This window comes from Podarcis cretensis (assembly GCF_951804945.1).
Source record: "Podarcis cretensis genome assembly, chromosome: 13".
In the NCBI taxonomy this organism is placed as follows: domain Eukaryota; kingdom Metazoa; phylum Chordata; class Lepidosauria; order Squamata; family Lacertidae; genus Podarcis; species Podarcis cretensis.
In genome coordinates, this window is record NC_137182.1 from 45,817,280 (window position 1) to 45,961,458 (window position 144,179).

A 144,179-nucleotide genomic window follows, 5' to 3' on the forward strand; every position below is an offset into this window, starting at 1 on the left:
GTAGAGAAATTAAAAAATGATATATAATGAGTTGAAGAAAATGTTTAAACTAACATTTGTAAAAAAAAAAAAAAAAAAAAAAAAAGCCAGAAGCATTTTTGTTAGGGATTGCAGGAAAAGACCTGCCAAGGAAAGTGAAGAACATATTTAAGTATGCAACAACGGCGGCAAGAGTCTTAATAGCACAAGTATGGAAGAATGAAGAAACCCCGACAAAAGAACAGTGGCAAGAGAAATGGAAGGACTATGCGGAACTGGCAAAGTTTACGCAGAAACTGCGCAATAAGGACAACTGTGACTTTAAAGAAGAATGGGACCCTTTTATAAACTACTTAAAGAAACAACAAAATGAATTGGACTCCTTGGCAGGTTTTGAATAAACATACACAAATTTATTTGTTAATATAATAGATGAATAATTTAGAGATTTTTACATTTTTATAACATGCAGAGAATAATATGTGTTAACAAATCAGAAAGAGGAACTGAGGGAAATCATGGGGGTGGGAGGGAAGGGGTATGTGGGGGAGATGGGGGGAAATTGGGATAATCTGTTATGTGAAAATAGTCAATAATTTTATTTTTTTAAAAAGAAGAACTTTTGTTTTTTCTCCCAAGGTATGTGGCACCTGGGCACATATGGATCCTACAGTTAACATTTCTGGCCCTCCTATTTACGGATAGTTCACCTGATGTTATATGAATCCCTGAAAACACTTTCTCAATATTAACCCCTTTGTGTCCCTTTGGATAGGTGCCACCCCTTTCCTTATGTAATACCAACTGCCGTCCTGGTTATGAGAAGAAAAAGAAGGAGGGGAAGAAGTTCTGTTGTTATGCTTGTGATCCTTGTCCTCATGGGATGTTCTCAAATGAGAAGGGTGAGAGATGCCATATTAGCATACACAAGTTATTTTAGTAAATTCTGAACAACTGGGCAATGGGGTTTGCTCTGTATGGCCTCAATTTATATTGTTTATTAAAAATAGTATATTAATTCCCCTTCAGTCTCAGTAAAAGCTGCCACTATGAAGAAATTATCTTAACCTTCTAGGGAGGAAACCATCAGAATGTGACGTTATCTGTAACGTAAAGATTTTGCATCACTGTATCTACATTGATCTTTTAAACATTATTAAATATAATGTTCCATAATGTTTAATGCAGTTTCCCATTGCTGGTGGCTCACTGCTGTGGTGTCACATTTTAATAAAGTGTTTTAACTTTATAAACCACTAGTGTAGCTTCACCTCAAGTCTGTTTTGATGCAACAAGACATAAATTTCATACAGTGGTACCTCGGGTTACAGACGCTTCAGGTTACAGACTCTGCTAACACAAAAATAGTACCTCAGGTTGAGAACTTTGCTTCAGGATGAGAACAGAAATCGTGCGGTGGCAGCATGGAGGCAGTGGGAGGCCCTATTAGCTAAAGTGGTGCCTCAGGTTAAGAACAGTTTCAGATTAAGAATGGACCTAAAAGTTTTGGGGAAGGGAGGATGGAATAGAAGTGGCAGTTTTTTATCTGAGACCAAGGCTCTTTGGGGACAGTGTTAAAATCCTATAAAAATCACCCCTCTTGCCTCCAAGATTTCAGCTATAATATTTCTCTGATTTCATTACGAAGAATCTGTGGTTCTAAGAAAATGGAGGAGGGCCACCAAAATAATAGTTTCTCCATATATGAAATGTAAGATTTCATGCATAACTTTATTTTCAAAGCATCTAGGTCACAAGCATTTGAACTAGAAGTTTTGAAAGTTTTCCTTGGGGAAACACAATGGTGAGGGGTCTCCTGAGTTTTAAAAAAAAACACTCTTAAGCATATTCCGGATTGTATCCAATTGTCATGCAACCTTTTTTCAGGGTTGGAAACCTGTGCAAGATGTCCTCTAGATCACTATCCAAATGAAGAGCAGAATGAATGCATTCCCAAGAAACCAAACGTCCTAGGCTTTGATGAAACTTTGGCCATTATTTCAACTTTCTCTGCACCTTTATTCTCAATGATCACAGCTGTGGTACTTGGCATTTTCATTAAGCACCGGGACACTGCCATCGTCAAAGCCAATAACAGAAGCCTCACTTACATTCTCCTCATCTCCCTCCTCTTGTGTTTCCTGTGCTCCTTGATGTTCATTGGAATGCCTAATAAGACAACCTGCGCACTCTGACAAATGGCTTTTGGCATTGTCTTCTCTGTGGCTCTCTCTAGCATCTTGGCCAAGACCATTTCAGTGGTTTTGGCATTCATGGCTACCAAGCCAGATTCCACAATCAGGAAGTGGGTAGGCAAAAAACTGGCTTACTCCATTGTCCTTTCCTGCTCTGTGATTCAAGTAGGAATCTGTGCCTTCTGGCTGGCAACCTCTGCCCCATTCCCAGATGTGGACATGCACTCAGTGACTGAAGAAATTATATTCTTATGTAATGAAGGGTCAGTTCTCATGTTCTATTGCGTTTTAGGCTACATGGGATTGCTGGCCATTATCAGCTTCACTGTGGCCTTCTTAGCACGGAAGTTGCCGGACAGCTTCAATGAAGCCAAGTTCATCACCTTCAGCATGCTGGTCTTCTGCAGTGTTTGGTTCTCTTTTATTCCCACGTACTTGAGCACCAGAGGAAAATACATGGTGGCTGTGGAGATCTTCTCCATCTTGGCTTCCAGTGCTGGGCTGCTGGGTTGCATCTTTTCCCCTAAATGCTACATTATTGTGGTGGGGCCTGAGCTGAATAACAGAGAGCAGCTGATATGGAGAAAGATGTAAATAACAGCAGAATTTGTCATTTCTGTATTTAGATTCTGTAGACTTGTTAGCAGGGTCATTTCAATGTGGTTTTTCAAGAAAGCAAGTTACCCGAAATGATCAAAACAACAGAAGAGATTGTCTTATCATTTATATTCTTGATATCCAGTATAGTTGCATATGAAGAGTAAATGAACTGGGATAATGTGTATGAAAAAACTATGGATGATATCTGTAGCACCTCTGAGCACCAGAAGAAAATACATGGTGACTGTGGAGATTTTCTCCATCTTGGCTTCCAGTACTGGCTTGCTGGCTTGCCTCTTTTTCCCTTAATGCTACATTATTATGATAAGGCCTGAACTGATTAATAGAGAACAGCTGACATGGAGCAACGTATAAATGACAGAAGAGATTGTAGTTTATGTTGGGAGTTAGGCTCTATAACCTTTCTGGCCAGTGTCAGATGTGGGGGTCAAAATAACAGAAGAGCTTGTCTTATCATTTATGTTCTTGGTATCCAGCATAGTTACATATGAGGTGGAAATGAGTTGGGACTATGTGTATAGTCAAGACTATGTGTATAGTCAAGGGGTCAGTTTGACAACTTTATTTCTTCAAGTGCATTCATTACATCCTCTGGCCACAATATTCAAAACTGATCCAGCAAAAATGAAACAGAGAGTGCAATGCATACCCTTTGACAGGCTCCATAGTATTATGCAATTCTGTCTGAGACTGATTCCATCTCTAAAGTGCTTCCAAAGATGTAGCAGCAGGCTGCTAACGTTATAACAGAAATGCTCTCTTGTCCAGATGACAAAAGAATATTCAACACTGAAAAGCTCTTGCAGATAGCTGGTTGTGGACGCAGTGCTGGTAAAGATGAAGATATGAAACTTCAACTGTGTTTGAGCTGATGCAGTTTCAAATCACCATCACTTGCTCTCCAGCCTTTGATCCTTCTGCCCACAGTAATACATCATAGCAACATTTGGGTTCAAATCTTTTCTGGGTTACCAGAAAACTGCAGCTTAGGCACTTTTGTGAGTATACAAGGGGAGAGAGGAGAGCAATGAAGCCCAGCTTGAGCTGCTTTAGTGAAGGATGGTAGAAAATGGAAGGCATGTCTAAAGTACATTGCCTAACTCTAAAAGCATAAAGCAATTTGAATATTTAAAAGAATCTTTAATGGGGGCAGTTGAATCTCTCACATCTCGATGTTGTGCACTGCTTTATTCCCCATAATATAGTAACACACTTTATTTGTAGGGTGACGAGAAAGTTCTACCAACACATCCTTGCCTTGGTATTTGCTGTTGATGAGATCAATGGGAATCCCAAGATCTTGCCCAATGCCACGCTTGGATTCTACATCTATGATAGCTATTCTGATTCAAGGTTGACCTACCAAAGCACTCTGGATCTGCTCTTTAAATCACATTACTTTGTCCCCAACTACATATGTAGAAATCAGAAAAAAGTAGTAGGAGTCATTGGGGGACTTACCTCTCACACCTCCTCATCCATGGCAGATGTCTTAGGTCTTTACAAGATTCCACAGGTACATAAAATAGATATTTCATACCGTAGCTCAATCTACACTCCTTCAACTAGGAACTTCATTTTAGCTGCCTTAATTTCTGCTGGTATTTTATTTTCATTATATATACAGTAATGGTTTATTGTTGATCACAGAAGAATAAAACATATTATATTCAAGAAACCTATAGGAGAACTCCCATGAGAGTTCTTAGTACATAAACCATCAAAGTCTCTCTACAACTGCTTTAAAGGTTATAGACCAAAAGAACATAATCCATGGTTTGTCTCCCTCCATTTCCACAATCAAGTTATGTTGATTTATCCAAGCAGTATGTGGAAACGAGCAGGGATAAATGCTCTCCTGATTTTGACACAATCCATGTGTACAAATATGCGACTGTGATGACACCACAATAATAGAAATTAATATCCACATAAATAAATGAGCAAGATTGTTTGTTTTGTGTGTTTTTCTAGGTAAATGGGAGGGTGGCCCTTTCTCTACGATTAGAAAAGATGGAATGCATAGGATTTATATTAGATAAATGAGTGTGTTGTGAATTCTTGTTTCCACATGGAAAGGTTTGGCTTTTTTCTTTTTCAGATTTCATATGGTTCATTTGAACCAGCCATAAATGATCACATCAAATTCGCTTCCTTTTATCGCATGGTCCCCAATGAAGATCTTCAGTACAAGGGAATTATCCAGTTACTTCTGCATTTCAGATGGAAATGGGTTGGGCTCATCACTCCAGCTAATGAAGCTGGAGAACAATTCTTGCAGACCATTGAACCAATGCTCTTCCAGAATGAAATCTGTTCAGCATTCACAGAAAGAACGGAATACTATGTGCAATTCAGCGGTCAAATATTTGATATAGCGGAGCAATCAAATCTTTTCTTACAAACTTTCATGAAAAGCAAAGCAAATGCTATTGTTATATATGGAGAAAGTACATCTATTATATGGCTTACGTCTGTTTTTATTGCAAGGAATATGATTCAGCTAATTCTTCATCAATCTGTGAGGAATGAACCTGAAGGGAAAGTGTGGATTACAGCAGCCCAAATAGATTTCATATCAAATATTGTAGGAAAATTGATTGACCCTCATATACAAATGCTCCAAGGTGCTATCTCCATTACAATTCACTCCAAGGAGATTCAAGACTTCTCAGACTTTCTGCAGAGTGTAAAGCCTTCTGGACAAGTTGCAGATGCTTTCATCAAGGATTTCTGGGAACAAGCATTTCTTTGTTCAGTTTCAAACTCCTCTGCATTAGCACTCATTATGGGTACATGCACTGGAGAGGAGAAGCTGGAGAGCCTACCTGCACCAATTTTTGAAATGAGCATGACCGGCCACAGTTACAGTATCTATAATGCTGTCTATGCTCTGGCACATGCCTTACATATTAGGTGCTCATCTGAAGCCATCTGCAAAAGGACAATGGACGGAAACAGACTCTTTCCTCAGAATGTAGAGCCTTGGCAGGTAGTGTTTCTGGTTACAAAGTCTTTACTTTATAACCTGCTCATTGTTGTGCACTCCATTGATGTACGATATGGGTTGTGAATTCTTTATAATAAATAAAATAATAAATCTTAATACAACAAAATGAATATTAACTAATTTTATTGTGATCACTTCCAACTCTATAATTATATGATCCTATGATTCTAGAAAATATTTGCTTGAACTTACCCTGCCTGACCTCCATCAAATTAAAGATTATTTTTCATTGGCAGACGGCCTTTCTTATAGCAAAATATGAATTCTAGGGACATTTTGTATATCATCAATAAAGCCACTCTGATTTCTTATGTCCTGTGTAGAGCACATTGGTGTGACATGCTGTAGCCAAGAACTGGTGCCCTCCACTTGTGTTGGATATGTGATGGCTAGTGGAAGAGTCCAGTACATCTTGAGGTGGGGCAAAGGTTGTAGCCAGTCTGCCATTGATTGCTGTGGGAGCCCCTTCACATGTCCACCTAGAACATATTCCCTTTAGAGGTGAGGATTTCCATATGAAGGATCAATTGCACACTGCTCTACTGTGTGTCCTAAATAATCCCTACTACCCAGGAATATATACTCACACAACACTCCTCAAAAAGAGCTCCTGGCCCTTTTCATGCCCATCATCTCAAACTCCTTTTATATATTGAATCTTAACAAAGGCTGCTCTGAAACGTATCTCCTGACTGTTGAGTTTACACTGATTCATGATTTCCCTGCTGAAATTTGGGTCCCCTCCATTAGGAACTGAAGTGGTGAACTCCTGGAGGAAAAGAACTTAAATCTTTCCATGAAAACTATTGAATTGTCTTAGTAAGGCTATTACAAGACTACATAGAACTTTTGATTCTCTTTCCACCTAGCTGCACTCATTCCTGCAGAGGCTCTCATTCAACAACAGTGCTGGCGATGAAATTACATTCAATGAACATGGAGAATTAGCAGCTGGATTTGAGATTACAAACCTGGTCACTTTCCCAAATAATTCCTATGTCAGGGTCAAAGTCGGAAGGCTGGATCCTCAGGCTCCTCCTGGAAAAGAGCTCACCATTAACGGGAACGGAATTCAATGGCACAGAGCCTTCACTCGGGTAAGGAAATCACTGCAAAATAGGAGTGGTTTGTCTAGTTTTGACTAGTGCTGCCCAACTATTGCTTCCACTACTAATAATGCTGCCACTAATAATTCTATTAGTAAATATAAAATGAACCATTGCTACAAAAAGTGCAATGTGCAAAGAAGACATGTCAAACTAAGAAAGCATTGGGTATCAGAGTGTCATCCTACATGCTTGTTTGTGAAATCCACAAGGCAGCTCTCTATTTAATGGAATTCTATAGAATGCTACGCTAACTGTATCTTTGTGAATGAACATTGTAATCTTCATGGGTTTTTCTGTTACCCCTTGCGACCCTAGTGTTAGGTTGCCATCATAGAAGCAGGAATGTACGGAGGTGTTTGTCAGGTTGACTCCTGCCACAGGCCTAAGAGGTTCCCCCAAAATCATGCCTTGCTCAGAGTGCCATGGAGCCCAGCTACCCATCCATGTACTCCGTGGACTGCTGGACAAGGCATGCAGGCTCCTCTCAGTGCCTCGGGGGAGGAGTCCAGCTGCTGGTCTTTGTCCTGTGCTGCCAGCCATGGCAGAGCTCAGTGGAGGGAGAAGCCAGACAACCAGTCAAGTCTCAGGGGGGTGCTTGCCTGGAGGCAGAGTCCGCATAAAAGGTCCAGTCCAGTCCTAAGGTCATAAGTATCTCAGTTCATGAAGTCAGACAATCTGGGGGTCAATATAATAATAATAATAATAATAATAATAATAATAGTAATAATAATAATATTTTTTTATTTATACCCCGCCCTCCCCAGCCAAGGCCAGGCTCAGAGCGGCTTACAAGCAATAATAAAAACAAGATGAATGATTACAAACTTAAAAACAATAATAAAATACAACATTAAAATAATGGAACATTAAAATATAAAAATGTAGCCTCATCGCAGGAGGAGAAGGAAAAGAAAAGGGAAAAAAAGAAAGAAAAAAAAAGAGAGAGGGAGGGAGGGAATCAAATTGGCTCCAAGCCAAAGGCCAGGCGAAACAACTCTGTCTTACAGGCCCTGCGGAAAGAAATCAGATCCTGCAGGGCCCTGGTCTCATGAGGCAGAGCATTCCACCAGGCTGGAGCCAGAGTTGAAAAGGCCCTAGCTCTGGTCGAAGCCAATCTAACTTCCTTAGGGCCCGGGACCACTAGGGTGTTGTTATTTATGGACCTTGAGGCTCTCCGTGGGGCATACCAGGAGAGGCGGTCCCGTAGGGACGAGGGTCCTAGGCCGTGACGGGCTTTATAGGTCAAAAGCAGCACCTTAAATCTGACCCTGTACTCCACCGGGAGCCAGTGCAGCTTGAAAAGCACTGGGTGAATATGCTCCCATGGCAGAGACCCCGTGAGGAGCCTCGCTGCAGCATTCTGCACCCGCTGGAGTTTCTGGGACAGCTTCAAGGGCAGCCCCGCGTAGAGTGAATTACAGTAGTCAAGCCTGGAGATGACCGTCGCATGAATCACTGTGGCCAAGTCAGGGCGGGAAAGATAAGGGACCAATTGCTTGATGCGGCGAAGGTGGAAAAATGTCGCCTTGGCTGTTGCTGTAACCTGCGCCTCCATGGAAAGGGAGGCGTCAAGGATTACACCCAAACTCTTAACGGAAGGCAATGGCACTAATTGGGCCCCCACAAGAGAAGGGAGTTGGTCCCTCATACCCATGCCATCCCGACCTAGCCATAGGACCTCTGTCTTCGAAGGATTTAGTTTCAATCGGCTCCCACGAAACCATCCAGCCACAGCTTCCAAGCATCTGATCAGTGTGTTCGGGGTCAAGTCGGTGTGGCCATCCATCAGCAGATAGAGCTGAGTGTCATCAGCATATTGGTGACAACCCAGCCCAAAGTTCCGGATAATCTGGGCAAGGGGGCGCATAAAGATGTTAAAAAGCATCGGGGAGAGAATTGCGCCCTGCGGCACTCCACACACCAAGGAGTGGTGTGACGACATTTCCCTCCTTAGTGCCACCCTCTGTCCCTGACCAGAGATAAAAGAGCACAACCAGTTACGGGCTATGCCCTGTATCCCCACGTCTACGAGGCGGTGGTCCAGAAGATCATGACCGACCATGTCAAAGGCTGCTGACAAATCTAAAAGGATCAGCAGTCCTGACCCGGCTCGATCCAGTTGTCCACGGAGATGATCTGTTAGGGCAACCAGAGCCGTCTCCGTCCCAAAACCAGGACGGAAAACGGACTGAAATGGATCTAATGCTGATGTTTCCTCCAGAAACCTACCAAGCTGTTCAGCAACCTCTCTCTCAATTACCTTATCCAGGTATGGAAGATTTGAAACTGGGCGGTAATTGGATAGGTCTAAGGGATCTAATGAAGTTTAGATAATGACGATAGCCAAGGGTCAAAGGTCACGAAAAACAAGAAGCAGCAAGGTCTGGTCAAGACTGGCCCGTACGGGCAGGGGTACCTTTACCTTTTACCTTTAATTAGACAAATGGGGAAATGATGCAGTTGGCTCCCCTCTAAACACATTTTGATAGAGGAAATTTTAGGGAAAAGATGGATGCCTACCTAGAAGTGGGGTGTTTTTATTTTTGTTTATAGTTATGGATGTCCTGCATTAGCAAGCAGATAATACTTGATGACCTTAGATGTGACAGATATGCTTACTTCGGAAATCATTTCTGATGCACCATAGAGTCAAAAACAAAAAAAGGGTTATCTGACCTGTAATTATTAAAATTACTATAATCAATTCACCTGGCAAAGCACCAGAAGGCATAAAGAAAAATAAAGATTCAAACACTAAATCAGAAATGATTAAAAGCACCCTAGCGTTCCGTTGACAACTATGGAAAGGGAGGAGAGAGGAGGCCAGGCTCTGTTATTTCAGTCAATTTCCCACTTTCATTGTATAAGTCAGGTTTCAAATCACTCTAGATTAGTTCACATTCAATTCATTTTTTTAGTATCAGTGATAAAGATAAAAAGAAAGTGGATACCTGCCCCTTTAAGAACAGACTTGCCAAAGTCGGCTGTCACCAAATACATCCTGTTCAGGTCAGGCTGATGATAGTAACAATATTGTAGAGAGTCCATGTGTAGAAGGATATTTGTGATCAGGATGTTGTTGCTGCTGCTTCTCCTGCTGCTTACCAATATGGCGCCCCAAGTGCACACTGTTGTTTGCAGCAGAAATAACCCTGTGCATATTCCACATGAGTGGTATGAACAAGGGGACCTTATCATTGGTGGGATAGTGTCTTATATCCATTACGTATTCCCCAGCATTTCCTTCCATCAACACCCATCTCACGACTTTATTGACAATCCAGTGTAAGTAAATGGACCTTAAGATTATTTCCTGTATGCTTTATACTTCTAGATCTGTCTAGAAAGTACTTTTGCTTTGGAAAAAATGCTATGAAAAAGTTTTTAAATTTTATTTAAAAATAAAACAGCCGTAAGAATTTATAGAAATATTTTATTCTTGGTTCAGAGTAAAGAGGAGACACACCATAACCTGCTTCAAGTTGGACAGTATCTCTCTATTATCCAGTGAAGCATAGATAACTCACTGAACTTCCCCGGTCAAAGAGGCTGAATTAGGGTTGTGCGAGCAGTGTACACACATCGGAGGCAGAGCCATGGGAGCACTGCCTCAAAGCTGGGTAAGCCAGGCACTGGGCTTGAGGAGAGAGCCATGAGGAGCTAACAAGGTCCTGAAGTCCTCCTGCCTGCTTCACAAAGCCTAGTTAGCAATTTTTCAGCTTTGAGAACTAGGTGGAAGGACTCTAGGACTCTAGGTCTACGTGGGTGCAAATTTTCATCCTCGCTAAGGGTGTCATAGTACCCAAGTCTGCCACTGCCAGTCAATCCTATAGCGCTCCATTTAAAAAGCCAAGAAAGGCAAGGGTCAAGGTGTCAGTTTGACAACTTCATTTCTTCAAGTGCATTCACTACATCCTCTGGCCACAATAATCAGAACTGATCCAGCAAAAATGAAACAGAGAGTGCACTGCATACCATTTGACAGGCTCCATAGTATTATGCAATTCTGTCTGAGACTGATTCCATCTCTAAAGTGCTTCCAAAGACGTAGCAGCAGGCTGCTAACGTTATAAGAGAAATGCTTTCTTGGCCAGATGACAAAAGAATATTCAACACTGAAAAGCTCTTCCTGATAGCTGGTTGTGGACGCAGTGCTGGTAAATTTGAAGATACGAAACTTCAACTGTGTTTGAGCTGACGCAGTTTCAGATAACCAGCACTTGCTCTCCAGCCATTGATCCTTCTGCCCACAGCAATACATCATGGGAACCTTTGGGTTCAAATCTTCATTTTCTGGGTCATCTGCAACTTAGGCACTTTTGTGAGTATGCAAGGGGAGAGAGGAGAGCAATGAAGCCCAGCTTGAGCTGCTTTAGTGAAGGATGGTACAAAATGGAAGCCATGTCTAAAGTGCATTGCAAACAATCAGGGATACATTTTAAATATGCTTAGTAATAATGGGAGGAGAGCCCTTTTACCATCATCACTGCTAGCTCATCACTGGGCATTCTTCATATTCAAAATGGCAGCTGCCAATTTCTTTATTTAATATCATAGCATTTCAATTGGTAGGGACAGCTGCGTACTGACAAAGGGATATCATACTGATTTCAATAACTGTAGCATAGCCATGTGGCACAGTTCTTGTTTCTAGTGATAAAGAGCAACATGGTTAAAAAAACCTGAAGCTTGGTAAGTGAAGATCTCTTCTCAACCTATGTTTTCAGACAGATAAAAATCTGACTTGGATGAAGGAAATATCTGAACATTAACTTTAAAAGCACAAAGCAAATTGAATAATTTACAAGAATATTTAAAAGGGGCAGTTGAATCTCTCACATCTTAATGTTCTGCACTTATCTTCATTTCATACCAGTTTGTGTTGCTAGGGACAACAACTGATGAAGGGGCGTTGTAATAATTTCAAAATCTGTACATGTTTCTAGTAATAAAAAGCAACATGGTTAGAATAACCGAATGTTATTAAGTGAAGATCACTTCTCAATTTTCATGTTCAGACAAATAAAAAATTTGATTCGAGTGGAAGAGAGATCCAAACATTAACTCTAAATGAACAAAACCATTTCCATACTTCCAACATGATTCAATTGAGTCAGTTGTATCCCTCAGATCTAAGTGTTGTGCACTGTTTAATTCCCTATAAAATGGTAAGGCACTTTCTTTGCAGGGTTATGAGAAAGTTCTACCAACACATCCTTGCCTTGGTGTTTGCTGTTGACGAGATCAATGAGAATCCCAAAATCTTGCCCAATGTCACTCTTGGATTCCACATCTATGATAGCTATTTTGATTCAAGGATGACCTACCGAAACACTCTGGATTTGCTCTTTAATTCACATCACTTTGTCCCCAACTACATATGTGGAATTCCGAAAAATATAGTAGGAGTCATTGGGGGACTTAGCTCTCACACCTCCTCATCCATTGCAGATGTCTTAGGTCTTTACAAGATTCCACAGGTACATAAAATAGATATTTCATACCATAGTTCAATCTACACTCCGTCAACTAGGAAGTTGTTGATTCATAAGTATCAAGTCGAAAAGGAAAATGGTTGCAATATATCGATATATTTGAGGACGTTAGTATGTGCATAAACCAACTTTTATGAGAGAGCCATGTGCGCAAAGATGTGTGTTTAATATATTTAGTGGAGGATTGGGCTCACATTATTTCAATTCTGCAAGCATTGTCCTAGCTGTCTGAAAAGTACGAATTACAATTCATGCTGTTGATAATCGCTTGCACAGGCATAAATAACTCAAGACAAGAATGGCCCTCTCCCTAGGAATCATGAAATTCCCACCTTGTTGAAGTGTGATGTTCTTCAGCACTGTCCTCTTTCAGAGGTTAATGAAAAGCACTTTTCTTGTTATTTTTCTGGCATTTGGGGAGAGAGAAATAGTGGTACCAATTTTGTGTTGTTCTGCTACTGTACTGAACTTCATTTTACTTGCCTTAATTTCTGCTGGTATTTTATTTTCATTATATATACAGTAATGGTTTATTCTTGATCACAGAAGAATAAAATATATTATATTCAAGAAATCTATAGGAGAACTCCCATGAGAGTTCTTAGTACATAAACCATCAAAGTCTCTCTACAACTGCTTTAAAGGTTATAGACCAAAAGAACATGATCAATAGTTTCTCTCCCTCCATTTCCACAATCAAGTTTTGTTGATGTATCCAAGCAGTATGTGAAAACGAGCAGGGATAAATGCTCTAAGTGGCCCTTTCTCTAAGATTAGAAAAGATGGAATGCATAGGATTTATATCAGATAAATGAGTGTGTTGTGAATTCTTGTTTCCACATGGAAAAGTGGATTTTCTTTTTCAGATTTCATATGGTTCATTTGAACCGGCCATAAATGATCACATCAAATTCGCTTCCTTTTATCGCATGGTCCCCAATGAAGATCTTCAGTACAAGGGAATTATCCAGTTACTTCTGCATTTCAGATGGAAATGGGTTGGGCTCATCACTCCAGCTAATGAAGCTGGAGAACAATTCTTGCAGACCATTGAACCAATGCTCTTCAAGAATGAAATCTGCTCAGCATTCACAGAAAGAACGGAATACTATGTGCAATTCAGCGGTCAAATATTTGATATAGCGGAGCAATCAAATCTTTTCTTACAAACTTTCATGAAAAGCAAAGCAAATGCGATTGTTATATATGGAGAAAGTTCATCTATTATATGGCTCACGTCTGTTTTTATTGCAAGGAATATGATTCAGCTAATTCTTCATCAGTCTGAGAGGAATGAACCTGAAGGGAAAGTATGGATTACAGCAGCCCAAATAGATTTCATATCAAATATTGTAGGAAAACTGATTGACCCTAATATACAAATGCTCCAAGGTGCTATCTCTATTACAATTCACTCCAAGGAGATTCAAGACTTCTCGGACTTTCTACAGGGTGTACAGCCCTCTGGACAAGATGAAGATGCTTTCTTCAAGGATTTCTGGGAACAATCATTTCTTTGTTCAGTTTCAAGCTCCTCTGCATTAGCACTCATTATGGGTAAATGTACTGGAGAGGAGAAGCTGGAGAGCCTCCCTGTACCCTTTTTTGAAATGAGCATGACCGGCCACAGCTACAGTATCTATAATGCTGTCTATGCTCTGGCACAAGCCTTACATATTAGGTGCTCATCAGAAGCCATCTGCAAAAGGACAATGGATGGAAACAGACTCTTTCCTCAGAATGTAGAGCCTTGGCAGGTAGTGTTTCCTGTTACAAAGTTTTTACTTTATAACCAGCTCATTGTTGTGCACTCCATTGATGTACGATATGGGTTGTGATTTCTTTATAATAAATAAAATAATAAATGAACAAAATGAACATTAACTAATTTTATTGTGATCACTTCCAACTCTATAATTATATGATCCTATGATTCGTGAAAATATTTGCTTGAACTTACCCTGCCAGACCTCCATCAAAGTAAAGATTATTTTTCAGTGGCAGGCGGCCTTTCTTATAGCAGAACATGAATTCTAGGGACATTTTGTATATCTTCAATAAAGCCCCTCTCAGTTCTTATATCCTGTGTAGAGCACATTGGTGTGACATGCTGTAGCCAAGAGCTGGTGCCCTCCACTTGTGTTGGATATGTGATGGCTAGTGGAAGAGTCCAGTACATCTTGAGGTGTGGCAAAGGTTGTAGCCAGTCTGCCATTCATTGCTGTGGGAGCCCCTTCACATGTCCACCTAGAACATATTCCCTTTAGAGGTGAGGACTTCCATATGAAGGATCAATTGCACACTGCTCTACTGTGTGTCCTAAATAATCCCTACTACCCAGGAACATATACTCACACAAGACTGCTCAAAAAGAGCTCCTGGCCCTTTTCGTGCCCAACACCTCAAATTATTTTTATATATTGAATCCTAAAAAGGCTGCTCTGAAACGTATCTCTTGACTGTTGAGTTTACACTGATTCATGATTTCCCTGTTGAAATTTGGGTCCCCTCCATTAGGAACTGAAGTGGTGAACTCCTGGAGGAAAAGAACTTAATTTTTTCCATGAAAACTATTGAATTGTCTTAGTAAGACTATTACAAGACTATAGATAACTTTTGATTCTCTTTCCACCTAGCTGCACTCATTCCTGCAGAGGCTCTCATTCAACAACAGTGCTGGCGATGAAATTACATTCAATGAACATGGAGAATTAGCAGCTGGATTTGATATTACAAACCTGGTCACTTTCCCAAATAATTCCTATGTCAGGGTCAAAGTCGGAAGGCTGGATCCTCAGGCCCCTCCTGGAAAAGAGCTCACCATTAACGGGAACGGAATTCAATGGCACAGAGCCTTCACTCAGGTAAGGAAATCACTGCAAAATAGGGGTGGTTTGTCTAGTTTTGACTAGTGCTGCCCAACTATTGCTTCCACTACTAATAATGCTGCCACTAATAATTCTATTAGTAAATATAAAATGAACCATTGCTACAAAAAGAGCAATGTGCAAAGAAGACATGTCAAACTAAGAAAGCATTGGCTATCAGAGTGTCATCCTACATGCTTGTTTGTGAAATCCACAAGGCAGCTCTCTGTTTAGTGGCATTCAATAGAATGCTACACTAACTGTATCTTTGTGAATGAACATTGTAATCTTCATGGGTTTTTCTGTTACCGCTTGAGACCCTAGTGTTGGGTTGCCATCATAGAAGCAGGAATGTACGGAGGTGTTTGTCAGGTTGACTCCTGCCACAGGCCTAGGAGGTTCCCCCAAAATCATGCCTTGCTCAGAGTGCCATGGAGCCCAGCTGCCCATCCATGTACTCTGTGGGCTGCTGGGCAAGGCATGCAGGCTCCTCTCAGTGCCTCGGGGGAGGGGTCCAGCTGCTTGTCTTTGTCCTGTGCTGCTAGCCATGGCAGAGCTCAGTGGAGGGAGAAGCCAGACAACCAGTCAAGTCTCAGGGGGGTGTTTGCCTGGAGGCAGAGTCCACATAAAAGGTCCAGTCCAGTCCTAAGGTCATAAGTATCTCAGTTCATGAAGTCAGACAATCTGGGGGTCAAGATAGCCAAGGGTCAAAGGTCACGAGAAACAAGAAGCAGCAAGGTCTGGTCAGGAATGACAAAAGTTGTTTCCAGTAACTGACTGAGGCTGGAAACCCTGCTTAAGAAAGCTGGAGCCTGCTGGTTCACATCAGAAGCAAGAAGGCATATCAGCAGCAGGTGGAGTCACTTCGCTTTCTGCTCCTTTAGGCTACTGCTCAGTAGGTGAAGCCAACTCTTGGACCATGACACTGGTGGCATTGGCCATCGGAGCAGCTGTGCAGTTCTTCATCCCTGGTTAGATGTTGGCATTATTATAAGTGTGAGCAGAGTGCCAAGCACGGCTCGGAGGGAAGAAAGGAGAGGCTGGTGGATGGAGTTGCAAGAGATAGGTGGGCAGATGGTATGCCAAGTGAGGGAGGTAGGCAGGCAGGAAGACCAAGGAAGGCAGGAGGAGGAGCAGAGCAGACCCAACCCCGATGGCTGAGGAGGAGCAGTTACAGATACAAAAGAATGAGGTGGTTTTGCCCTCCCAGACCTTAAATTATACTATGAGGCTGCATGCCTGGTATGGATCAGGGACTGGATAAAGTTGGAAAAGCAAGAAGCATTAGATCTGGAAGGACATGACAACAGATTTGGATGACACACATATTTAAGGTATGGGAAAGGGAAAATACAGAAAGGTTTTTATCACCATATTATTATGAAATCACTAATGAAAGTGTGGGAGAGATATAAAAACTTATTAGAACAGAAGACTCCTTGGTGGCTTTCACCACATGAAGCTTTATTGCTCAAGCCACTCAGTAAAAAAGGAAAGTGGCTTGTGTATGCTGATTTATTAAAGGACCAAGAAGGAAAATGGAAATTAAGAGATTACACAGAAATAAAAGACCATTTTCAAGGCTGGTTACACTATTGGCAACTACATGAGATATACAAAGAAGACAATAAGAAAGGATTTAGTTATACGATATCTAGATTTCAAAAGAAAGTTGTGGCAGGGAAGGTAAAGCTGCTTAAGGGTGCATATAGTATTCTGCTAGAATGGGAGATAAAAGATGAGGAGGTGAAATCAGTCATGATCAAATGGGCGGAAGTTATAGGTCATAATATATTGTTTGAAGATTGGGAAAGACTGTGGAAAACTAATTTAAAATTTACAGATTATTCTTTATTGAAAGAAATCTATATGAAAATGATGTATAGATTGTACATAGCACCAGTACAGTTGCGTGGCGAGTTCCCGCCCCCCACCAGGGAGAAATAAAGACATTGGACACCAAGTATTAAGGTTAAACGGGCAAATTAGGCCACAACTTTATTGATTTCAGGAATGAGAGGTATTGGCTTAGTCATATGTCCTATCGACTAGCTGGCACCAGCCCGATTGCATGAAGTCTGGCATGGGTTAACACCATAAGGGGGAGTCCTGCTGAGGCACTTCAACTTGGAGCTCCCCCGGTCACCGCTCGGGGGCGTGCCTTAGGCCCACACCTCCATAGGCTTTGGACAGGAACATGCCCCCCCCCGGAGTCCTTTATCGGACTACTCTTAGCTTTTGGGGGGAGGTGATGGCGTTTCCTCTCCCCCCACATCCTCTTAACCCCTTCTTACCAATGCCTAACCGCCAATACCAAGGAGTTGTAATGAGTTGCTACGAGGTAGGCGAAAAACCAATTGGCTGAAATTGCCGATTGGGAAAAATTCCTACCAGGCCCCTTGCAGCTACCGACCGAAGCCCATAGCAAAGTCAGATGCCTACCTAAAGGGAGGGAGGGTGGGAAAACGGGCAAGCTGGCGCAGCGAAAAGAGGGTGAGCCTCGGCCGCGCCGGCCCAAAATAGGGCAGGCAACGCCCCACCAGACACCCGATTGGCTGGCTGGGTTGACGACGTGGCTGGGATTCCCTTGATCTTGTGGGGGCTGGAACCAGCCCCCGCGCACATGGGGTGGGCATGAAGTCCGCAACCCCACCTCCTCCGTCGGCTCAGAAGTGGCTATAGCAAGAATGTATAAAACTGGCTCAAACATATGTTGGAAATGTAAGGAAAAAGAAGGCACTTTCGATCATATGTGGTGGCATTGTAGAGAAATTAAAAAATGATATATAATGAGTTGAAGAAAATGTTTAAACTAACATTTGTAAAAAAAAAAAAAAAAAAAAAAGCCAGAAGCATTTTTGTTAGGGATTGCAGGAAAAGACCTGCCAAGGAAAGTGAAGAACATATTTAAGTATGCAACAACGGCGGCAAGAGTCTTAATAGCACAAGTATGGAAGAATGAAGAAACCCCGACAAAAGAACAGTGGCAAGAGAAATGGAAGGACTATGCGGAACTGGCAAAGTTTACGCAGAAACTGCGCAATAAGGACAACTGTGACTTTAAAGAAGAATGGGACCCTTTTATAAACTACTTAAAGAAACAACAAAATGAATTGGACTCCTTGGCAGGTTTTGAATAAACATACACAAATTTATTTGTTAATATAATAGATGAATAATTTAGAGATTTTTACATTTTTATAACATGCAGAGAATAATATGTGTTAACAAATCAGAAAGAGGAACTGAGGGAAATCATGGGGGGTGGTAGGGAAGGGGTATGTGGGGGAGATGGGGGGAAATTGGGATAATCTGTTATGTGAAAATAGTCAATAATTTTATTTTTTAAAAAAGAAGAACTTTTGTTTTTTCTCCCAGGGTATGTGGCACCTGGACACATATGGATCCTACAGTTAACATTTCTGCCCCTCCTATTTATGGATAGTTCACCTGATGTTATACGAATCCCCTGAAACACTTTCTCAATATTAACCCCTTTGTGTCCCTTTGGATAGGTGCCACCCCTTTCCTTATGTAATGCCAACTGCCGTCCTGGTTATGAGAAGAAAAAGAAGGAGGGGAAGAAGTTCTGTTGTTATGCTTGTGATCCTTGTCCTCATGGGATGTTCTCAAATGAGAAGGGTGAGAGATGCCATATTAGCATACACAAGTTATTTTAGTAAATTCTGAACAACTGGGCAATGGGGTTTGCTCTGTATGGCCTCAATTTATATTGTTTATTAAAAATAGTATATTAATTCCCCTTCAGTCTCAGTAAAAGCTGCCGCTATGAAGAAATTATCTTAACCTTCTAGGGAGGAAACCATCAGAATGTGACGTTATCTGTAACGTAAAGATTTTCCATCACTGTATCTACATTGATCTTTTAAACATTCCATGCTTAACTTTATTTTCAAAGCATCAAGGGCACAAGCATTTGAACTAGACGTTTTGAAACTTCTCCTCGTGGAAACAGTATGGTAAGGGGTCTCCTGAGTTTTTAAAAAACAAAACCAACTCTTAAGCATATTCTGGATTGTTTCCAAGTGTCATGCAACCTTTTTTCAGGGTTGGAAACCTGTGCAAGATGTCCTCCGGATCAATATCCAAATGAAGAGCAGAATGAGTGCATTCCCAAGAAACCAAACGTCCTAGGCTTTGATGAAACTTTGGCCATTATTTCAACTTTCTCTGCACTTTTATTCTCTCTGATCACAGCTATGGTACTTGGCATTTTCATTAAGCACCGGAACACTGCCATCGTCAAAGCCAATAACAGAAGCCTCACTTACATTCTCCTCATCTCCCTCCTCTTGTGTTTCCTGTGCTCCTTGATGTTCATTGGAATGCCTAACAAAGCAACCTGCCCACTCCGACAAACGGCTTTTGGCATCATCTTCTCTGTGGCCCTCTCCAGTATCTTGTCCAAAACCATATCGGTAGTTTTGGCATTCATGGCTACCAAGCCAGATTCCACAATCAGGAAGTGGATAGGCAAAAAACTGGCTTATTCCATTGTCCTTTCCTGCTCTGTGATTCAAGTAGGAATCTGTGCATTCTGGCTGGCAACCTCGGCCCCATTCCCAGATGTGGACATGCACTCAAGCAGTGAAGAAATTATATTCTTATGTAATGAGGGGTCAGTTCTCATGTTCTATTGCGTTTTAGGCTACATGGGATTCCTGGCCATTATCAGCTTCACTGTGGCCTTCTTAGCCAGGAAGTTGCCGGACAGTTTCAATGAAGCCAAGTTCATCACCTTCAGCATGCTGGTCTTCTGCAGTGTTTGGTTCTCTTTTATTCCCACGTACTTGAGCACCAGAGGAAAATACATGGTGGCTGTGGAGATCTTCTCCATCTTGGCTTCCAGTGCTGGGCTGCTGGGTTGCATCTTTTCCCCTAAATGCTACATTATTGTGGTAAGGCCTGAGCTGAATAAAAGAGAGCAGCTGATACGGAGAAAAATGTAAATTACAGTATAGTTTGGCATTTCTGTATTTAGAATCTATAGACTTGTTAGTAGGGTCATTTCACTGTGATTTTTCAAGAAAGGAAGTTACCTGAAATGATCAAAACAACAGAAGAGATTGTCTTATCATTTATCTTCTTGATATCCAGTGTAGTTGCATATGAAGTGTAAATGAACTGGGATAATGTGTATGAAAAAACTATTAATGATATCTGTAGCACCTCTGAGCACCAGAAGAAAATACATGGTGACTGTGGAGATTTTCTCCATCTTGGCTTCCAGTACTGGCTTGCTGGCTTGCTTCTTTTTCCCTTTTGTTGTTGTTGTTTAGTCGTTTAGTCGTGTCCGACTCTTCGTGACCCCATGGACCAGAGCACGCCAGGCACTCCTGTCTTCCACTGCCTCCCGCAGTTTGGTCAGACTCATGTTTGTAGCTTCGAGAACACTGTCCAACCATCTTGTCCTCTGTCGTCCCCTTCTCCTTGTGCCCTCCATCTTTCCCAACATCAGGGACTTTTCCAGGGAGTCTTCTCTTCTCATGAGGTGGCCAAAGTATTGAAGCCTCAGCTTCACGATCTGTCCTTCCAGTGAGCACTCAGGGCTGATTTCCTTAAGAATGGATACGTTTGATCTTCTTGCGGTCCATGGGACTCTCAAGAGTCTCCTCCAGCACGATAATTCAAAAGCATCAATTCTTCGGCGATCAGCCTTCTTGATGGTCCAGCTCTCACTTCCATACATCACTACATACATCTTTTTTCCCTTAATGCTACATTATTATGATAAGGTCTGAACTGATTAATAGAGAACAGCTGATATGGAGCAACATATAAATGACAGAAGAGATTGTAGTTTATGTTGGGAGTTAGGCTCTATAACCTTTCTGGCCAGTGTCAGATGTGGCGGTCAAAATAACAGAAGAGCTTGTCTTATCAGTTATTTTCTTGGTATCCAGCATAGTTACATATGAGGCGGAAATGAGTTGGGACTATGTGTATGAATGAAACTATGGATCAAATCCAAAATATCCAGCAATCTGAATCCCTTCCTCAACTTTTCCGGCATCCACATTCCCAATAGGTTCTGAAACTCCTGAGCAGATGTTGGGGTGCGTTGGAAACTGAAGATAGAGAAAAGGGGAAAGGGAACGTTGTAATCTGTCTTATGTTGTGCGAGAGCAATGCTCAATCTATCAGGGCCATGCACTAGACTCAACCAAGTCTCCATCCAAATTATGGAAGAATTTGGGCAGTTTGGGTTGTATGATCTGTGGCTGTTGGGAAGGAATATCAGGCAAGAAGTGGAGGCAGGCACTAGCCTGGGGAAATTGTGTGTAGACTGAGACCTATCTGCTCCTCAGGTATGTCTTCCCCAGACCATGTAAAAGCTTTGTGCCATCTAAGATGATAGAGAGTTACGACCTTCCCTTTCTCTGCCCATCTCATCATTTTTTAATTTAATTTTTTAATTTATTTTTTTTATTTTTTTCATATTTATTATTTCTTTGAAACTCTTCCTATCATTGGATGAAAATGCAAAAGAGGGTCAGCTATAATTTGAACTAATGGGAACCTAAACAGAACTCTACTATTTGCCAAAAGGTTGAGAAATAAGGTATATCTAAGTAGCACTGTGAGGCCGAGTCGGTTTCCTTTAAAGAACAAATCTAGTCACTGTTAAGTGGGAAGGGTATTTCTATATTTGTTTCTTCTTTGGTCTAACTATTACTTGGTTTTAAAATAAAATTCTTTCTTAAAAGATCTGTTCACATTCAATGCTTCTATAACTGCCTTACAAAAAATTAATAATAATAATCTTCACACTCCGAGGATAAACTGGGACTTCTTCTTTCTTAAAAGATCTCTTTATATTCTGCTCCTCCACATGCAGCTGCTGGGTGACCTTGTGCTAGTCACACTTCTCTGAAGTCTCTCAGCCCCACTCACCTCACAGAGTGTTTGTTGTGGGGGAGGAAGGGAAAGGAGAATGTTAGCCGCTTTGAGACTCCTTCGGGTAGTGATAAACCAGGATATCAAATCCAAATCCAAACAAAGCAATGACAGTTCAGCATGACACCAGACATGAGGCATTTTTTCAACAGCTCAAACCTTCCTTACACCAAGGGTACCTAAGCTGTTCCCTCCAGATGTTGCTGGACTTCAGCTCACATCAGTTTACAATTGGCTATTATTATCATGGATGATAAAAGCTGTAATCCAGAAACATCTGGAGGGGAAAATACTGCCTATCACTGCCTGACAGTGATACACCACCTAGTCTTCAGAATTACTACTTCTTACAAGAGCAAAAGACGGATGGCACAGTTGTTCCTTAGCATGCCACTCTGCTTCAAACTGTATATATGTGCTCTTTCAAAAGCAGTTTGGCTGTGTTCTCCATGGTCTTTATATCCTGATACGGTTTGGACCCTTTCCATCATTGTTCCCAAGATTCAGTAAGTGTAATTGATGTTACATATGACAGTGAGTGTAAGGGCCAATAGCAGTAGGTAATTAGACAAATGGGGAAAGGATGAGGTTGGCTCCCCTCTAAACACATTTTGATAGAGGAAATTTTAGGGAAAAGATGGGTGCCTGCCTAGAGGTGGGGTGTTTTTATGTTTGTTTGTAGTTATGGATGTCCTGCATTAGCAAGCAGATAATACTTGATGACCTTAGATGTGACAGATATGTTTACTTCGGAAATCATTTCTGATGCACCATAGAGTCAAAAACAAAAAAAGGGTTATCTGACCTGTAATTATTAAAATTACTATAATCAATTCACCTGGCAAAGCACCAGAAGGCATAATGAAAAATAAAGATTCAAACACTAAATCAGAAATGATTAAAAGCACCCTAGCGTTCCGTTGACAACTATGGTAAGGGAGGAGAGAGGAGGCCAGGCTCTGTTATTTCAGTCAATTTCCCACTTTCATTGTATAAGTCAGGTTTCAAATCACTCTAGATTAATTCACATTCAATTCATTTTTTTAGTATCAGTGATAAAGATAAAAAGAAAGTGGATACCTGCCCCTTTAGGAACAGACTTGCCAAAGTCGGCTGTCACCAAATACATCCTGTTCAAGTCAGGCTGATGATAGTAACAATATTGTAGAGAGTCCATGTGTAGAAGGATATTTGTTATCAGGATGTTGTTGCTGCTCCTTCTCCTGCTGCTTACCAATATGGTGCCCCAAGTGCACACTGTTGTTTGCAGCAGAAATAACCCTGTGCATATTCCACATGAGTGGTATGAACAAGGGGACCTTATCATTGGTGGGATAGTGTCTTATATCCATTACGTATTCCCCAGCATTTCCTTCCATCAGCACCCATCTCATGACTTTATTGACAATCCAGTGTAAGTAAATGGACCTTAAGATTATTTCCTGTATGCTTTATACTTCTAGATCTGTCTAGAAAGTACTTTTGCTTTGGAAAAAATGCTATGAAAAAGTTTTTTAAATTTATTTAAAAATAAAACAGCCGTAAGAATTTATAGAAATATTTTATTCTTGGTTCAGAGTAAAGAGGAGACACACCATAACCTGCTTCAAGTTGGACAGTATCTCTCTATTATCCAGTGAAGCATAGATAACTCACTGAACTTCCCCGGTCAAAGAGGCTGAATTAGGGTTGTGCGAGCAGTGTATACACATCGGAGGCAGAGCCATGGGAGCACTGCCTCAAAGTTGGGTAAGCCAGGCACTGGGCTTGAGGAGAGAGCCATGAGGAGCTAACAAGGTCCTGAAGTCCTCCTGCCTGCTTCACAAAGCCTAGTTAGCAATTTTTCAGCTTTGAGAACTAGGTGGAAGGACTGTAGGACTCTAGGTCTACGTGGGTGCAAATTTTCATCCTCGCTAAGGGTGTCATAGTACCCAAGTCTGCCACTGCCAGTCAATCCTATAGCGCTCCATTTAAAAAGCCAAGAAAGGCAAGGGTCAAGGTGTCAGTTTGACAACTTCATTTCTTCAAGTGCATTCACTACATCCTCTGGCCACAATAATCAGAACTGATCCAGCAAAAATGAAACAGAGAGTGCACTGCATACCATTTGACAGGCTCCATAGTATTATGCAATTCTGTCTGAGACTGATTCCATCTCTAAAGTGCTTCCAAAGACGTAGCAGCAGGCTGCTAACGTTATAAGAGAAATGCTTTCTTGGCCAGATGACAAAAGAATATTCAACACTGAAAAGCTCTTCCTGATAGCTGGTTGTGGACGCAGTGCTGGTAAATTTGAAGATACGAAACTTCAACTGTGTTTGAGCTGATGCAGTTTCAGATAACTAGCACTTGCTCTCCAGCCATTTATCCTTCTGCCCACAGCAATACATCATGGGAACCTTTGGGTTCAAATCTTCATTTTCTGCGTCATCTGCAACTTAGGCACTTTTGTGAGTAGGCAAGGGGAGAGAGGAGAGCAATGAAGCCCAGCTTGAGCTGCTTTAGTGAAGGATGGTACAAAATGGAAGCCATGTCTAAAGTGCATTGCAAACAATCAGGGATACATTTTAAATATGCTTAGTAATAATGGGAGGAGAGCCCTTTTACCATCATCACTGCTAGCTCATCACTGGGCATTATTCATATTCAAAATGGCAGCTGCCAATTCCTTTATTTAATATCATAGCATTTCAATTGGTAGGGACAGCTGCGTACTGACAAAGGGATATCATACTGATTTCAATAACTGTAGCATAGCCATGTGGCACAGTTCTTGTTTCTAGTGATAAAGAGCAACATGGTTATAAAAACCTGAAGCTTGGTAAGTGAAGATCTCTTCTCAACCTATGTTTTCAGACAGATAAAAATCTGACTTGGATGAAGGAAATATCCGAACATTAACTTTAAAAGCACAAAGCAAATTGAATAATTTACAAGAATATTTAAAAGGGGCAGTTTAATCTCTCACATCTCAATGTTCTGCACTTATCTTCATTTCATACCAGTTTGTGTTGCTAGGGACAACAACTGATGAAGGGGCGTTGTAATAATTTCAAAATCTGTACATGTTTCTAGTAATAAAAAGCAACATGGTTAGAATAACCGAATGTTATTAAGTGAAGATCACTTCTCAATTTTCATGTTCAGACAAATAAAAAATTTGATTCGAGTGGAAGAGAGATCCAAACATTAACTCTAAATGAACAAAACCATTTCCATACTTCCAACATGATTCAATTAAGTCAGTTGTATCCCTCAGATCTAAGTGTTGTGCACTGTTTAATTCCCTATAAAATGGTAAGGCACTTTCTTTGCAGGGTTATGAGAAAGTTCTACCAACACATCCTTGCCTTGGTGTTTGCTGTTGACGAGATCAATGAGAATCCCAAAATCTTGCCCAATGTCACTCTTGGATTCCACATCTATGATAGCTATTTTGATTCAAGGATGACCTACCGAAACACTCTGGATTTGCTCTTTAATTCACATCACTTTGTCCCCAACTACATATGTGGAATTCAGAAAAATATAGTAGGAGTCATTGGGGGACTTAGCTCTCACACCTCCTCATCCATGGCAGATGTCTTAGGTCTTTACAAGATTCCACAGGTACATAAAATAGATATTTCATACCATAGTTCAATCTACACTCCGTCAACTAGGAAGTTGTTGATTCATAAGTATCAAGTCGAAAGGGAAAATGGTTGCAATATATCGATATATTTGAGGACGTTAGTATGTGCATAAACCAACTTTTATGAGAGAGCAATGTGCGCAAAGATGTGTGTTTAATATATTTAGTGGAGGATTGGGCTCACATTATTTCAATTCTGCAAGCATTGTCCTAGCTGTCTGAAAAGTACGAATTACAATTCATGCTGTTGATAATCGCTTGCACAGGCATAAATAACTCAAGACAAGAATGGCCGTCGCCCTAGGAATCATGAAATTCCCACCTTGTTGAAGTGTGATGTTATACAGCACTGTCCTCTTTCAGAGGTTAATGAAAAGCACTTTTCTTGTTATTTTTCTGGCATTTGGGGAGAGAGAAATAGTGGTACCAATTTTGTGTTGTTCTGCTACTGTACTGAACTTCATTTTAGTTGCCTTAATTTTTGCTGGTATTTTATTTTCATTATATATACAGTAATGGTTTATTATTGATCACAGAAGAATAAAACATATTATATTCAAGAAATCTATAGGAGAACTCCCATGAGAGTTCTTAGTACATAAACCATCAAAGTCTCTCTACAACTGCTTTAAAGGTTATAGACCAAAAGAACATGATCAATAGTTTCTCTCCCTCCATTCCACAATCAAGTTTTGTTGATGTATCCAAGCAGTATGTGAAAACGAGCAGGGATAAATGCTCTAAGTGGCCCTTTCTCTAAGATTAGAAAAGATGGAATGCATAGGATTTATATTAGATAAATGAGTGTGCTGTGAATTCTTGTTTCCACATGGAAAAGTGGATTTTCTTTTTCAGATTTCATATGGTTCATTTGAACCGGCCATAAATGAACACATCAAATTCGCTTCCTTTTATTGCATGGTCCCCAATGAAGATTTTCAGTACAAGGGAATTATCCAGTTACTTCTGCATTTCAGATGGAAATGGGTTGGGCTCATTACTCCAGCTAATGAAGCTGGAGAACAATTCTTGCAGACCATTGAACCAATGCTATTCAAGAATGAAATCTGCTCAGCATTCACTGAAAGAACGGAATACTATCTGCAATTCAGCGGTAGAATATTTGATATAATGGATCAATCAAAGCTTTTCTTACAAACTTTCATGAAAACCAAAGCAAATGCGATTGTTATATATGGAGAAAGTACATCTATTATATGGCTCACGTCTGTTTTTATTGCAAGGAATATGATTCAGCTAATTCTTCCTCAATCTGTGAGGAACGAACCTGAAGGGAAAGTATGGATTACAGCAGCCCAAATAGATTTCATATCAAATGTTGCAAGTAAACTGATTGACCCTCATATACAAATGCTCCAAGGTGCTATCTCCATTACAATTCACTCCAAGGAGATTCAAGACTTCTCGGACTTTCTACAGGGTTTACAGCCCTCTGGACAAGATGAAGATGCTTTCTTCAAGGATTTCTGGGAACAATCATTTCTTTGTTCAGTTTCAAGCTCCTCTGCATTAGCACTCATTATGGGTAAATGTACTGGAGAGGAGAAGCTGGAGAGCCTTCCTGCACCATTTTTTGAAATGAGCATGACCGGCCACAGTTACAGTATCTATAATGCTGTCTATGCTCTGGCACATGCCTTACATATTAGGTGCTCATCAGAAGCCATCTGCAAAAGGACAATGGATGGAAACAGACTCTTTCCTCAGAATGTAGAGCCTTGGCAGGTAGTGTTTCCTGTTACAAAGTTTTTACTTTATAACCAGCTCATTGTTGTGCACTCCATTGATGTACGATATGGGTTGTGATTTCTTTATAATAAATAAAATAAATAAAATAATAAATGAACAAAATGAACATTAACTAATTTTATTGTGATCCCTTCCAACTCTATAATTATATGATCCTATGATTCGTGAAAATATTTGCTTGAACTTACCCTTCCAGACCTCCATCAAAGTAAAGATTATTTTTCTGTGGCAGGCGGCCTTTCTTATAGCAGAACATGAATTCTAGGGACATTTTGTATATCATCAATAAAGCCCCTCTCATTTCTTATGTCCTGTGTAGAGCACATTGGTGTGACATGCTGTAGCCAAGAGCTGATGCCCTCCACCTGTGTTGGATATGTGATGGCTAGTGGAAGAGTCCAGTGCATCTAGAGGTGTGGCAAAGGTTGTAGCCAGTCTGCCATTCATTGCTGTGGGAGCCCCTTCACATGTCCACCTAGAACATATTCCCTTTAGAGGTGAGGATTTCCATATGAAGGATCAATTGCACACTGCTCTACTGTCTGTCCTAAATAATCCCTACTACCCAGGAACATATACTCACACAAGACTGCTCAAAAAGAGCTCCTGGCCCTTTTCGTGCCAATCACCTTAAATTCTTTTTATATATTGAATCTTAAAAGGGCTGCTCTGAAACGTATCTCCTGACTGTTGAGTTTACACTGATACATGATTTCCCTGCTGAAATTTGGGTCCCCTCCATTAGGAACTGAAGTGGTGAACTCCTGGAGGAAAAGAACTTAATTTTTTTCCATGAAAACTATTGAATTGTCTTAGTAAGGCTATTACAAGACAACATAGAACTTTTGATGGCCTTTCAGCTGATTCCCTGGTGGCCCGCTGGAATGCGGAGTTAACCAGGGCTATCGACTGTCTGGCTCCGAAGCGCCCTCTCCGATTGCATGGAGCCCGGACAGCTCCGTGGTTTTCTTCGGAGCTGAGGGCGATGAAACAATCGCTGAGACGGCTAGAGCGTCGGTGGCAAAAAACTCACTCTGAATCTGACCGGACACAGGTTAGAGCTCAACGTCGAGCCTACCAAGTGGCGATAGCGACGGCGAAGAAGACTTTCTTCACCGCCTCTATTGCATCTGCAGAAAATAGTAGCAGGAGACTCTTTCAGGTGGTTCGTAATTTAACGGAACCACCTTTACCACCGGGGCCTTGTAAAGACCCCAAGATCTCCTGCAACGATTTTGCAAAGTTTTTTGCAGATAAAATCACTCATATTCGGAGGGAGCTAGACACCACCGTGGGAGCAGTGCCGGGGCGGGAGAGTGCTAGAGCTCTCTCTGGTCAAGTTGCATGGAATCAATTTCAATCCGTTACCCCCGAGGATGTGGACAGGCTGCTTGGACGCGTGAAACCAACCACCTGTCTCCTGGATCCTTGCCCATCCTGGCTAATAAAAGCAAGCCGGGAAGGGCTGGGCGATGGGCTCTGCGGGGTGGTGAATGCTTCCCTCTGTGAGGGAACATTCCCAGATCCGCTGAAAGAGGCGGTCATTAAACCGCTTCTTAAAAAACCATCTTTAGACCCGGCCAGTATGGCCAACTATCGCCCAGTCTCAAATCTTCCTTTCTTGGGCAAGGTGATTGAGCGCGTGGTTGCTGAACAACTCCAGGCACGCCTGGAGGATGCGGACCATTTGGATCCCTTCCAATCGGGATTCAGGCCTCATCATGGGACTGAAACTGCCTTGGTCGCGCTGGTTGATGACCTCCGGCGAGCTAGGGACAAAGGTGAGAGTTGTTTCCTAGTTCTGCTGGATCTCTCAGCGGCCTTTGATACAATCGACCATAACATCCTTCTGGACCGTCTAGAGGGGCTGGGAGCTGGGGGCACTGTTATACAGTGGTTTCGCTCCTTCCTCCTGGGCCGTGTTCAGAAAGTGGTGGTGGGGGATGAGTGTTCAGACCCCTGGGCCCTCACTTGTGGGGTGCCTCAAGGTTCCGTCCTCTCCCCCATGCTTTTTAACATCTATATGAAGCCGCTGGGAGAGATCATCAGGGGGTTTGGACTGGGTGTTCATCAATATGCAGATGATACCCAGCTCTACCTCTCTTTCAAATCAGAACCAGTGAAGGCGGTGAAGGTCCTGTGTGAGTGCCTGGAGGCGGTTGGAGGATGGATGGCGGCTAATGGATTGAGGTTGAATCCTGACAAGACAGAAGTACTGTTTTTGGGGGACAGGGGGCGGGCTGGTGTGGAGGACTCCCTGGTCCTGAATGGGGTAACTGTGCCCCTGAAGGACCAGGTGCGCAGCCTGGGAGTCATTTTGGACTCACAGCTGTCCATGGAGGCGCAGGTCAATTCTGTATCCAGGGCAGCTGTCTACCAACTCCACCTGGTACGCAGGCTGAGACCCTACCTGCCTGCGGACTGTCTCGCCAGAGTGGTGCATGCTCTAGTTATCTCCCGCTTGGACTACTGCAATGCGCTCTACGTGGGGCTACCTTTGAAGGTGACTCGGAAACTACAACTAATCCAGAATGCGGCAGCTAGACTGGTGACTGGGGGCGGCCGCCGAGACCACATAACACCGGTCTTGAAAGACCTACATTGGCTCCCAGTACGTTTCCGAGCACAATTCAAAGTGCTGGTGTTGACCTTTAAAGCCCTAAACGGCCTCGGCCCAGTATACCTGAAGGAGCGTCTCCACCTCCATCGTTCTGCCCGGACGCTGAGGTCCAGTGCCGAGGGCCTTCTGGCGGTTCCCTCATTGCGAGAAGCAAAGCTACAGGGAACCAGGCAGAGGGCCTTCTCGGTCGTGGCGCCTGCCCTGTGGAACGCCCTCCCATCAGATGTCAAAGCAATAAATAACTACCTGACATTCAGAAGACATCTTAAGGCAGCCCTGTTCAGGGAAGTTTTTAATCTGTGATATTTTAGTGTATTTTTGGTTTTTATGGAAGCCGCCCAGAGTGGCTGGGGAGACCCAGCCAGATGGGCGGGGTACAAATAATAAATTATTATTATTATTATTATTATTATTTTGATTCTCTTTCCACCTAGCTGCACTCATTCCTGCAGAGGCTCTCATTCAACAACAGTGCTGGCGATGAAATTACATTCAATGAACATGGAGAATTAGCAGCTGGATTTGATATTACAAACCTGGTCACTTTCCCAAATAATTCCTATGTCAGGGTCAAAGTCGGAAGGCTGGATCCTCAGGCTCCTCCTGGAAAAGAGCTCACCATTAACGGGAACGAAATTCAATGGCACAGAGCCTTCACTCAGGTAAGGAAATCACTGCAAAATAGGGGTGGCTTGTCTAGTTTTGACTAGTGCTGCCCAACTATTGCTTCCACTACTAATAATGCTGCCACTAATAATTCTATTAGTAAATATAAAATGAACCATTGCTACAAAAAGAGCAATGTGCAAAGAGGACATGTCAAACTAAGAAAGAGCATTGGCTATCAGAGTGTCATCCTACATGCTTGTTTGTGAAATCCACAAGGCAGCTCTCTATTTAGTGGCATTCAATAGAATGCTATGCTAACTGTATCTTTGTGAATGAACATTGTAATCTTCATGAGTTTTCTGTTACCGCTTGAGACCCTGGTGTTGGTTGCCATCATAGAAGCAGGAATGTACGGAGGTGTTTGTCAGGTTGACTCCTGCCACAGGCCTAAGAGGTTCCCCCAAAATCATGCCTTGCTCAGAGTGCCATGGAGCCCAGCTGCCCATCCATGTACTCTGTGGGCTGCTGGGCAAGGCATGCAGGCTCCTCTCAGTGCCTCAGGGGAGGAATCCAGCTGCTTGTCTTTGTCCTGTGCTGCCAGCCATGGCAGAGCTCAGTGGAGGGAGAAGCCAGACAACCAGTCAAGTCTCAGGGGGGTGCTTGCCTGGAGGCAGAGTCCGCATAAATGGTCCAGTCCAGTCCTAAGGTCACGAGTATCTCAGTTCATGTAGTCATATAATCTGGGGGTCAAGAAAGCCAAGGGTCAAAGGTCACGAGAAACAAGAAGCAGCAAGGTCTGGTCAGGAATGTCAAAAGTTGTTTCCAGTAAATGACTGAGGCTGGAAAAGAAAGCTGGAGCCTTCTGGTTTTCATCAGGAGCAAGAAGGCAGATCAGCAGCAGGTGGAGTTGTTGAATGGTTTATTTAAATGTAAAGGTTCATCATTGTTCCACCCGATGTGTATGTCTTTGAGGGGCCAGAGCAAGGACCAGAGCAAAATAACGAGACCCAGTCTTACAGCCGTGAAACATAGCAGGTGCTGCTGAGTTGTATTGATTAAGCTGTGTCAGCAGTTGGGTGTAGTATATAAGGAGCAGCACCTAGCTCTCCCATTACCCTGGGGGATGGGTTGGTGGTTGGGTCATGTTTGTTTGTTGATGTATTTAGTGTAAAAGGAGTTTTTGTTTTTGTAATTAAAACCTTGTTTAAGTTATTTTTTAGTCCCTTTTTAACGCATGGTCTCCCCAGCAAGCTCTCTGCAGCGCTACTATACTGCAAATAGCCAACATCTTTGGTTATGGGCCCAGCTGCTGAGTAGATGACTGCATATTTTTGGACTCTGAGAAAGGTTTGAAAACTCCTCCTGTTAGCGTAGTTCTGTGGGTCTGGAAGAATTCCAGAATGGTTGACCAGATTCCTGAAGCTGAGAAGGCTCTGGTCTTCCCACAGCTGACAGATGAGAACTATAGTTTATGGTCTTTTCGGGTGTAGGCGATTTTGACCTCTAGAGAAGTATTGACCTATGTAACTAATGACCCTCCTGACCCTGTAACTAATGCTTGGTCAAAAGGAGATGCGAAAGCCAGGGCGATGATTAATTTGGCAGTCAGCAACCAGCAAGTAGTCTATATAAGAAATAAGAAAACTACCAACGAAATGTGGGACAGTCTTGCAGCAGTGGATATTAGAAAAGAGTCAGGGTCTGCATTGACGTTTTTCAAGCAGTTGTACCAGACGAAGTTGCAGCCTGGTGGTGATTTGGCAGCACACTTGAGACGTCTGGAGGCAATACGCTGCGAATTAATTCGAAGGGACATGGAGATACCTGATATTCAGTATGTTTTTATCATCCTTTGTTCCCTTAATGAGGACTTTGATGGTGTAGCTAGCCAGATATCTGCCGTTCCACCAGCACAATTAACTGTGAAGGGGTAACGGCAAGATTAATGGGTGAGTTGGATAGAAGGGAGGCTTGTCCCATAAGCACTCCTATTTCCAGAAAGAATGAGGAACGCCATATGCAAACCTGTGGTGATACAACTGCATTTAAAGCTGCCAAGCATTTTTGGTTCTGCAATAAGCAGGGACATTCTGCAAAGGACTGCAGATCCAAAAGAAAGCAAAGTACTCCCAAGTCAGTTTCTGTTCATCAGTCACGGTTGTCAGCCCAGCAGCCGACATCGTACCATAAAGCAGAAACAAGCCACGAGCTTTTCATGCTCGGACAACAGATTGTAAAAGAATTAAAGGTGCTAAGTGGAATTCTTTTATTGTGGACTCAGGAGCATCTCAGCATATTTGCAACGATGGAAGCTTGTTTATTTCTTTCGAAGAGGAAATTGGTAATGTACATTTAGCCAATTCACAGGTCTTGCAGTCGCTTGACAGGGGTACTGTTAAACTTGACTCTTTAAACATTACAATAGCGAACTGCATTTACTGCCCGTCAGTGGACAATTTATTATCGGTAAGGTGCTTTGCTCGTCATGGCATAACTGTGCGTTTCCTAAAGTCGATGTGTGAGTTTTTTGATGGGAACAAACATCTATTGTATGCCCAGGACTCTGATGGTTTATATAGACTGTATTTTCGAACCTACTCCCAATCACCTATAAATTGCAGAGCAGCACAGTCAAGCCAGGGGTTGAGGAATGTAAGGCCACATTCCGGGTGTTTCCATGAGGCGCACAGACTTCTAGGACACCTGAATTTTGTTGATGTAATTAAGACAAAGAATATTGTTAATGGCCTCAACTTAAAACCATGTAAATTCTTTATGCAATGTCTATCCTGTTGCAAGAATAAGATTAAGGTTGCACGCAAGGGTAGGTGCTCAGATAGGAAAGTAACTGAGCCATTTGAGCGTGTTCATTGTGATTTAGTTGGGCCACTCCCGTCATCATTAGGAGGTTCTAAGTACTGGCTCACCCTGATAGACCAGTATAGTAGGTATTGTTGGGCTTATGCAATAGCTGAGAAGTCCCAAGCATTTGAGAAGTACAAAGTTTTTTCCAACTGGGTAAAAATGCACTTTAACAAACCAATTAAGAACCTGTTTTCTGACTGGGGCGGGGAATTTGTTTCTGAGGATTTTGAGAATTTTCTGGAAGCGCAGGGGACTACTCATGAGTTATCTTGCCCCCGAAGTCCCTGGCAAAATGGGCTTGTTGAAGTTGTGCAGCGTGACCTGCAGGCAGGGGTTAAAACTTATCTGCACAATGCTAATCTGCCCAAAGTCTTTTGGGCTGAAGCACTGAATGCCTTTTGTTATGTGAGAAATCAGTTTTCATTCTGGTTTAGATGTCACCCCCTATGAGAAGCTGTTTAAACGCCCTAATCTGAAATACCTACGCATTTGGGGTTCAGATGTAATAATGCATTATCCTGCTAAGCAGAAATTGGGTGAGCGTAGTGTTCAGGGGAAATTAATGGGCTACCAGCAGGGGGCATACAGAATTTACATACCAGCAACTGGCAAATTTCATATTACCAGAAGCATGATATAAACTGTAAATTGGAATGGTGTTGCTGTTTTCCAAGATACTAATGGTATGGATAATACTGAGGAAGAAGAGGAAGAAGCAGCAGAAGCAGTAGGAAATGGTGCTTCTGAATTAATGGAAAAAGATGAAAAGCCTGTTGAATCTGATAATTTGTTTGATGATTTAAAGTCACAGGCACTCGAGGGGAGGTTAGATTCTCTTGAGTTTTCTGACCGTGAGCTTCTCTTCAGTCTGACAATGATGATTTACAACTTGAACCTAGTAGTTCACTTAGTCCCATTAAGTCTGAGGAGTCTGACTCTCCTTCCGGACTGAGACGTTTAGACAGAAAGAGGCAGAAGCCACAACATTTTGCAGATGAACATTTTAATACTGTGTATGCCAATAAGGCGGTTTTTGAGCCAAAAAGCTACAATGATGTTCGGAATTTACCTAAGCACCAAGCTGCAAATTGGTATAAAGCTATGAACTCTGAGACAGCTTCTTTAAATGAGCATAACACTTGGTCTCTTGTACCACAAACTCCAGATATGAGACTTATTGATTCAAAATGGGTTTACAGAGTTAAAATGAATGACAAAAATGAAGTTGTAAGGTACAAGGCAAGATTAGTTGCTAGGGGTTTTCAACAAATTCCAGGCGAAGATTATGATTTGTGTTATTCACCAAGTGTAAAATATGAAACAGTTAAGCTTTTCTTAAAAGATGCATCACAACATGGACATTCTGTTTATCACCTAGATATAAAAACTACATATTTGTTTGCAGATTTAAGAGAACAAATTTTTATGCATGTTCCTGAAGGCATAGATGCCGCTGAAGGTTTGGTATGCAAATTAAATAAATCCCTTTATGGTCTGCACCAAAGTGGAAGGAATTGGCACCAAACTTTAGCAAAAGAATTGCTGGATATTGGTTTTTCACAAGGAAAGGCAGACAATTGTGTGTTTATAAAGGAAAGGGCAAACTGTGACAAAAATATGTGTGTATGTAGATGACGTGTTAATGTTTAATAAAACTAAACAGGAATATGAGCTGGTAGTATCACAGTTACAGAAGAAATTTGATGTGGTGGAATTAGGCATAGCTAAAAATTACTTATCCATGCAAATTGAGAAAGGCAAAAATGGATCCTTTCTGGTTCATCAAACTGCAAAAATTGATGATCTTGTTGAAATGCTATGTTTAGAAAATGCAAATGGGAAGGAAACGCCCATTGTATGTGGTTTCACCTTTACAGGTGAAGATAAGCCATTTCCTAACAAAACTTTGTATCGTTCTGCTATAGGCAAGCTAAATTTCATCCAAAGAATCTCAAGACCAGATATAACTTATGCTTTTCACTTTATAGCAAAATTTGTGGGAAGCCCACTATGCAATGTTTCTCTGCTCTTAAGAGAGTGGTGATGTACCTTAAACATACCAAACATTATAGGTTGCAGTTCACATCAAATATTGACAAAGGTTTTGAAATTTTCTGTGATGTTTTTGTAATTAAAACCTTGTTTAAGTTATTTTTGAGTCCCTTTTTAATGCATGGTCTCCCCAGCAAGCTCTCTGCAGCGCTACTATACTGCAAATAGCCAACAGGAGTCACTTCGCTTTCTGCTCCTTGAGGCTGCTGCTCAGCAGGTGAAGCCAACTCTTGGACCATGACCCTGGTGGCATTGGCCATCAGAGCAGCTGTGCAGTTCTTCATCCCTAGTTAGCTGTTGGCATTATTATAAGTGTAAGCAGAGTGCCAAGCACGTCCCGGAGGGAAGAAAGGAGAGGCTGGTGGATGGAGTTGCAAGAGATAGAAGGTGGGCTGGTGGTATACCAAGTGAGGGAGGGAGGCAGGCAGGAAGTCCAAGGAAGGCAGGAGGAGGAGCAGAGCAGACCCAACCCCGATGGCTGAGGAGGAGCAGTTACAGATACAAAAGAACGAGGTGGTTTTGCCCTCCCAGACCTTAAATTATACTATGAGGCTGCATGCCTGGTATGGATCAGGGACTGGATAAAGTTGGAAAAACAAGAAGCATTAGATCTGGAAGGACATGACAACAGATTTGGATGGCACGCATATTTAAAACAAAATAAAAAAATTCCTTCCAGTAGCACCTTAAAGACCAACTAAGTTAGTTCTAGGTATGAGCTTTCGTGTGCATGCACACTTCTTCAGATACACTGAAACAGAAGTCACCAGACCCTTCTAAATAGTGGGAAGGTGGGGAGGGGTATTACTCAGAAGGGTGGTGGGAATGGGTGATTGGCAGATAGCTGTGATGAGCCTGTTGCCGACTCTTAACGACTGCAATAGGTCTTCCTGTAAGTGAAAAAACATAATATAATTATGAAATCACTAATGAGAGTATGGGAGAGATATAAAAACTTATTAGAACAGAAGACTCCTTGGTGGCTTTCACCACATGAAGCTTTATTGCTCAAGCCACACAGTAGAGAAGGAAAGTGGCTCATGTATGCTGATTTATGAAAGGACCAAGAAGGAAAATGGAAATTAAGAGATTACAAGGAAATAAAAGACCATTTTCAGAGCAGGTTACACTATTGGCAACTACACGAGATACACAAAGAAGACAATGAGAAAGGATTTAATTATATGAAATCTAGATTTGAAAAGGAAGTTGTGGCAGGGAAGGTAAAGCTGCTTAAGGGTTGAATGAAGGACCAGGGTAGAATGGGAGACAGAAGATGAGGAGGTGAAATCATTCATGATCCAATGGGCACAAGTTATAGGTAATAATATTTTGTTTGAAGATTGGGAAAGTTTGTGGAAAACTAATTTAAAATTTACAAATTATTCTTTATTGAAAAAAAACTACATGAAAATGATGTATAGATGGTACATAGCACCAGTACAGATAGCAATAATGTATAAAACTGGCTCAAACATATGTTGGAAATGTAAGGAAAAAGAAGGGACTTTATGAAAGAAATGTAGTGGCATTGTAGAAAAATTTAAAAATTTTGGGAAATGTTATATAATGAGTTGAAGAAAATGTTTAAACTAACATTTGTAAAAAAAAAAAAAAAATGCCAGAAGCATTTTTGTTAGGGATTGTAGTAAAAGACCTGCCAAGTAAAGTGAAGAACATATTTATGTATGCAACAACGGCAGCAAGAGTCTTAATAGCACAAGGATGGAAGAATGAAGAAACCCCGACAAAAGAACAGTGGCAAGAGAAATGGATGGAGTACGCGGAACTGGCAAAGTTGAGGCAGAAACTGCACAATAAGGACAACTGTGACTTTAAAGAAGAATAGGAACCTTTTACAAAGTACTTAAAGAAACAACAAAATGAATTGGACTCCTTGGCAGGTTTTGAATAAACATACACAAATTTATTTGTTAATATAATAGATGAATAATTTATAGATTTTTACATTTTTATAACATGCAGAGAATAATATGTGTTAACAAATCAGAAAGAGGAACTGAGGGAAGTTGTGGAGGGAGGGGCTATGAGGGGGAAATGGGGGGAAATTGGGGAAAATATAATTGTTGGAATATGTTATGTGGAAGTAGTCAATAATTTTATATTTTAAAAAAAGAAGAACTTTAGCTCTTTCTCCCAAGGTATGTGGCACCTGGGCACATATGGATCCTACAGTTAACATTTCTGGCCCTCCTATTTACGGATAGTTCACCTGATGTTATACGAATCCCCTGAAACACTTTCTCAATATTAACCCCTTTCTGTCCCTTTGGATAGGTGCCACCCCTTTCCTTATGTAATACCAACTGCCGTCCTGGTTATGAGAAGAAAAAGAAGGAGGGGAAGAAGTTCTGTTGTTATGCTTGTGATCCATGTCCTCATGGGATGTTCTCAAATGAGGAGGGTGAGAGATGCCATTTTAGCATGTACAAGAAATTATCTTAACCTTCTAGGGAGTAAACCATCAGAATGTGACCTTATCTGTAACGTAAAGATTTTCCATCACTGTATGTACATTGATCTTTTAAACGTTATTAAATATAATGTTCCATAGTGTTTAATGCAGTTTCCCATTGCTGGTGGCTCACTGCTGTGGCGTCACATTTTAATAATGCGTTTTAACTTTATAAACCCCTAGTGTAGATTCACTTCAAGTCCGTTTTGATGCAACAAGACATAAATTTCATACAGTGGTACCTTGGGTTACAGACGCTTCAGGTTACAGACTCTGCTACCCAAAAATAGTACCTCAGGTTAAGAACTTTGCTTCAGGATGAAAACAGAAATTGCGTGACGGCAGCGTGGAGGCAGTGTGAGGCCCCATTAGCTAAAGTGGTGCCTCAGGTTAAGAACAGTTTCAGGTTAAGAATGGACCTCCAGAACAAAATAAGTTCTTAACCCGAGGTACCAGTGTACATACATTTTGTCCTGGAAGACAACACTAAAGTTTTGGGGAAGGGTGGATGGAATAGAAGTGGTGGTTTTTTCACTGAGACCAAGGCTCTTTGGGGACAGTGTTAAAATCCGATAAAAATCATGCCTCTTGCTTCCAAGATTTCAGCTATAAGATTTCCCTGATTTCATTATGAAGTATCTGTGGTTCTAAAAAAATGGAGGAGGACCACTGAAAGAATAGTTTCTCAATGTAGGAAATGTCGAATTCCATGCTTAACTTTATTTTCAAAGCATCAAGGGCACAAGCATTTGAACTAGACGTTTTGAAACTTCTCCTCGTGGAAACAGTATGGTAAGGGGTCTCCTGAGTTTTTAAAAAACAAAACCAACTCTTAAGCATATTCTGGATTGTTTCCAAGTGTCATGCAACCTTTTTTCAGGGTTGGAAACCTGTGCAAGATGTCCTCCGGATCAATATCCAAATGAAGAGCAGAATGAGTGCATTCCCAAGAAACCAAACGTCCTAGGCTTTGATGAAACTTTGGCCATTATTTCAACTTTCTCTGCACTTTTATTCTCTCTGATCACAGCTATGGTACTTGGCATTTTCATTAAGCACCGGGACACTGCCATCGTCAAAGCCAATAACAGAAGCCTCACTTACATTCTCCTCATCTCCCTCCTCTTGTGTTTCCTGTGCTCCTTGATGTTCATTGGAATGCCTAATAAGACAACCTGCCCCCTTCGACAAACGGCTTTTGGCATTGTCTTCTCTGTGGCCCTCTCCAGCATCTTGGCCAAGACTATTTCAGTGGTTTTGGCATTCATGGCTACCAAGCCAGATTCCACAATCAGGAAGTGGGTAGGCAAAAAACTGGCTTACTCCATTGTCCTTTCCGGCTCCATTGTTCAAGTGGGACTCTGTGTCTTCTGGCTGGCAACCTCGGCCCCATTCCCAGATGTGGACATGCACTCAAGCAGTGAAGAAATTATATTTTTATGTAATGAGGGGTCAGTTCTCATGTTCTATGGTGTTTTAGGCTACATGGGCTTCCTGGCCATTATCAGCTTCACTGTGGCCTTCTTAGCCCGGAAGTTGCCTGATAGCTTCAATGAAGCCAAGTTCATCACCTTCAGCATGCTGGTCTTCTGCAGTGTTTGGTTCTCCTTTATTCCCACGTACTTGAGCACCAGAGGAAAATACATGGTGGCTGTGGAGATCTTCTCCATCTTGGCTTCCAGTGCTGGGCTGCTGGGTTGCATCTTTTCCCCTAAATGCTACATTATTGTGGTGAGGCCTGAGCTGAATAACAGAGAGCAGCTGATACGGAGAAAGATGTAAAGAACAGAATAGTTTGGCATTTCTGTATTTAGAATCTGTAGAATTGTTAGCATGGTAATTTCACCATCCTTTTTCAAGAAAGAAAGTTACCTGAAATGATCAAAATAACACAAGAGAGTCTCTTATCATTTATATTCTTGATATCCAGTGTAGTTGCATATGAAGTGTAAATGAACAGGACTTACGTGTATGAAAGAAACTAAGAATGATATCCAAACACTTGAATGCCTACATGCCCCCTTACTCTCCTTCTCCTGCATCCAAAGAGGCCCTTAACCTCTCCTGAGGCTATGCTTGGGTGAAGAGGCAAGAGAAGAAAAAGAACACAAGAACTTGAGAAGCTGCCCCAAGCCATTTTTGTGCCTATTTGGGAGATCTGGGTATCTATCAAGTTCATGTGGGACAGTCATGAGTTGCATCAGGTTGGATTAGATGAAGCAGAATGATCCAGGGCCACTGTGGAGAGGGGCATCTGTCAGTATGTGGAAGCCAGCATCAGACTGGAAAACCTCACTGAGCCATTTCAAAAAGTAAGGCAGGAAAAGAAGGGAGCCAGGCAATAAAGATACTAACTTTACGTTTAGATAATAATGAAGAACAATCTAAGAATCCAGTGATAACGGCCAAAGATTTCTTGCCCACTGCCACTCTCAAGATTCAGTTTGTAGCTTCTATCATCACAACTCACAAACCAAAGCAGAACTGACACAATGTTAAATACCACCCCAACCATTCTCCTACATATACTGATTATTTTAAGAAATGAGTGGAACATGACAATTTCACGGCGACAGTAGTTCCATTAAATCATGGATCAATTTTTGGGTGATTCATTTTGAAGCCCCTACATTTATGTATGTATTCATTTACATTGTTCATAATATGTTGAAGCAGAACATTTAAAAGTGCTCCGAACTGAAAATCAGATGGAAGTGACTCAACTTGCCATAGACACTCCTCCAGGTTCTAAGGTGATTTTATATGTTGTGATCTTCTTTGTGAAACACCCTGAGACCTCTGGGTATTGGGTGTTGTATTATCATCATTATCATCATCATCATAGCAGTGGCAGATAAATACCACCCTAGAGATGGAACCTTATTCTACACCACACTATTATTTGCACCATTGGTATTTAATCTATGGCCCTCCAGATGTTGCTGAACAACAGCTCCCACCAGCTTTCAACAGACCATTAATATCAAAGATGATGGCAACTGTAGTCCAGAAACATCTGGATGGCATAACAGTGCCTATCACTGCCTTGTACTGATGGGCCACCCTGTCAGTCTTCTGAATTTATGCTTCCGACCAGAGTAAGAGAGAGATGTCTTGAACCAGTGGTTTTCAACCAGTGTGCTGTGGCATCCTGGGGTGCCTTGAATGATGGTCAGGGGTGCCACAGTCAACACTAGCCTCTGTTCCTCTTTCCTTTTCTCCCCCTTGTGATGCCCTCTTGTGACTCAGCCTCCCAAAGATTTGCACAGCCTTGGCTACAAACTCCTCAGGTGAATGGTGACCAGGGGGTGCTTCCAAAGCCCCCGTGGGGCAGTGTTAGGATGTACCTGTTGTGGGGGTAGGGGGGCAGCTTAGAGACCAGGGGCTGCAGGAGCAGCAGCAAGGAGCGGGCAGAGGACAGGAGGCTGAGGGACATGCCACAAGGGAGGGAATTTGAAAAAGTGTGGGAAGCTGCCAACTCTGCAGGCAAGTGGTGACATAACTGGGTTCCTGAGCCCCACAGGGGTGCCACAGAAATAATGTAGTTGGTCAAGGGAGCCGTGTACTTAAAAAGGTTGAAAACCTCTGTCTGTCAGGCTTTCATGAAAAGCCCTTCCATCTGTGGTTCAACGCTGTAAGCAGAAACAGACACAGCTGGGCAGTAATCAACTTTATTGCTCAGTAAACAGGGAGCCACCACACTGCACATCCATCAACTAAGCAGGTCAGTAGCAGAAGCTAAGGTTTCTGACCTTTTCATCCCCTATTTATACCTCCCTTCTTTATTGCTGCAGCCTTTTCTCGACTCTTTGTTCCTGCACTGAGAATAGTGATGGGGAAGGAGCCAAATTAGTACTGTATTGCAGAGCAGAAGACACAACCCCTACTCCTTCTCTATCAGCATCTCTGGTTCCCTCAAGCCTTTCACCTTCACTCTCCGCTGGTGATTCCTCTCTGTCCCACCAGTCTGAACCTGGCTCAAAGTCTCCTTCCCCCTCAGGTGCCTCCTGGGTCACTGGCTGCCACTCTTCCTCATTCAGCCAGGCCCTGACACTGTTTTGGGCATTCCCAAGTATGTCACTCAGCTTCAAACAGTATATAAGTGTTCTTTCAAAAGTATAGGGGATGTATTATCCAGGGTCTCTATATACTGATATGCTTTGGACCTTTTCCATCACTGTCAAACAATCAATAATTTATTACGGTCAGAGACCAGCTTGTTTTTCGATCGTTGTTTCCAAGATCCAGCAACTGGAATCAATGTTACATATGCCAGAGAGTGTCAGGGCCAATAGCAGTAGGAAATTAGACAAATGGGGAAAGGATGTAGTTGGCTCACCTATAAACACATTTTGATAGAGAAGTTTTTAGGTGAAATATGGATGCCTGTCTACAGGTAGAGTGTTTTTCTTTTTCTCGGTTTGTTTTTAGTTCTGGATGTCCTGCAATAGCAAGAAGACTGGACAAGATGACCTTGGAGGCTTCTTCCTAACCTTTGATTCTGCAATGTGACAAATATGTTTACTTTGGCCGTTCTACTGGTGTTGCAATACAGAGTCCAACAACATTGCGAAAGTAATTATCTTCTCTCTAATTATTAAAATTATGGTAATCAATTCACCTGGAAAAGCTCCAGAAGGCTGAATGGGAAATAAGAAAAAATGATTAAATCTGAAATGATTAAAAGCACCCAGGTGTTCCATTGAGAGCTAAGGTAAGCTAAGGAGAGGTGAGGCCAGCTTTTGCTTTTCATTGTATTGGTTAGATTTCAAATCATAGCATTCAATGACTTTTTGGTGGCAGTGTTGAAGTTAACGAGCAGGTGGATACCTGCCCCTTTAAGTACAGAATTGGCAGAGTCAGTGGTCACAAAATACATCCTGTTCAAGTTAGCCTGATGACAATTACAATATTGTAGAGAAGCAAAGGAGAGTCCAGGTGTAGAAGGATAGTTGTGATGAGGATGTTGTTTTTGCTGCTTCTCTTGCTGCTTCTCAATATGGTGCCCCAAGTGCACACTGTTGTTTGCAGCGGAAATAATCCTGTGCATATTCCACATGAGTGGTACGAACAAGGTGACCTTATCATTGGTGAGATAGTGACTCATATTTATTACATATTCCCCAGCATTTCCTTCCATGAACACCCATCTCAGGTCTTTATTCCCAACCCACTGTAAGTAAACAGCTCTTAAGATCATTTCATTTATTCTTTCTACATTTATATCTGACTATAAAGCACTTGGTTCACTTTGAAACCCAAAGTAAGATTAAACCCAATAGTAAGATTTTATACGACTATTCTACTCTTAGTTTAGAGCAGTACTTTGAAAGAGGGGCTATGCCATAACCTGCTCCAAGATACATGGTATCTCTCCATCCTCCAATGAAGTATTGATCACTCTCTAGACCTCCCAAGTCACAGGAGCGGCGTTAGGGTACTGCGAGAAGTGGCCACACATTGGGTACATGCCATGGGAGTACTGTCTCAAAACCTGGTAAGCAAGGCGCTGGGCTTTGGGAAAGAGGCATGGGCTCTGATAAGGTGCAGAGTCCTCCTGCCTCCTTCCCAAAACTAGTTAGCACTTTTCCAGCTTTGGGAATGAGGTGGAGAGCTCTAGGACTCCACCCGAACCTTGCGTTTCCTTCCATAAGCTGGGCAAGGGTCAATTTGGCAGCTTCATTTCTTCAAGTGCATTGACTACATCCTCTGGCCACAATAATTTAAAGTGATCTAGCAAAAATGGAGCAGAGGGCGCACTGCATACCATTTGACTGGCTTTAATCACGGTAAAGGTAAAGGGGACCCTGACAGTTAAGTCCAGTCGTGAACAACTTTGGGGTTGCGGCGCTCACCTCGCTTTACAGGCCAAGGGAGCCAATGTTTGTCGGCTTTCACAGACAGTTTTTCTGGGTAATGTGGCCAACATGACTAAGCTGCTTCTGGCGAAGCAGGAGCAAAGCACAGAAATGCCATTAACCTTCCCAATGGAGTGGTACCTATTTATGTACTTGCAGTGCATGCTTTCGAACTTCTAGGTTAGCAGGAGCTGGGACCAAACAACTGGAGCTCACCCCGTTGTGGGGCCTCGAACTGCCAACTTTCCAATCATCAAGTCCAAGTGGCATAGTGGTTTAAACCACGAGCACCACCCGTATCCCCCTTAATCATGGTATGCAACTCCAAATCTGATTGATTCCATCCTTAAAGTGTTTTTAAAGTTATAATAGCAGGTTGCTAACGTTATAAGAGAAATCTTCTCTTGGCCAGATGACAAATGTATATTCAACATTGAAAAGTTCTTCCGGACAGCTAGTTGTAGACACAATTGTAGTAAAGAAGTAAGCTGTCATCACCACTGCCCCTTCCCTTCCACGTTCCAGGTGCAAAATGAAACCTCAGCCATGTTTGAGCTGATTCAGTTTCACATCACCACCACTTGCTTTCTAGCCATTGGTCCGCCTGCCCACAGTAATTTAACATGGCAGACTTGCATCGGGGAGATCTGGGTTCAAATCTCCATTTTCTTGGCCAACTACAATGTAGTCATGAGTATGTAAGGGGAGAGAGGAGAGCTGTGGTATCCAGCTTGAGCCGCTGTGTTGAAGGATGGTATAAAATTGAATTCATGTCTAAAGCACATTGAAAACAATCAGGGACAAGTATCAAATGCATTTAGTAATGAGAGCCATTTTACAATCTTCACTGCCAGATCATCACTTGCCATTTTTTTATATTCAAAATCGCAGCTGCCAATTCCTTTATTTTCATTTCATTTCATTTTCAATTCCTTTATTTTCATTTCAGAACAGTTTGCATTGCTAGGAAAAAGAACTGACAAAGGAATTGTAGTTTACTACCTAGTTGTAGTAATGATTTAAATAACTGTGCGTGGCTCTAGTGATGAAAAGCAACATGGTTGTAAAAACTGAAAATTATTTCTCAAACTATGTGTTCAGACAAACTGATTCAGATGGAAGAGAGATCCAAACAGTAACTCTAAAGGCACAAAACAATTTCCATATTTCCAACATGATTAAATTGAGGCAGTTGTATCCCTCAGATCTAAGTGTTGTGCACTGTTGAATACCCCATAAAATAGTAACATACTTTATTTGCAGAGTGATGACAAAGTTCTACCAACACATCCTTGCCTTGGTTTTTGCTGTTGATGAGATCAATGAGAATCCCAAGATCTTGCCCAATGCCACTCTTGGATTCCACATCTATGATAGCTATTTTGATTCAAGGATGGCCTACCGAAACACTCTGGATCTGCTCTTTAAATCTCATCACTTTGTCCCCAACTACATATGTGGCATTCAGAAAAATGTAGTAGGAGTCATTGGGGGACTTAGCTCTGACACCTCCTCATCCATGTCAGACATCTTAGGTCTTCACAAGATTCCACAGGTAGAATATAGGTATTGAAAAATGGGTATTTCATGCCATTGTTAACACTTTTCTTCTTCCACTAGGAATCTGTTTATGCATAATATGAAGTGGTAAAATGGAAAAGGGAAACGGGTTGCAATACATGGGTATTTGGGTGGGGGGTGGCTTATAATATTAATTCCCAACAATGTAGATGAAGGGACCCAGGTTCTAAAGAATGTGTGTATAATACATTTAATGAAAGATTGTTCAAAAAGTTCGAGCTGGATGAATGGGACACCTTGATGGGTTCACATTACATTATTCCTGAAAGCACTGCCCTAGTTGCATGAGAGGTATACCAGTCCCACTTCGTAGTGATGAAGCTGACTTACAAAACCATAAATAACTTGGGACAACAATGTCCTTCTCCTTAGGAATCATAAGATCCCCTCTGTTTATAGGTATGGTATGTTTAGTACTGTCCACCTTCAAAGGCTAATCAAAAACAAAATTCTTGTTATCTTTCTGGCATTTGGGGATGGATGTATTCTTATCAATATGATGTTGTTCTCCTGCATTACTTGACTTCATATTAGTTGCCTTAATTTTTGCTGGTATTTTACTTTCATAGGATATGGTTTATTGTGGTCACAGAAGAATAAAATGTATAATAGTCAGGAAATGTAAAGGATTTCCAAGATATCCACCAACGAGTGTTCTTAGTAGATATGTCACCAACCTCTCCCTACAAGTGTTATAAAGATTATAAACCAATAGAATATGATAAATTGCTTGTATTTCTCCAGTTCCACTTTGGAGTATTGTTGAAGGCAGTGCAAGGATAAAAGCTCTCCTGTTCTTGAAGAGAATCCTTGTGTACAAGTATGCAGCTGTGATGACTCCCATAATAATAGGAATTAATATCTACAAAAATAATTGAGAAATATTCTTTTTATGTAATGGGGTTTGACCCTCTGTAAGATTAGTAAATATGGGATATACAGGATTTATACTCAGAAAATGGGTGCATTGTGAATTCTTGTTTCCACTTGGAAAGGTTTGGCTTTTTCCTTTTTCAGATTTCATATGGTTCATTTGAACCAGCCACAAATGATCAAATCAAACTTGCTTCCTTCTACCGCATGGTCCCCAATGAAGATCTTCAGTACAAGGGAATTATCCAGTTACTTCTGCATTTTGGATGGAAATGGGTCGGGCTCATCACTCCAAATAATGAAGCGGGAGAACGTTTCTTGCAGATCATTGAACCAATGCTTTTCCAGAATGGAATCTGTTCAGAATTCACTGAAAAAATTGAATACAATCTGCATTTCACGGGTAACATACTTCATATGGTGGGTGAAACAAGGCTTTTGTCCCCAGCTTTCATGTCAAGCAAAGCTAATGCAGTTGTTATATATGGAGAATGTACATCTATTTTATGGCTATCAAGTACTATAGAGGCAAGGAATATGATTCAGCTGATATTGCCTCCATCTAAGAGGAAGCAACCTGGAGGAAAAGTATGGATTACAACAGCCCAAATTGATTTCATATTATATTATTTTAAAAAAATTGTGAAAGTTAATATACAAATGTTCCATGGTGCTATCTCCTTTGCGATTCACTCCAAGGAGATTCCAGACTTCTCAGACTTTCTAAGGAGTGTAAAGCCTTCCTGGGCAGATGCAGATGGTTTTTTCAGCGATTTCTGGGAACAAGCATTTGTTTGTTCACTTTCAAATTCCACTGGGCCAGCAGACACATGTACTGGAGAAGAGTTGCTGGAGAGCCTTCCTGCACCATATTTTGAAATGAGCATGACTGGTCACAGCTACAGTATCTATAATGCTGTCTATGCTCTGGCACATGCCTTACATATTAGGTGCTCATCTGAAGCCATCCGCAAAAGGATAAAGGGTGGAGACAGACTCTCTTCTCAGAATGTAGAGCCCTGGCAGGTAATGTTTCCTCTTATAAAATGTTCACCTTGCAAAGTATTCAGTGTTCTGCACTGTGTTGATAATATAATGTGAGTTGGCATTCATCTATAAGTAAATAATTAAAGTAATAAATACATCAAAGATTAACCTTAAATTATTTTATTTCCTATAATGATATTAAGCAGACATTGGATTACACAGACTTTCATAAGTGACACACTAGCAGCAACTACTTGACAAGTTAATTTTTTTCCTAAAAATTTAAACATTTAGAACTGGCACTGTTCCAGTATTTCAGCTGGCATTTAATTAGACCAGTGGTTCCGAATTAGCTAATTACTAAGGACCCTCTGTTTTTCAAAAGCTAAGCCATGGACCCCTGCTTTTGAAAAAAAAATGATAATTCTACGGTAGTTACTGTGCAAAGCAATGTTTTGAAGAAAATGTGGGGTAGCCCAGACTAAGCAAAGGATTTTAAGTATACTGGAAAATAGATCATAAAATCTGTGATTTTACCATGCAAAAATGACAAAGATTTAGTTGGAGCAGAGACAAATTTTATTTTATTTTAGTACAAATGAACAAATTACGACGTTTCCAGCAGCTTCTAAACCTATATCTATGTATTTATCTCTAGCTATCTATTTATGAATATATCTGTCAAACCAGGAACCAGACAGAGGGCCTTCTTGGTAGTGACATCCTCCCTGTGGAACGCCCTAACTTCACATGTCAAGGAAATAAAGAACTACAAAGCTTTTAGAAGACATCTGAATGCAGCCCTGTATCAATAAGGGTTTTTTTTGTAATTTTTTAAATTAGTTTTCAATTACAATGATCCAATAATAGCCTCATTATATCAATGCCAAATTACAACACAATTCCTAATATCGATTCAAATACACAAATAACATAATTTAGGTGGCCCTCTGTGTGTTAGAATTGATGCTTTGACGATTTACTTCTGCGTTCCAAAATCTTATTAATTTCAATTATATTCCAGTCATAATAGTAATCCCTTATACAACAGCTGCAATACTGATAACTTCTATTTGTATTAACACATTTAGTGATTTATTAGTCTACAAGTGAAGTTCTCATGCATCCTTATTCTTCCTGTATGTGACATTTAATCTGTCCATGTTGTTTCTTCCTGTCCTTATAAAACATTATGTCTATTTTACCGGTTGTTACTGCTATCTGTCATGCCTTGCACGTAGCTGATATCCTGATGTTATTCCAAAAGTTTGTCCCTCACTCAGTCCCGTGCCTCTTTGTTTTTGCAACTTTTGACGATAGCTGCAAATGTCACTTTATCCCAATTAATTTTTTCACTTTATTTCTTTTCACCATTTTCTCAGTCTAGGGAAAAGAGTGCTCTGACACCCTGCCAATGCCTTGTATTGGGAAGTTTTTAATGTATGATATTTTATTATGTTTTTATATGTGCGCCACCCGTCTGGCTCAGTTGCCTCAGCCACTCTGGGCAGCTCCCAACAAAATGTTAAAAACACATTAAACCCTTTTTGGACTTCCAAGATGAGATGAATCCCCAACTCATAAGACAAGATTCACTGAAAACCCTCCTTACAGGCAGTGGAATAGTCCTTTAAACTTGATAACACTGGGCAACAATTTTTTTTACTTTTTGAATGTTGTCTAGATTTCTACAACTGATTTAGGGTATTTTTGCACTGCTGAATCAGGAAATGGCATCCGTTTCTCTCCATCAGGTCAGGTTTTCTGTAAACTGAATGGTGGGCTTTGATGAAGGTAAGTACACGTAAATTGCATGTTGCTTCACCATTTTTCAAACTTCAGGGCGTGAACTTCTGTTTCTTGGAATTCCTGGAATGTTCAGCAGCACGGAGGTCTCTCTTCAGAGTCCAACAGTACTCAGCCATCATGACTGCGTCCCAGTGACCCTGATACCTGGTCTCCATCTCTTTCATGTCCTGATGGAATCTCTCCCCCTGCTCGTCACTCATTGAACCCAGGTTCTCAGGAAACCGGTTCATATGTGAAAATAGGTACTGCATCTTGACGCTCATGTTGCAGCCCAGGTTTCTGAAAGCAGTCAGCATGTTGTTGACAAGTTCTGCGTAGTTTCTGGCCTTATTGTTGCCAAGAAAGTTCTTCACTACCAGAACAAATGCCGTCCACGCTTCCAGTTCCACTTCATTCATTGAGTTTCCAAACTCTGGATCTCTGATGAGCTGACGGATCTGAGGACCATCAAAGATGCCAGCTTTCAACTTCTCCATGGTCAATCCTGGAAAAGCCTGGCAGAAGTAAATAAAGCAGTCACCATCCTTGTCCAGAGCCTTGGTGAACTGCTTGATTAAGCCGAGCTTGATGTGCAGCGGTGGGAAGAGTATTCTGTCTCTGTCCACCAGAGGGTCATTGATGACGTTCCTTTCTTTGCAAGGCACCAATTCCTCCCGCACAGGCCAGTCCTTCTTCGTGTAATGCTGAGCACAGTCCCTACTATCCCACATGCACAGAAAACATGGGTACTTGGTGAAGCCAGACTGTTGTCCCAACAAAAAGTTCACCTTCTTCAGGTCAATACAAATAAACCACTTATACTGATCATAACCAATTTTCTCCAGCACATACTTCACCGCTTCATAGTTCTCCTTCAGTGTACTCGAGTGAGCCAGGGGTATAGAGGCAAACTGGTTACCGTTGTGTAGCAGAACACATTTCAGTGATCGCTTGCTGCTGTCAATGAACAGTCTCCAATCTTTGGGTTCGTACTGTGGCACTCCAAGCTTGAGCAGAAGCTGCGCAATATCTGCACAGTACCAAGTCCTTCTCTTCCGAGAAAAAACAGAGGTACTCTTGATGCCTGTTGCACAAGAAGCTGATGCGAGCACTGTCAGAGAGGAGGTTTTTTCCCTTTAATCTGGATGCCAACAGTTCGGCAGAGTCCTTTGACGAGCTGAGGTCGTGAACTAGAGCATTCAACTCCTTTTGGGAAAATGGATGTAGAGCATCATCTTCAAGAACCACTTTTTCTTCATCATGTCCTTCAACACTGGAGGCATCTTCGCCACTAATGTCAGGAAGTTCTCCGAAGATAGGCACTGGAATTTCATCACAATGAGCTACAGGACGATGTGCTGATTGAAGATCAGGATACTTCGTGGGGCGGCTCTCTCATTAACTTAGTTTTGATCCCCCAACTTTATGCTTTGCTGGACCAGTTTATGGAAGATTTCGAGGTTTTATGACTTCAAACTGATCCCTTTTCGACATAATCACCCAGAACTATCGGACCTGAATACTTCTTGTCATTAAAGTAATCATTTCCAAACAATTATTTCCAAACAATTATTTGACAACGCATTTTACCCCCACCAACTTCTTCTAAAATGCTCCACACAAGCGTACATGTGAACAAAAACGTAAAAAAAATGTGGCCATAGCTCAAAAACTTGACCTGATTGAGCAAAACCAATGTGATTTTTGGATTCAGCGCATCAGATTCATCCTAAATCAGCTGAAAAAACGCAGACAACAAATTTGTTGTTGACCAGTATGATCTTTAAAAGCAATTATAAGTTATTTTCAGTTAAAATGTCCCTACACATATATATATTTAGGATAAGCATGTAAACCCACCCCGTGCAGAAAGCCATTTGCGCTCTCTCCCTACCCCACACCCCACCAATTGCAAGAGCCCTAAGAAACTGTGTCAGAGGTTTTCCTCCCAGTCCCACCTCACTGGCCATCCAGCGACTCTTTCACAAGTATTTCCCTTGCCACCAAGCAGGTATTGGTTGCAAGCAGAGGTTGGAAGGTTTACCCTGTGTAATTAACAAGTGAGTACCCTGGCAGGGGATGGTGCTGGGATGGTGCCCCAGACCCCTAATAGGGAACCACTGAATTAGACAATTTGTTGTATGAGGTTAATGGCATAAATTGGCCACATGTAGTGTATCTCAAGCAGCCTGAAATGACCATTGTGGCCAAGTGCACCATGTTCTGCCCCACATTCTGGGTGTCTGGTGTGCATATGTGATGTCATGCTCTGCATGTGATGTCACACACTGGCAGGAGCCCCAGCCATTCAGAGGGCTCTCTAGGGCATCTCCCAATGGCCTTCAGAGATTGCAAGGGGCTCCATCAACCCCACCCATTGCTCCGTAGGAGCCCACTGCTGCAACAGGTGGTAGCGATGGAGCCCATCACAGCAGCAGGAGGGCCTGCCAGAGCCCTTCCAGCATGGCCCCCTCATTGAAAATTTTGTGGGTGCCTGGGAACTCAGGGCTCCAGAGAGATGGTGCCAGTGCTTGTGGCTTTCTGTAGTTTCTTATCATCAGATAATATGCATAAAAATGTCTGGCTTCCATGGTAACTCAAACAAACAGAGCCAGGAAAAGATCTTAAATTCTCCCAGGAAAACTATTGAATTATTTTGTTGTTGTTGTTCAGTTGTCTAGTTGTATCCGACTCTTCATGACCCCATGAATTATCTTAGTAACACTATTACAACACTTCATAGACCTTTTGGTTCTCTTTCCACCTAGCTGCACTCATTCCTGCAGAGGCTCTCATTCAACAACAGTGCTGGCGATGAAATTACATTCAATAAACATGGAGAATTAGCAGGTGGATTTGATATTACAAACCTGGTCACTTTCCCAAATAATTCCTATGTCAGGGTCAAAGTCGGAAGGCTGGATCCTCAGGCCCCTCCTGGCAAAGAGCTCACCATTAATGGGGACAGAATCCAATGGCACAGAGTCTTCACTCAGGTAAGGAAATCACTGCCCACAGGTGGGAGAGCATGTAGCTTTGCCACATGAGGTGAAAAGGGAAGTGCTGCCCAACTACTGCTGCTGCTACTTATAATGCTGCTACTAATAATTTTATTAATAAATAAACAAATGAACCACATCACCAGAAAGAGCAATATGCACAGAAGACATGTCACACCAAGAAGGACCAATGGCTATCAGAGAGTGTTGTCCAACATGCTTGTTTGTTGGTAGCTTTCCGGTTAGTAGCATTAGATAGAATGCTAAGCTGACTGTATCATTGTGAATGAACATTGTAATCTTCTAGAGTTTTTCTGATGCTGCTTGAGACTCTAGTGTTGAGTTGGAATGATAGAAGCAGGGATGTACATAGCGCAAAATATGGTCTGAAGCTCAACATCAAAAAAACTAAGATCATGGTCACTGGGCCCATCACCTCCTGGCAAATAGAAGGGGAAGAAATGGAGGCAGTGAGAGATTTTACTTTCTTGGGCTCCATGATCACTGCAGATGGTGACAGCAGTCATGAAATTAAAAGACGCCTTTTTCTTGGGAGAAAAGCAAACCTACAGCATCTTAAAAAGCAGAGACATCACCTTGCCAACAAAGGTCCATATAGTTAAAGCTATGGTTTTCCCAGTAGTGATGTATGGAAGTGAGAGCTGGACCATAAAGAAGGCTAATAGGCAAAGAATTGATGCTTTTGAATTATGGAGCTGGAGGAGACTCTTGAGAGTCCCATGGACTGCAAGAAGATCAAGCCTATCCATTCTTAAGGAAATCAGCCCTGAGTGCTCACTGGAAGGACAGATCCTGAAGCTGAGGCTCCAATATTTTGGCCACCTCATGAGAAAAGAAGACTCCCTGGAAAAGATCCTGATGTTGGGAAAGATTGAGGGCACAAGGAGAAGGGGACAACAGAGGACGAGATGGTTGGACAGTGTTCTCGAAGCTACCAACATGAGTTTGACCAAACCGTGTGAGGCAGTGGAAGACAGAAGTGCCTGGCGTGCTCTGGTCCATGGGGTCACGAAAAGTCGGACACGACTAAACGACTAAACAACATGTGCTGCCTCAACACATATGGTTCCTACATTTAACATTTCTGACCCTCCTGTTTACTGATATATCACCTAATGTTACCTGAATCCCCTAAAACATTTTCTTAATATTAACCCCTTCGTGTCCCTTTGGATAGGTGCCACCCCTTTCCTTATGTAATGCCAACTGCTATCCTGGTTATGAAAAGAAAAAGAAGGAGGGGAAGAAGTTCTGTTGTTATGATTGTGATCCATGTCCTCGTGGGATGTTCTCAGATGAGAAGGGTGAGAGATATGCCATATTATATTTTTTTTATATGCCATATTAGCATATAAAAGTCATTTTAGAAACTTCTGAGCAAATCGGCAATGGGATTTGCTCTGTTTTATTCTACTATTAACAATAATCTCCCTGCTGTCTCAGTAAAAGCTGCCAGTATGAAGAAATTATATTAGCTTTCTAGTGGGTATAACATGAAAATGTGACTTTACCTGTAATGTAAAGATTTCCCATCACTTTATCTATATTGATCTTTGAAACGTTATTAAATAGAACGTTCCATGATGTTTAATGCAGTTTCCCATTGCCAGGGGCTCACTGCTGTGGTGTCACATTTTAATAATGCATTTTACCGTTATAAATCACTAGTGTAGCTCCACCCCAAGACTGTTTTGTCCTGAAGACAGCACTGAAAATTTTAGGGGGGAGGAGGTAATAGGAGTGATTGTCTTTTCTCTAAGAACAAGGATTTGGGAGAAGTGTTAAAATCCTATAAAAATCACCCCTCTTGCTTCCAAGATTTCAGCTGTAATATTTCTCTGATTTCATTATGCAGTATCTGTTGTTCTAAGAATATGGAAGAGGATCACTAAAAACATAGTTTCTCCATATAGGAAATGTTAAATTCCAGGCATAACTTTATCTTCAAAGCATCTAGGGCACCAGCATTGAATTAGAAGTTTTGAAACTTTTCCTCAGGGAAACACTATGGTAAGGGTCTTAAGCATATTCTGGATTGTAAGCATATACATCAAATATACATTATTATTCTTAAGCACATTCTGGATTGTATCCAATTGTCATGCAACCTTTTTTTCAGGATTGGAAACCTGTGCCAGATGTCCTCCGGATCAATATCCAAATGAAGAGCAGAATGAGTGCATTCCCAAGAAACCAAACGTCCTAGGTTTTGGTGAAACTTTGGCCATGGTTTCAACTTTTTCTGCACTTTTATTCTCTCTGATCACAGCTATGGTACTTGGCATTTTCATTAAGCACCGAGACACTGCCATCGTCAAAGCCAACAACAGAAGCCTCACTTACATTCTCCTCATCTCCCTCCTCTTGTGTTTCCTGTGCTCGTTGATGTTTATTGGAATGCCTAATAAGGCAACCTGCCCACTCCGACAAACAGCTTTTGGCATTGTCTTCTCTCTGGCCCTCTCCAGCATCTTGGCCAAAACCATATCGGTGGTTTTGGCATTCATGGCTACCAAGCCAGATTCCACAATCAGGAAGTGGGTAGGCAAAAAACTGGCTTACTCCATTGTCCTTTCCTGTTTTGTGATTCAAGTGGGATTCTGTGCCTTCTGGCTGGCAACCTCTGCCCCATTCCCAGATGTGGACATGCACTCAAGCAGTGAAGAAATTATATTTTTATGTAATGAGGGGTCAGTTCTCATGTTCTATGCTGTTTTAGGCTACATGGGCTTCCTGGCCATGATCAGCTTCACTGTGGCCTTCTTAGCCCGGAAGTTGCCAGACAGCTTCAATGAAGCCAAGTTCATCACCTTCAGCATGCTGGTCTTCTGCAGTGTTTGGTTCTCCTTTATTCCCACATACTTGAGCACTAGAGGAAAATACATGGTGGCTGTGGAGATCTTCTCCATCTTGGCTTCCAGTGCTGGGCTGCTGGGTTGCATCTTTTCCCCTAAATGCTACATTATTGTGGTGAGGCCTGAGCTGAATAACAGAGAGCAGCTGATACGGAGAAAAATGTAAAATACAGAATAGTTTGGCATTTCTGTATTTAGAATCTGTAGAATTGTTTTCATGGTAATTTCACCATCCTTTTTCAAGAAAGGAAGTTACCTGAAATGATCAAAATAACACAAGAGAGTCTCTTATCATTTATATTCTTGATGTCCAGTGTAGTTGCATATGAGGTGTTAATGAACAGGGATTACGTGTATGAAAGAAACTATGAATGATTTCCAACTACTTAAATACCTACACGTCCCCTTACTCTTCTTCTCCTGCATCCAAAGAGATGCCCTCTTATCTTCCCAAGAGGCCCTGAACCTCTCCTGAAGCTATGCTCGGGAAAAGAGAGAAGAGAAGAAAAAGAACACAAGAACTTGAGAAGCTGCCCCAAGCCAAATTGTGCCTATTTGGGAGATCTGGGTATCTCTGAAATTCATGTGGGACAGTCATATTTTGCAGCAGGTTGGATTAGATGAAGCAGAATGATCAAGGGCCACTGTGGAGAGGTGCATCAGTCAGTGTGTGGATGCCAGCATCAGGCTAGAAAACTACTGAAAAGACAGAGTCCTATCTGATCATAAGCTATACCTTCCTGGGAGAAGGCAGAACCCTGACCCTATCCGGCACTCCTCCCTGCCAGACACCACACTCCATGGCATCTATGCCTCTTGCAGGCTTTTAGAATTCCCAGGATAAACTTCTACATTTCTGGAATCTCATACATCAATAGACATGATGCTGTGAAGGGAGACAGGAAGTGATTCACCTTGCCATAGGTAGAAACCGCTGTAGACTCAGTGGTCTCTAATACTTGACATAGCCCTGACAGATCAATATCACCCTAGAGATGGAGCCTTTATCTACTCCCCACTCTTATTTGCACCAGGGGTAGTCAATCTGTGGCCCTCCAGATGTTGCTTAATGACAGCTCCCACCAGCTCACAACAGACCATTATTATCAAGGATGATGGAAGCTGTAGTCCAGAAACATCTAGACTGCATAACAGTGCCTATCATGGCCTTACACTGATGGGCCACCCTGACAATCTTCTGAATTAATGCTTCCTACCAGAGTAAGAGAGAGATGTCTGGAACCAGTGGTTTTCAACCAGTGTGGCATCCTGGGGTGTCTTGAATGATGGTCAGGGGTGCCACAGACAAGACTGGCCTCTCTCCCTCTTTCCTTCCCTCCCTCCTCTGATGCCCTCGTGTAACTCAGCCTCCCAAAGGCTTGCACAGCCTTGGCTAGAAGCTCCCCTGATGAATGTTGCCTTGGGGGCTGGCCAGGGCTGCTCCCAAGGCTCCTGTGGGGCAGTGTTAGGGGGTACCTCTCTTTGGGGTAGGGGGACAGCTCAGAGACCAGGGGAGGCAGCAGTAGCTGCCCGGAGGAATCCCAAGGAGAGGGCAGAAGCGAGGTGGCGGAGGGAACACGTGAGGGTGTTTGTTAAAAGGGTGGAAGGCTGCCAGCTCTGCAGGCAAGGGGTGACATAACTGGGCTTTGGAGCCCCACAGGGGTGCCGCAGGAAGAGTGTAGTTGGTCAAGGTATTTGGTTTGTTTTCAGTTCTGGATGTCCTGCAAGCAGATTGGACAAGATGACCTTGGAGGCTTCTTCCTAACCTTTGATTCTGCAATGTGACAAATATGTTTACTTTGGCCGTTCTCCTACTGGTGATGCAACACAGAGTCCAACAACATTGCAAAAGTAATTATCTTCTCTATAATTATTAAAATTATGGTAATTAATTCACCTGGAAAAGCTCCAGAAGGCTGAATAGGAAATAAGGAAAAATAATTAAACCTGAAATGATTAAAAACACCCGGGTGTTCCATAGAGAGCTAAGGTAAGCTAAGGAGAGGTGAGGCCAGCTTTTGCTTTTCATTGTATTGGTTAGATTTCAAATCATAGCATTCAATGAATTTTTTGTGACAGTGCTGAAGTTAATGAGAAGGTAGAGACCTGCCTCTTGAAATACACAATTGGCAGAGTCAGCTGTCACCAAATACATCTTGTTCAAGTCAGGTTGATGATAGTAACAATATTGTAGAGAGGCAAATGAGAGTCGGGGTGTAGAAGGATATTTGTGATCAGGATGTTGTTGCTACTGCTTCTCCTGCTGCTTCCCAATATGGTGCCCCAAGTGCATACTGTTGTTTGCAGCGGAAATAATCCTGTGCATATTCCACATGAGTGGTATGAACAAGGGGACCTTATCATTGGTGGGATAATGTCTCATATCCAATACATATTGCCCAGCATTTCCTTCCATGAACACCCATCTCAGGTCTTTATTAACAGCCCAATGTAAGTAAATGGCTCTTAAGATAATTTCATTTTTTCTTTCTACATTTATATCTGAGTATGAAGTACTTTATAGTAGTATAAAGACTATAAGTACATCTGGAGTGCTCTGGTCCATGGGGTCACAAAGAGTTGGACACGACTAAACGTCTAAACAACAACAACAAAAGTACTTGGTTTGCTTTGAAACCCAAAGTAAGATTAAACCAAATAGTAAGATTTTATAATACTATTTTACCCTTGCTCAGAGCATCCTCAAATGAACCTAGATCTCCCCAGTCACAGGGGTGGCATTAGGGTTCTGCAATAAGTGGCCACACATTGGGTACAAGCCATGGGAGTGCTGTCTCAAAACCTGGTAAACAAGGCGCTGGGCTTTGGGAAGGAGGCATGGGCTCTGACAATATCCTAGAGTGCTCCTCCCCACTTCCCAAAGCTTAGTTAGCGCTTTCCCAGCCTTGGGAACGGGGTGGGGCCTCGAGGACCCTACCCGAGCCTCGTGTCTCCTTCCTTAATCCGGTCACAGCTTTACCCACCTTTGGGAAGGCCATGCGAGGGCTAAGTGGGTGCAAAATTTTGGCCTTGCCCAGGGTACCATAGTACCAAAGTCTGCCACTGCCAGTCAATTCCATATAGCTAGATTTCAAAAGCCAAGATGGGCAAGGGTCAAGGGGTCCATTTGGCAGCTGCAAATCTTCAAGCACAGTCACTACATCCTCAGGGCACAATAATTTAAACTGATCCAGCAAAGATGGAACAGAGAGTGCTCTGTATACCATTTGACTCTCTCCAATCATGGCATGCAACTCCGAATCTGATTTATTCCATCCCTAAAGTGTTTTTAAAGTTATAATAGCAGGCTGCTAAAGTTATAAGAGAAATGTTCTCATGGCCACATAACAAACCTATATTCAACATTGAAAAGCTTGAGCTGCTTTAGTGAAAGATGGTGTAAAATAGAAGTTATGTCTAAAGCACTTTGAAAACAATCAGGGATAAGCATTAAATGCACTGAGTAAGAATTGGATGAGAGCCACTTTAAAATCATCACTTCCAGATCACCAGTCGGCATTGTTCATATCCAAAATGGCAGCTGTCAATTCCATTATCTTCATTTCATACCAGTTTGTGTTGCTAAGGACAACAACTGATGAAGGGGCTTTTTAATGATTTCAATAACTGTACATGTTTCTAGTAATAAAAAGCAACGTGGTTAGAAAAACAGAATGTTATTAAGTGAAGATCACTTCTCAATCTTCATGTTCAAACAAATAAAAAATTTGATTCAGGTGGAAGAGAGATCCAAACATTAACTCTATAGAAACAAAATCATTTCCGTATTTCTAACATGATTTAATTGAGGAAGTTGTATCCCTCGGATCTAAGTGTTGTGCACTGTTTAATTCCCTATAAAATGGTAAGGCATTTTCTTTGCAGGGTTATGAGAAAGTTCTACCAACACAATCTGGCCTTGGTGTTTGCTGTTGATGAGATCAATGAGAATCCCAAGATCTTGCCCAATGTCACTCTTGGATTCCACATGTATGATAGCTATTTTGATTCAAGGATGACCTACCGAAACACTCTGGATTTGCTCCTTAAATCACATTACTTTGTCCCCAACTACAGGTGTGGCATCCAGAAAAATGTAGTAGGAGTCATTGGGGGACTTAATTCTGACACCTCCTCATCCATGGCAGATGTCTTAGGTCTTTACAAGATTCCACAGGTAGAATATGGGTATTGAAAAATTGATATTTCATGCCGTAGTTCACTCTTTTCTCCTCCCACTAGGAATCTGTTGATTCCTAAATTTGAAGTGGCAAAATGGAAAAGGGAAATGAGTTGCAATTTATGGAATTTGGGGGGGGGGAGGTATAATATTATTACCCAACCGGGTACATGAAAGGACCTAGGTTCTAATGAATGTGTGTATAATATATTTAATGAAAGATTTTTTGATATATTCCAATATTATAAATGGGGTACCTCCCTGCACAGGTATGCTAAATCTTTAGTATTGTCCACTTTCAGAGGCTTCTTGAAAACAAATTCCTTGTTATTTTTCTGGCATTTGGGGATGGATATATTCTTACCAATATGGTGTTGTTCTGCTCCATTACTTTTTAGTTGCCTTAATCTTTGCTGGATCATCCTTTAGGATCCCCTGAATCCTTCCATTCCTTCCGCCATTCCATGGTTACTATTATCAATCTTTCCCCCCCAACTGTTTCTCTTACTTTCTCTATTCCATTTTTACCATAGGTTTTCATACATTACAAGCATTATTCAAATCCTGTCAGAGTTTTTAGTTGTTTTCCTTGTTCTCTTAAATACATTTTGATTTTTTCCCATTCCTTTTTAAAGTTCTTCTCTTCTGATTTTCTCAGTCATTTTCAGCATTTCAGTGTAGTTCATCAACTTCAGCAACCATTCCTCTCTGGTCGGGACTTCTTTCCATCTCTGGGCCAGTAGTATCCGTGCTGCTGTAGTCGCATGCATAAATAATCGTTTCTGCTCCTTTGGTATTTCTGCATCCTTTATAAGTTATGGCTTATTGTGGTCACATAAAATTAAAATGCACAATATTCAGGAAATCTTCCGAATTTCCAGGAGATGTCTTCCCACAAGAGTTCTTAGTAAAAATGCCATCAACCTCTCTCTACAAGATTATAGACCAAAAGAACATGATCAATTGCTTGTATTTCTCCAGTTCCACTATGGAGTATTGTTGAAGGCAATGCAAGGATAAAAGCTCTCCTGTTCCTGGAGAGAATCTGTGTGTACAAGTATGCAGCTGTGATGACTCCCATAATAATAGGAATTAAAATCTACAAAATTAAATGAGCAATATTGTTTGTTTGGTTTTTGAGCAATATATTTTCTATGTAGATGGGGGTCGGCCCTGACTAAGATTCGTAAATATGGGATATACAGGATTGATACTCAGATAAATGTGTGCGTTGTGAATTCTTGTTTCCACTTGGAAAGGTTTGGCTTTTTCCTTTTTCAGATTTCATATGGTTCATTTGAACCAGCCACAAATGATCAAATCAAAGTTGCTTCCTTCTACCGCATGGTCCCCAATGAAGATCTTCAGTACAAGGGAATTATCCAGTTACTTCTGCATTTTGGGTGGAAATGGGTCGGGCTCATCACTCCAAATAATGAAGCGGGAGAACGTTTCTTGCAGATCATTGAACCAATGCTTTTCCAGAATGGAATCTGTTCAGAATTCACTGAAAAAATTGAATACAATCTGCATTTCACGGGTAACATACTTCATATGGTGGGTGAAACAAGGATTTTGTTCCCAGCTTTCATGTCAAGCAAAGCTAATGCAGTTGTTATATATGGAGAAAGTACATCTATTTTATGGCTATCAAGTACTATAGAGGTAAGGAATATGATTCAGCTGATATTGCCTCCATCTAAGAGGAAGCAACCTGGAGGAAAAGTATGGATTACAACAGCCCAAATTGATTTCATATTATATGCTTTTAAAAAAATTATTGAAATTAATGTACAAATGTTCCATGGTGCTATCTCGTCTGCGATTCACTCCAATGAGATTCAAGACTTTTCAGACTTTCTAAGGAATGTAAAGCCTTCCTGGGCAGATGCAGATGGTTTTATCAACGAATTCTGGGGACAAGCATTCAGTTGTTCACTTTCAAATTCCACAGCGTCAGAAGACACATGTACTGGAGAGGAGATGCTGGAGAGCCTTCCTGCACCATTTTTTGAAATGAGCATGACTGGCCACAGCTACAGTATCTATAATGCTGTCTATGCTTTTGCACATGCCTTACATATTAGGTATACATCTGAAGCCATCCACAAAAGGACAAAAGGTGGAGACAGACTCTCTTCTCAGAATGTAGAGCCTTGGCAGGTAATGTTTCTTCTTATAAAGTGTTCAGTGTTCTGCACTGTGTTGATAATATAATGTGAGTTGGCATTAATCTATAAGTAAATAATTAAAGTAATAAATACTTCAAAGATTAACTTTAAATTATTTCATTTCCTATAATTATACTAAACAGACTTTAGATTATACAGACTTTCATAAGTGACACACAAGCAGCAACTACTTGACAAGTTAATAATTTTTCTAAAAATTTGAACATTTACAACTGGCACTGTTCCAGTATTTCTACTGGTATTTAATTAGACCAGTGGTTCCTAATTTGCTTCTGAAAAAATTGATAACTCTCTGGTAGTTACCTGTGCAAAGCAATGTTTTGAAGAAAATGTGGGGTAGCCCAGAATAAGCAAAGGATTTTAAGTATACTGGAAAATAGACCATAAAATTGGTGATTTTACCATGCAAAAATGACCAGATTTAGTTGGAGGGGAGACAAATTTAATTTCATTAAAGTATAGTATAATGTAGAAATTATGACACACATACACATGCTGCTAGAAATGTCATAATTTCTTCATTGTACTATAATGAAATATATACCAGGAACCAGACAGAGGGCCTTCTTTGTAGTGACGCCCTCCCTGTGGAATGCCCTCGCTTCAGATGTCAAGGAGATAAAGAACTACAAAACTTTTAGAAGACATCTGAAGGCAGCCCTGCATTGGGAAGTATTTAATGTTTGATATTTTATTATTATTATTTATATGCACCATTCCTCTGGCTGGGATGCCTCAGCCACTTGAGGGTGTATCTCAAGCTGCCTGAAATGACCGTTCTAGCCAGGTACACTATGTTTCAACCCACATTGTGGGGGTCTGGTGTGCATGTGTGATGTCATGTGCTACATGTGATGTCACAGATTTGGAGGCGCCCGGGCAGGCCTATCCGGGCCTTTCAGAGGGATTTCTAAGGCTTCTCCCAAAGGGTCTGTAAGGGGTTCCATTGCCCACTGCTGCAGCACAGCAGGAGGGCCGACCAGAGCCCTTCCGGCTGCAGAATATTAAAAATTTTGTGGGTGCCTGGGAACCCAGGGCCATGCAGTGATGGTGCCAGTGCCAGGCTGTTTGACTACAGCTGCTCATCTGATTGGGGCACCATAGCCACTCTGGGAAGTCTCTGTCAAATGAAAACGCAAGACATGAAACATTTAAAACTTCCCTATACAGGGTAGGGCTCCCTTCAGATGTTTTCTAAAAGTCAGATTGTTGTTCATTTCCTAGACATCTGATGGGGGGGCATTCAGCAGGGCAGGTGGCTCCGTGCTTTCTCCATTCAGCATCTGGGCTGGATGATTGGGGTGCAGATGCTCCTTCAGGTATATAGGAGCAGACACTAAGGGCTATAAAGGTCAGCATCAACCCTTTGCATTTTACTTGGAAATATAATGGGAGCCAATGGAGTTCCTTTAAGACCAGTGTTATATGTTCCTGGCAGCCACTCACAGTCACCAGCCTGGCAGCTGTGTTTTGGATTAGTTTTAGTTTCTGAGTCAAGGTAGCCCAACATAAAGCGCACTGCAATAATCCAAGCGGGAGATAACCAGAGCATGTTCCACTCTGGGGAGACAGAGCACAGGCAGGTAGGGTCTCAGCTGGAATACCAGATAGAGCTGGTAGACAGCTGCCCTGACTTGCACCTTCATAAACATCTGTGAGTCCAAAATGGCTCCCAGGCTGCACACCTGGTCCTTTAAAGCCACAGTTACACCATTCAGGGCTAGGGAATCCCCCCCATAAATAAACCTCCCCATACAGGGCTGCCTTCAGATGTATTCTAAGAGTCAGATTGTTGTTCATTTCCTAGACATCTGATGGGTGGGTTTTCCAAAGGGCAGGTGTGGGTATCAAGAAAGCCCTCTGCCTGGATCCCTGTAACCTCACTTTTTGCATTCAGTGTTGGGGCTGGATGATTGGGGTGTGGATGCTCCTACAGATATACAGGAGCAAAGACGCTTAAGGGCTATAAAGATCAGCATCAACACTTTGCATTTTGCTTGGAATCATACTGGAGCCAATGGAGTTCCTTTCAGACCCATGTTATATGGTCCTGGCAGCCACTCACAGTCACCAGTCTTGCAGCTGTGTGACACCCAACCCAAACCCCCTGATGATCTCTCCCAGTGGCTTCATATAGATGTTAAAAAGCATGAGGGAGAGAACGGAACCCTATGGCAACCCACAAGTGAGAGCCCAGGGGTCTGAACACTCACCCACCACCACCACTTTCTGGACACGGCCCAGGAGAAAGGAGGAGAACCACCAGTGCCCCCTGCTCCCAGCCCCTCTAGACAGTCCAGAAGGATGTTATTGTCAATGGTATCAAAAGCCGCTGAGAGATCCAGCAGAACTAGGAAACAGTCTTCCCAGTCAACAGTCTGGCAGCTGTGTTTTGGATTAGTTTTAGTTTCTGAGTCAACTTCAAAGGTAGCCCCACATAAAGTGCATTGTAGTATTCCAAGCAGGAGATAACCAGAGAATGTTCCACTCTGGCGAGACAGTGCACAGGCAGGTAGGGTCTCAGCTGGAATACCAGATAGAGCTGGTAGAAAGCTGCCCTGGACATAGAATTGACCTGGACCTTCATAAACATCTGTGAGTCCAAAATGGCTCCCAGGCTGCACACCTGGTCCTTTAAGGCCACAGGGCTTAAGGAATCCCCCACACCTACCTGCCCCCTGTCCCCAGAAACACTACTTCTGTATTGCTGGGATTGAATCTCAATCCATTAGCCACTATCCACCCCCTAACCGCCTTCAGACACCCAAACAGGATGTTCACACCCAAATAGGATGACTTCTGATTCTCTTTCCACCTAGCTCCACTCATTGCTGCAGAGAATCTCATTCAACAACAGTGCTGGGGATGAAATCACATTAAATGAACATGGAGAATTAGCAGCAGGCTTTGATATTACGAACCTGGTCACTTTCCCAAATAATTCCTATGTCAGGGTCAAAGTTGGAAGACTGGATCCTCAGGCCCCTCCTGGCAAAGAGCTCACCATTAATGGGGACAGAATCCAATGGCACAGAGTCTTCACTCAGGTAAGGAAATCACTGCACACAGGTGGGAGAGTGTGTAGTTTTGCCACATGAGGTGAAAAGGCAAGTGCTGCCCAACTTCTGCTGCCACTACTAATAATGCTGCTACTAATAATTTTATTAATAAGTAAACAAATGAACCACATTCATAAAAAACAGCAATATGCACAAAAGACTTCATGAATTTTTCTGTTGCTGCTTGAGACTGTAGTGTTGAGTTGGAATCATAGAAGTAGGAGTGTATGAAGGTGTTTGTCAGATTGGCTTCTGCCACGGGCCCAGGCCCAGGAGGAGACCACAAAATGCCTTCCTCAGAGTGTCTTGGAGCCCAGCTGCCCATCCATGTACCCCATGGGCTGCTGGGCAAGGCATGAAGGATTCTCTCTGTGCCTCAGTGGAGGAATCCAGCTGCTGGCGTTGGCCATGAGAACAGCTGTGCGGCTCCGCATCCCCAGTTGGCCAGTGGAACTATCATAAGTGTGAGCGGAGTGCCAAGCAGGTACTGGGGGGAAGGAAGAAAAGAGAGGGAGAGAGGAAGGAAGGAAGGAAGGAAGGAAGGAAGGAAGGAAGGAAGGAGGTGAGTGAAGGGGGGATGCAGGAAAGAAGGCAGACAGACCGACCAAGGAGGGCAGGAGCTAGAACCGATGGCCAAGGAGAAAGTGACCAAAGGGGCACAAAACGTGACAAAAAACAAACATTTTGAGTTTCTTTTCCATGGTCCCTCCCGACTTTGGAGGCACTGATATATCTCCTTGCCAACGCAAAAGGGAGCCTAGGTACACCACTGCACTGAAGACATCAATATCCTCAAAAGCAGATCTCAGTTATACTGGAACTAAGGATGGCAGTATGATTGCTCTTGCTTTCAGGATATATATTGGTAAAGAAAAACAGCGCTGTGAAAAGCTCAACCACAGCTGACTTATGAAGGAGAAATCTTCAGTACTTTGGTCCAGAAAGGAATTATTATTTTAAAAGATATTTATTAGATCTGCCTTAATTCCGTTATGCCTCAAACAATGCCTGTTTTCTCAAAATAAATACATAAATAAATTCTGTATAAAGTAAAGTACCATTGGAATATTGACTTAAGATAGTCCTCTTTCAGGTTCACATGGATAAGCATTTTAGGAATATTTTAATGCCAACATCCATTTTGCTTTCAGAATTGTTAAACCAATATTTGCTAAATATCATGCCCATTTCCTTGTATATGAAGGATGAAGAGATTCTTTTTTCATATATTGAGAATCATTGGGGGAAATGTTGGAAATATTTCTTTTTGAAAAATGACACCAGAATTTATAAATTGATTTTGTAGAGAACAAAAAGTTCCAGCTTATTATATGTACACATTGTATTGTAGTCCCCTGTCTTTTTATAAAGCTGGTTTTATAAAGCCAGTCCATCACAACCCCAATACATCTGCCCTCCATCTTCACTTCATCTTCACTTTATTCCAATTGTATAAGCGGTAGGGGCCATCCAAATATGAGCAGAACCACAATATTTCACTACTTCCAAATCCCAACACCTTGAACCTCACTAAAGGGACATCAAGTGAATTTCCTAAAGCAAAGGGCATGACGCTGCAATTCCATCAAAAGAAATAACCAATAGTAGTATTAGATTGAATTATGTGATGGTTGCAGCATTAATCAATCTAGATATGAAAAATTGTAATCTTCTTGTGTTTGTATGATGCTTAGAACTGTAGCTTTTTATCGCACTGTATGTGCTGCTTTGGCACATTAACATTTCTTCTTTCTTTTTTTAAATAATTTTTATTGGGTTTTCACATTTTAAAAACACACACAGATGAAAACAAAAACAAAACATGTATTATTTCATAACCTTACTTTCTTAACCCCACTCCCTGACTTCCCCCCCCCCTTCATACATCCCAAATCCAATAATTAGCTCAGCAGGTTCTTATCTCTCTTCTTTAACATATTATTGTTATTTTTAAAATTAATTCTTATTACTTGGCCAAATTTTACTTGTCCAATTTTCTTATAAATATTAAGTCCTTTTCTAAGGTCGACCCAAATTCCCTTCCACGAATTTCCCCCTTTTTATATTGAATGTAGGTCATAATAGCCAAACACAAAAGTCATAAAAGTTTTAAAATTCTGTTCTCCCCTCCCTCCCTACCCCGGTTTCTGTCCCTTCCCAAGTAGATGTCCACAAAACAGTTCTTAGCCTGGATTCCTCACATCAGAGGCCTTCAAATCTCTGTCAGTCTCTCTCTGCCGGTTTTGTTGGTAGCCCTCTTTGTTGGTCCTCAGTTCTCAAAGGAGCTCTGGCACAGTCTCATCAAATTTTCTTCCATCCAAAATACTTGGTAACAGCTGCTGCAACAAGCCAACTGATCTCCCATACTCAAAGAGGAAGCCCCAATCATATTTCTTGTTTCTTTTAAGTTCCAGTATTCCAAGTGTTCCATGGGCTTCCTCTTTCCACTTTCGCATCTTTCACAGATTGGTAATCCCAAGATCTTCTTCTTTATGTTCTAGCAGTGTAGGCTTCAGATTGGTACTCTCCTGTAGTTTCTTAACTCCTTCTTCCCTCTCCTCCAGTTCCAAAAAAGTCTCCTCTGGTTCAGCTGCAGATTTTGTTTCAGTCAGATCCTTTATGCATTCAGCAGGGTTGCTTGTTTTAGAGTTCAAGGTTATAAGGTGTTTGTTCATAGCCATGCTTTGCTCTTGCAGTATTCCCACGAGAAGAAACATTCTTTCTATCTCTGCCTGTAATTTTCCATCTGTAGCCATTGTAATGTTTCAAAGTTTCCCCTAGGGGGATTCTAGTTACTTAATAGTCCTTTCCCAACAATCTGTTGCTTTGTTATTTGTAACTACTTTGTTCCCAAGCACTTTAATTCAAATATAGCAAATTTAGTCCAGAGAGATGTTAAACAATAAAAAATTTTAACTTTAACTGCCCGTTTGACAGCTCCTTTGACAGCTGTCAAACTCCTTGTTCCTTTTCCTCCAGCTCACACACAGGGGCACTCCCAGGTGGGGGGGGGTTAGACAAAAGCTTCTAAAGTTCGACTCTTACTCTCCAGCACAAATCTTCTTCTGTCAAATTCATGGAATTAATGTCTTTTAACTCGTACCGAAAAAAAAAAGATCTCTCCACCTTAGTTCTCCGATCCTTGCTTTAAATCTTTTGTAAATAGAGGGGGTGCGGACTTCCCTTTAGCACATCCCCCGGTCGTACCGAATTTAAAGGTAAAAATTTTAAAGTCCAAATTCCATTCTACTCACGGGTTATTTCAAGTCCAAATTTCAGGGGGAAAAGTCAGCGCTCTCCGGCCATGGCTCGTGGCTTCGCTCCACTGCAGTAGCGGTCTACTCACAGCACCACGCCACTCTCCGTACCCTCTCCGTAGCCTTTAAAAAGGCTCTTCGTGGGTCGGGGGTGCTTGAGGTGCCCACCGAGTCACCAAGTCCGCAGGCTTCTGCGCCTGCGGTTTCTAAGGGTCCCCGCGTCGCTGTCGCGGTGAGACCCGTCTGCAGCAGAGCCGATTCCCTCCGGAGCTCGGAGGGAATCCGCCATTAGCCGATCGCGCTAACCCGGAAGTCGGCACATTAACATTTCTGGCCCTCCTACTTACTGGTAGATCACCTGATGTTAGATGAATCCCCTAAAACATTTTCTTAATATTAACCACTTTGTGCCACTTTGGATAGGTGCCACCCCTTTCCTTATGTAATGCCAACTGCCTTCCTGGTTATGAGAAGAAAAAGAAGGAGGGGAAGAAGTTCTGTTGTTATGATTGTGATCCATGTCCTCGTGGGATGTTCTCAGATGAAAAGGGTGAGAGATATCATAGTACCATATACAAGTTATTTTAACATATTCTGATCGAATTGGAAGTGGGGTTTGCTCTGATACCAATTTATATTGTTTATGAACAATAGTAGAATGATTTCACTTCAGTCTCAGTAAAAGCTGCCACTATGAAGAAATTATCTTAACCTTCTAGGGAGTATACCATGAGGATGTGAGCTTGATCTGTAATGTATCCACACAAATTCTAAATTGTTTAATGCAGTTTCCTATTGCAAGTGGCTCACTGCTGTACTGCTACATCTTAATAACCCATTTTAACAATTTAAACCATGATTGTATGTCCGCTCACTCTGTTTTGATGCAACAAGACATAAAAATTTTACATGGAAGAAACTATAGTTTTGGGGGAAGGAGGATGCAATAGAAGTGGTAGTTTTTTCTCTAAGAAGAAAGCTCTTTGGGGACCTTATCTTCAAAGCATTTAGGACACAAGCATTTGGGCAAAAAGTTTTGAAACTTTTCCTCATGCAAACACTATCATAAGGGGACTCGTGTAAAAACAAAATGAAACAAAACAAAACCTCATAAGCTTATTTGAGTTGTTTCCAATGGTTATATCACCTTTTTTCAGGATTGGAAACCTGTGCCAGATGTCCTCCAGATCAATATCCAAATGAAGAGCAGGATCAGTGCATTCCCAAGAAACCAAACGTCCTAGGCTTTGGTGAAACTTTGGCCATGGTTTCAACTTTCTCTGTGCTTTTATTCTCTCTGATTACAGCTATGGTACTTGGCATTTTCATTAAGCACCGGGACACTGCCATTGTCAAAGCCAATAACAGAAGCCTCACTTACATTCTCCTCATCTCCCTCCTCTTGTGTTTCCTGTGCTCCTTAATGTTCATTGGAATGCCTAACAAAGCAACCTGCCCACTCCGACAAACGGCTTTTGGCATTGTCTTCTCTGTGGCCCTCTCCAGCATCTTGGCCAAGACTATTTCAGTCGTTTTGGCATTCATGGCTACCAAGCCAGATTCCAAAATCAGGAAGTGGGTAGGCAAAAAACTGGCTTACTCCATTGTCCTTTCCTGCTCTGTAATTCAAGTAGGAATCTGTGCCTTCTGGCTGGCAACCTCTGCCCCATTTCCTGATGTGGACATGCACTCAAGCAGTGAAGAAATTATATTCTTATGTAATGAAGGGTCAGTTCTCATGTTCTATGGTGTTTTAGGCTACATGGGCTTCCTGGCCATTATCAGCTTCACTGTGGCCTTCTTAGCCAGGAAGCTGCCTGATAGCTTCAATGAAGCCAAGTTCATCACCTTCAGCATGCTGGTCTTCTGCAGTGTTTGGTTCTCCTTTATTCCCACATACTTGAGCACCAGAGGAAAATACATGGTGGCTGTGGAGATCTTCTCCATCTTGGCTTCCAGTGCTGGGCTGCTGGGTTGCATCTTTTCCCCTAAATGCTACATTATTGTAGTGAGGCCTGAGCTGAATAACAGAGAGCAGCTGATACGGAGAAAGATGTAAAGAGCAGTAGAGTTTGTCATTTCTGTACTTAGAATCTGTAGAATTGTTAGCCTGGTAATTTCCCTGTGGTTTTTCAAGAAAGGAAGTTACCTGAAATGATCAAAATAACAATAGAGATTGTCTTACCATTTATGTTCTTGATATCCAGCATGAGGTGTAAATGAACTGGGCTTATGTGTATGCAAGAAACTGTGGATGATATCCAACCACTTGAATGCCTACATGCCCCCTTACTCATCTTCTCCTGCATCCAAAGGGATGCCACCTATCTTCCCAAGAATCCCTGAACCTCTCCTGTGGAGATGATGGAGTTCAGAGAGAAAAGGAATGCAAGAACTTGAGAAGCTGCCTTTTACTGAGTCCTTTAGTCTATCCAGCTGGGTTGACCATGACCCCAAGCCAAACTGAGCCTATTTTAGGTGATCTGGGCATTTATCAAGTTCAGGTGAGACAGCCATGAATTGCAGAACGTTGGATGCAAGGTACTTTGTCTTCACTATATGCCTAACTGCACTAGCAACCAAAACAGTGTAAAAAGTTGACTGAGCCATTTCAAAAGCTGCAGAAAGTAATGGCAAGTAAATAGAGGGAACCAGGCAATAAAGATACTCACTTTATGTTTAGGTAAGGATGAAGAAGAAGGTAAGAATCCAGTAGTAACGGCCAAAGATTGCTTGCCCACTGCCACACTCAAGATTCAGTTTCCAGCTTGTGTCGTCACACCTCAAGGAAGCCAGTCATGAACTGACTCTGTGTTAATTACCAACCCAGCCATCCCCCTCCATGTACTGATTATCTTAAGAAATGAATGGAAAGTAACAATTTCCTGGGAACAGTAATTCTATAAAGTCATGTATCATGTTTTGTTTGATTCATTTTGAAGCCCCTACATGTATGTATTCATTTACGTTGTTCATAATATGTTGAAGTAGAACATTTAAAAGTGATCCAAACTGAAAATCACATGTGCACTCCGTTAGAAATTCTAGGCACAAAAAGACACCTCTAATCAATTTTAGAATTCCCAGGATAAGCTTGGATTTCTACACTTCTGGAATTTCATACCTCAGTTGACCTGGGGCTGTGAAGGGAGACAGGAAGTGGCTCACCTTGCCCATACGTAGACAGTGCTCCAGACTCAGAGGTCCCTAATATTTGACATACGCCTAGCAGAACAATATCTCCCTAGAAATGGAACCTTATTCTACACCCCACTCTTATTTGCACCAGGGGTAGTCAATCTGTGGCCCTCCAGATGTTGCTGAACATCAGCTCCCATCAGTTTTCAACAGACCATTATTATCAAGGATGATGGAAGCTGTAGTCCAGAAACATCTGGACAGCATAACAGTGCCTATCACTGCCTTACACTGATGGGCCACTATGACAGTTTTCTGAATTTATGCTTCCGACCAGATTAAGAGAGAGATGTCTTGAACCAGTGGTTTTCAACCAGTGTGCCATGGCATCTTGGGGTGCCTTGAATGATGGTCAGGGGTGCCACAGTCAACACTGGCCTCTCTTCCTCTTTCCTTTCCTTTCCTCCCTCCTCTGATGCCCTCTTGTGACTTGGCCTCCCAAAGTTTTCCACAGCTTGGGCTACAAGCTCTCCAGGTGAATGCTGCCTCTGGGGCTGACCAGGGGGTGCTTCCAAGGCCCCTGTGGAACAGTGTTAGGAGGTACCCCTTTTGATGTAGGGGGGTAGCTCAGAGACCAGTGGCAGGAGCAGCAGCTGCCTGGAGGATTCCCAAGGAGAGGGGAGAGGAGAGGAGGCAGAGGGAACATGCCACAAGGGAGGGTGTTTGAAAGGGAAGCTGCCAGCTCTTCAGGCAAGGGGTGACATATCTGGGCTCCTCAGTCCCATAGGGGTGCCACAGAAAGAATGTAGTTGGTCAGGGAGCCGTGGACTCAAAAAGGTTGAAAACCTCTGTCTGTCAGTCTCTCTTGAAAAGCCTTTCCATCTTTGGCTCAACGCCGTAATCAGAAACAGGCAAGGCTTGACAGTAATCAACTTTATAACTCAGAAACAAAGGAGGTATCGCACTGCACATCCATCAGCTAAGCAAGTCAGTTGAAGAAGCTAAATTTCCTGCCCTTTTCACCCTGTTTCTACCTCCCGTCTTAATTGTTCCAACCTTTTCTTGATTCTTTGAGACTGAGAATGGGGTATGGGAAGCAGCTGGATCACTACTGTATTGCAGAGAAGACACAACCCCTACTCCTTCTCTATCAGTGTCTGTGGCTACCTCAATCATCTCCCTTTCACCTCTCACCTTCACTCTCCAGTGGTGATTCCTCTCTGTCCCACCATTTTGAACCTGGTTCAAAGTCCCCTTCCCCCTCAGGTGCCTCCTGGGTTACTGGCTGCCACTACTCTTCCTCGTCCAGCCAGGCCCTGACATTGTCTTAGCTATTCCTAAACATGTCACTCAGCTTCAAACGGTATATACATGTTCTTTCAAAAGCAGGTGGACTGTATTATCCAGGGTCTCTATATCCTGATATGGTTTGGACCATTTCCATCATTGTTTCCAAGATCTAGCAAATGGAATCTATGTTACTTATGTCAGAGAGTGTCAGGGCCAATTGCAGTAAGAAATTAGACAAATGGGGAAAGGATGTATTTGACTCACCTCTAAACACATTTTTTTAAGGGAAAAGATGGATGCCAGTCTACAGGTGGGGTGTTTTTCTTTTTCTTGGTTTGTTTTTAGTTCAGGATGCCCTACATCAGCAAGGAAATAGCACAAAATGACCATGGAGGTCTCTTCCTAACCTTTGATTCTGTGATGTGACAGACAAAAGTGATTATCTCCTCTGTAATTATTAAAATTATGGTAATTAATTCACCTGGAAAAGCTCCAGAATGCAGAATGGGAAATAAAAAATAAAATCTGAAATCATTAAAACAACCCCAGTGTTCCACTGACAGCTATGGTAAGGAGGAGAGGTGAGGCCAGCTTTTGCTTTTCATTGTATTGGTTATATTTCAAATCATAGCATTCAATTACTTTTTTGGGCAGTGCTGAAGTTAAGGAGAAGGTGGATACCTGCCCCTTTAAGTACAGAATCAGCAGAGTCAGTGGTTTCAAAATACATCTTGTTCAAGTCAGGCTGATGATAGTAACAATATTGTAGAGAGGCAAATGAGAGTCGGGGTGTAGAAGGATATTTGTGATCAGGATGTTGTTGCTGCTGCTTCTCCTGCTGTTTCCCAATATGGTGCCCCAAGTACATACTGTTGGTTGCAGCAGAAATAATCCTCTCCATATTCCACATGAGTGGTATGAACAAGGGGACCTTATCATTGGTGGGATAGCATCTCATATGGATTACATATTGCCCAGCATTTCCTTCCATGAACATCCATCTCAAGTCTTTATTAACAGCCCAAAGTAAGTAAATGGCACTTAAGATCATTTCATTCATTCTTTCTACATTTATATCTGACTATAAAGCATTTGGTTTGCTTTGAAACCCAATGTAAGATTAAACCCAATACTAAGATTTTATAAGACTATTTTATAACCTGCTTCAGGATACATGGCATCTCTCCATCCTCCAATGAAGCTAAGATTACTCACTAGACCTCACTAGCAGTGTTCAGGATCTGTGAGCAGTGTGCACATATTGGGCACAGAGTTATTGGGAGTGGTGTCTCAACTCCTGGAAAGCAAGGCACTTGGCTTTGGGAAGGAGGCATGGGCTCTTGGAAGGTCCGAGAGTCCTGCTGCCTCCTTCCCAAAGCCTAGTTAGCACTTTCACATATTTGGGAACTGGGCGGGGGGCTCAAGCAACCTACCCGAGTGAGCCTTGTGTCTCCTTCCTTAATCCGGTCACAGTTTTACCAGCCTTTGGGAAGGCCATACAAGGGCTAAGTGGCTGCAAAATTTTGGCCTTGCCCAGGCTGCCCGTAGTACCCAAATCTGTCACTGCCAATCAATCCCATATAACTAGTTTTTAAAAGTCAAGATGGTCAAAGGTCAAGGGGTCTGTTGGGTAGCTTCAGTTCTCCAGTCCCATTCACTACATCCTCAGGCCACAATAATTTAAACTGATCTAGCAAAGATGGAACAGAGAGCGCACTGCATACCATTTGACTTGCTTCAATCATGGCGTGCAACTCCGAATCTGATTGATTACATCCCTAAAAAGTTTCTAAAGTTATAATAGCAGGCTGCTGCTGGAAGTTTAAAATTAAAGAAGGCAATTTCTACCATATGTGGTGGACTTGCGAAGAAATTTTGGGATCTGATTTATAACGAGTTAAAAAAAATATTTAAATACACTTTCCCTAAAAGACCAGAGGCCTTCTTACTAGGAATAATTGGGGACGAAATTAAAAAAAAAGATAAGACACTATTCCAATATTCGACAGTAGCGGCTAGAATATTAATTGCACAAAATTGGAAAAGTCCAAATACCCCAACGGTCAGAGATTGGCAAACAAAATTATTCGAATATGTTGAAATAGCAAAAATGACGCAAAAAATTAGAAACCAAAAAAATACAAAGTTTATTAGCAATCGGAATAAATTTATGGTATACATTGAAGGAAACTATAGAAACTTAAAAACTACAGCAGGTCTGATATAAACCTTACGATGCGCAAACCATTAACAATTATTAGCTGCAGAAAAAAAGAAAGAATTTTTATCAAGAAGCCTGAAATCAGGAGGGAAGGAGGTCAATAGGTGTGTAGAGGAAAGATCTAAATATCTAAAGATATAAAGATTTAAGGAATAAGACAAAGAACTGTAACGGAAATTGATGTTGTTTTTGTGTTATGTATGGATATATATTTCTTCCTTTCTTTTTTCTGAAACTGTTGTTTTGTTTTTTCTTTTGGTTATTTAAGTGAAACTCAATAAAAAGAAATAAAAAAAAAGTTATAATAGCAGGCTGCTAATGTTATAAGAGAAATGCGTTCTTGGCCAGATAACAAACCTGTATTCAACATTGAAAAGCTCTTCCATGCAGCTAGTTGTGTACACAATTGTGGTGAAGAAGTAAGCTGTCTTCACCACAACCCTTTCCCTTCCACTTTCCAGGTGCAGAAATGAAACCTCAGCCATGTTTGAGCTCATTCAGTTTCAGGTCACCAGCACTTACTCTCTAGCCACCATGATCCTTCTGCCCATAGTAATTTAGCATGGCAGGCTTTCATTATGGAGATATGGGGTCCAATTTTTCTTTTCTTGGCCAACTATTATCTAGGAGCTGTTTCCATGATGCTTCAAACAGTAACATTTTCTCTCACTATTTGTGCTACCTGGGCACATACGGATCCTATAGCTAACACTTCTGGCCCTCCTATTTACTTTCATGAGTATGCAAGGGGATAACTGAGACCTATGAAACCCAGCTTGAGCTGCTTTGGTGAAGGCTAATACAGTATATAATTGAAGTCATGTCTAAAGCCCATTGAAAACAATCAGGGACAAGCTTCAAGTGCACATAGCAATAATAGGATGAGTGCCATTTAGTCAATCGGCATTCTTCATACTCAAAATGGCAGTTGCCAATTCCATTATCTTCATTTCATACCAGTTTGTGTTGCTAAGGACAACAACTGATGAAGTGGCGCTGTAATGATTTCAATAACTGTACATGTTTCTAGTAATAAAAAGCAACATGGTTAGAAAAACAGAATGTTATTAAGTGAAGATCACTTCTCAATCCTTGTGTTCAGACAAATAAAAAAATTGATTCGGGTGGAAGGGACATCCAAACATTAACTCTAAAGGAACAAAACCATTTCCATATTTCCAACACGATTTTATCGAGGCAGTTGTATCCCTCAGATCTAAGTGTTGTGCAGTGTTTAATTCCCTATAAAATGGTAAGGCACTTTCTTTGCAGGGTTATGCGAAAGTTCTACCAACACATCCTGGCCTTGGTGTTTGCTGTTGACGAGATCAATGAGAATCCCAAGATCTTGCCCAACGTCACTCTTGGATTCCACATCTATGATAGCTATTTTGATTTAAAGATGGCCTACCGAAACACTCTGGATCTGCTCTTTAAATCACATCACTTTGTCCCCAACTACATGTGCGGCATTCAGAAAAATGTAGGAGGAGTCATTGGGGGACTTAGCTCTGACACCTCCACATCCATGGCAGATGTCTTAGGTCTTTACAAGATTCCACAGGTAGAATATAGGTATTGAAAAATGGCTTTTTCATGCCGTAGTTCACTCTTTTCTCCTCCCACTAGGAATCTGTTGATGCATAAATATGAAGTGGCAAAATGGAAAAGGGAAACGGGTTGCAGTATATGGATATATTTGGGGGGTATAATATTAGTACCCAACAATTTACATAAAAGGACATAAGGTCTAAAGAAAATTTATATCATATTGTTAATGGAGGATTGTTCAAAAAGTTTCATTTTGATAAATGGGGCACATTATTATTATTTTTTAAAAAAATAATTTTAGCAGTTTTCAGTTACAAAATTCCAATATACGCCTCACTGTATCAATACCAAATCATAATATCAATTCCAATATCAATCAATCAAATACCCAATTACTTAATTTAGGTGACCCACCACATGCTAGAATTGAAGGTTTGATAATTTTTTTTAATATGTGTGTATATTAATGTGTGTATATTATATTTAATGGAAGATTGTTTGAAATGTTCTAATATTATAAATGGGGCACCTTAATGGGTTCACATTACATCATTCCTGAAAGCATAAATGGGTGCATTGTTAATTCTTGATTTCTTGTTTGGTTTTTGAGCAATATATTTTCTATGTAGATGGGGGTCGGCCCTGACTAAGATTCGTAAATATGGGATATACAGGATTGATACTCAGATAAATGTGTGCGTTGTGAATTCTTGTTTCCACTTGGAAAGGTTTGGCTTTTTCCTTTTTCAGATTTCATATGGTTCATTTGAACCAGCCACAAATGATCAAATCAAAGTTGCTTCCTTCTACCGCATGGTCCCCAATGAAGATCTTCAGTACAAGGGAATTATCCAGTTACTTCTGCATTTTGGGTGGAAATGGGTCGGGCTCATCACTCCAGATAATGAAGCTGGAGAGCATTTCTTACAGATCATTGAACCAATGCTTTTAAAGAATGGAATCTGTTCAGAATTCACAGAAAAATTTGAATACCACCTGCATTTTACTGGTAACATATTTGATTTGGGTAACACAAGGATTTTGTCCACTGCTTTTCTGAGAAGCAGAGCAAATACGGTTGTTATATATGGAGAAAGTACATCTATTTTATGGCTGTTATCTTCTATAGGGATAAAAAATATATTTCAGCTGATGTTGCCTCCATCTAAGAGGAAGCAATCTGAAAGAAAAGTATGGATTACAACAGCCCAAATTGATTTCATATTAGACCGATTTGAAAAAAATGGGGAGGATAATATACAAATGTTCCATGGTGCTATCTCCTTTGCAATTCACTCCAAGGATGTTCAAGACTTCTCAGACTTTCTGAGGAGTGTAAAGCCTTCCTGGGCAGATGCAGATGGTTTTATCAAGGATTTCTGGGAACAAGCATTCAGTTGTTCACTTTCAAATTCCACTGCATTAGCACTCATTATGGGTACATGTACTGGAGAGGAGATGCTGGAGAGCCTTCCTACACCATTTTTTGAAATGAGCATGACCGGCCACAGCTACAGCATCTATAATGCTGTCTATGCTCTGGCACACACCTTACATATTAGGGACACATCTGAAGCCATCCACAAAAGGATAAAGGGTGGAGACAGACTCTCTTCTCAGAATGTAGAGCCTTGGCAGGTAGTGTTTCCTCTTATAAAGTGTTCACCTTGCAAAGTGTTCAGTATTGTGCACTAATGAAAATGTCTGGTTTCTATGGTAACTCGAGCAAACAGAGCCATGCTGTTTGACTACAGAGGAAAATGATGCCATTTTACAGTGTTCAATGCAATGCAGGGATTCCAAAATATAAAACATCATTATTATTATTATTATTATTATTATTATTATTATTATTATTATTAATATGCCGCTCATCTAATTAGGGTATCCCAGCCACTATGGGAAGTTTCCAACAAATTAAAACAGAACAAGATATGGAACGTTTATAAAAAAGTTTTATAAACCTCCCCATACAGGGCTGCCTTCAGATGTATTCTAAGAGTCAGATTGTTGTTCATTTCCTAGACATCTGATGGGTGGATTTTCCAAAGGGCAGGTGTGGGTATCAAGAAAGCCCTCTGCCTGGATCCCTGTAACCTCACTTTTTGCATTCAGTGTTGGGGCTGGATAATTGGGGTGAGGGTGCTCCTACAGATATACAGGAGCAAAGACGCTTAAGGGCTATAAAGATCAGCATCAACACTTTGCATTTTGCTTGGAATCATACTGGAGCCAATGAAGTTCCTTTTAGACCTGTGTTATATGGTCCTGGCAGCCACTCACAGTCACCAGTCTAGCAGCTGTGTGACACCCAACCCCAACCCCCTGATGATCTCTCCCAGTGGCTTCATATAGATGTTAAAAAGCATGAGGGAGAGAACGGAACCCTATGGCAACCCACAAGTGAGAGCCCAGGGGTCTGAACACTCACCCACCACCACCACTTTCTGGACACGGCCCAGGAGAAAGGAGCAGAACCACGAGTGCCCCCTGCTCCCAGCCCCTCTAGACAGTCCAGAAGGATGTTATAGTCAATGGTATCAAAAGCCGCTGAGAGATCCAGCAGAACTAGGAAACAGTATTCCCAGTCAGCAGTCTGGCAGCTGTGTTTTGGATTAGTTTTAGTTTCTGAGTCAACTTCAAAGGTAGCCCCACATAAAGTGCATTGTAGTATTCCAAGCGGGAGATAACCAGAGAATGTTTCACTCTGGCGAGACAGTGCACAGGCAGGTAGGGTCTCAGCTGGAATACCAGATAGAGCTGGTAGAAAGCTGCCCTGGACACAGAATTGACCTGGACCTTCATAAACATCTGTGAGTCCAAAATGGCTCCCAGGCTGCACACCTGGTTCTTTAAGGCCACAGGGCTTAAGGAATCCCCCACACCTACCTGCCCCCTGTCCCCAGAAACACTACTTCTGTCTTGTTGGGATCGAATCTCAATCCATTAGCCACCACCCACCCCCTGTCTTCAGACACCCTAACAGGATGTTCACTGCCTTCATGGGTTATGAATTAAATGCTAGGTGGTGGAGCTGAGTATCATACACATTTTGGTGAACACCCAGCACAAACCTTCAATGATTTCTTCCAGCAGTTTCAAATATATCTGGAAAGCATAGGAGAGACGACAGAAGCCTAAGGCACCCCACAAGTGAGCTCACAGGGGTCCAAACACTCATCCCCCACTACTACTTTCTGGACATGACCCAGGAGGAAGGAGCAGAACCACTGCATAACAGTGCTTCCAGCTCCCAGCACTCCAAGATGCTCCAGGAGGATGGCATGGTTGACAGTATCAAAAGCAGCTGAGAGATCTAGCAGGACCAGGAAACAACTTTCGCCTCTGTCCCAAGCCCACCAGAGATGATTGACCAGCATGACCAGGGTTGATTCAGTATCCTGCACATCAACTCAAATCCTTTCCATTTCATAATGATTTACAAAGGGTGATCTGAAATTACCAGGCCTAAAGGTTTATGCCTCCATTATGTATCTTCCTGGAGGTCTCTTGGCTGCTGAGTTTATGCTAATTCATGATATCCCTCTCTTCCTGTATCTCCTACTAAAATTTGGATTCTCTCCATTGCTAATTGAAGTGCTGAACTCCTGGAGGAAAATAACTTAAATCCTTCTAGGAAAGCTATTTATCATTATAAGTCAATTACAATATTTTCAATTTCTTCCGATTCTCTTTCCACCTAGCTCCACTCATTGCTGCAGAGGATCTCATTCAACAACAGTGCTGGGGATGAAATTACATTAAATGAACATGGGAAATTAGCAGCTGGCTTTGATATTACAAACCTGGTCACTTTCCCAAATAATTCATATATCAGGGTCAAAGTCGGAAGGCTGGATCCCCAGGCCCCTGCTGGCAAAGAGCTCACCATTAATGGGAACAGAATCCAATGGCACAGAGACTTCACTCAGGTAAGGAAATCACTGCACACAAGTGGGAGAGCGTGTAATTTTGCCACATGAGGTGAAAAGGGAAGTGCTGCCCAACTTCTGCTGCCACTATTAATAATGCTGCTACTAATAGTTCTTTTTATAACTAAACAAATGAACCACACCATAAAAAGAGCAATATGCACAGAAGACATGTCACACCAAGAAGGACCAATGGCTATCAGACAACATGTCCAACATGCTTGTTTGTCCAAGGCAGCTCTCCAGTTAGTAGCATGAGATAGAATGAGATAGTTTTCTTTGATACTGCTTGCGACACTATTGTTGAGATGGAATGATAGAGGCAGGGGTGTAAGGAGGTGTTTGTCAGGTTGACCCCTGCCATGGGCCCAGGCCCATGGGGACCCTCCCCAAAAATCATGCTAGGAGCCCAGTGGTCCATTCATGTACTCCATAGGCTTCATGGGTTGCTGGGCAAGGCATGCAGGCTCATCTCAGTTTCTTGGTGGGTTTATCCAGCTGCTGGCATTGGCCATCAGAGCAGCTGTGTGGTTCCGCATCTCCGCTGGGCCTCTGGCACTATTATAAATTTGAACAGAGCGCCAAGCAGGGCTTAGATGGAAGAAAAGAGAGGGAGATTGAGAGTGGCAAGAGAAGGAAGGAAGGAAGGAAGGAAGGAAGGAAGGAAGGAAGGAAGGAAGGAAGGAAGGTGATGGGTAAAGGGTGGATGCAGGAAGGAAGGCAGGCAGACAGACTAAAGAGGGCATGAGGCAGAACTGATGGCCAAGGAAAAAGTTTTGGTGACAAGATGGAAACTTTTCAATTTTCTGTTCCATGATCCCTCATGACTTTGGAGGCACTGATATATCTCCTTGCCAAGGGCACAAGGGAGCCTAGGTACACGTCTGCATTGAAGGCATCAGTATCCTCACAAGCAGATCTCAGTTTTACTGGAAATAAGTGTAGCAACATAATTGCTCCAGCTTTGTGAATATATATTGGTAAAGGAAAACATCACAGGGAAAAGCTCAACCACAGCTGACTTACGAAGGAGAAACCTTCAGTGCATCAGTCTAGAATGGCATTATTATGTTAAATTTCAAAATATATTTATTAGCTCTGTCTTAAATCCATTGTACCTCAAACAATGCCTGTTTCTGTCAAATAAATAAATAAATAAATAAATAAATAAATAAATAAATAAATTCTGTGTAAAGTTAAGTACCATTGCAATATTGACTTAAGATAGTTCTCTTTGACTTAAGATAGTTCTCTTATTTTGCATATATTGAGAGTATTAAAAAGATCTTTGCTGCTATAGTTCGACATATTTTTCCAATTCCTTCATCCATAACTTTTCAGAAGTAGTTGCCTACAAAATCATATATTAAAAAATAAGACATTGGGAGGGAAATGTTGGAAATATTCATTTTTGAAAAATGACACCAGACTTTATGAATTGTTTTTGTAGAGAACAAAAAGTTCCAATTTATTTTATGTACGCATTGTATTGCAGTTCCCTCCATTTCATGAAGCTGGTTTTCTAAAGCCAGTCCATCACCACCCCAATACATCTGCCCACCATCTTCACTTCATCTTCACTTTATTCCAATGGTATAAGTGGTAGGGAGCATCCAAATAGGAGCAGAACTACAATATTTCACTACCTCCAAACGCCAACTCCCTGAAGTTGACTAAGGGGACATCAAGTGAAATTCCTGCAGCAAAGGGCATGAGGATGTAGTTCCATCAAAAGAAATAGCCAGTAGTAGTATTAGATCAAAATATCTGATGGCTGCATGAATGGTCAATCTAGGTATGAACATTATAATCTGCTTGTGTTTCCATGATGCTTCAAACTGTAACATTTTCTCCCACTATTTGTGCCACCTGGGCACATATGGATCCTACTATTAATGGGAGATCACCTGATATTAGATGAATCCCCTAAAACATTTTCTTAATATTGACCTCTTCATGTATCTTTGGATAGGTGCCACCCCTTTCCTTATGTAATGCCAACTGCCTTCCTGGTTATGAGAAGAAAAAGAAGGAGGGGGAGAAGTTCTGTTGTTATGATTGTGATCCATGTCCTCGTGGGATGTTCTCAAATGAGAAGGGTGAGAGATGCCATATCACCATATTCAAGCTATTTTAGTATATTATGAGCAAATTGGCAATGGGGTTTACTCTGTATAGTAACAATAGTAGAATAATCTTCATTCTGAGTAAATGATATCAATAAATTATGAATAAATTATCTTAACCTTCAAGAGTGAATGAACTGAGATTAATCTATAATTTTCCAACACTGTATCTATGTACATTGATCTTCTAAACATTATTGCATATAATGTTTTATAATGTTTGATGAATTTTCCCATTGCCAGGGGTTCACTTCTGTGTTGCCACATTTTAATAACATATTTTAAAGTTAGAAACCATGAGTGTAGGTCCACCAGGTCTGTTTTGATGCACCAAGACATAATATTTGTGCATGCATTCTGCCCTGGAAGAAACTAAGGTTTAGGCAAAGGGTGGATGGAAAATAATTGGTCTTGTTTTCTCTAAGAACAATGTTCTTTGGAGACTTTATCTTCAAAGCTTCTAGGCCAGAAGCATTTCAACTAGAAGTTTTGAAACTTTTCCGTATGAAAACACAATGGTAAGAGGATTAAAAAAAAAAAAACTCTCATAAGCATATTCTGGATGATTTTCAATTGTCATACCACCTTTTTTCAGGGTTGGAAATCTGTGTCAGATGTCCTTCGCATCAATATCCAAATCAAGAGCAGAATGAGTGCATTCCCAAGAAACCTAACGTTCTAGGCTTTGGTGAAACCTTGGCCATTGTTTCAACTTTCTGTGTGCTTTTATTCTCTCTGATCACAGCTATGGTACTTGGCATTTTCATTAAGCACCGGGACACTGCCATTGTCAAAGCCAATAACAGAAGCCTCACTTACATTCTCCTCATCTCCCTCCTCTTGTGTTTCCTGTGTTGCTTGATGTTCGTCGGAATGCCTAACAAAGCAACCTGCCCACTCCGACAAACGGCTTTTGGCATTGTCTTCTCTGTGGCCCTCTCGAGCATCTTGGCCAAGACTATTTCAGTGGTTTTGGCATTCATGGCTACCAAGCCAGATTCCACAATCAGGAAGTGGGTAGGCAAAAAACTGGCTTACTCCATTGTCCTTTCCTGCTCTGTGATTCAAGTAGGAATCTGTGCCTTCTGGATGGCAACCTCGGCCCCATTCCCAGATGTGGACATGCACTCAATGACTGAAGAAATTATATTCTTATGTAATGAAGGGTCAGTTCTCATGTTCTATTGCGTTTTAGGCTACATGGGCTTCCTGGCCATTATCAGCTTCACTGTGGCCTTCTTAGCTAGGAAGTTGCCTGACAGCTTCAATGAAGCCAAGTTCATCACCTTCAGCATGCTGGTCTTCTGCAGTGTTTGGTTCTCTTTTATTCCCACATACTTGAGCACTAGAGGAAAATACATGGTGGCTGTGGAGATCTTCTCCATCTTGGCTTCCAGTGCTGGGCTGCTGGGTTGCATCTTTTCCCCTAAATGCTACATTATTGTGGTGAGGCCTGAGCTGAATAACAGAGAGCAGCTGATACGGAGAAAGATGTAAAGAACAGTATAGTTTGTCGTTTCTGTATTTACACTTTGTAGACTGGTTGGCATGGTAATTTCACTGTAATTTTTATGAAAGGAAGTTACCTGGAATGATCAAAATAACAGAAGAGATTCTCTTATCAATTATGGTCTTGAAATCCAACGTGGTTGCATATGCGGTGTAAATGAACTGGGATTGTGTGTATGAAAGAAACTATAGATGAACTCCAACAGCTTGAAACCCTACTCGTCTCCTACTCTTCTTTTCCTGCATCCAAAGGGTTGACCTCCCATATCTTCCCAAGAGGCCCTGAACGTCTCCTGAGGAGATCATGGGGCGCAGAAGAAAAGCAGTGCAAAAACTTGAGAAGCTGCCTTTTGCTGATTCCATTAGTCTATCTAGCAGGGCTGTGCACCAGATTTGACCATGCCCCAAGCCAAATTGTCCCTATTTTGGGTGAGCTAGGCATCTATCAAGTTCATGTGAGACAGCCATGAAATGCAACAGGTTGGATCCGAGATACTTTGTCTTCACTACATGCCTAACTGCACTAGCAACCAAACTTCACAAAGTAAGGCTAGGTAAATGAAGGGAGCCAGGCAGTAAAGATACTCACTTTATGTTTAGATAAAGATGAAGAACAAGGTAAGAATCCAGTAGAAACAACCAAAGATTGCTTGCCCACTGCTACTCTCAAGATTCAGTTTGCAGCTTGTGTCATCACACCTCAAGGAAGCCAATCAAGAAATGACTCTATGTTCATTATCAACCCAACCATTCCCCGACATGTACTGATTATTTTCAGAAATGAATGGAAAGTGACAATTTTGTGGCAACAGTAGTTCTCTTAAATCATGGGTCATGTTTCGTGTGATCCATTTTGAAGCCCCTACAAGTATGTATGTATTCATTTACGATGTTCATAATATGTTGAAGCAGAACATTTAAAAGTGCTCCAAACTGAAAATCACATGTGCATTCCACTAGAAATTCTACACACAAAAAGACACCTCTAGCCAATTTGATAACTCTCAGGATAAGCTTGGATTTCTCCCCCCCCCCTTTTTTTAAGTGTTTATTAATTTTCCAATAAGAACATCTAATTAACATATCAAATCAAATCAAATCCAATAAAAATAAAAAACTAAAATACAAAAGTCCAATTGTCTTCCAAATTGTAATCTTATTTTTTTTTTTACTTCCCATGGTTTTTATGTTATTAATGTGTTTTCAACATCATAGTCCTGCATCTTGTCATCGATGTTTTTATAATTCCGTATTGTGATTTTATCCTCCATGTTTGTCTCTGGCTCTGTGACCCTCAATCATATCAGAAGATGAATGCTTTTTTTCTCATGGAGTGCAGATTTGCCAGTGTGTTGTACTCTTTCAACTGTTTTTGTTTTTCGATTACGCCGCTTCATCTAATTGTCTCCATTCCAGGCTTCTGTCCAGCTCTTTAAAGATGATTGTTTTGGCAACTCCCAAATCATTAGTCTTTCCCGTCCAGCTGTTATCAGAGAAACGGGGGAAAAACGTCCTTCAAAGACTCCTTGTTGATTTATTCTTAAGCAAACTGCTTGCTATGTAGCCATATATCAGACATGACGATCAATTAGCCTTTGGAATCCGGGCCCTGGAGGGGGGCTGTTAGACATCCATTTAGCCTTTTCTCTCATTCATAATGAAAAAAATTCTTTTTGCAAACAGTTGCATATTTAATATTGTCTCCAATCGTTATAACCAGCCATCGCTTAGCTCCTAATCAGGGAGGTATTTCAGATATTCCATAACTGCGTAGTAGGCGCCATTTTCTTCTTTATTTTCATCTTTAACAGGCATTTCAAATCAAGCCCCTCCAGATTCCAAACATCATGATGAGGATCTCTTTGAAGTTCAATCTTTTACACCAGACACTGTATATACTGCAGGTTTTTTTTCCAGCTTCGTCAGTTCAGAGCGTGTCTGTTTGTTTTTCAAATCTTTATATTTTCCCAAACAGATGCGTCCGGCTATGGGGTGGCATTGCAGGAGTATCAGTCCGTCCCTTGCTCCGTGACCCAGTGCCCCTGCCGCCTACCACATCGGCAATCTGGGGCAAACCGCGGGTCGTCGAGACAGCCCTCCCCTGCCCTGGGGAGGCTCCAGGGCTAATTACCCCCATATCAGCCCTGAATTATCGGACTGGAGTCCGATCATGTGGGAGTTCACCATTTCCCACCGCCGGAAACAGGAAGTCGATATGCTTGGATTTCTACACTCATACCTTTTTTTAAAAAAAAAAATTATTTAATCATTTTTTTCAACACAAAGAACAACCACAAAAAACACATACAACAAAAACCACAATAACACTAATAACACAATTTAACAATTCAGATTTGAGTACTGATATACCTATGACTACACCTTTTTAACAATATTTTCCCACCTCTCCTCCCCCTGCCATAGCGTCAGGGCCAAACTGCCTTTCCAATATATGTTTCAATTGGATGTATTGTCATTGTGTTTCACTGGTTAATCCATACTTTACTTGCAAAGTATTATATTCCACAAATTTGTAATTTTCATCGATTTATTGATTCAATGTCAAAATACCTTTTTTTCAGCCAATTTTGTCAAATTATTACTTGATTTCCAATTTTTAATTTTGGGTTGGCCCATATTGTTAATTTCTCATGCTGATAGGGGTCATCCTTATTATTTTTATTTATATTCATCCAAATTTTTATAGGTGCTTTAATACTCTCCAGGATAATAGGATATTTCATAAAATTGGAGCCGAGTTTAGTCCACCCTACAAGAGGTTCAAAGAAACTATATTCAAGAGTAGCCCAATTGGGATCCCTGCTAGCTCTCCAGTCATTAGTCTTACTCAGCAGGTTAGGCCTGATGATATAGTTCCAGATTTGGGAGACCAAAGCCACCTTCCTTAGTTCGAAGTTGCATTTTATGTAGTGATATTTTTGGTGGCTTTGTACCCACAGGGACGATCTGAATAGTTGATTTATTTTTGGGAAGTAAAATTTGGGAATATGTATTGGTAATCCTCTAAGAATGTATAAAAGCTTTGGAACAACATTCATTTTGAGGGCATTAACCTGTCCCCAAAGGGGACAATCCGAAATTGATGGTTTCTATACAATGTAGCCCTTGGCCCAATTGGTAAAATCTCTGATTTTGTCCAATTTATAGAATATCCTGATATTCTGCGAAAGGTTTTTATTATCTCCATAATTTTTGGAATTGTATCTTCTGGTTTTGTAATAAATAAAAGAATATCATCCGCAAATAATACAATTTTGTAATTATCTGTGTTGTGTTTTGCACCCTCTACACTCTTACCTTAATCGACATAAGGCTGTGTAGGGAGGCAAGTGACTCACCTTGCCATAGACACTGCTCAAGACTCAGAGGTCTCTAATACTTGACACAGCCCTGGCAGATAAATATCACACTAGAGATGAAGCTTTATTGTATACCCCACTCTTATTTGCACCAGGGGTAGTCAGTCTGTGGCCCTCCACAGGTTGCTGAACTGCAGCTCCCACCAGCTTACAACAGACCATTATTATCAAGGATGATGTAAGCTATAGTCAAAACTTCTGGACGGCATAACAGTGCCTATCACTGCCTTACACTGATGGGCCACCCTGGATTCTGGAATGATGCTTGATACCAGAGTAAGAGAGAGATGACTTAAACCAGTGGTTTTTAATTAGTGTGGCATCCTGGGATGCCTTGAATGCTGGTCAGGTGTGCCGTGGACAACACTGGCCTTTGTCCCTGTTCCTTTCCCTCCCTCCTCTGATGCCCTCTCTCATCTCTGCCTTGGATACAAGCTCCCCAGATGAATGGTGCCTCTGGGGCTGGCTAGGGAGAGCTTCCCAGATCCCTGTGGGGCAGTGTTAGGATATGCCTCTCTTTGGGGTAGGGCAGCAGCTCAGAGACCAGCAGCAACAACCCAGAGGACTCCCAAGGAGAGGGGAGAGGGCAGGAAGCAGAGGGAACACGCCACAAGGGAGAGTGTTTGGAAAAGACTCTCCCTTTCACCCTAACTCTCCATTAATGATTCCTCTCAGTCGGAAGATGCTGCCCTTGCCCGCGGTTGCCATAAATCACCCCTGAGTTCGGATGAAGGAGGCGGTGAGAGGCACTGGGCAGAAAGCCCTTGAACAGTCTTGGAACTCCCTGAAGCTGCTTTCAGGAGCGAATCTGGTTGCATTGCTTAAAAAGAAGAAAAAATTGGAGAAGTAAGCGCACATGCTTCAAGAGAGGTCAGGAGTGTTTTTATCTGCTAATAATTTTACCACTGAGATGAAGAAGATCGGGACGGAAGGAATAGAGATAACATCAGAGAATCGCAGACATGTTGGTAGGTGGAACAGAACGGAACGGAAAGGGTAGGAAGACTTTTTACTTTTTTATGTTATTAATTTAACAGCCCTCCCCCTTAAAGAACTGTCTCTGTTTATATCTGCTAATAATTTTACCATTGAGATGAAGAAGATCGGGACGGAAGGAACAGAGATAACATGACAGAATTGCAGACATGCTGGTAGGAGGAATGGAACGGAAGGGGGGGAAGACTTTCTACTTTTTCATGTGATTAATTTAACAACCCTCCCCCTTAAAGAACCGTCTCAATGACTAATTTGCAAGAGGGATTAAAAATGAACTGTGTGGGGGGGAAATAATATGAATTAAAGTTTTTATTCTGTGAAAGATTTGGAAACGAAAAGAAGGTCTCTCTGTGACGCAGCAAGAATTGTGACTCGATATGGACAGGCAGACCTTCGCTACATGATATATGGTCTTAGGGAGGAAGAGCCATGGATTGGTTATCAGTTTGGGATCGTAAATTTGAAAGGCTATTACCCTCCTGGAGGACTAATTTACGATGCAGCGGGTCTGGAAAGTTAATGAGCGGACATTTAGACTGTATTTCATCGGAGCGGCAAGATGGCGTGTCTGCTCGAACGAATGCCTGGACTATTGGATTTCTGTGAGAGATCTACGAGAGAGCATTACAAAGCCCACACAGAGATATAAACAAGACTGTTTTTTTCAATCCACTTGTGGAGAGAACTCGGAGGTGACAGAAAAGGAAAATGAGTAATGACAAAGAGTTGAGAAGATGGGACTGAAAACATCATTGTAAACATGAAAGCAGCATAAATATAGATGATTGGACTCCGGCCGATCACGAAGCATGGGAATCCCACACAAAAATTTATAATTTGGAAAACATTTGGACTTTATGATGTGTATTGATACAACTTGGACTAATTGGTATGATATGTTTAATTTGGTAAATGGAAATTTAATAAAAATTATTTTTAACAAAAACAAAATGATTCCTCTCAGTCCCACCACTCTGAACCAGGTTCAAAGTCTCCTTCCGCCTCAGGTCCCTCCTGGGCCATTGGCTGCCAATACTCTTCCTCGTCCAGCCAGTCCCTGACACTGTCTTAGGTGTTCCCAAGCATGGCACTCAGCTTCAAATGGTGAAATATGGATGCCTGTCTACAGGTAGAATGTTTTTCTTTTTCTTGGTTTGTTTTTAGTTCTGGATGTCCTGCAATAGCAAGCAGATAGGACAAGATGACCTTGGATGTTTCCTCCTAACTTTTGATTCTGCGATGTGACAAATATGTTTACTTTGACCGTTCTCCTACTGGTGATGCAACACAGAGTCCAACAACATTGCAAAAGTAATTATCTTCTCTATAATTATTAAAATTATGGTAATCAATTCACCTGGAAAACCTCCAGAAGGCTGAATGGGAAATAAGAAAAAATAATTAAATCTGAAATGATTAAAAGCACCCGGGTGTTCCATAGAGAGCTAAGGTAAGCTAAGGAGAGGTGAGGCCAGCTTTTGCTTTTCATTGTATTGGTTAGATTTCAAATCATAGCATTCAATGAATTTTTTGTGACAGTGCTGAAGTTAATGAGCAGGTGGATACCTGCCCCTTTAAGTACAGAATTGGCAGAGTCAGTGGTCACAAAATACATCCTGTTCAAGTTAGGCTTCTCTACAATATTGTAGAGAAGCAAAGGAGAGTCCAGGTGTAGAAGGATAGTTGTGATGAGGATGTTGTTGTTGCTGTTGCTTCTCCTGCTGTTTCCCAATATGGTGCCCCAAGTGCACACTGTTGTTTGCAGCGGAAATAATCCTGTGTATATTCCACATGAATGGTATGAACAAGGTGATCTTACCATTGGTGGGATAGTGTCTCATATCCATTACATATTCCCCAGCATTTCCTTCCAAGAACACCCATCTCAGGTCTTTATTCCCAACCCAATGTAAGTAAACAGCTCTGAAGATCATTTCATTTGTTCTTTCTACATTTACATCTGACTAAACTGCTCTTGGTTTTCTTTGAAGATTAAACCCAATAGTAAGATTTTTATAAGACTATTTCATTTATGGTTCAGAGCAGTAGTTAGAAAGTGGGGACACTCCATAATCTGCTTCAATGTACATGGTATCTCTCCATCCTCCAATGAAGCACATATCACTCACTAGACCTCCCCAGTCACAGGGGTGGCATTAGGGTTCTGTGAGAAGTGGCCATGCATTGGGCACAGAGCCATGGGACTGCTGTCTCAAAACCTGGTAAGCAAGGCACTGGGCTTTGGGAAGGAGGCATGGGCTCTGACAAGGTTTGCTTTTTGTCACTTTTTGTGCTCCTCCAGTGACTTTCACCTTGGCCATAGGCTCTGCTTCTTGCCCTCCTTCATCTGTCTGCCTTCCTTGCTTCCTGTATCCCTTCATTTTCAAAATGACAACTGCCAATACTATTATTTTCATTTCATACCAGTTTGTCTTGCTAGGGACAACAACTGACAAAAGGGTGTAGTTATGATTTCAATAACTGTACATGTTTCTAGGGATAAAAAGCAGCATGGTTAGAAAAACCGAATGTTGTTAAGTGAAGATCAGTTATCAATCTATGTATTCAGACATATTAAAAAATCTGGTTCAGATGGAAGTGAGATCCAAACATTAACTCTAATGGAACCAAACCGTTTCCCTATATCCAACATGATTTAATAGAGGCAGTTGTATCCCCCAGTGTTGTGTACTTTTTAATTCCCTATAAAATAGTAAGGCATTTCATTTGCAGGGTGATTAGAAAGTTCTACCAACACATCCTCGCCTTGGTGTTTGCTGTTGATGAGATCAATCAGAATCCCAGGATCCTGTCCAATGTCACTCTTGGATTCCACATCTATGATAGCTATTCTGATTCAAAGATGGCCTACCGAACCACTCTGGATCTGCTCTTTAAATCACATCACTTTGTCCCCAACTACATATGTGGCATTCAGAAAAACGTAGTAGGAGTCATTGGGGGACTTAGCTCTGACACCTCCACATCCATGGCAGATGTCTTAGGTCTTTACAAGATTCCACAGGTAGAATATAGGTATTGAAAAATTCATATATCATGCCGTGATTCACTCTTTCATCCTTCCACTAGGAATCTGTTGATGTATAAATATGAAGTGGGGAAAAGGGAAAGGGAAACAGGTTGCAATATATGGATATATTTAGGGGGAATAATAATAATAATAATAATAATAATAATAATAATAATAATAATAATTCATTTTTACCACACCCATCTGGATGGGATTCCCCAGCCACTCTGGGAAGCTTCCAATAAAATATCAAAATACAATAGTGTGTCAAACATTAAAAGCTTCCCTAAACAGGGCTGCCTTCAGATGTCTTCTAAAAGTCTGGTAGTTATTATTCTCTTTGACATGAATGGAGTGCATTCCACAGGGCGAGTGCCACTACCAAGAAGGCCCTCTGCCTGGTTCCCTGTAACTTTGCCTCTCGCAGTGAGGGAAGGCCTTCGGTGCTGGACCTCAATGTCCAGGCTGAATGATGGGGGTGGGGACGCTCCTTCAGGTATACTGGACTGAGGTCATTTAGGGCTTTAAAGGTCAGCACCAACACTTTGAATTATGCCCTGAAGTGTATAATATTAGTACCCAAAAATATACATGAAAGGACCTAGGTTCTAAAGAAAGTTTATATAATATATTTAATGGAGGATTATTCAAAAAGTTTCAGTTTGATAATAGGGACATATTATCATTAATTTTAAAATATAATTTTATCAGTTTTCAAATACAAAATTCCAATATACACCTCGTTGTATCAATACCAAATAATAACATAATAACATAAGTTCCAATATGAATCAATCAAATACCCAATTACTGAATTTAGGTGGCCCGCCATATGCTGGAATTGAAGGTTTGGTAATTTACTTTAACTCTTCTGAACCACAAGCCCAAGAGGCTCAGTCGTTTAGACCACAGCGCCACCTGCGTCCCCTTGAAGCTGACTTACAAAGCCATAAATAACTTGAGACAACAATGTCCTTCTCCCTAGGAATCATAAGATCCTCTCCCTGTACATGTATGGTGATGTTTAGTACTATACACTTTCAGAGGCTAATCGAAAACAAATTTCTTGCTATTTTTTCTGGCATTTGGGGAGGGATATGGTGCTACCAATTTGGTGTTTTCTGCTGCATTACTGGACTTCATATTAGTTGCCTTAATTTTAGCTGGTATTTTACTTTTATAGGACATGGTTTATTGTGGTCAAAGAAAAATAAAATGTACAATATTCAGGAAATGTACAGGATTTCCAGGAGATGCCCCCACAAGAGTTCTTAGTAGAAATGCCATCAACCTCTCTCTACAAGTGTTTTAAAGATTATAGACAAAAAGATCCTGATCAATTGCTTGTATTTCTCCTGGTCCACTTTAGAGTATTGTTGAAGGCAGTGCAAGGATAAAAGCTCCCCTGTTCCTGGAGAGAATCTGTGTGTACAAGTATGCAGCTGTGATGACTCCCATAATAATAGGAATTAATATCTGGAATAATAAATGAGCAATATATTTTCTATGTAAATGGGGGTCGGCCCTGTCTAAGATTAGGAAATATGAGATATAAAGGATTTATATTCAGATAAATGAGTGTGTTGTGAATTCTTGTTTCCACTTGGATAGGTTTGGCTTTTTTCCTTTTTCAGATTTCATATGGTTCATTTGAAACAGCCACAAATGATCAAAGCAAAGTTGCTTCCTTCTACCGCATGGTCCCCAGTGAAGATCTTCAGTACAAGGGAATTATCCAGTTACTTCTGCATTTTGGATGGAAATGGGTCGGGCTCATCACTCCAGATAACGAAGCTGGAGAACGTTTCATTCAGAACATTGAACCAATTCTTTTCAAGAATGGAATTTGTTCAGAATTCACAGAAAAAAGTGAAAACAATATGCGTTTCACTGGTAGCGTATTTGATATGCTGGGCGACATAAGGATTTTGTCCCCAGCTTTCATGGCAAGCAGAGCAAATGCAATTGTTATATATGGAGAAAGTACATCTATTTTATGGTTGTCATGTGCTATAGAGGTAAGGAATATGATTCAGCTGGTATTGCCTCCATCTAAGAGGAAACAACCTGAAAGAAAAGTATGGATTACAACAGCTCAAACTGATTTCATATTATATTATTTTGAAAAAATGGTGAAGGTTAATATACAAATGTTCCACGGTGCTATCTCCTTTGCGATTCACTCCAAGGAGATTCAAGACTTCTCAGATTTTCTAAGGAGTGTAAAGCCTTCCTGGGCAGATGCAGATGGTTTTATCAGTGATTTCTGGGAACAAGCATTCAGTTGTTTACTTTCAAATTCTACTGCGTCAGCAAACACATGTACTGGAGAGGAGTTGCTGGAGAGCCTTCCTTCACCATTTTTTGAAATGAGCATGACCGGTCACAGCTACAGTATCTATAATGCTGTCTATGCTCTGGCACAGGCCTTACATATTAGGTGCTCATCTGAAGCAATCCGCAAAAGGATAAAGGGTGGAGACAGACTCTCTTCTCAGAATGTAGAGCCATGGCAGGTAATGTTTCCTCTTATAAAATGTTCACCTTGCAAAGTATTCAGTGTTCTGCACTGTGTTGATAATATAATATGAGTTGGCATTCATCTACAGTGGTGCCTCGGGTTACATACGCTTCAGGTTACATACACTTCAGGTTACAGACTCCGCTAACCCAGAAATAGTGCTTCAGGTTAAGAACTTTGCTTCAGGATGAGAATAGAAATCGTGCTCCAGTGGTGTGGCGGCAGCAGGAGGCCCCATTAGCTAAAGTGGTGCTTCAGGTTAAGAACAGTTTCAGGTTAAGAACGGACCTCCGGAACGAATTAAGTAAGGTAAAAGGTAAAGGTACCCCTGCCCGTACGGGCCAGTCTTGACAGACTCTGGGGTTGTGCGCCCATCTCACTTAAGAGGCCAGGGGCCAGCGCTGTCCGGAGACACTTAACCCTTAATAATTAAAAGAAGTGTATCTGACGTGTATCTGAAGAAGCATGCATGCACACAAAAGCTCATACCAAGAACAAACTAAGTTGGTCTCTAAGATGCTACTAGATCATTTTTTATTTTATATATATATTTCAACTTCGTCAGACCAACATGGCTACCTACCTAAATAATTAAAAGTAATAAATACATGAAAGATTAACCTTAAATTATTTTATTTCCTATAATTATACTAAGCCGACTTTAAATTACACAGACTTTCATAAGTGACAGAATAGCAGCAACTACTTGAAAGGTTTATAATAGTTCGGAAAATTCACTGCCATTTGAAGATTAAAAACTGGCGCTGTTCCAGTCTTACAACTGGCATTTAATTAGACCAGTGATTTCCAATTAGCTAATTACTGAGAACCCCCTATTTTTCAAAATCTAAAGCATGGAACTCCAGCTTTTGAAAATTTTGATAACTGTAGGTAGCAAACCAATGTTTTGAAGAAAATGTGGGGTAGCCAAAAGAAGCAAAGGATTTTAAGTCTACTAAAAAACAGACCATAATATTTGTGATTTTACCATGCAAAAATGACAAAGTTTTGGTTGGAGCGGAGACAAATTCAATTTTATTAAAGTAAAGTACAAGTGAACAAATTTAGACATTTCTAGAAGCTTCTAAACCTACATCTATCTATCTAGCTCTATCTATCTATCTATATCTATCATCTATCTATCTATATAACCAGGTTGAGAGGTCTAGCAGGACCAGGTTTCACCTCTGTCCCACCAGAAATCATTGACCAGCATGACCAGGGTGGGTTCAGTCTCCGGAACATCAACTCAAATCCCTTCCAATTCTTAATTATTTACAAAGGGTGATCTGAAAGAAGCAGGTCTATAGCCTTATCCCTCTATTATATATTTTTCAGCATGCTGTAGCAGTTAAGAGCGGTGGACTCGTAATCTGGTGAACCGGGTTCGCCTCTCCGCTCCTCCACATGCAGATGCTGGGTGACCTTGGGCTAGTCACACTTCTCTGAAATCTCTCAGCCTCACTCACCTCACAGAGTGTTTGTTGTGAGGAGGAAGGGAAATGAGATTGTTAGCCGCTTTGAGACTCCTTAGGGTAGTGAAAGGCAGAATATCAACTCCAAACTACTACTACTACTACTACTACTACTACTACTACTATTCTTCTTCTTCTTCTTCTTCTTCTTCTTCTTCTTCTTCTTCTTCTTCTTCTTCTTCCTGGAAGTCTCTTGGCTGCTAAGTTTATGCTGATTCATGATTCTCCTCCCTTCCTGTACCTACCACTGAAATTTGGCTTCTCTCCAATATGAACTGAAGTGGTTAACCTGTGCCACAGACCAGATTTAATGAACACTCATATCAAAGTGTTCTGTAAATTGATAACCATAGTCTTTTATATACTAATCTTTCATGTTCTTCCGCACACATTTAATGCTCCTAACCTTTCTTTTAGCTTCTTTTAGCTTCTTATATATTTTTCATATACCGTATTTTCCCGTGTATAAGACGCCCCATGTATAAGACAACTCCTATATTTCTAAACCCAAAATTAAGAAATTAAGTTGTTTAGCTTTTGGCGGGGTGGGGGAGGTCACTTCTGCCAATCGCTCACCCGCCTGCCCACCACTGCCAATCGCTTACCACAGCCCCTGCCAATCACACACCTCACCACAGTCATCAATTGTCTGCCTGCTCACCGCCACCAACAGCCCACCTGCCCACTTGTTGCAACCGCCAATCATCTGCCCAACTGCCGCAGCCACAGCCAATCTCCTGCTTGCTGCTGCCATTAATCGCACATCCCCCTTCTGCATTCACTATCCACATATAAGACAAGCATCGTCTTATACATGGAAAAATATGGTGCCTTCTGTTTTAATACTTTTTAGCTTTCTAAAACATTTTACAGGTTTTAAATGACAGTACCCCACCCTACTTATGTTGGTATACAACAGTAATAAAGAAATATTGATTGAAGTGGATAACTCCTGGAGGAAAATAACTTAAATCCATCTAGGAAAGCTATTTATCTTTGTAAGACTATTACAACATTTGATGGGCCTTCTGATTCTCTTTCCACCTAGCTCCACTCATTGCTACAGAGAATCTCATTCAACAACAGTGCAGGGGATGAAATTACATTAAATGAACATGGGAAATTAGCAGCTGGCTTTGATATTACAAACCTGGTCACTTTCCCGAATAATTCATATATCAGGGTCAAAGTCGGAAGGCTGGATCCCCAGGCCCCTCCTGGCAAAGAGCTCACCATAAATGGGGACAGAATCCAATGGCACAGAGCCTTCACCCAGGTAAGGAAATCCCTGCACACAAGTGGGAGAGCGTGTAGTATTGCCATATGAGGTGAAAAGGGAAGTGCTGCCAACTGCTGCTGCCACTATTAATAATGCTGCTACTAATAATTTGATTAATAAATAAACAAATGAACCACATCATAAAAAGAGCAATATACACAAAAGACATGTCACACCAAGAAGGACCAATGGCTATCAGACAGTGTTGTCCAACATGTTTTTTTGTTCAAGGCAGCTCTCTACATAGTGGCATTAGATAGAATGCTAAGCTAACTGTATCATTGTGAATGAACATTGTAATCTTCATAAGTTTTCTTTGATACTGCTTGCGACACTATCGTTGAGTTGGAATGATAGAAGCAGGGGTGTATGTAGTTGTTTGTCAGGTTGGCCCCTGCCACAGGCCCAGGCCCAGAAGGAGCCCCCAAAATCATACCCTGCTCAGAGTGGCTAAGAGCCCAGCTGCCCCTTGATGTGCTCCATGGGCTGCTGGGCAAGGCATGCATGATCCTCTCAGTGCCTCGGTGGAGGAATCCAGCTGCCATTGGTCATCAGAGGATCTGTGTGCTTCCGCATCCCCAATTGCCCAGTGGCACTATTATAAGTGTGAGCAGACAGCCAAGAAGGACTTGGAGAGTGGGGGGGGGGCAACAGAGGGATGGAGGGAGGGAGGGAGGAAGGAAGGAGGGAAAGGGGGGATTCAGAAAAGAAGGTAGACAAACAGACCAAGGAGGGCAGGAGCCGATGGTCAAGGAGAAAGTCACTGGTTACAAGATGCAAACTTTTTGATTTTCTGTTCAATGGCAATATTATTTAAAATTTCTTTTTTTAAAATAATTTTTATTAACCGACCAATCAAATCAAATCAAATCACATAAATTCCGAATTACAAAGCCGAATTTTAAATTTTTGTTGAGGGGACCCATATTTCAAGTTCCGAAGGGGGATTCCGATCATCATCTTGCTGCTGCGTTAATATCCACAAATCTGTCCAAATAATGTTCATAATTCTATCCAGTCTTATCTTGCTGTTTCCACATCTCATCTTGTTCATATATTTTTCTTTTTTTTTTCTTTTGGATCTCTTCTGATAATCTCCTTAAGCTGGTAAACACCAATTGTAATCCTGTGTGAATTTCTCCGTTCATCCAATCATCATATCCAGATGGTTTCCATATATCATCACTTTCATAAATAACAGCACTCTTTCCATCATTAATCTCGCAAATCTGTCGCTCTTTAGTCCCATTGAGGAGGCTCACCCACAATATAAAAACAGCTCTGTTCCTCCTCCCAGACTTAAGTCTTCCGACAGAACTTGCCAAAATGGCGACGGTATTTTTTACTGCGTCATTCCAAAGCTATTATACTTTCCACGATCTTCTTGAAACATGCTTTGGTTAGAAAATTATCTCCAAACAGCCTTAAATCCACAGCTTAAGTCATTTAAATGGCATTTCTGACTTGTGACTTGGGGGGGGGGGATTCTTAGTTAATCACATATTATTTAAAATTTCAACAAATATTTATTAGATCTACCTTAATTGAGTTATACCTCAAACAATGCCTGTTTTTGCAAAATAAATAAAGTACCATTTGGATATTGACTATTTCAGGTTCAAAGTAATAAACATATTTACAATACTTTAATGCCCACATCCCTTTTGCTTTTAGGATTGTTAAACCAATATTTGATAAATCCCATTCCCATTTCCTTGTATATGAAGGATGGAGAGATTCTTTTGCATATGTCGAGAGTATCTCGGCTGCCATAGTTTAACAAATCTTTCCATTTTTTTTCAACCCATTACTTGTTAGCATTAAAGGTAAAGGTACCCCTGCCCGTACGGGCCAGTCGTGTCCGACTCTAGGGTTGTGTGCCCATCTCACTTAAGAGGCCAGGGGCCAGCGCTGTCCAGAGACACTTCCGGGTCATGTGGCCAGCGTGACGAAGCTGCTTTGGTGAGCCAGCACCAGCGCAGCACATGGAAACGCCGTTTACCTTCTCGCTATAAAGCGGTACCTATTTATCTACTTGCACTTAAGAGTGCTTTAGAACTGCTAGGTGGACAGGAGCTGGGACCGAATGACGGGAGCTCACCCCGCCGTGGGGATTCGAACCGCCGACCATACGATCGGCAAGTCCTAGGCGCTGAGGTTTTACCCACAGCGCCACCCGCGTCCCTGACTTGTTAGCATTAGTTGCCTACAAAATCATATTTTTAAAAAAGGTCATTGGAAAAATGTTGGAAATATTTCTTTTTGTAAAATAACACCAGACTCTATACATTTATTTTGTAGAGAAGTCCCAACTTATTTTATGTGCACACTGTATTGTAGTTCCCTGCTATTTATGAAGCTGGTTTTATAAAGCCAGTCCATCACCACCCCAATACATCTGCCCACCATCTTCAATTCATCTTCACTTTATTCCAATGGTATAAGAGGTAGGGACCATCCAAATAGGAGCAGAACTACAATATTTCACTACCTCCAAATCCCAACTCCCTGAAGTTGACTAAGGGGACATCAAGTGAAATTCCTGCAGCAAAGGGCACGAGGATGTAGTTCCATCAAAAGGAATAACCAGTAGTAGTATTAGATTAAAATATCTGATGGTTTGCAGTGATGGTCAATCTAGATATGAACATTATAATCTGCTTGTGTTTCCATGATGCTTCGAACTGTAACTTTTTCTCAAACTATTTGTGCTACCTGGGCACATACGGATCCTACAGCTAACACTTCTGGCCTTCCAATTTACTGATAGATGACCTGATGTTATATGAATCCCCTAAAACATTGTCTTAATATTAACCTCTTTGTGTCTCTTTGGATAGGTGCCACCCCTTTCCTTATGTAATGCCAACTGTCTTCCTGGTTATGAGAAGAAAAAGAAGGAGGGGAAGAAGTTCTGTTGTTATGATTGTGATCCATGTCCTCCTGGGATGTTCTCAGATGAGAAGGATGAGAGATGCCATATTACCATATACAAGCTATTATAGTAAATTCTGAGCAAATTGGCAATGAGGTTTGCTCTGTATGGTTTCAATTAATATTGTTTATTAACAATACAGTGGTACCTTGGGTTACATACACTTCAGGTTACATACGCTTCAGGTTACAGACTCTGCAAACCCAGAAATAGTACCTTGCGTTAAGAACTTTGCTTCAGGATGAGAACAGAAATTGTGCTCCAGCGGCGTGGCAGCAGCAGGAGGCCTCATTAGCTAAAGTGGTGCTTCTGGTTAAGAATAGTTTCAGGTTAAGTACGGACCTCCAGAACGAATTAAGTACTTAACCCGAGGTACCACTGTAGTAGAATAATCTCCCTTCTGTCTCTGTAAAAGCTGCCACTATGAAGAAATTATCTTAACCTTTAAGAGAGTATACCATGAGGATGTGACCATAATCTGTAATGTAAAGATTTTCCATCAGTGTACCTACATACATTGATATTCTAAACATTACAAGTAAAGGTAAAGGGACCCCTGACCATTAGGTCCAGTCGTAGCCGACTCTGGGGTTGTGGCGCTCATCTCACTTTATTGGCCGAGGGAGCCGGCGTACAGCTTCAGGGTCATGTGGCCAGCATGACTAAGCTGTTTCTGGCGAACCAGAGCAGCGCACGGAAATGCCGTTTACCTTCCTGCTGGAGCGGTACTTATTTATCTACTTGCACTTTGACATGCTTTCAAACTGCTAGGTTGGCAGGAGCTGGGACAGAGCAACAGGAGCTCACCCCGTCACAGGGATTCAAACCGCCGACGTTCTGATCAGCAAGTCCTAAGCTCTGTGGTTTAAAGCACAGCGCCACCCACGTCCCATTCTAAACATTACTGCATATAATATTCTGGCTGTTGTCCAGAATAGTTGGATTTGGGGGCATTCCCACCACATGTGTAGGTATGTGCCTGTGGAGATGCACCCTCTCCAGCATTTTGGTGAGGTTCCTGGGTGTATTAGCTCTAGTTTCCTAGTTGTTAGGTAATATTCTCTAATGTTTAATGCAGTTTCCCATTGATGGTGGCTCACTGCTGTGCTGCCACATTTTAATAACACATTTTAATGATATACACCATGAGTGTAGATCCGCCCACTCTGTTTTGATGCAAAAAGACATAAAAATTGTACATGCATTCTGCCCTGGAAGAAACCAAGGTTTTGGGGAAAGGAGGATGGAAAAGAATAGGACTCTTTATTCTAAGAACAAGGTTCCTAGGGTACTTTATCTTCATAGCTTCTAGGGCACAAGCATTTCGACTAGAAGTTTTGAAACTTATCCTCATGGAAACACTACGGTAAGGGAACTCATGATTTAAAAAAAAAAACTCTTAAGCATATTCTGGATTGTTTCCAATTGTCATACCACCTTTTTTCAGGATTGGAAACCTGTGCCAGATGTCCTCCGGATCAATATCCAAATGAAGAGCAGAATGAGTGCATTCCCAAGAAACCAAACGTCCTAAGCTTTGGTGAAACTTTGGCCATGGTTTCAACTTTTTCTGCACTTTTATTCTCTCTGATCACAGCTATGGTACTTGGCATTTTCATTAAGCACCGAGACACTGCCATCGTCAAAGCCAACAACAGAAGCCTCACTTACATTCTCCTCATCTCCCTCCTCTTGTGTTTCCTGTGCTCCTTGATGTTCATTGGAATGCCTAATAAGGCAACCTGTCCACTCCGACAAACAGCTTTTGGCATTGTCTTCTCTGTGGCCCTCTCCAGCATCCTGGCCAAGACTATTTCAGTGGTTTTGGCATTCATGGCTACCAAGCCAGATTCCACAATCAGGAAGTGGGTAGGCAAAAAACTGGCTTACTCCATCGTCCTTTCCTGCTCCATTGTTCAAGTGGGACTCTGTGCCTTCTGGCTGGCAACCTCGGCCCCATTCCCAGATGTGGACATGCACTCAAGCAGTGAAGAAATTATATTTTTATGTAATGAGGGGTCAGTTCTCATGTTCTATGGTGTTTTAGGCTACATGGGCTTCCTGGCCATTATCAGCTTCACTGTGGCCTTCTTAGCCCGGAAGTTGCCGGACAGCTTCAATGAAGCCAAGTTCATCACCTTCAGCATGCTGGTCTTCTGCAGTGTTTGGTTCTCCTTTATTCCCACATACTTGAGCACCAGAGGAAAATACATGGTGGCTGTGGAGATCTTCTCCATCTTGGCTTCCAGTGCTGGGCTGCTGGGTTGCATCTTTTCCCCTAAATGCTACATTATTGTGGTGAGGCCTGAGCTGAATAACAGAGAGCAGCTGATACGGAGAAAGACATAAATAACAGTATAGTTTGTCGTTTCTGTATTTAGACTCTGTAGACTTCTTGTTGTTTTTTTATAAAATTTTTATTGAGTTTTCACATTTTATAAACACAGACACACACACACAGACAAAGACAACACATATAAAGTTTCATATCCTTACTTTCCTAACCCCAGTTCTTGACCTCCCCCCACCCCCCCTTCATACATCCTAATTCAATTAAATTAGCTCAGCAAGTTCATATCTCTCATCCTTTACATATTATTATTATATATATATATATATATATTTAAAGAAATACTTAATTCTTATTACTTGGCCAAATTTTACTTATCCAGTTTTCTTATAAACATTAAATCCTTTTCTAAGGTCGACTCGAATTCCTTCCACGAATTTCCCTTTTATCTTAAAAATAGGTCATAATAATCAAACACAAAGGTCATAAACATATTTTTAAAAATTCTTCCCCCCCCCCCCGCCCCGGTTTCTGTCCCTTCCCAATGTCCCCATGTCCACAAAAACAGTTTTTAGCCTGGATTCCTCACATCTGAGGCCTTTAAATCTCTGTCAGTCTCTCTCTGCCGATTTTGTTGGTAGCCCTCTTTGTTGGTCCTCGGGTCTCGAAGGAGTTCTAGCTCAGTCTCATCAGATTTTCTTCCATCCAAAGTACTTGGTACCAGCTGCTGCGAAAGGTCAGCTAATCCATACTCAAAGAGGAAGCCCCAATCATATTTCTTATTTCTTTTAAATTCAAATATTCCAAGTGTTCCAGGGGCTTCCTCCCTCCTCTTTCGCATCTTTCGCAAATTTGTAATCCAAAGGTCTTCTTCTTTATGTTCTGACAATGTAGGCTTCTGGTTGGTACTCTCCATCTGTACTGGCCCTTGTTCCCTCTCCTCCTGTTCCGAAGTTATCTCTTCTAATTCAGCTGCAGATTTTTTCCCGGTCAAGTCCATTGTGCATTCAGCAGAGTCACTTATTTTAGAGTTCAAGGTTATAAGTTGTTTACTCATAGCCGTAGTCTGCTCCTGCAACTTTCCCACGAGAAAAAACATTCTTTCTATCTCTGCCTGTAATTTTCCATCTGCAGCCATTGTAGTGTTTCAATGTTTCCCCTAGGGGGATTCTGGTTACTTAATAGTCTTTTCCCAACAGTCCGTTACTTTGTTATTTCACTACTTTGTTCCCAACCACTTTAATTCAAATATAACAAATTTAGTCCAGAAAGGTGTTAAATAATAAGATTTTTAACTTTCACTGCCTGTTTGACAGCTCCTTTGACAGCTGTCAAACTCCTTGTTCCTTTTTCTCCAGCTCACATACAGGACACTCCCGGGTCTGGGGGGGGGGGTTTAAACAAAAGCTTCTAAAATTCCACTCTTACTCTCCAGCACAAATCTTCTTCTGTCAAATTCATGAAAATATTATCTTTTAAAAAACACCAAAAAGAAAAAACTCTCCACCTTAGTTCTCCGATCCTTGCTTTAAATCTTCTGTAAGCAGGGGGGTGCGGACTTCCCTTTAGCACATCCCCCGATCGTACCGAATTCAAGGGTAGAAATTTTAAAGTCCAAATTCCATTCTACTCACAGATTAATTAAAGTCCGAATTTCAGGGAAGAAAGTCGCTCCACTGCAGTAGCGGTCCACTCACAGCACCACGCCGCTCCCCGTACCCTCTCCGCAGCCTTTAAAAAGGCTCTTCGTGGGTCGGGGGGGCGCTTTAGGTGCCCGCCGAGTCACCAAGTCCGCAGGCTTCAGCGCCTGCGGTTTCTGTAGACTTGTTGGCATGGCAATTTCACTGTGTGTTTTTTCAAGAAAGGAAGTTAAATGAAATGATAAAAATAACAGAAGAAATTGTCTTATCCAGTGCTTATTTTATAAAAAGGAGAGAAAATGTTTAGTGGGACTCTCATTTTGCTACCCATACTGAAATTCTGCCCCTTAATAAGGCCAAACTTAGATTCACAAAATGTTTAGGGTTATGCATCTCCCTGTGTCCCCTCGGGGGGGGGTGTCACTAGTGTTATCATCTATGTTCTTGATATCCAGCATAGTTGCATATGAGATGTAAATGAAACAGGATTATGTTTATTTAAGAAACCATAGATTATATGCAAAAACTTTGAATGCCTATACATTCCATTTCTCTTATTCTCCTGCATCCAAAGAAATGCCCCCCATCTTCCCAAGAGGCCCTGAACCTCTCCTGAGGAGGAGGTGATGGGGTACAGAGAGAAGAGATGAAAAGGAACAAAAAAAATTGAGAAGCTGTCTTATAATGAGTCCATGAGTCTATCCAGCAGGGGTTTAGTCCAGATTTGACCATGTCCCAAGCCATATTGTCCCTATTTTGGATGACCATCTATCAAGTTCATGTTAGACAGCCATAAAATTGCAGCAGATTGGATCTGAGATACTTTGTCTTCACTATATGCCTAACTGCACTAGCAAAGAGGTTGAGCCATTTCAAAAAGTTTGCGCAAGTAAATGAAGGGAGCCAGGCAGTAAAGATATTTTATGTTTAGGTAAGGATGATGAAGAAGGTAAGAATCCAGTAGTAACGAGCGGCGCAGTGCTGAGAGTCCTCTGCTTCCCCTGCTGAGCGAAGCCGCATGCCATGGACGGAGAGCGCTGACTTTTTCCTTTAAATATTCGGACTAAAAGCAACAACCCGTGAGTAATATGGAAATTGGACTTAAAAGGGAAATTCTTTTTTAAATTCGGTACGATCGGGGGAGGTGTAAAAAGGAAGTCCCCCCCCCCCGCCTTGTAGATAATCTAAAGCAAGGACCAGCCAACTAAAGTTGGGAGAAACATCCTTGCCTTTTTGGAAGAAAAATTATTATCTTCGTGATTGGACAGTACAATTGATTTTGCTGGAGGATAAGAATCGGTTTAAATTAAAGTGCAACCCCCCGGGACCCGGGTGCGATCTGTGAAAGAGCTTGCTGGAAAGATACAGACTTTGACAGCTGTCAAACTAGCTGTCAAAGCTGGGAAATAAAAGGAAACGTTGTTTTTGGTGACTCTGCTGGCTAGATTTTCTTTAATTTGGATACAAATTGTCGGGAGTAAAGGAAAATAAGTTACATTTGGTCTATTGGATTGAAACTGGAAAGACACTAAGTAAACAGAATCCCCCTAGAGGGGACTTTTGAGATATTGCAAGAAATGTCTGTAAGTGGAAAAATACTCGCTGAGCTGAATAGGACTTTTTATCTCCTGGGAAAGCTCCAGGACCAGAGCGATATGTTGACAACAAGGGCAACAGCACTGAATGATACAGTAAACAATCTTATGGGAACAGGAAGAGACTTGACACAAGTTTTCGTTTCTGAACCAAAAGCCCTTGAAGTTGAAACAGAAGCTGCTGCAGCTGGGGAAATGAAGTTTGATAAATCCCAAGAGACACATGAGGACTTGCTGGAAATTGAAGGTGAAGCCACAATGTTGCGGAAGACAAAGCTGGACCAGAGGCCTGGTAGCATAAATTTAATTAAGATGGAAATTGGAGCTTTTGGGACATATAGATTTAAAAGATTTAAGAAACAAAATTTGAGCTCCACTTTTAAATACAGAGGCCTGCTTGGAAGAAAAATGGACATTACTGGGACAGAGCTTCTTCGAGAGTTGGTGTTGAAAATAAAGAACTGTCAAAAAGACTGGCAGAGAGAAACTGAGAGAGGTTTAAAAGCCTCAGGCGTTTGGGATCCAGGCTGAGAAATGGACGCACTGATGGACTTTGGTTTGGGGATCAAAACCGGGAAAGGGAGGGTGGGATTTGGGAATCCAAAGGCTGTTAAAATATAATCTGTTTAGATCTTGTTTATATGTTTATTTATTTATTTCTTGCAATTTTTATGGAATGTGGAAAAATCGTGGAAGGGAAATTTGGGTCGACTTTAGGAAAAAGGTTTAAGATTAAGTTAAAATTGGGTTTTTTAAATTAAATAGATAGAAGGTTCTAAAAATAAATTGAGGAATGAAAGAAAGAAGAAAAGGAAAATAATAGCATGATTTAATAAAATTATTAAGTTAAGGTTGAAAAATAGGATAAGAACTTGTTGAGCGGATAATAATGAAATTATAATACAGAAGGGGGAGGTGTGAGGAGGTCGGGGAAATAAGGTTTAAGGGGGGGGGAAAGGGATTGAAATTATACTTGTATTTTGTTTGCGTATGTTTGTGTGTTTTTGTGTTTTAATGGAAACTTTAATAAATATCATTTTTTTAAAAAAAAGAATCCAGTAGTAACGGCCAAAGATTGTTTGCCCACTGCCACTCACACCTCAAGGAAGCCAATCAAGAAATGACTCTATGTTCATTACCAACCCAACCATTCCCCTACATGTACTGATCATTTTAAAAAATGAATGGAAAATGACAATTTCATGGTAACAGTAATTCTATTAAATCATGGGTCATGTTTTGTGTGATTCATTTTGAGGAGTCTACATTTATGTACGTATTCATTTACGATGTTCATTATATGTGGAAGCAGAACATTTAAAAGTGCTCCAAACTGAAAATCATATGAGCATTCCACTAGAAATTCCAGGCACAAAAAGACACCTCTAACCAATTTTAGAATTCCCAGTATAAACCTGGATTTCTACATTTCTGGAATCTCTTAACTCAATCGACATAAGACTGTGCAGGAAGCCAGGAAGTGACTCACCTTGCCATATGTAGAGACTGCTCCAGATTCAGAGGTCCCTAATATTTGACATACCCCTAGCAGAACAATATCTCCCTAGAGATGGAGCCTTATTCTACACCCCACTCTTATTTGCACCAGGGGTCATCAATCTGTGGCCCTCCAGATGTTGCTGAATTGCAGCTCCCACCAGCTTACAACAGACCATTGCTATCAAGGATGATGGAAGCTGTAGACCAAAAACATCTGGACAGCATAACAGTGCCTATCAGTGCCTTACACTGGGGTGCCACAGACAACACTGGCCTCTATTCCTCTTTCCTTCCCTCCCTCCTCTCATGCCCTCTTGTGACTCGGTCTCCCAAAAGTTTCCACAGCCTTGGCTACATGCTCTCCAGATGAATGGTGCCTCTGCCTCCCAGCAGTAGGGCTGTGTTAGGAGGTACCCCTGTTTGGGGTAAGGGGGCAGCTCAGAAACCAGGGTCAGCAGCATCTGCTTCCTGGAGGACTCCCAAGGAGAGGGCAGAGGAGAGGAGGCTGAGAGAAAACACCACAAGGGTGGGTGTTTAAAAAAAAGGTGGGAGGCTGCCAGCTCTGAAGGAAGGAGTAACATCACTGGGGTCCTGAACCTCACAGGGGTGCCACAGAATGAATGTAGTTGGAGAAGTGAGCCAGGGACTCAAAAGCCTCTGCCTGTCAGGCTGCTAGGAAAGCCCTTCCATTTGTGGTTCAACACTGTAAGCAGACAAAGGCAGGGCTTGAGAGTAATCAACTTTATAGCTCAGTAACCAATGAGACATCACATGGCACTTCCATCAGCTAAGCAGGTCAGTTGCAGAAATTAAATTCCTGCCCCTTTCACCCCCCATTTCTACCTCCCTTCTTAATTGTTCCAGTCTTTTCTCAACTCTTTGTTCCTGCACTGAGAATGGGGAAGGGGAAGGAGATGAATCAGTTCTGTATGGCAGAGCAGAAGACACCTCCTATCCTTCTCTATCACCTCCATGGCTACCTCAAGCCTCTCCCTTTCATGTTCACTCTCTGCTGATGATTCTTCTCTGTCCCACCTGTCTGAACCTGGTTCAAAGTCTCCTTCCCCCTCAGGTGCCTGCTGGGCCACCGGCTGACACTACTCTCCTCATCCAGCCAGACCCTGACACTGTCTTAGGTGTTCCCAAGCATGTCACTCTGTTTCAAACGGTATATACATGTTCTTTCAAAAGTATCTGGACTGGGTCCAGGGTCTCTATATCCTGATATGGTTTGGAACATTTCCATCATTGTTTCCAAGATCTAGCAACTGGAATCAATATTACATATGTCAGAGAGTGTCAGGGCCAATAGCAGTAGGAAATTAGACAAATGGGGAAAGGATGCAGTTGGCTCACCTATAACCACATTTTGATAGAGAAGTTTTTAGGTGAAATATGGATGCCTGTCTACAGGTAGAGTGTTTTTTTTTTCTTGGTTTGTTTTTAGTTCTGGATGTCCTGCAATAGCAAGAAGATTGGACAAGATGACCTCTGAGGCGTCTTCCTAACTTTTGATTCTGCGATGTGACAAATATGTTTACGTTGGCAGTTCACCTGCGGCTGATGCAACACAGAGTCCAACAACATTGCAAAAGTAATTATCTTCTCTATAATTATTAAAATTATGGTAATCAATTCACCTGGAAAAGTTCCAGAAGGCTGAATGGGAAATAAGAAAAAAATAATCAAATCTGAAATGATTAAAAGCACCCGGGTGTTCCATAGAGAGCTAAGGTAAGCTAAGGAGAGGTGAGGCCAGCTTTTGCTTTTCATTGTATTGGTTAGATTTCAAATCATAGCATTCAATGAATTTTTGTGGCAGCGTTGAAGTTAATGAGCAGGTGGATGCCTGCCCCTTTAAGTACAGAATTGGCAGAGTCAGTGGTCACAAAATACATCCTGTTCAAGTTAGGCTGATGACAAAGAGAAGCAAAGGAGATTCCATGTGTAGAAGGATGGTTGTGATGAGGATGTTTTTGTTGCTGCTGCTTCTCCTGCTGCTTCCCAATATGGTGCCCCAAGTGCACACTGTCGTTTGCAGCAGAAATAATCCTGTGCATATTCCACATGAGTGGTATGAACAAGGTGACCTTATCATTGGTGGGATAATGTCTCATATCTATTACATATTCCCCAGAATCTCCTTCCATGAACACCCATCTCAGGTCTTTATTAACAGCCCAATGTAAGTAAACGGCTCTTAAGATCATTTCATTTATTCTTTCTACATTTGTATCTGACTATAAAGCACTTGGTTTGCTTTGAAACCCAATGGAAGATTAAAGCCAATAATAAGATTTTATAAGACTATTTTATAACCTGCTTCAAGATACATGGTATCTCTCTATCCTCCAATGAAGCAAAGATCACTCGCTAGACCTCAGTAGTCACAAGGGTGATGTTTACGATCTGCAAACAGTGAGCACACATTGGACACAGAGCCATTGGAGTGCTGTCCCCTAACCTGGTAAGCAAGGCACTTGGCTTTGGGAAGGAGTCATGGGCTCTGACGAGGTCCTGGAGTCCTTCTGCTTCCTTCCCAAAGCCTAGTTAGCACTTCCCCAGCTTTGGGAACTGGGGGGGGCGGGGGGATTTTGGATCCTACCCAAGCGAGCCTTGTGTCTCCTTCCTTAAGCCTGGCACAGCTTTGCCCACCTTTAGGAAGGGCCAAGCGGGAGCAAAATTTTGGCCTTGCCCAGGGTGCCATAGTACCAAAGTCTGCACTGCCAGTCAATCCCATATAACTATATCTAAATTTCTTTATTTTCATATCATACCAGTTTGTTTTGCTAGGGACAACAACTGACAAAAGGGGTGTAGTAATGATGTCAATAACGGCGCATGTTGCTAGTGATAAAAAGCAGCATGGTTAGAAAAACAAGTGAAGATCACTTCTCAATCTATGTGTTCAGAAAAGTAAAAAAATCTTTCTCGGATGGAACTGAGATCCAAACATTAGCTCTAAAGGCAGAAAACAATTTCTATATTTCCAACACAATTTACTTGAGGCAGTTGTATCCCTCAGATCTAGGTGTTGTGCACTGTTTAATTGCCCATAAAATAATAAGGCACTTTATTTGCAGAGTGACGACCAAGTCCTACCAACACCTCCTTGCCTTGGTGTTTGCTGTTGATGAGATCAATGAGAATCCCAAGATCTTGCCCAATGTCACTCTTGGATTCCACGTCTATGATAGCTATTATGATTCAAAGATGGCCTACCGAACCACTCTGGATCTGCTCTTTAAATCATATCACTTTGTCCCCAACTACAAATGTGGCATTCAGAAAAATGTAGTAGGAGTCATTGGGGGACTTAGCTCTGAAACCTCCTCATCCATGGCAGATGTCTTAGGTCTTTACAAGATTCCACAGGTAGAATATGGGTATTGAAAAATTGGTATTTCATATTATAATTCACTCTTTTCTCCTTCCAATAGGAATCTGTTGATACATCAATATGAAGTGGTAAAATGGAAAAGGGAAATGGGTTGCCATATATGCATACATTTGGGGGGGGTATAATATTAGTACTCAACAATGTACATGAAATGATCCAGGTTCTATAGAATGTGTGTACAGTATATTTAATGGAAAATTCTTCGAATATTCCAGTTTGATAAATGGGGCATCTTGATCGGTTCACATCACATCATTCCTGAAAGCACTGCCCTAGCTGCCTGAGAGATATACCAGTCCCAATTCATAGTGATGAAGCTTGCTTTAAAAAAAAAGGTAAAGGTAAAGGACCCCTGACATTTAAGTCCAGTCACAGACGACTCTGGGGTTGCGACGCTCATCTTGCTTTACAGGCCGAGGGAGCCGGCGTTTGTCCACAGAAAGTTTTTCCGGGTCATGTGGCCACCATGACTAAGCCGCTTCTGGCGAAACCAGAGCAGTGCACAGAAACACCGTTTACCTTCCCGCCGGAGCTGAACCTATTTATCTACTTGCACTTTTTGGCGTGCTTTCAAATTGCTGGGTTGGCAGGAGCTGGGACGAAACAACTAGAGGTCACCCCGTTGCGGGGATTCGAACCACCAGCCTTCTGATCAGCAAGCCCAAGAGGCTCAGTGGTTTAGACCACAGCGCCACCCACGTCCCCCTGAAGCTGGCTTACAAAGCCATAAATAACTTGAGACAACAATGTCTCTCACCCTAGGAATCATAAGATCCACTCCCGGTGTACGTATGATGATGTTTAGTACTGTCCATTTTCAGAAGCTAATCAAAAACAAATTTCTTGTTATTTTTGAGGCATTTGGGGAGGGATATAGTGTTACCAATATGGTGTTCTTATGCTGCATTACTAGACTTCTGTTTAGTTGCCTTAATATTTGCTGGTATTTTATTTTTATAGGATATGGTTTATTGTGGTCACATAATAATAAAATGCATAATGGCCAGGAAATCTTCAGGATTTCCAGGAGATCCAGGAGAGTTCTTAGTAGAAATGCCATCAACCTCTCTCTACAAGTGTTTTAAAGATTATAGACAAAAAGATCCTGATCAATTGCTTGTATTTCTCCTGGTCCACTTTAGAGTATTGTTGAAGACAGTGCAAGGATAAAAGCTCTCCTGTTCCTGGAGAGAATCTGTGTGTACAAGTATGCAGCTGTGATGACTCCCATAATAATAGGAATTAATATCTACAAAATTAAATGAGAAATATTGTTTGTTTGGTTTTTGAGAAATATATTTTCTATGTAAATGGGGGTTGCCCATGTCTAAGATTAGTAAATATGGGATATACAGGATGTATATTCAGATAAATGTGTGTGTTTTGAATTCTTGTTTTCACATGGAAAGGTTTGACTTTTTCCTTTTCAGATTTCATATGGTTCATTTGAACCAGCCACAAATGATCAAATCAAACGTGGTTTCTTCTACCGCATGGTCCCCAATGAAGATCTTCAGTTCAAGGGAATCATCCAGTTACTTCTGCATTTCGGATGGAAATGGGTCGGGCTAATAACTCCAAATAATGAAGCTGGAGAACATTTCTTGCAGATCATTGAACCAATGCTTTTCCAGAATGGAATCTGTTCAGAATTCACAGATAAAAATGAAGAACTTCCGCATTTCACTGGTAACATACTGGATATGCTGGATGACACAGGGATTTTGACCCCAGCTTTCATATCAAGCAAAGCAAATGTGGTTGTTATATATGGAGAATCTATTTGGTGGGTAACTGTTGCTATAGAGGCAAGGAATATGATTCAGCTGCTATTGCCTCCATCTAAGAGGAAGCAACATGTAGGAAAAGTATGGATTACAACAGCCCAAATTGATTTCTCATTAGCTTTTTTAAAAAAACCTATTGAAATAAATATACAAATATGCCATGGTGCGTTCTCCTTTGCCATTCACTCCAAGGACATTCAAGACTTCTCAGACTTTCTGAGGAATGTAAAGCCTTCCTGGGCAGATGCAGATGGTTTTATCAGGGATTTCTGGGAACAAGCATTTGTTTGTTCACTTTCAAATTCCACTGGGTCAGCAGACATATGTACTGGAGAGGAGATGCTGGAGAGCCTTCCTGCACCATATTTTGAAATGAGCATGACCGGTCACAGCTACAGTATCTATAATGCTGTCTATGCTCTGGCACACGCCTTACATAGTAGGTACTCCTCTGAAGCCATCAGCAAAAGGATAAAGGGTGGAGACAGACTCTCTTCTCAGACTGTAGAGCCTTGGCAGGTAACTTATAAAGTGTTCACCTTGCAAAGTATTCAGTGTTGTGCGCTGTATTGATTTATAATGTGAGTTGGCACTCATCTATAAGTAACTAACTGAAAGTAATATATACATGAAAGATTAACCTTAAATTATTTTATTTCCTACAATTACACTAAACAGCCTTTAGATTACACAGGCTTTCATAAGTGACTGAATAGCAGCAACTACTTGAAAGGTTAATAATTGTTCTAAAAATACGCTGCTATTTAAACATTTAGAACTGGCACTGTTCCAGTATTTCAACTGGCATTTAATTAGACCAGTGGTTCCTAATTAGGTAATTAGTGAGGATCCACTATTTTTCAAAAGCTAAACCATGGAACCCCTGCTTTTGAAAATTTTGATAACTGTAAGGTAGCAAAGCAATTTTTCAAAGAAAATGTGGGGTAGCCCCAGATAAGTAGAGGATTTTTAGTCTACTAAAAAACAGACCATAAAATTTGTGATTTTACCATGCAAAAATGACAAAGATTTAGTTGGAGCAGAGACCAATTCAATTTTATTAAAGCATAGTACAAATGAACAAATTTTGACATTTCTAGCAGCTTCGAAACCTTTATCCATATATCTAGCTCGCTCTATCTATCTATCATCTATCTATCATCATCTATCTATCATCTATCTATCTATCTATCTATCTATCTATCTATCTATCTATCTATCATCTATCTATCTATCATCTATCATCAATCTATCTATCTATCTATCTATCTATCTCTATCTATCTATCTATCTATATCTATCTATATCATCTATCTATCATCTATCTAAGTAGGAAACAGGCAGAGGGCCTTCTTGGTAGTGACGCCTTCCCTGGGTAACACCTGCCCTTCAGAGGTCAAGGACATAAAGAACTACAACTTTTTCTCCCTCCCACTCTCCAATTTAAAGAGCACTAAGAAAATGTGTCTGAGGTTTTTCCCCCAATCCCACCTCGCTTGCCATCCAGCGACTCTTTCACAAGTTTTTCCCCTGCCAGAAAGCAGGAATTGGTCGCAAGCAGAGGCTGAATGATCCGTGGAAGGTTTTCCCTGTGCAATTAACAAGAAAAGTGAGTACCCCAGCAGGGGGTGGTACTGCAGACCCCCTGGGTGTGTTCTGTGGCAACTCTGGGGTCCCCAAACCTCTAATAGTGAACCACTGAATTAGACAACTTGTTGTATGAGGTTAATGGCATCAATATGCCAAGTGCAATGTATCTGAAGCTGTCAAAAATTACGCTTGGGGCCACCTGCACCATGTTCCTCCCCACATTGTGGGTGTCCCATGCACATGTGTGATGTCACATGCTCCATGTGTTCTCACACACTGGGAGGAGCCCCAGCTGCCCCCTCGGGGCTTTTCAGAGGCTTTTTAGGGTATCTCCTAATGGCCTTCAGAGTCTCTAAGGGGCTTCATCGCCCCTTCCCACTGCTCCATAGGAGCCCACTCCTGTAGCAGCAGGCCCACCAGAGCCCTTCTGGCTGCAGAATATTGAGGGGGGTCTGACCCCCTCATTGAACAATTTGTGGGTGCATGGGCATATGCCTATCTGCATATAAGACGAGCATCGTCTTATACAAGGAAAAATATGGTACCTTCTGATTAAATACTTTTTAGCTTTCCAAACCATTTTACAGATTTTAAATGACAGTGCCCCACCTTACTTATGTTCGTCTACGATGGTAATAAAAAAAGATTGCTCGAAGTGGATAACTCTTGTAGAAAAATAACTTAAATCCTTCTGGGATTTAAGACTATTACAACATTTTCTAGGCCTTCTGATTCTCTTTCCACCTAGGTCCACTCATTGCTACAAAGGATCTCATTCAACAACAGTGCTGGGGATGAAATCACATTGAATGAACATGAAGAAATAGCAGCTGGCTTTGATATTGCAAACCTGGTCACTTTCCCAAATAATTCCTATGTCAGGGTCAAAGTCGGAAAGCTGGATCCTCAGGCCCCTCCTGGCAAAGAACTCATCATTAATGGGAACGGAATCCAATGGCACAGAGTCTTCACTCAGGTAAGGAAATCACTGTGGGGGGAGGTGCTGCCCAACTGCTGCTGCCACTAGTAATAATGCTGCTACTAATAATTTTATTAATAATAAATGAACCACGTAATCAAAAAGAGCAATATGCACAGAAGACATGTCACACCAAGAAGGACCAATGGTTATCAGACAGTGTTGACCAACATGCTTGTTGGTCCAAGGCGGTTTTCCAGTTAGTAGCATTAGATCGATTTCTAACATTGTAATCTTCTGGTGCCTCCTGTGACTCTGGAGTCGAGTTGGAATGATCGAAGCCGGGATGTACGTAATTGTGTGTCAGGTTGGCTCCTGCCACAGGCCCAGGCCTAGGGGGAGCCCCCCAAATCATGCCTTGCTCAGAGTGGTTACTAGCCTGGCTGCTCATCCATATACTCCATCGGCTGTGGGCAAGGCATGCAGGCTCCTCTCAAAGCTTCATGTTTCTCATTTATTCAATCCAAGGCTTATCAGCACTAGTTGCCTACAAAATCATAATTTTTTTTAAAAAAAAGGTCATTGGAAAAATGTTGGAAATATTTCTTTTTGAAAAAGTCGCAACTTATTTTATGTACAAATTGTATTGTAGTTCCCTGCTTTTTATGAAGTTGGTTTTCTAAAACCATCTTCGCTGCCTCTCTTTTTTCCAATGGTATAAGTGATAGTGCTGTTCAAATAGGAGCAAAACCACAGTAATTCACTACCCCCAAATCCCAACTCCTTGAAGCTCACTAAGGGGACATCAAGTGAAATTACAGCAGCAAAGAGCAGGAGGCTGTAGTACCATAAAAAGAAATAACCAGTAGTGTATTAGATCAAATTATCTGATGGTTGTAGCAATGGTCAATCTAGATATGAACATTGTAATCTTCTTGTGTTTGTATGATGCTTAGAACGATAACTTTTCCTCCCTCTGTGTATGTGCTGCTTTGGCACATAGAAAACCTATAGTTAACATTTCTGGCTCTCCTACTTACTGGTAGATCACCTGATGTTAGATGAATCCCCTAAAACATTGTCTTAATATTAACCACTTCGTGTCTCTTTGGATAGGTGCCACCCCTTTCCTTATGTAATGCCAACTGTCTTCCCGGTTATGAGAAGAAAAAGAAGGAGGGGAAGAAGTTCTGTTGTTATGATTGTGATCCATGTCCTCGTGGGATGTTCTCAGATGAGAAGGGTGAGAGATGCCATATTACCATATACAAGCTATTACAGTAAATTCTGAGCAAATGGGCAATGAGGTTTGCTCTGTATGGTTTCAATTAATATTGTTTATTAACAATACAGTGGTACCTTGGGTTACATACACTTCAGGTTACATACGCTTCAGGTTACAGACTCCACTAACCCAGAAATAGTACCTTGGGTTAAGAACTTTGCTTCAGGATGAGAACAGAAATTGTGCTCCAGCGGCGTGGCAGCAGCAGGAGGCCTCATTAGCTAAAGTGGTGCTTCTGGTTAAGAATAGTTTCAGGTTAAGAACGGACCTCCGGAACGAATTAAGTACTTAACCCGAGGTACCACTGTAGTAGAATAATCTCCCTTCTGTCTCTGTAAAAGCTGCCACTATGAAGAAATTATCTTAACCTTCAAGAGAGCATACCATGAGGATGTGACCGTAATCTGTAATGTAAAGATTTTCCATCAGTGTACCTACATACATTGATATTCTAAACATTACAAGTAAAGGTAAAGGGACTCCTGACCATTAGGTCCAGTCGTGGCTGACTCTGGGGTTGCGGCGCTCATCTCACTTTATTGGCCGAGGGAGCTGGCGTACAGCTTCAGGGTCATGTGTCCAGCATGACTAAGCTGCTTCTGGCGAACCAGAGCAGCGCACGGAAACGCCGTTTACCTTCCCGCTGGAGCGGTACCTATTTATCTACTTGCACTTTGACATGCTCTTGAACTGCTAGGTTGGCAGGAGCAGGGACCGAGCAACGGGAGCTCACCCCGTCACAAGGATTAGAACCGCCACATTCTGATTGGCAAGTCCTAAGCTCTGTGGTTTAACCCACAGCACCACCCGCGTCCCATTCTAAACATTACTGCATATAATATTCTCTAATTTTTTTAAAAAAATATATTTTTATTAAAGTTTTCTTGGTTTACAAAGGTATTTGCAGTGTCTTTTTTTTTCAAGTTACATTTTCCATAGGTCAGTTCATTTGTTGAGACATTAGGGTTACATTAGGAAGAGAAAGGGGGGGAAGAGGTGGAGGGGGCCATGGTGCGTGGGGGTGGGGTCGGGAGGCAATATTTCTATTTTGCTTAATGTATGTGTGGGGTTTTGTGTCAGTGTAGATTGTGCAGGTCTCTTTGCTATTCGCATGTGTTCCTTTGGTGGTGAGAGAGATTGGGGTTGGCCTAGGGTGCAGTTGCTTGCTTGTGGTTGCTTGTGGTGAACTTTGTTTTTGTGTGGGAGTGGGAGTAGGTGGGTGTTTTGGATCAGGTTAGCCATATTGATTCATATGCTGTTGGTGGATTCTTGTCATTGTCTTGTTGGGCTGTGTATGTGATAAAGGGGAGCCGCACCGGAGTGAAGGTATCTTCTTCTATTTGTCATTGTGTCACTTTTAGTTTATTGGTTAATTTTTCTAGTAGCACTGTTTCCCATACTATTTGGTACAATTAGTCCATGCTTACTCCTGACAGGTCTTTCCAGTGTCTGACTATGATGTTTGTGGTTGCTGAGAGAATGTGGGTTATGAGTTCTTTGTGATGTGAGTGGGCATTGCTGTCTTGGAATATGATTAATAGGGCCACTTCTGGTGTGATTTTTAATACTTGCTTAGTTATTTTGCATTTCTTGTATGGCTGTTGTCCAGAATAGTTGGATTTGGGGGCATTCCCACCACATGTGTAGGTATGTGCCTGTGGAGGAGCACCCTCTCCAGCATTTTGGTGAGATTCCTGGGTGTATTAGCACTAGTTTCCTTGTTGTTAGGTAATATTCTCTAATGTTTAATGCAGTTTCCCATTGATGGTGGCTCACTGCTGTGCTGCCACATTTTAATAACACATTTTAATGATATACAGCATGAGTGTAGATCCGCTCCTCTGTTTTGATGCAAAAAGACATAAAAATTTCACATGCATTCTGCCCTGGAAGAAACCAAGGTTTTGGGGAAGGGAGGATGGAAAAGAATTGGGGTCTTTATTCTAAGAACAAGGTTCCTTGGGAACTTTATCTTCAAAGCTTCTAGGGCACAAGCATTTCGACTAGATGTTTTGAAACTTATCCTCTTGGAAACACTACGGTAAGGGAACTCATGATTTAAAAAAAACTCTTAAGCATATACTGGATTGTTTCCAATTGTCATACCACCTTTTTCAGGATTGGAAACCTGTGCCAGATGTCCTCCAGAGCAATATCCAAATGAAGAGCAGAATCAGTGCATTCCCAAGAAACCACACTTCCTAGGCTTTGGGGAAACTTTGGCCATTGTTTCAACTTTCTTTGCGCTTTTATTCTCTCTTATCACAGCTATGATACTTGGCATTTTCATTAAGCACCGGGACACTGCCATTGTCAAAGCCAATAACAGAAGCCTCACTTACATTCTCCTTGTGTCCCTTCTCTTGTGTTTCCTCTGCATTTTGATGTTCATTGGAACACCTACGGAGGCAACCTGCTTTCTCCGACAAACAGCTTTTGGCATTGTCTTCTCTGTGGCCCTCTCTAGCATCTTGGCCAAGACTATTTCAGTGGTTTTGGCATTCATGGCTACCAAGCCAGATTCCACAATCAGGAAGTGGGTAGGCAAAAAACTGGCCTACTCCATCGTCCTTTCCTGCTCTTTGATTCAAGTAGGAATTTGTGCCTTCTGGCTGGCAACCTCTGCCCCATTCCCAGATGTGGACATGGACTCAATGACTGAAGAAATTATATTCTTATGTAATGAGGGGTCAGTTCTCATGTTCTATGGTGTTTTAGGCTACATGGGCTTCCTGGCTATTATCAGCTTCACTGTGGCCTTCTTAGCCAGGAAGCTGCCGGATAGCTTCAATGAAGCCAAGTTCATCACTTTCAGCATGCTGGTCTTCTGCAGTGTTTGGTTCTCTTTTATTCCCACGTACTTGAGCACCAGAGGAAAATACATGGTGGCTGTGGAGATCTTCTCCATCTTGGCTTCCAGTGCTGGGCTGCTGGGTTGCATCTTTTCCCCTAAATGCTACATTATTGTGGTGAGGCCTGAGCTGAATAACAGAGAGCAGCTGATTCGGAGAAAGATGTAAATAACAGTATAGTTTGTCATTTCTGTATTTAGACTCTGTAGACTTGTTGGCATGGTAATTTCACTGTGTTTATTTTCAAGAAGGGAAGTTAAATGAAATGATGAAAATAAGAGAAGAAATTGTCTTATCCAGTGCTTATTTTATAAAAAGAAGAGAAAATGTTTATTGGTACTCTCAGTTTCCTACTCATATTGAAATTCTGCCCCTTAATGAGGCCAAACTTACATTCACAAAATGTTTAGGGTTATGCATCTCCCTACGTCCCCTCGGGGGGGGGGGTGTCACTGGTGTTATCATCTATGTTCTTGATATCCAGCATTGTTGCGTATGACATGTAAATGAAACAGCATTATGTTTATTTAAAAAACCATGCATTATATACAAAAACTTTAAATGCCTATACATTCCGTTTCTCTTATTCTCCTGCATCGAAAGAAATGCCCCCCTATCTTCCCAAGAGGCCCTGAACCTCTCCTGAGGAGGAAGTGATGGTGTACAGAGAGAAGAGATGAAAAGGAACAAAAAAAATTGAGAAGCTGACTTATAATGAGTCCATGAGTCTATCCAGCAGGGGTGTGCTCCAGATTTGACCATGCCCCAAGCCATATTGTCCCTATTTTGGGTGACCGTCTATCAAGTTCATGTTAGACAGCCATAAAATTGCAGCAGATTGGATCTGAGATACTTTGTCTTCACTATATGCCTAACTGCACTAGCAAAGAGGCTGAGCCATTTCAAAAAGTTTGTGCAAGTAAATGAAGGGAGCCATTTTATGTTTAGGTAAGGATGAAGAAGAAGGTAAGAATCCAGTAGTAACGGCCAAAGATTATTTGCCCACTGCCACTCTCAAGATTCAGTTTCCAGCTTGTGTCATCACACCTCAAGGAAGCCAATCAAGAAATGACTCTATGTTCATTACCAACCCAACCATTCCCCTACATGTACTGATTATTTTAAGAAATGAATGGAAAGTGACAATTTCATGGTAACAGTAATTCTATTAAATCATGGGTCATGTTTTGTGTGATTCATTTTGAGGAGTCTACATTTATGTACGTATTCATTTACGATGTTCATTATATGTGGAAGCAGAACATTTAAAAGTGCTCCAAACTGAAAATCATATGAGCATTCCACTAGAAATTCCAGGCACAAAAAGACACCTCTAACCAATTTTAGAATTCCCAGTATAAACCTGGATTTCTACACTTCTGGAATCTCTTAACTCAATCGACATAAGACTGTGCCAGGAAGCCAGGAAGTGACTCACCTTGCCATATGTAGAGACTGCTCCAGATTCAGAGGTCCCTAATATTTGACATACCCCTAGCAGAACAATATCTCCCTAGAGATGGAGCCTTATTCTACACCCCACTCTTATTTGCACCAGGGGTCATCAATCTGTGGCCCTCCAGATGTTGCTGAATTGCAGCTCCCACCAGCTTACAACAGACCATTGCTATCAAGGATGATGGAAGCTGTAGACCAAAAACAACTGGACATCATAACAGTGCCTATCAGTGCCTTACACTGGGGTGCCTTGAATGATGGTCAGGGGTGCCACGGACAACACTGGCCTCTGTTCCTCTTTCCTTCCCTCCCTCCTCTCATGCCCTCTTGTGACTCGGTCTCCCAAAGGCTTCCACAGCCTTAGCTACATGCTCTCCAGATGAATGGTGCCTCTGCCTCCCAGCAGTGGGGAATTGTTAGAAGGCACCCCTATTTGGGGTAAGGGGGCAGCTCAGAAACCAGGGTCAGCAGCATCAGCTTCCTGGAGGACTCCCAAGGAGAGGGCAGAGGAGAGGAGGATGAGGGAAAACACCACAAGGGCGGGTGTTTTAAAAAAATGTGGGAGGCTGCCAGCTCCGCAGGCAAGGAGTAACATAACTGGGGTCCTGAACCTCACAGGGGTGCCACAGAAAGAATGTAGTTGGAGAAGCGACCCATGGACTCAAAAGCCTCTTGTCAGGCTGCCAGGAAAGTCCTTCCATTTGTGGTTCAACACTGTAAGCAGACAAAGGCAGGGCTTGAGAGTAATCAACTTTATAGCTCAGTAACCAATGAGACATCACATGGCACTTCCATCAGCTAAGCAGGTCAGTTGCAGAAATTAAATTCCTGCCCCTTTCACCCCCATTTATATCTCCCTTCTTAATTGTTCCAGTCTTTTCTCAACTCTTTGTTCCTGCACTGAGAATGGGGAAGGAGAAGGAGATGAATCAGTTTTCTATGGCAGAGCAGAAGACACCTCCTATCCTTCTCTATCACCTCCATGGCTACCTCAAGCCTCTCCCTTTCATGTTCACTCTCTGCTGATGATTCTTCTCTGTCCCACCTGTCTGAACCTGGTTCAAAGTCTCCTTCCCCCTCAGGTGCCTCCTGGGCCATCGGCTGCCACTACTCTTTCTCATCCAGCCAGGCCCTGACACTTTCTTAGATGTTACCAAGCATGTCACTCTGTTTCAAACGGTATATACATGTTCTTTCAAAAGTATCTGGACTGGGTCCAGGGTCTCTATATCCTGATATGGTTTGGACCATTTCCATCATTGTTTCCAAGATCTAGCAACTGGAATCAATATTACATATGTCAGAGAGTGTCAGGGCCAATAGCAGTAGGAAATTAGACAAATGGGGAAAGGATGCAGTTGGCTCACCTATAAACACATTTTGATAGAGAAGTTTTTAGGTGAAATATGGATGCCTGTCTACAGGTAGTGTGTTTTTCTTTTTCTTGGCTTGTTTTTAGTTCTGGATGTCCATAATTTGGAAAACATTTGGACTTTATGATGTGTATTGATACAACTTGGACTAATTGGTATGATATGTTTAATTTGGTAAATGGAAATTTAATAAAAATTATTTTTAACAAAAAAAAAAATGATTCAGTCCCACCACTCTGAACCAGGTTCAAAGTCTCCTTCCGCCTCAGGTCCCTCCTGGGCCATTGGCTGCCAATACTCTTCCTCGTCCAGCCAGTCCCTGACACTGTCTTAGGTGTTCCCAAGCATGGCACTCAGCTTCAAATGGTGAAATATGGATGCCTGTCTACAGGTAGAATGTTTTTCTTTTTCTTGGTTTGTTTTTAGTTCTGGATGTCCTGCAATAGCAAGCAGATAGGACAAGATGACCTTGGAGGTTTCTTCCTAACATTTGATTCTGCAATGTGACAAATATGTTTACTTTGGCCGTTCTCCTACTGGTGATGCAACACATTGCAAGTCCAACAACATTGCAAAAGTAATTATCTTCTCTATAATTATTAAAATTATGGTAATCAATTCACCTGGAAAAGCTCCAGAAGGCTGAATGGGAAATAAGAAAAAATAATTAAATCTGAAATGATTTAAAGCACCCCGGTGTTCCATAGAGAGCTAAGGTAAGCTAAGGAGAGGTGAGGCCAGCTTTTGCTTTTCATTGTATTGGTTAGATTTCAAATCATAGCATTCAATGACTTTTTGGTGGCAGTGTTGAAGTTAAGGAGCAGGTGGATACCTGCCCCTTTAAGTACAGAATTGGCAGAGTCAGTGGTCACAAAATACATCCTGTTCAAGTTAGGCTGATGATAGTAACAATATTGTAGACAGGTAAAGGATATTCTATGTGTAGAAGGATAGTTGTGATGAGGATGTTGCTGCTGCTTCTCCTGCTGCTTCCCAATATGGTGCCCCAAGTGACCACTGTCGTTTGCAGCAGAAAGAATCCTGTGCATATTCCACATGAGTGGTATGAACAAGGTGACCTTATCATTGGTGGGATAATGTCTCATATCTATTACCTATTGCCCAGCATCTCCTTCCATGAACACCCATCTCGGGCCTTTATTAACAGCCCAGTGTAAGTAAAGGGCTCTTAAGATCATTTCATTTATTCTTTCTACAATTATATTTGACTATAAAGCGTTTGGTTTGCTTTGAAACCCAATGGAAGATTAAAGCCAATAATAAGATTTTATAAGACTATTTTATAACCTGCTTCAAGATTCATGGTATCTCTCTATCCTCCAATGAAGCAAAGATCACTCGCTAGACCTCAGTAGTCACAAGGGTGATGTTTACGATCTGCGAACAGTGAGCACACATTGGATACAGAGCCATTGGAGTGCTGTCCCCTAACCTGGTAAGCAAGGCACTTGGCTTTGGGAAGGAGTCATGGGCTCTGACAAGGTCCTGGAGTCCTTCTGCTTCCTTCCCAAAGCCTAGTTAGCACTTCCCCAGCTTTGGGAACCGGGGGGGAGGGGGGCTCTTGGATCCTACCCAAGCGAGCCTTGTGTCTCCTTCCTTAAGCCTGGCACAGCTTTGCCCACCGTTAGGAAGGGCCAAGTGGGTGCAAAATTTTGGCCTTGCCCAGGGTGCCATAGTACCAAAGTCTGCCACTGTCGGTCAATCCCATATAGCTTGTTTTTAAAAGCCAAGATAGGCAAGGGTCATGGGGTCCATTGAGCAGCTTCATTTCTCGAATCCCATTCACTACATCCTCAGGCCACAATAATCTAAACTGATCCAGCAAAGATGGAACAAAGAGGACACTTTTTCTGAATACCATTTGACTGGCTCTAATCATGGTATGCAACTCTGGATCTGATTGATTCCATCCCTAAAGAGTTTCTAAAGTTATAATAGCAGGTTGCTAACATTATAAGAAAAATGCTCTCCTGGCCAGATAACAAGTGTATATTCAGCATTGAAAAGCTCTTCCAGACAGCTAGTTGTGGACACAATTGTGGTGAAAAAGTAGGCTGTCTTTACCACCGCCCCTTCCCTTCCATTACCAGGTACAGAAATGAAACCTCAACCATGTTTGAGCTGATTCTGTTTCAGATCACCACCACTTGCTCTCTAGTCATTGATCCTCCTGCCCACAGTAATATCACATGGCAGCCTTGCATTGGGGAGATCTGGGTTCAAATCTCCATTTACTTGGCCAGCTACACCCTAGGGGCTTTCATGAGTATGCAAGGGGAGAGAGAAAAGCTATGAAACCCAGCTTGAGCTGCTTTGTTGAAGGATGGTATAAAACTGAAGGGATATCTAAATTATTTTCATTTCATACCAGTTTGTTTTGCTAAATTTTGGCCTTGCCCAGGGTGCCATAGTACCAAAGTCTGCACTGCCAGTCAATCCCATATAGCTATATCTAAATTTCTTTATTTTCATTTCATACCAGTTTGTTTTGCTAGGGACAACAACTGACAAAAGGGGTTTAGTAATGATGTCAATAACGGTGCATGTTGCTAGTGATAAAGAGCAGCATGGTTGAAAAAACAAGTGAAGATCACTTCTCAATCTATGTGTTCAGAAAAGTAAAAAAATCTGTTTCGGGTGGAAGAGAGATCCAAACATTAGCTCTAAAGGCAGAAAACAATTTCTATATTTCCAACACAATTTAATTGAGGCAGGTGTATCCCTCAGCTGTTGTGCACTGTTTAATTGCCCATAAAATAATAAGGCACTTTATTTGCAGAGTGACGACCAAGTCCTACCAACACCTCCTTGCCTTGGTGTTTGCTGTTGATGAAATCAATGAGAATCCCAAGATCTTGCCCAATGTCACTCTTGGATTCCACATCTATGATAGCTATTCTGATTCAAAGATGGCCTACCGAACCACTCTGGATCTGCTCTTTAAATCACATCACTTTGTCCCCAACTATAAATGTGGCTTTCAGAAAAATGTAGTAGGAGTCATTGGGGGACTTAGCTCGGAAACCTCCTCATCCATGGCAGATGTCTTAGGTCTTTACAAGATTCCACAGGTAGAATATGGGTATTGAAAAATTGGTATTTCATACTATAATTCACTCTTTTCTCCTTCCAATAGGAATCTGTTGATACATAATTATGAAGTGGTAAAATGGAAAAGGGAAATGGGTTGCCATATATGGATATATTTTGGGGGGGTTAATATTAGTACCCAACAACGTACATGAAATGACCCAGGTTCTATAGAATGTGTGTACAGTACACAATTTAATGGAAAATTGTTTGAATATTCCAGTTTGATAAATTTCACATTACATCATTCCTGAAAGCACTGCCCTAGCTGCCTGAGAGATATACCAGTCCCAATTCATAGTGATGAAGCTTGCTTTAAAAAAAAAGGTAAAGGTAAAGGACCCCTGACATTTAAGTCCAGTCACAGACGACTCTGGGATTGCTGCGCTCATCTTGCTTTACAGGCCGAGGGAGCCGGTGTTTGTCCACAGACAGTTTTTCTGGGTCATGTGGCCACCATGACTAAGCCGCTTCTGACAAAACCAGAGCAGGGCACGGAAACACCATATACGTTCCCGCCGGAGCAGAACCTATTTATCTAGTTGCACTTTTTGGCGTGCTTTCGAACTGCTGGGTTGGCAGGAGCTGGGACCAAACAACTGGAGCTCACCCCGTCATGGGGATTCAAACCACCGGCCTTCTGATTGGCAAGCCCAAGAGGCTCAGTGGTTTCAACCACAGCGCCACCCACGTCCCCCTGAAGCTGGCTTACAAAGCCATAAATAACTTGAGACAACAATGTCTCTCACCCTAGGAATTATAAGATCCACTCCCGGTGTACGTATGATGATGTTTAGTACTGTCCATTTTCAGAAGCTAATCGAAAACAAATTTCTTGTTGTTTTTGAGGCATTTGGGGAGGGATATAGTGTTACCAATATGGTGTTCTTCTGCTGCATTACTAGACTTCTGTTTAGTTGCCTTAATATTTGCTGGTATTTTACTTTTATAGGATATGGTTTATTGTGGTCACATAATAATAAAATGCATAATGGCCAGGAAATCTTCAGGATTTCCAGGAGATCTAAGAGAGTTCTTAGTACAAATGCCATCAACCTCTCTCTACAAGTGTTTTAAAGATTATAGATACTAAGATGCTGATCAATTGCTTGTCTTTCTCATGGTCCACTTTAGAGTATTGTTGAAGCCAGTGAAAGGAGAGATCAATTGCTTGTCTTTCTCATGGTCCACTTTAGAGTATTGTTGAAGCCAGTGAAAGGAGAGAATCTGTGTGTACATGTATGCAGCTGTGATGACTCCCATAATAATAGGAATTAATATCTACAAAATTAAATGAGCAATATTGTTTGTTTGGTTTTTGAGCAATATATTTTCTATGTAAATGGGGGTTCGCCATGGCAGAGATTAGTAAATATGGGTATGCAGGATGTATATTCAGATAAATGAGTGTGTTTCGAATTCTTGTTTTCACATGGAAAGGTTTGACTTTTTCCTTTTCAGATTTCATATGGTTCATTTGAACCAGCCTCAAATGATCAAATCAAACGTGGTTTCTTCTACCGCATGGTCCCCAATGAAGATCTTCAGTACAAGGGAATTATCCAGTTACTTCTGCATTTCGGATGGAAATGGGTCGGGCTCATCACTCCAAATAATGACGCTGGAGAACATTTCTTGCAGATCATTGAACCAATGCTTTTCCAGAATGGAATCTGCTCAGAATTCACAGATAAAAATGAAGAACTTCCACATTTCACTGGTAACATACTGGATATGCTGGATGACACAGGGATTTTGACACCAGCTTTCATGTCAAGCAAAGCAAATGTGGTTCTTATATATGGAGAATCTATTTTGTGGGTAACTGTTGCTATAGAGGCAAGGAATATGCTTCAGCTGCTATTGCCTCCATCTAAGAGGAAGCAACATGTAGGAAAAGTATGGATTACAACAGCCCAAATTGATTTCTCATTAGCTTTTTTTAAAAAACCTATTGAAATAAATATACAAATATGCCATGGTGCGTTCTCCTTTGCCATTCACTCCAAGGACATTCAAGACTTCTCAGACTTTCTGAGGAATGTAAAGCCTTCCTGGGCAGATGCGGATGGTTTTACCAACGATTTCTGGGAACAAGCATTCATGTGTTCACTTTCAAATTCCACTGGGTCAGCAGACATATGTACTGGAGAGGAGATGCTGGAGAGCCTTCCTGCACCATATTTTGAAATGAGCATGACCGGTCACAGCTACAGTATCTATAATGCTGTCTATGCTCTGGCACACGCCTTACATATTAGGTACCCCTCTGAAGCCATCAGCAAATGGATAAAGGGTGGAGACAGACTCTCTTCTCAGAATGTAGAGCCTTGGCAGGTAACTTGTAAAGTGTGGTGTAGTGGTTAAGAGCGATAGAGTCATAATCTGGGGAACCGAGTTCGCGTCTCTGCTCCTCCACATGCAGCTGCTAGGTGACCTTGGGCTAGTTACACTTCTCTGAAGTCTCTCAGCCCCACTCACCTCACAGAGTGTTTGTTGTGGGGGAGGAAGGGAAAGGAGAATGTTAGCCGCTTTGAGACTCCTTCGGGTCGTGATAAAGCGGGATATCAAATCCAAACTCTAAAGTGTTCACCTTGCAAAGTATTCAGTGTTGTGTGCTGTACTGATATATAATGTGAGTTGGCATTCATCTATAAGTAAATAACTGAAAGTAATATATACATGAAAGATTAACCTTAAATTATTTTATTTCCTACAATTACACTAAACAGACTTTAGATTACACAGACTTTCATAAGTGACAGAATAGCAGCAACTACTTCAAAGGTTAATAATTGTTCTAAAAAGACGCTGCTATTTAAACATTTAGAACTGGCACTTTTAAGCAATTTTAAGAAGAAAATGTGGGGTAGCCCCAAATAAGTAGAGGATTTTTAGTCTACTAAAAACCAGACCATAACATTTGTGATTTTACCATGCAAAAATGACAAAGATTTACTTGGAGCAGAGACCAATTCAATTTTATTTAAGCATAGTACAAATGAACAAATTTTGACATTTCTAGCAGCTTCGAAACCTTTATCCATATATCTAGCTCTATCTATCATCTATCATCTATCATCTATCATCTATCATCTATCATCTATCATCTATCATCTATCATCTATCATCTATCATCTATCTATATCATCTATCTATCTATCTATCATCTATCTAAGTAGGAAACAGGCAGAGGGCCTTCTTGGTAGTGACGCCTTCCCTGGGTAACACCTGCCCTTCAGAGGTCAAGGAGATACAAAACTTTTTCTCCCTCCCACTCTCCAATTTAAAGAGCACTAAGAAAATGTGTCTGAGGTTTTTCCCCCAATCCCACCTCGCTTGCCATCCAGCGACTCTTTCACAAGTTTTTCCCCTGCCAGAAAGCAGGAATTGGTCGCAAGCAGAGGCTGAATGATCCGTGGAAGGTTTTCCCTGTGCAATTAACAAGAAAAGTGAGTACCCCAGCAGGGGATGGTACTGCAGACCCCCTGGGTGTGTTCTGTGGAAACTCTGGGGTCCCCAGATCTCTAATAGTGAACCACTGAATTAGACAACTTGTTGTATGAGGTTAATGGCATCAATTGGCCAAGTGGAATGTATCTGAAGCTGTCAAAAATGACGCTTGGGGCCACCTGCACCATGTTCCTCCCCACATTGTGGGTGTCCCATGCACATGTGTGAAGTCACATGCTCCATGTGTTGTCACACACTGCCCCCTCCGGGCTTTTCAGAGGCCTTTTTAGGGTATCTCCTAATGGCCTTCAGAGTCTATAAGGGGCTTCATCGCCCCTTCGCACTGCTCCATAGGAGCCCACTGCTGTAGCAGCAGGCCCACCAGAGCCCTTCTGGCTGCAGAATATTGAGGGGGGTCTGACCCCCTCATTGAACAATTTGTGGGTGCATGGGCATATGCCTATCCACATATTGACTATTTGGCTCTGAAGCGCCCTCTCCGATTGCATGGAGCCCGGACAGCCCCGTGGTTTTCCACGGATCTGAGGGCAATGAAACAATCGTTAAGACGGCTAGAGCGCCGGTGGCGGATAACTCATTCCGAATCTGACCGGACATAGGTAAGAGCTCAACGTCGAGCCTACCAAGTGGCGATAGCGACGGCGAAGAAGAATTTCTTCACCGCCTCTATTGCATCTGCAGAAAACAGCAGCAGGAGACTTTTTCAGGTGGAACCACCTGCAACATCAGGGCCCAGTACGGGCCACATGTTCTCCTGCAATGATTTTGCAAAGTTTTTTGCAGATAAAATCGCTCAGATTCGGGAAGAAGTAGACTCCACCGTGGGAGCAGTGCCGGGGCGGGACAGTGCTAGAGTTCTGTCTAGTCAAGTTGAGTGGGATCAATTCCAATCTGTTACCTCCGAGGATGTGGACAGGCTGCTTGGACGAGTGAAACCAACCACCTGTCTCCTGGATCCTTGCCCATCCTGGCTTATAAAAGCTAGCCGGGAAGGACTGGGCAATGGGCTTCGTGGGGTGGTGAGGGAGCCTTCCCTCCGTGAGGGAGCCTTCCCAGACCGCTTATTAAACCGCTTCTTAAAAAACCATCTTTAGATGCGGCCATGATGGCCAACTATTGCCCAGTCTCAAATCTTCCATTCTTGGGCAAGGTGATTGAGCGAGCGGTTGCTGAACAACTCCAGGCACGCCTGGAAGAAGCGGACCATTTGGATCCCTTCCAGTCGGGATTCAGGCCTCATCATGGGACTGAAACTGCCTTGGTCGCACTGGTTGATGATCTCCGGCGGGCTAGGGACAAAGGTGAGAGCTGTTTCCTAGTTCTGCTGGATCTCTCAGCGGCGTTTGATACCATCGACCATAACATCCTTCTGGACCTTTTTGAGGGGCTGGGAGGTGGGGGCACTGTCATACAGTGGTTCCGCTCCTTCCTCCTGGGCCGTGTTCAGAAAGTGGTGGTGGGGGATGAGTGTTCAGACCCCTGGGCTCTCACTTGTGGGGTGCCTCAGGGTTCTGTCCTCTCCCCCATGCTTTTCAACATTTACATGCAGCCGCTGGGAGAGATCATCAGGAGGTTTGGGCTGGGTGTTCATCAGTTTGCAGATGATACCCAGCTCTACCTCTCTTTTAAATCAAAACCAGTGAAGGCGGTGAAGGTCCTGTGTGAGTGTCTAGAGGCAGTTGGAGGATGGATGGCAGCTAACAGATTGAGGTTGAATCCTGACAAGACAGAAGTACTGTTTTTGGGGGACAGGAGGTGGGCAGGTGTGGAGGATTCCCTGGTCCTGAATGGGGTAACTGTGCCCCTGAAGGACCAGGTGCGCAGCCTGGGAGTCATTTTGGACTCACAGCTGTCCATGGAGGCACAGGTCAAATCTGTGTCCAGGGCAGCTGTTTACCAGCTCCATCTGGTACGTAGGCTGAGACCCTATCTGCCTGCAGACTGTCTCGCCAGAGTGGTGCATGCTCTGGTTATCTCCCTCTTGAACTACTGCAATGCACTCTACGTGGGGCTACCTTTGAAGGTGACTCGAAAACTACAACTAATCCAGAATGCGGCAGCTAGACTGGTGACTGGGGGCGGCCGCCGAGACCATATAACACCGGTCTTTAAAGACCTACATTGGCTCCCAGTACATTTCCAAGCACAATTCAAAGTGTTGGTGCTGACCTTTAAAGCCCTAAACGGCCTCGGTCCAGTATACCTGAAGGAGTGTCTCCACCCGCATCATTCTGCCTGGACGCTGAGGTCCAGCGCCGAGGGCCTTCTGGTGGTTCCCTCATTGCGAGAAGCAAAGCTACACGGAACCAGGCAGAGGGCCTTCTTGGTAGTGGCGCCCACCCTGTGGAACGCCCTTCCAGCAGATGTCAAAGCGATAAACAACTACCTGACATTGAGAAGACATCTTAAGGCAGCCCTGTTCAGGGAAGTTTTTAACGTGTGATTTTACTGTATTTTTGGTTTCTTTGGAAGCCACCCAGAGTGGCTGGGGAGGCCCAGCCAGATGGGCGGGGTATAAATAATAAATTATTATTATTATTATTATCATCATCATCATCATCATCATATAAGACAAGCATCGTCTTTTAGATGGAAAAATACGGTACCTTCTGTTTAAATACTTTTTAACTTTCCAAACCATTTTACAGATTTTAAATGACAGTGCCCCACCTTACTTATGCTCGTCTACGATGGTAATAAAAAAAGATTGCTTGAAGTGGATAACTCTTGTAGAAAAATAACTTAAATCCTTCTAGGATTTTCTAGGCCTTCTGATTCTCTTTCCACCTAGGTCCACTCATTGCTACAAAGGATCTCATTCAACAACAGTGCTGGGGATGAAATCACATTGAATGAACATGGAGAAATAGCAGCTGGCTTTGATATTGCAAACCTGGTCACTTTCCCAAATAATTCCTATGTCAGGGTCAAAGTCGGAAAGCTGGATCCTCAGGCCCCTCCTGGCAAAGAGCTCACCCTTAATGGGAACGGAATCCAATGGCACAGAGTCTTCACTCAGGTAAGGAAATCACTGTGGGGGGAGGTGCTGCCCAACTGCTGCTGCCACTAGTAATAATGCTGCTACTAATAATTTTATTAATAACAAATGAACCACGTCATCAAAAAGAGCAATATGCACAGAAGACATGTCACACCAAGAAGGACCAATGGCTATCAGACTGTTGTCCAACATGCAGTTAGTAGCATTAGATAGATTGCTAACATTGTCATCTTCTGGTGCCTCTTGAAACTCTAGTGTCGAGTTGGAATGCTAGAAGCCGGGATGTACGTAATTGTGGGTCAAGTTGGCTCCTGCCACAGGCCCAGGCCCAGGGGGAGCCCCCCAAATCATCCCTTGCTCAGAGTGGTTACTAGCCTGGTTGCTCATCCATATACTCCATCGGCTGTGGTCAAGGCATGCAGGCTCCTCTCAAAGCCTCATGTTTCTGATTTACGTTATTTTTGGCCCTATAGGACGCACTTTTCCCCCTCCAAAAATGAAGGGGAAATGCGTGTGCGATCTATGTGGCGAATGCAGGCTTTCGCTGAAGCCTGGAGAGCGAGAGGGGTCGGTGCGCACCGACTCCTCTCGCTCTCCAGGCTTCAGGAGAGCCGCAGCGCCAGTCCCACAAGGTCGGGGGACAGCGGGGAGGTGGAATGCCGCCATCCCGCTGTCTCCCAATGTGGTTTGGAGGCTGATGGCAGGGAGACATTTGGAGGCTGACAGCGGGAACCTGATCTGCAGGCGGGCGGCCAGGAGAAGAGCGCTTCTCCCCGCCGCCAGCCCCGCAAGCTCCGGGGACAGCTGGGAGGCGCAGCGCGTCCTCCCGCTGTCACCGGACCTGGTCTGCAGGCGGGCAGCGGGGAGAAGAGCGCTTCTCCCCGCTGCAGGCCCCACAAGTGCCTGGGGGGGAAATAATTTATTCCCCTTTATTTCGCCCCCCAAATAACTTGGTGCGTCCTATGGGGCGAAAAATATGGTATTCAATCCAAGGCTTATCAGCACTAGTTGCCTACAAAATCATAATTTTTTTTAAAAAAAGGTCATTGGAAAAATGTTGGAAATATTTCTTTTTGAAAAAGTCGCAACTTATTTTATGTACACATTGTATTGTAGTTCCCTGCTTTTTATGAAGTTGGTTTTCTAAAACCAGTCCACCACAACCCCAATACATCTGTGCACCATCTTCGCTGCCTCTCTTTTTTCCAATGGTATAAGTGATAGAGCTGTCCAAATAGGAGCAAAACCACAGTAATTCACTACCTCCAAATCCCAACTCCTTGAAGCTCACTAAGGGGACATCAAGTGAAATTACAGCAGCAAAGAGCAGGAGGCTGTAGTACCATAAAAAGAAATAACCAGTAGTGTATTAGATCAAATTATCTGATGGTTGTAGCAATGGTCAATCTAGGTATGAACATTGTAATCTTCTTGTGTTTGTATGATGCTTAGAACTATAGCTTTTTCTCCCTCTGTGTATGTGCTGCTGTGGCACATAGAAAACTATAGTTAACATTTCTGGCCCTCCTACTTACTGGTAGATCACCTGATGTTAGATGAATCCCCTAAAACATTGTCTTAATATTAACCTCTTTGTGTCTCTTTGGATAGGTGCCACCCCTTTCCTTATGCAATGCCAACTGCCTTCCTGGTTATGAGAAGAAAAAGAAGGAGGGAAAGAAGTTCTGTTGTTATGATTGTGATCCATGTCCTCATGGGATGTTCTCAGATGAGAAGGGTGAGAGATGCCATATTACCATATACAAGCTATTATAGTAAATTCTGAGCAAATTGGCAATGAGGTTTGCTCTGTATGGTTTCAATTAATATTGTTTATTAACAATACAGTGGTACCTTGGGTTACATACACTTCAGGTTACATGCGCTTCAGGTTACAGACAACACTAATCCAGAAATAGTACCTTGGGTTAAGAACTTTGCTTCAGGATGAGAACAGAAATTGTGCTCCAGCGGCGTGGCAGCAGCAGGAGGCCTCATTAGCTAAAGTGGTGCTTCTGGTTAAGAATAGTTTCAGGTTAAGAACGGACCTCCGGAACGAATTAAGTACTTAACCCGAGGTACCACTGTAGTAGAATAATCTCCCTTCTGTCTCTGTAAAAGCTGCCACTATGAAGAAATTATCTTAACCTTCAAGAGAGTATACCATGAGGATGTGACCGTAATCTGTAATGTAAAGATTTTCCATCAGTGTACCTACATACATTGATATTCTAAACATTACAAGTAAAGGTAAAGGGACTCCTGACCATTAGGTCCAGTTGTGGCAGACTCTGGGGTTGCGGCGCTCATCTCACTTTATTGGCCGAGGGAGCCAGCGTACAGCTTCAGGGTCATGTGGCCAGCATGACTAAGCTGCTTCTGGCGAACCAGAGCAGCGCATGGAAACGCCGTTTACCTTCCCGCTGGAGCGGTACCAATTTATCTACTTGCACTTTGACATGCTTTCAAACTGCTAGGTTGGCAGGAGCTGGGACCGAGCAACAGGAGCTCACCCCATCACAGGGATTCAAACTGCCGACGTTCTGATTGGCAAGTCCTAAGCTCTGTGGTTTAACCCACAGCGCCACCCGCATCCCATTCTAAACATTACTGCATATAATATTCTCTAATTTTTTAAAAATATATATATTTTTAATTAAGTTTTCTTGGTTTACAAAGGTATGTGCAGTGTCTCTTTTTTTCAAGTTACATTTTCCATAGGTCAGTTCATTTGTTGAGACATTAGGGTTACATTAGAAAGAGAAAAGGGGGGAAGAGTTGGAGGGGGCCATAGTGCGTGTAGGTGGGGCTCGGGAGGCGATATTTCTATTTTGCTTAATGTATGTGTGGGGTTTTGTGTCAGTGTAGATTGTGCAGGTGCTCTTTGCTATTCGCATGTGTTCCTTTGGTGGTGAGAGAGATTGGGTTGACCTAGGGTGCAGTTGCTTGTTTGTGGTTGCTTGTGGTGAACTTTGTTTTCGTGTGTGGGTGTTTTGGATCAGGTTAGCCATATTGATTCATATGCTGTTGGTGGATTCTTGTCATTGTCTTGTTGGGCTGTGTATGTGATAAAGGGGAGTCGCACCGGAGTGAAGGTATCTTCTTCTATTTGTCATTGTGTCACTTTCAGTTTATTGGTTAATTTTTCTAGTAGCACTGTTTCCCATACTATTTGGTAGAATTGGTCCATGCTTACTCCTGACAGGTCTTTCCAGTGTCTGGCTATGATGTTTGTGGTTGCTGAGAGAATGTGGGTTATGAGTTCTTTGTGATGTGAGTGGGCATTGCTGTCTTGGAATATGATTAATAGGGCCAGTTCTGGTGTGATTTTTAATACTTGCTTAGTTATTTTGCATTTCTTGTATGGTTGTTGTCCAGAATAGTTGGATTTGGGGGCATTCCCACCACATGTGTAGGTATGTGCCTGTGGAGGAGCACCCTCTCCAGCATTTTGGTGAGGTTCCTGGGTGTATTAGCTCTAGTTTCCTAGTTGCTAGGTAATATTCTCTAATGTTTAATGCAGTTTCTCATTGATGGTGGCTCACTGCTGTGCTGCCACATTTTAATAACACATTTTAATGATATACAGCATGAGTGTAGATCCGCTCCTCTGTTTTGATGCAAAAAGACATAAAAATTTCACATGCATTCTGCCCTGGAAGAAACCAAGGTTTTGGGGGAGGGAGGATGGAAAAGAATTGGGGTCTTTATTCTAAGAACAAGGTTCCTTGGGAACTATATCTTCAAAGCTTCTAGAGCACAAGCATTTCGACTAGAAGTTTTGAAACTTATCCTCTTGGAAACACTACGGTAAGGGAACTCATGATTTTAAAAAAACTCTTAAGCATATACTGGATTGTTTCCAATTGTCATACCACCTTTTTTCAGGATTGGAAACCTGTGCCAGATGTCCTCCAGAGCAATATCCAAATGAAGAGCAGAATCAGTGCATTCCCAAGAAACCACACTTCCTAGGCTTTGGAGAAACTTTGGCCATTGTTTCAACTTTCTCTGCGCTTTTATTCTCTCTGATCACAGCTATGGTACTTGGCATTTTCATTAAGCACCGGGACACTGCCATCGTCAAAGCCAATAACAGAAGCCTCACTTACATTCTCCTCATCTCCCTCCTCTTGTGTTTCCTGTGTTGCTTGATGTTCATTGGAATGCCTAACAAAGCAACCTGCCCCCTCCGACAAATGGCTTTTGGCATTGTCTTCTCTGTGGCCCTCTCCAGCATCTTGGCCAAGACTATTTCAGTGGTTTTGGCATTCATGGCTACCAAGCCAGATTCCACAATCAGGAAGTGGGTAGGCAAAAAACTGGCTTACTCCATCGTCCTTTCCTGCTCTTTGATTCAAGTGGGAATTTGTGCCTTCTGGCTGGCAACCTCTGTCCCGTTCCCAGATGTGGACATGGACTCAATGAGTGAAGAAATTATATTCTTATGTAATGAGGGGTCAGTTCTCATGTTCTATGGTGTTTTAGGCTACATGGGCTTCCTGGCCATTATCAGCTTCACTGTGGCCTTCTTAGCCCGGAAGTTACCTGACAGCTTCAATGAAGCCAGGTTCATCACCTTCAGCATGCTGGTCTTCTGCAGTGTTTGGTTCTCCTTCATTCCCACATACTTGAGCACCAGAGGAAAATACATGGTGGCTGTGGAGATCTTCTCCATCTTGGCTTCCAGTGCTGGGCTGCTGGGTTGCATCTTTTCCCCTAAATGCTACATTATTGTGGTGAGGCCTGAGCTGAATAACAGAGAGCAGCTGATTCGGAGAAAGATGTAAATAACAGAATAGTTTGTCATTTCTGTATTTAGACTCTGTAGGCTTGTTGGCATGATAATTTCACTGTTTTTTTTTTTTTCAAGAAGGGAAGTTAAATGAAATGATGAAAATAAGAGAAGAAATTGTCTTATCCAGTGCTTATTTTATAAAAAGGAGAGAAAATGTTTAGTGGTACTCTCAGTTTCCTATTCATATTGAAATTCTGCCCCTTAATGAGGCCAAACTTACATTCACAAAATGTTTAGGGTTATGCATCTACCTGCATCCCCTGGTGGGGGGGGGTCACTGGTGTTATCATCTATGTTCTTGATATCCAGCATTGTTGCGTATGACATGTAAATGAAACAGGATTATGTTTATTTAAGAAACCATGGATTATATACAAAAACTCTGAATGCCTATACATTCCATTTCTCTTCTTCTCCTGCATCCAAAGAAATGCCCCCCTATCTTCCCAAGAGGCCCTGAACCTCTCCTGAGGAGGAAGTGATGGGGTACAGAGAGAAGAGATGAAAAGGAGCAAAAAAAATTGAGAAGCTGTCTTATAATCAGTCCATGAGTCTATCCAACAGGGCTGTGCTCCTGATTTGACCATGGCCCAAGCCATATTTTCCCTATTTTGGGTGACCGTCTATTAAGTTCATGTTAGACAGCCATAAAAATGTTCGACAGTGGAATTTGCTGCCAAGGAGTGTGGTGGAGTCTCCTTCTTGGGAGGTGTTTAAGCAGAGGCTTGACAACCATATGTCAGGAGTGCTCTGATGGTGTTTCCTGCTTGGCAGGGGGTTGGACTCGATGGCCCTTGTGGTCTCTTCCAACTCTATGATTCTATGATTCTATGATTCTATGTAAATTGCAGCAGATTGGATCTGAGATACTTTGTCTTCACTATATGCCTAACTGCACTAGTAAAGAGGCTGAGCCATTTCAAAAAGTTTGCGCAAGTAAATGAAGGGAGTCAGGCAGTAAAGATATTTTATGTTTAGATAAGGATCAAGAAGAAGGTAAGAATCCAGTAGTAACGGCCACTGCCACTCTCAAGATTCAGTTTCCAGCTTGTGTCATCACACCTCAAGGAACCCAACCATTCCCCTACATGTACTGATTATTTTAAGAAATGAATGGAAAGTGACAATTTCATGGTAAGAGTAATTCTATTAAATCATGGGTCATGTTTTGTGTGATTCATTTTGAGGAGTCTACATTAATGTACGTATTCATTTACGATGTTCATTATATGTGGAAGCAGAACATTTAAAAGTGCTCCAAACTGAAAATCATATGAGCATTCCACTAGAAATTCCAGGCACAAAAAGACACCTCTAACCAATTTTAGAATTCCCAGTATAAACCTGGATTTCTACACTTCTGGAATCTCTTAACTCAGTCGACATAAGACTGTGCAGGAAGCCAGGAAGTGACTCACCTTGCCATATGTAGAGACTGCTCCAGATTCAGAGGTCTCTAATACCTAACATACCCCTAGTGGATCAATATCACCCTAGCGATGGAGCCTTATTCTACACCCCACTCTTATTTGCACCAGGGGTCATCAATCTGTGGCCCTCCAGATGTTGCTGAATTGCAGCTCCCACCAGCTTACAACAGACCATTGCTATCAAGGATGATGGAAGCTGTAGACCAAAAACATCTGGACATCATAACAGTGCCTATCAGTGCCTTACACTGGGGTGCCTTGAATGATGGTCAGGGGTGCCACAGACAACACTGGCCTCAATTCCTCTTTCCTTCCCTCCCTCCTCTCATGCCCTCTTGTGACCCGGTCTCCCAAAAGTTTCCACAGCCTTGGCTACATGCTCTCCAGATGAATGGTGCCTCTGCCTCCCAGCAGTAGGGCTGTGTTAGGAGGTACCCCTGTTTGGGGTAAGGGGGCAGCTCAGAAACCAGGGTCAGCAGCATCAGCTTCCTGGAGGACTCCCAAGGAGAGGGCAGAGGAGAGGAGGATGAGGGAAAACACCACAAGGGTGGGTGTTTAAAAAAAAGGTGGGAGGCAGCCAGCTCTGCAGGCAAGGGGTAACATCACTGGGGTCCTGAACCTCACAGGGGTGCCACAGAACGAATGTAGTTGGAGAAGCGACCCATGGACTCAAAAGCCTCTGCCTGTCAGCCTGTCAGCCTGCCAGGAAAGCCCTTCCATTTGTGGTTCAACGCTGTAAGCAGACAAAGGCAGGGCTTGAGAGTAATCAACTTTATAGCTCAGTAACCAACGAGACATCACATGGCACTTCCATCAGCTAAGCAGGTCAGTTGCAGAAATTAAATTCCTGCCCCTTTCACCCCCCATTTATACCTCCCTTCTTAATTGTTCCAGTCTTTTCTCAACTCTTTGTTCCTGCACTGAGAATGGGGAGGCTACCTCAAGCCTCTCCCTTTCATGTTCACTCTCTGCTGATGATTCTTCTCTGTCCCACCTGTCTGAACCTGGTTCAAAGTCTCCTTCCCCCTCAGGTGCCTCCTGGGCCACCGGCTGACACTACTCTCCTCGTCCAGCCAGGCCCTGACACTGTCTTAGGTGTTCCCAAGCATGTCACTCTGCAATGTGACAAATATGTTTACTTTGGCCGTTCTCCTACTGGTGATGCAACACATTACAAGTCCAACAACATTGCAAAAGTAATTATCTTCTCTATAATTATTAAAATTATGGTAATCAATTCACCTGGAAAAGATCAAGAAAGCTGAATGGGAAATAAGAAAAAATAATTAAATCTGAAATGATTAAAAGCACCCGGGTGTTCCATAGAGAGCTAAGGTAAGCTAAGGAGAGGTGAGGCCAGCTTTTGCTTTTCATTGTATTGGTTAGATTTCAAATCATAGCATTCAATGAATTTTTTGTGACAGTGCTGAAGTTAATGAGCAGGTGGATACCTGCCCCTTTAAGTACAGAATTGGCAGAGTCAGTGGTCACAAAATACATCCTGTTCAAGTTAGGCTGATGACAATTACAATATTGTAGAGAAGCAAAGGAGAGTCCAGGTGTAGAAGGATAGTTGTGATGAGGATGTTGTTGTTGCTGTTGCTTCTCCTACTGCTTCCCAATATGGTGCCCCAAGTGCACACTGTTGTTTGCAGCGGAAATAATCCTGTGCATATTCCACATGAGTGGTATGAACAAGGTGACCTTATCATTGGTGGGATAATGTCTCATATCTATTACCTATTGCCCAGCATCTCCTTTGATGAACACCCATCTCAGGCCTTTATTAACAGCCCAATGTAAGTAAATGGCTCTTAAGATCATTTCATTTATTCTTTCTACATTTATATCTGACTATAAAGCACTTGGTTTGCTTTGAAACCCAAAGTAAGATGAAACCCAGTAGATTTTATAAGACTATTTTATAACCGGCTTCAAGATTCATGGTATCTCTCTATCCTCCCATGAAGCATAGTTCACTCGCTAGACCTCACTAGTCGCAAGGGTGATGTTTAGCATCTGCGAGCAGTGAGCACACATTGGACACAGAGCCATTGGAGTGCTGTCCCCTAACCTGGTAAGCAAGGCACTTGGCTTTGGGAAGGAGTCATGGGCTCTGACAAGGTCCTGGAGTCCTTCTGCTTCCTTCCCAAAGCCTAGCTAGCACTTCCCCAGGTTTGGGAACTGGGGGGGAGGGGGGCTTTTGGATCCTACCCAAGCAAGCCTTGTGTCTCCTTCCTTAAGCCTGGCACAGCTTTGCCCACCTTTAGGAAGGGCCAAGTGGGTGCAAAATTTTGGCCTTGCCCAGGGTGCCATAGTACCAAAGCCAAGATAGGCAAGGGTCATGGGGTCCATTGAGCAGCTTCATTTCTCGAATCCCATTCACTACATCCTCAGGCCACGATAATCTAAACTGATCCGGCAAAGATGTAACAAAGAGGACACTTTTTCTGAATACCATTTGACTGGCTCTAATCATGGTATGCAATTCTGAATCTGATTGATTCCATCCCTAAAGAGTTTCTAAAGTTATAATAGCAGGTTGCTAACGTTATAAGAAAAATGCTCTCCTGGCCAGATAACAAGTGTATATTCAGCATTGAAAAGCTCTTCCAGACAGCTAGTTGTGGACACAATTGTGGTGAAGAAGTAGGCTGTCTTTACCACTGCCCCTTCCCTTCCATTACCAGGTACAGAAATGAAACCTCAACCATGTTTGAGCTGATTCTGTTTCAGATCACCACCACTTGCTCTCTAGTCATTGATCCTCCTGTCCACAGTAATATCACATGGCAGCCTTGCATTGGGGAGATCTGGGTTCAAATCTCCATTTACTTGGCCAGCTACACCCTAGGGGCTTTCATGATTATGCAAGTGGAGAGAGAAAAGCTATGAAAACCAGCTTGAGCTGCTTTGTTGAAGGATGGTATAAAACTGAAGGCATATCTAAATTATTTTCATTTCATACCAGTTTGTTTTGCTAGGGACAACAACTGACAAAAGGGGTGTAGTAATGATGTCAATAACGGCGCATGTTGCTAGTGATAAAAAGCAGCATGGTTAGAAAAACAAGTGAAGATCACTTCTCAATATATGTGTTCAGAAAAGGAGAAAAAAATGTTTCGGATGGAAGAGAGATCCAAACATTAGCTCTAAAGGCAGAAAACAATTTCTATATTTCCAACACAATTTACTTGAGGCAGTTGTATCCCTCAGATCTAGGTGTTGTGCACTGTTTAATTGCCCATAAAATAATAAAGCACTTTATTTGCAGAGTGACGACCAAGTCCTACCAACACCTCCTTGCCTTGGTGTTTGCTGCTGATGAGATCAATGGGAATCCCAAGATCTTGCCCAATGTCACTCTTGGATTCCACATCTATGATAGCTATTCTGATTCAAAGATGGCCTACCGAACCACTCTGGATCTGCTCTTTAAATCACACCACTTTGTCCCCAACTATAAATGTGGCATTCAGAAAAATGTAGTAGGAGTCATTGGGGGACTTAGCTCGGAAACCTCCTCATCCATGGCAGATGTCTTAGGTCTTTACAAGATTCCACAGGTAGAATATGGTTATTGAAAAATTGGTATTTTATACTCTTTTCTCCTTCCAATAGGAATCTGTTGATACATAAATATGAAGTGGTAAAATGGAAAAGGGAAATGGGTTGTCGTATATGGATATATTTTGGGGGGTATAATATTAGTACCCAACAATGTACATGAAATGACCCAGGTTCTATAGAATGTGTGTACAGTATATTTAATGGAAAATTGTTTGAATATTCCAGTTTGATAAATTTCACATTACATCATTCCTGAAAGCACTGCCCTAGCTGCATGAGAGATATACCAGTCCCAATTCATAGTGATGAAGCTAGCTTTTTAAAAAAGGTAAAGGTAAAGGACCCCTGACAGTTAAGTCCAGTCACAGATGACTCTGGGGTTGCGACGTTCATCTTGCTTTACAGGCCGAGGGAGCCGGCATTTGTCCACAGACAGTTTTTCTGGGTCATGTGGCCAGCATGACTAAGCCGCTTCTGAAACCAGAACAGAGAGGTACCTATTTATCTACTTGCACTTTTTGCCGTGCTTTCGAACTGCTGGATTGGCAGGAGCTGGGACCAAACAACTGGAGCTCACCCCGTCGTGGGGATTCAAACCACCGGCCTTCTGATTGGCAAGCCCAAGAGGCTCAGTGGTTTCAACCACAGCGCCACCCACGTCCCCCTGAAGCTGGCTTACAAAGCCATAAATAACTTGAGACAACAATGTCTCTCACCCTAGGAATCATAAGATCCACTCCCGGTGTACGTATGATGATGTTTAGTACTGTCCATTTTCAGAAGCTAATCGAAAACAAATTTCTTGTTATTTTTGAGGCATTTGGGGAGGGATATAGTGTTACCATATGGTGTTCTTCTGCTGCATTACTAGACTTCTGTTTAGTTGCCTTAATATTTGCTGGTATTTTACTTTTATAGGATATGGTTTATTGTGGTCACATAATAATAAAATGCATAATGGCCAGGAAATCTTCAGGATTTCCAGGAGATCTAAGAGAGTTCTTAGTAGAAATGCCATCAACCTCTCTCTACAAGTGTTTTAAAGATTATAGACAAAAAGATCCTGATCAATTGCTTGTATTTCTCCTGGTCCACTTTAGAGTATTGTTGAAGCCAGTGAAAGGAGAGAATCTGTGTGTACATGTATGCAGCTGTGATGACTCCCATAATAATAAGAATTAATATCTACAAAATTAAATGAGCAATATTGTTTGTTTGGTTTTTGAGCAATATATTTTCTATGTAAATGGGGGTTCACCATGGCAGAGATTAGTAAATATGGGTATACAGGATGTATATTCAGATAAATGAGTGTGTATCGAATTCTTGTTTTCACATGGAACGGTTTGGATTTTTCCTTTTTCAGATTTCATATGGTTCATTTGAACCAGCCACAAATGATCAAATCAAACGTGGTTTCTTCTACCGCATGGTCCCCAATGAATATCTTCAGTTCAAGGGAATCATCCAGTTACTTCTGCATTTTGGATGGAAATGGGTCGGGCTCATCACTCCAATTAATGACGCTGGAGAACGTTTCTTGCAGATCATTGAACCAATGCTTTTCCAGAATGGAATCTGTTCAGAATTCACTGAAAAAGTTGAATGCCATCTGCATTTCACGGGTAACATCCTGGATATGCTGGATGACACAGGGATTTTGACCCCAGCTTTCATGTCAAGCAAAGCAAATGTGGTTGTTATATATGGAGAATCTATTTTGTGGGTAACTATTGCTATAGAGGCAAGGAATATGATTCAGCTGCTATTGCCGCCATCTAAGAGGAAGCAACGTGTAGGAAAAGTATGGATTACAACAGCCCAAACTGATTTCTCATTAGCTTTTTTTAAAAAACCTTTTGAAATAAATATACAAATATGCCATGGTGCGTTCTCCTTTGCCATTCACTCCAAGGACATTCAAGACTTCTCAGACTTTGTGAGGAATGTAAAGCCTTCCTGGGCAGATGCGGATGGTTTTATCAGGGATTTCTGGGAACAAGCATTCATGTGTTCACTTTCAAATTCCACTGGGTCAGCAGACATATGTACTGGAGAGGAGATGCTGGAGAGCCTTCCTGCACCATATTTTGAAATGAGCATGACCGGTCACAGCTACAGTATCTATAATGCTGTCTATGCTCTGGCACACACCTTACATATTAGGTACTTCTCTGAAGCCATCAGCAAAAGGATAAAGGGTGGAGACAGACTCTCTTCTCAGACTGTAGAGCCTTGGCAGGTAGTGTTTCCTCTTATAAAGTGTTCACCTTGCAAAGTATTCAGTGTTGTGCGCTGTATTGATTTATAATGTGAGTTGGCACTCATCTATAAGTAAATAATTAGTAGTAATATCTACATGAAAGATTAACCTTAAATTATTTTATTTCCTACACTAAACAGACTTTAGATTGCACAGACTTTCATAAGTGACATAATAGCAACAAGTACTTGAACGTTTAATAATTGTTCTAAAAATCCGCTGCTATTTAAACTGGCACTGTTCCAGTATTTCAATTAGCATTTAATTAGACCAGTGGTTCCTAATTAGCTAATTCCTGAGTTTCCACTATTTTTCAAGAGCTAAGCCATGGGATCCCTGCTTTTGAAAATTTTCATAACTGTAAGGTAGCAAAGCAATTTTTCGAATAAAATGTGGGGTAGCCCCAAATAAGTAGAGGATTTTTAGTCTACTAAAAAACAGACCATGAAATTTGTGATTTTACCATACAAAAATGACAAAGATTTAGCTGGAGCATAGACCAATTCTATTTTATTAAAGTATAGCACAAATGAACAATTTTTGAACATTTCTAGCAGCTTTGAAACCTATCTATCTATCTATCTAGTAGGAACCAGGCAGAGGGCCTTCTTGGTAGTGACACATTCCCTGGGTAACACCCTCCCTTCAGATATCTAGGAGATAAAGAACTACAAAACTTTTAGAAGACATCTGTAGGCAGCCCTGTATCCAGAAGTTTTTAATGTTTGATGTTTTGTTATGTTTTTATATGTGCGCCACCCATCTGGCTGGGTTGCCCCAGCTACTCTGGGCAGCTCCCCACAAAACAGTGGGATAGTGCTTTAAACTAGACAGTCATTGATTATATATATATATATATATATATATATATATATATATATAATGAAAAGCACGTGGACCTGCCCCATGGAGCAAGCCACGGAATTAGACAACTTGTTGTGTGAGGTTAATGGCATCAAGTGGCCAAGTGGAATGTATCTGAAGTTGTCAAAAATGATGCTTGGGGCCACCTGTACCATGTTCCTCCCCACATTGTGGGTGTCCCGTGCACGTGTGTGATGTCACGCGCTCCTGTGATGTTACACATTGGGAGCAGCCCCAGCTGCCCCAGCTGCCACCTCCGTGGGCCTTTCTAGGGTATCTCCTAACGGCCTTCAGAGTCTCTAAAGGGCTTCATCTCCCCCTCCCACTGCTCCGTAGGAGCCCACTGCTGTAGCAGGCGAGCCCATCGGAGCCCTTCTGGCTGCAGAATATTGAAGGGGCCTGGCCCCCTCACTGAACAATTTGTGGGTGCCTGTGCCCCAGGGCCCCACAGAGATGGTGCCTGTGCTTGTGGCTTTCTATAGTTTCTCATCATCTGATAATGTGCATGAAATTGTCAGGCTTCTATGGTAATCTGAGCAAACAGAGCTAGGCTGTTTGACTAGAGAGGGTAATGATGTCATTTTATAGTGTTAAGCACAATGCAAGGATTCCAGAATATACAACAACAAAAACAAAAATTATCATTTGCATGCCACCCAGCCACTCATTTGAAGCCGTTCTATACATCTTTGCTAATTTTGTAAGTGTAAAATATCAATGATACA

The 144,179-nt window shown here is 41.9% G+C and overlaps 7 protein-coding genes across 7 annotated transcripts; all 7 read left to right on the forward strand.

The window, feature by feature from the left end:
• Positions 1–19,253: 19,253 nt before the first annotated feature.
• On the forward strand, positions 19,254–20,246 carry LOC307201648 (vomeronasal type-2 receptor 26-like; the record flags this gene model as incomplete). The annotated part of the gene is made up of 2 exons (XM_079950945.1): positions 19,254–19,263; positions 19,345–20,246. The coding sequence occupies 2 exons, from the start codon at positions 19,254–19,256 to the stop codon at positions 20,244–20,246; spliced, it is 912 nt and encodes a 303-aa protein (XP_079807071.1).
• A 5,269-nt stretch (positions 20,247–25,515) lies between these two features.
• On the forward strand, positions 25,516–40,035 carry LOC307201649 (vomeronasal type-2 receptor 26-like; the record flags this gene model as incomplete). Its single annotated transcript, XM_079950946.1, has 3 exons — positions 25,516–25,803; positions 26,684–27,374; positions 39,101–40,035. The coding sequence occupies 3 exons, from the start codon at positions 25,516–25,518 to the stop codon at positions 40,000–40,002; spliced, it is 1,881 nt and encodes a 626-aa protein (XP_079807072.1). The 3' UTR covers positions 40,003–40,035.
• An 11,508-nt stretch (positions 40,036–51,543) lies between these two features.
• LOC307201650 (vomeronasal type-2 receptor 26-like) lies at positions 51,544–59,377 on the forward strand (the record flags this gene model as incomplete). The annotated part of the gene is made up of 4 exons (XM_079950947.1): positions 51,544–52,303; positions 53,505–53,631; positions 54,447–55,344; positions 59,068–59,377. The coding sequence occupies exons 2-4, from the start codon at positions 53,613–53,615 to the stop codon at positions 59,375–59,377; spliced, it is 1,227 nt and encodes a 408-aa protein (XP_079807073.1). The 5' UTR covers positions 51,544–52,303; positions 53,505–53,612.
• A 1,550-nt stretch (positions 59,378–60,927) lies between these two features.
• LOC307201948 (vomeronasal type-2 receptor 26-like) lies at positions 60,928–69,997 on the forward strand. The gene is made up of 4 exons (XM_079951506.1): positions 60,928–61,525; positions 64,374–64,601; positions 68,294–68,420; positions 69,028–69,997. Exons 1-4 carry the CDS (start codon positions 60,953–60,955, stop codon positions 69,927–69,929), a joined length of 1,830 nt encoding a protein of 609 aa, XP_079807632.1. The 5' UTR covers positions 60,928–60,952; the 3' UTR covers positions 69,930–69,997.
• A 5,798-nt stretch (positions 69,998–75,795) lies between these two features.
• On the forward strand, positions 75,796–101,603 carry LOC307201651 (vomeronasal type-2 receptor 26-like; the record flags this gene model as incomplete). Its single annotated transcript, XM_079950948.1, has 6 exons — positions 75,796–76,083; positions 76,821–77,097; positions 77,200–77,261; positions 79,775–80,002; positions 81,975–82,101; positions 100,702–101,603. The coding sequence occupies 6 exons, from the start codon at positions 75,796–75,798 to the stop codon at positions 101,601–101,603; spliced, it is 1,884 nt and encodes a 627-aa protein (XP_079807074.1).
• Positions 82,558–83,625, forward strand: LOC307200495 (vomeronasal type-2 receptor 26-like; the record flags this gene model as incomplete). Its single annotated transcript, XM_079949033.1, has 2 exons — positions 82,558–82,630; positions 82,724–83,625. The coding sequence occupies 2 exons, from the start codon at positions 82,558–82,560 to the stop codon at positions 83,623–83,625; spliced, it is 975 nt and encodes a 324-aa protein (XP_079805159.1).
• An 11,791-nt stretch (positions 101,604–113,394) lies between the features above and the next one.
• LOC307200496 (vomeronasal type-2 receptor 116-like) lies at positions 113,395–118,321 on the forward strand (the record flags this gene model as incomplete). The annotated part of the gene is made up of 5 exons (XM_079949034.1): positions 113,395–113,597; positions 113,805–114,032; positions 115,092–115,218; positions 117,379–117,851; positions 118,313–118,321. The coding sequence occupies exons 1-5, from the start codon at positions 113,595–113,597 to the stop codon at positions 118,319–118,321; spliced, it is 840 nt and encodes a 279-aa protein (XP_079805160.1). The 5' UTR covers positions 113,395–113,594.
• Between the last annotated feature and the right edge of the window lie 25,858 nt (positions 118,322–144,179).

Bases quoted from the DNA above. Each gene is read 5' to 3' on its own strand.
- LOC307201948 (XM_079951506.1), top strand. From the start codon at position 60,953: ATGTCAAGCAAAGCTAATGCAGTTGTTATATATGGAGAAAGTACATCT. The intron at 61,526-64,373 runs GTAATGTTTCTT...CTTTCCACCTAG, and splicing joins AGAATGTAGAGCCTTGGCAG to CTCCACTCATTGCTGCAGAG. The intron at 68,421-69,027 runs GTGAGAGATATC...ACCTTTTTTCAG, and splicing joins GATGTTCTCAGATGAAAAGG to GATTGGAAACCTGTGCCAGA.